This window comes from Chlamydotis macqueenii, chromosome 1 (genome assembly GCF_036417535.1).
Source record: "Chlamydotis macqueenii isolate bChlMac1 chromosome 1, bChlMac1.mat, whole genome shotgun sequence".
Lineage (NCBI taxonomy): Eukaryota > Metazoa > Chordata > Aves > Otidiformes > Otididae > Chlamydotis > Chlamydotis macqueenii.
Window position 1 is genome coordinate 125766813 of NC_141556.1, and position 144179 is coordinate 125910991.

General features: G+C 39.0%; 1 long non-coding RNA gene and 1 other non-coding gene across 3 annotated transcripts; both read right to left on the minus strand.

Moving 5' to 3' along the window:
- Positions 1 to 380: 380 nt before the first annotated feature.
- Positions 381 to 452, minus strand: TRNAA-UGC (transfer RNA alanine (anticodon UGC)). Its single transcript has one exon. It is a non-coding gene; the product is annotated as a tRNA-Ala (tRNA).
- A 38330-nt stretch (positions 453 to 38782) lies between these two features.
- LOC147602272 (uncharacterized) lies at positions 38783 to 99341 on the minus strand. Of its 2 annotated transcripts, none has more exons than XR_015257612.1 (6): positions 99097 to 99341; positions 96390 to 96443; positions 54339 to 54739; positions 53842 to 53919; positions 46595 to 46647; positions 38783 to 38920 (listed from the first exon to the last, which is right to left on the minus strand). It is a non-coding gene; the product is annotated as an uncharacterized LOC147602272 (long non-coding RNA). The 2 variants fall into 2 exon arrangements; XR_015257611.1 differs by lacking the exon at positions 38783 to 38920 and adding an exon at positions 41003 to 41135.
- Between the last annotated feature and the right edge of the window lie 44838 nt (positions 99342 to 144179).

A 144179-nucleotide genomic window follows, 5' to 3' on the forward strand; every position in this document is an offset into this window, starting at 1 on the left:
CCACCTCTCCAGCCTGTCAAGGTCACTCTGGATGGCATCCCTCCCTTTCAGTGTGTCAACGGCACCACAAAACTTGGTGTCATCGGCGAACTTGCTGAGGGTGCACTCTATCCCACTGTCCATGTCGCCGACAAAGATGTTGAACAGGGCCGGGCCCAACACGGACCCTTGAGGGACACCAGTCATGACCGGTCTCCACATGGACATTGAGCCGTTGACCACCACTCTCTGAGTGCTGCCATCCAGCCAACTCCTTATCCACTGAGTGGTCTGTCCATCAAACCCATGTCTCTCTAGTTTAGAGAGAAGGATGTCGTGCGGGACAGTGACAAAAGCTTCGCACAAGTCCAGGTAGATGATACCCATTGCTCAAAAGGAGGTGGAGATGCTGGGGGTTGAACCCAGGGCCTCTTACATGCAAAGCAAGCGCTCTCCCGCTGAGCTACATCCCCTCTGTTTTTATAGTTTTTCTGTTGGGATATCTGAGACCATCAAGGCACAAGCAGACTTCTCTTTTTTTCTTTGTAGTCTGGACTGAGAGGTAAGGGATGTTATGTTTGTTATGTCTTCATATCGATTCTGCTACTGAAAGAAGAGGCATCCTATTTTAGCTGGAACTTACCTGCTTATGTAGTTCTCTAAAAACTGCCTGCTCATCTTTTATTAACAGAAGGTACAGAACTAATGTATGCCAATTCTGATAGTCAGGAATAATAATATACATATATGATTGCAATATACATCAGTGGATACAGTTACATAATGGTAAACTTAGAAAATATGTATATATGTATAGTCTACCTAAAGCTAGCTAGTGCTACCTATTTTGAACCTAATCTGCAGCAGGCCTCGGCCAGTTTAATGACTTTTTCCCTTGCTTCTTTCAACTCTATTCAGAAAATTAATAAATGTCAAAAATGCATTTACAAATGTAAGAGAAGCCTCTGATATTTTCTTTGGCTTCACTGTGAAAAATCCATCACTTGTTTCCTGGCAAAAAAAAAAAAGGAGTAAGCCATAGGAATCTACTTCTGAAGCTCTTGTTAAAGCTTGTTCAAAGAATATCCAAGGACAGACCTGAGAGGAGAGGCATATACAGGTTCTTCAGCCCTCACCATCCTTCATATTTTTGAGCATGCAAGGATTTACTCATAGCTTTGAACTCTTAGAGAAATATGATAATATGGGTAGCATAATACATTGTCATAATTCAAATCAGTATAAAAATTATCTCCCTTTGCTATCCCATTTTTTATTAGGAACAGTAGGAAGTACTGGGAATTTCTACTCACACACTTGCTCGCAGCAAAAATATCTTGCCTTTCTTCCTATGGCATCGTTTCCTCTTCAATACCACTGGGTCCTCCACAATCCTCAAGGTACTGTTTTACACAGAAAAAAAAAGTAGAACTAGTAATAGACTTGTGCTTTGTGTTATATTATGCTAATGTGGACATACTGAGTATGATAAAAGAAAAACAGACAGTTCTAACCTTGAAAACAAAAGAGGCATAAGACAGCTTAGCAGTCCTCAAACCTAAATATTCACGTTGATAAAGCAACATCCAGTGCTTTCACAGCAAAAGCTAATGCATTGAAATTGTGTTCTGGTCCCTGTCAGGGCCAAACTACAACAAATTGAAATTATGTGACCTATGCTTTTTCTTACTGCAGTTATCACTGTTATTAATACCCATTACTTCCCAGAAAAAAAAAAAAGCCATATTCACTTTTACCATTTATTGTTTAATATGCAGATTTTTAAGAATGATTCAAATTTTTGTAACAGTCCTTTCAAGAATGAATGTGTAGAAACATAATGTTACATTTCATGTCACACATAGAGTTTTTCCTTGAAGAACCTTAAGAAAGCTCAATAGAAGATCCTGACGCTTGCTAAAAAAAAAAAATAAAATAAACTTGCACATTTAATCAGGGGAATTGCACATTTTTAACTGGAAAAGACTCTTCACATAAAACTAGCAGAACTAAAATATATTTTTTTTTTTAGACCACGTAAACCATAAAAGAAGAGTGAATCCAGAAAAATGCTGTCCAAGTGGAAAACAGTATGTCATAGTTATACACCTCTTCAATCTCTTCCTTAAGGCCAAATAACTCCAGAATAGATTATAAGCTTTTTTGTCCTTTTCATGCATTAAAACAATATAAATAACAAAAATAACCTAACACTGTCTGCAGAAAGCAGTAAAAACCAAACTGTTTTGCAGGTTTTGTTGAGGATACAGTGTTCATGCAAGATTTCCTAAATTACGTACTGCGTTCTAAGAAAAGCAAGTAAGCTTTACAAAAATAGCCTTAATCATTCTCCTATTAGCTTTTCTCTGGCTACACAGAACAGATTAAAAATATTCTTTTATGCTTACTAGTTCAAAAGTAAATGGTAGGAACAAAACTCATGAGGCAATAAAAATTATGACAGTAATGTTAACTACTTCTGAAATATTGTGTATGAGATCAAATTGACATAGATTTTAAGAGTTAAGATGACAGATTAATAGATTAACAACAATTTTAAAAAACCCTTGTGTTTCCCTATTCCTCAAAATTTTTACCCTGATTTAAAATTAATAGAACTTTTCTATTGACTTCATTCCCACCAAAACATCATATTTTGTTTTAAATGTTAGGCTGCAACTAAGCAAAATACCTTTTACAGAGAATGTAATCATATTTCATAAGGACCTGAGAAAGAGGTATTCAGTATGAATTCCAACTGAAGAGCTGTATTTTTAGTGTAGTTGCAGGGCTAATGTCGTAGTTCAGCCCTGATCGGGACCAGACTACGCAGTCTCTCTCTCACTCCCCCCACCCTCCCAGAGAAATAGGGGGAGATAATATAAGAAAAAACGGCTCAAGGTTTGAGATAAGGATGGAGAGAAATCCTTGAAGTTACCGTCACGGGCAAAACAGACTCGACTTGGGGAAAACTATTCATTTATTACTACAAACAGCAGGATAATGAGACAGAGAACAAGATAACCTCCCTCCACCCCTCCCTCTTCCCAAGCTTAACATTATCTCTACTACCTTCCCCTCCTGAGCAGCACAGGGGGGAAGAGGGAATGGGGGTTGCAGTCAGTTCATCATACGTTGTTTCACGCCGCTGCTTCATGGTTGGGGGAAGAACTCCTCACATTCCTCCCCTGCTCCTTTGTGGGGTCCCACTCCTACACCACAGTCCTTCCTGAAACTGCTTCGGCATGGGTCATCTCTTCCATGGAGTGCAGTCCCTCCAGAACAGCTGCCCCAGTGGGCCCTCCAAGGGCCACAGCCACCTTCAGGCATCCACCTCCCCCTGTACGGGGTCCTTCACAGGCTACAGGTGGATCTCTGCTCCTCTGTGGACCTCCATGGGCTGCAGGGGAACAACCTGCTCCACCATGGTTGTCACCACAGGCTGCAGGGGAATCTTGGCCAGGAGAAGCATTACTTCTCCCCCTCCCTCTGAACTGACCTTGGTGTCTGCAGCCATTCCTCACAACAGGCTGGCAGACGCCTCTCAGGATCTTTTTACATCTTATTCACTTCTCATCTCCTCTTCACTTCTTGCAGCTGGGCCGAACCGAGTCAGGCCCAGTCAGCCACCTGGCAGGAGGCCAGAGGATGAGGCCTGCAAGGCCCATGAGGTCTGCGCCTCCCCCTCTGCGCCTCTGCCCCTGCTCGGCTTCTTCACATCTTCTCTCTTTTTTTTCTGTTTTCCCCTTCTTAAATACGTTATTGCAGAGGCATTATCACGGAACATTCTGCTACCAATCGGCTCGGCCTTGGCCAGCAGCACATCTGCCTTAGGCCTGGCCAAGTCCACTGAACAAAGGGGAGTGACTTCTAGCAGTTTCCTACAGAAGCTGCGACCTTAGGCCCCCCCTCACTAAACAAAACCACGACAGCTAACAATGAAATTTCTTTAAGGGGTGAATCTCAGTAGAAAACTTTAGCAATTGATCTTAGCAACTTTAGTAAAATTATTGGGTTTTATAGCATCTGAAACTTCAGAATTACTTGAATTCTTGGCTTGGTGTAGTCAAACTGGAAAAAAAAAAGGCTACATCACTCCATCTCAGTTTATTCAAGCTTTGAAAATTATGGAATAGAAACATTTGGATTATTGTACTGGTTTCACATGGGCATTTTTCCTTAAATTATTTTGGAAACTGTGGATAGTCTAAGTGTGGGAGTACTTCTGCCTCCATGTCATTTGTTTACACACCTTTCAGATATCAGTAGGTCTTAAACATAGCTTAATTTTCCTTCCCCTTGTTTGGGGAACAATGTGGCATATTAGGCTTCCAAAAGGAGCAAGTTCAAACTTTTCTTTCAAAACCCATGAGTGAAAGTTGACCCTTTCTGTAAATAAAACTGAATTGTACTTTTTATGTTTTTAAAAGATAATTTCTGTACTATAACTTGTCTTCTTTCATTTTCGGATGAATCAAAAGATTTTTAAGTCTTCCTAGATTCTCATTTTCCCCTTGGAGTATAAAAAACTTCCAATTCTATGACCAATTCATAGAAGTAGTTTCTAAATTGCATGGCAATTTCAAATACTAAACAAGTTCCTAGAAAATTAAAATATTTTAATGTTGCTTCTGCAACTTACCTCCTCAAGTTTAATACTTATATTGTGCTTCTGCTGATTTCTTAATATTTATTAGCAACTATAATTTTTTTTTTGGTAATTTGTCTATGCTTTATCACACCATTTCCTGATAATGGGATCTAATGGAGCCACTTTCCATCCTGCAATTGCAACACTTGGGTTTTCTGCAAAACCACTTCTAAGTATAGCCAAAGTAAGTATGGCCAAACTATACTTTCCAGGTTATATAAAGCATTTTTCAATAAGTAAAAACTTTATGCAAGCAGTAAGACAAAATTTGCTACACTTACTGAAAGGAATTTGGGTTATTCAGCATGCTGGAAATTTACTTGCTATTCTGAGGTAAAAATAAGTTATTAAATGCAATTAACATTTCAAGAGTGGCCATGTGATACAAGAATATGGGATATGTGCAAAATTACTTGAGATATTTATTTGCAGATACTCAAGGTACGTTATTTCAGAATATACATATTGTACAACTGATAGGGCTAACTTCTATTTGTTTCCTAGTGAAGCAATGCCTTGCTCTCAGAGGATGGTAATGGCTGGCTAGTGATATCGGTTTGGAAGGCGCCTTGTTATTTCCAATCCTATTTTTGTTTTATGTAAGCTTAAGTAGTGTTTCATCAGCAGTGAAGAGCTTCTCAGAATATTGCAAACTCCTTCATTTTCCTCCCAAAAAGAATAAATACTGTTCTGCTGTCAGCATTTTAACTTAATCCAAAATGGTGATGAGAGTATATGACAATTGCAACTGCAGATAAAAACTAGGAAAAAAATGCTAAACTTCATCTAATGCTAAACTTTAACGCTGAACTCAGTGTTAAACTTTAAAACTCATAAAACCTTTTTGCAAAACTTGCAAGTATTTTGGGTCCAAATTCTGCTTCATTTTTATAGCCATTAGCAATTCATTCAAAACATGAGTTTTCTAAAGGAAGGGAATATTATTCAAAAACAAAGAGTATGTATGGTCTTTAGTTTCTGCAAGTGTGAGGAAATCTAAACTTCAAATTGCCCAAATCTCTTCCAAGAAATACTGAGCTGTACCATCACTTCCACTGTTCGCATTTGAACATAAGAAGGACATGGACCTGTTACAGCGAGTCCAGAGGAGGGCCACCAAGATGATCGGAGGGCCACTAAGATCATCAGAGGGCTGGAGCACCTCTCCTATGAGGACAGGCTGAGAGAGCTGGGGCTGTTCAGCCTGGAGAAGAGAAGCCTCCAGGGAGACTTTATAGCAGCCTTCCAGTACCTAAAGGGGGCTTATACGAAAGATGGAGAGAAACTTTTTAGCAAGCAAGGCCTGTTGTGATAGGATGAGGGGTAATGGTTTTAAAAAAGAAGGAAGTGGATTCAGACTTGATATAAGGAAAAATTTTTTACACTGAGGGTGGTGGAACACTGGAACAGGTTGCCCAGAGAGACACTAGATGGCCCCTCCCTGGAAACATTCATGGCCAGGTTGGATGGGGCTCTAAGCAACCAGATCTAGTTGGAAGTGTCCCTGCTCACTGCAGGGGGGCTGAACTAGATGACCTTGAAAGATTCCTTCCAACCCAAACTATTCTATGATGCTTTTCTGTGATTTTCCAGGCATGGTGAAAACAATGCATTCTGGTCTTTGTGGATGTAAAAGTACGGTGTATTAAGACATTTTCTGAGATGTTGTTTTGCCTATGACTGGCTGAGACAGCTGGCTGACTCTATGAGAGGAACAGGAAAAAGGAATACCTTCCACTCCTGCAAGAGAAGGACATGTGGAATTAACATGAGACTTTTCTTCCTCTCTCTGCCTACATCTGCAGATGCTGATCTCAGCCTGGAAGAGTGTAGAGTAAGCATGCTGTTGCAGAGGGGCCATGGCTAAATCAAGCATCTGCTCATTAACTCTGAGTACCTCTGGTGGGGTATTTTATCCCTCTATCCTTTTTGCACTTGCAATCTCACACGGCCTAATGCTTTAGTGCTGGGGCATTGCTTTAGTGCCAGTCAGTCTGGTTAGCAGACAAAATAGAGACCGACTGCCCTGCAGTGCTCTTTGGATTGGCTGTCATTCTACTGATGAGGTGTCTCAGGGCAACACAGGAAAGAAACACTCACTTTCTCTTCCTCAATGGGGATACCTGTCCCATGACATGGGATTTAGGTGTAATGAGGCAGTGGGCCTGAAGTAATCATCTTCACAGTTTGCATCGCGGTGCTCATGTGACTAAACTGAATAAAAACATTCCTCTCCCCCTTGGCATCTCATCCCCAAAATACTGGAGGCAGTGCAAAAGAAAAGGTACTAGACAGTCACATTTGGTACTATTAAATTTCAGGTAATTAGAAACCCAAATTATTAGTAAGTCTTTGAATCTTATGAGAATTATGAAGCTTGCATATTTGGGAATGTGAAAGGATAAACTGGTTGTTTTTTTTTTTTTTTTTGCCTTAAGAGACAACTGAATAATAAGTTACTGAATCTGTAGAGGATTGTTTAGCCTTCTTTTTTCCTAAGTGACCTTCTGAAAATTACATGTCTTGATATTGCTTCCACTTTCTGCTGTTCTAATAAGGACAATATGCCTGGACCTGTAATTGGGAGAAAGAGTATCCTGAAATAAGCAGCGTAATGTGTTTCCCAAACAATAACTTAAGCAGATCTATATGATTCATGGGCAGTATTCTCAAATGTGTTTCTTTCTCTACTGATAAATGCTTCTGTACTGCAAACACTTAAATACACACTCAGCAGTATGCATTAAAGCAGCCCAATTGACCTCAGAATACAATTTTAAATACGTATGTAAGTATTTGCAGAGATTAGGTCTTTGTAGAGATGAGCTCTAGTTGTTTTTAAGGTAAATAACTCTTTTTATAAAGTTCAGCCAACAAAATGTGCGTGCCAGTTTTTCACCTTTAAAAAATGTCAGTGCTGAGCTGGTGACTCAGCCTTGCAGTTTCACTCAGGCAGTACTTAGAAATCAGATCTTTCCCAATAGCTACTCCTGCTTCTTGCCTGAGAAAACCCACAGACATGATCTTAAAAGGATGTCTCTCCTTTTTGTCCTACTGTGCCAGATGTTCTCAGGTGAGACAATCCCACAACTCTTAAAACCGTTTTCTTCTTAAATGTTTGTAGAAGCAGTTTCATTTGGTTGATTATGGTGGAAATAAAAATTGCAAGTTGACTTTTTGTTAAGAGAGAAAGGAGGACAACTGCTGCAGCTCCAGCACAAGCCTTGTATGGAGGAGGGTATTACCATATTTAACATGCTAGTACATTGCCCTCTCCTCCCTCTCACGAGAGAAAAAGGGATGGCCAAAAAAAAAAATTTGGCTTGATGCACCTTTTCGTTTAACACTACTCATTCTCAGTTTATCTATTATCTATCTGCCTGTCTATCTATCTATGGCATTACAGAATAAGTTTTGATTATTTTTATCTGGGATGTTGGAGAAAACAAGAATTTGGCACCAATTAATTATATGGTACAGTTTCTTTTTGAAATATAATTTTGTGAGACTTGTCACACTAACTGGAGACACTCCGTATCTGCACTGTGGAAAAAAATTTCACAGTATTAATTTTAAAGGCAATGTGGGGGCCGTTAGGACCTCATACTTCATTTATCACTTGATTAGGAAAAAATCAGCTGACTCAGGAAAAAAGGCAGGGTGCTTTGTTACCTTCTTGGAGCTATACTTATGTAGAAGTTTATGATATCATTTTGACAAGATAAAAAGCCTTTAAAGTGTAGGAAGTGTAATTCATACTCACTTGAAAGCTTTTGCACTGTTAGTTCAACGAAAACCAGCTTTACTGCAAATAAGATTCTTACCTCAATTTTTTAGTTTTTTACTAGAGGTTGGAAAGAAAATAATTTTAGTCTGAAAGCTGCTTTCCTGACAACAGTGCTGGTACGTGTACCTGTTGCTCTGATGGTAAACTGTCCTGTGAATTAATCTTTTGAACGATGTGCCAGCATCCAGAACAGTGGCTTTTAACTGGTCGTAGTGTCAGACTGCAGTCCTGTGTGAAACTGGCTCTCTTCTCCACAGAGCTGAGTTATGGCTCGGCAAACATCAACTGATCCTGTAAAAGTACTAGCGCTGCAGTTGGCGTAGTTGTAGCTGTTTATTATTGATACCAGATGCATGCCACAAATAATTCTCATTAGAACTGGGACAATTTGCTTTCACTGTTCCTGGGAAAAAAACACTGGTTTGAAAGCTTGACAGTGTAGAAGGTCAAATTTAACCACATGCCCCATTAAGTATTTCCCCTTTGTTCCCTTTGTAAGGAAAGTTCAATGGCTTAATTTATCATTAATGGGATCATTATCTATTGTAGCCTATCAAAATTTCTATTTGCTTTTTGAACTGCCTAAGAAAATCAAGACTGGCTTTCTGAGGTTCCTTCCAGGCTCTAAGGTGTTTTGTGAAATGTCCCTTGAAATACATATTGATGATAATTTTCCAGTCCAGTACAAGAGAAAAGATGGCTGCTAGCACACTCTAGGAAAGCTGAAATCACCCTGCTTGGTCTTTTTGAGGTTATTTTTTTTTTTCCAACCAATATCTTCTGTGTTGCTTAGTAGGCAATGTTCTGGTGGCACAGTAAAACCTGTGAAAAAGTGAATCTGTGTAAAACACTGAGCAAGTTTTTTGATATTGTGATTGTTTTGGTTGACAATGGACTGCAGATATCTGCTTTACACCTTTAAGTGCTTTTTATAAAGAGGAATGCTACCTGTTTTTTGTTTTTTTTTTTTTTTACACTTGTTTAAAAAGCAAACTGACACACTCATTTGAGACTCTTGCAGTAGCTTTAATCTGATGTATTTCGGTTTAGCTTGTACCAATGTAAACAGCAGCTAATATACATGATTATCATGTGGTATATTTAGGTTTCCTGAGTTAATTTGAAGGCAAACTGCTAAATCTGCACTGCCACATGAATCACACTCTATTCCAAGGTTAAGAAATCATTCCACTTGGAGAGATTTAACTAGCAAAAGAAAACTCATTTACTTTTTCCGAATATGCAGCTTGCTTCAGTGAATATGCATCCCTAGCTGGGGAATTTATGAACAAGCATGCCAGGAAAATTGTGCCTGTGGGCCAGGAAGTGAGCACTGGGCTCCTGCTGCCTGAAGGAGTTCTGCAAAGTGGCTGGTGATGAAGGAGGGAGTGTTCTTGAGGGGAAGAATAAGATTGGGATGTGGTTTGCTCTTTCACCCTTAATGCAATGTCAATCCACACACTAACAGAGTTGTTTACCTTAAAGGAGAGAATCTTAACAACAATTTGGACTACTCTGGTAAGCCTGTGACCAAGCAAAACTCCAGATAGTAGAGCAAGAAGCAGCACTAGCAGTACTGAGAGAGGATTGAATGGTTCTTCTGGATGAGGCTCTGAGCAATCTGATTTAGTCGGGGATGTCCCTGCTCCTTGCAGGGGGGTTGGACTAGATGACCTTTGAAGGTCCCTTCCAACTCTAGCCATTCTATGATTCTGGATGATAGGCAACTCACACTTTTCACTGCTTCAAAATCTGTGAGAAAACTGATTTAAAGAAAGATGCTTGATGGACAAATACTTGTTAATGTAAATAGAGCGAAAAGCACCAGTTAGCTGGGGATGAGAAAGTGAGACTAAGGAACAGATTTTTTTTTTAAATTTTTTTTTTAGTCCTTGTGCATTGGAACTCCCTGAGATCTTAGGAGTGGAGTGGCTTTTATTCTTCTTGTTCTGCTCCATGACATAGCTACAATTGAGGAGGAGGCGTAGACAGCATTTTTAAAAAGCATGTCTCTGGTGAGGTTTTCTTTTTTTTTTTTGCCTTCAAATAAATTGCAGTGTATTTCATTGCCTTAGCAGCAGACCTACATGTGCCACTTTTCTGTGGAAGTTTGCAGCACTCTAAGTATACTTTCTGCTTTGACAAAATTTTTAAGATTAAGAAAGTACAAAATAAGTAGAAAATAGATTTTGAGATTCACATTAAACTTCAGAACTGCATTATCCAAATAGCTCTCTTCTTCAGTGATTAAACATTCTGTATTTAAGTAGCCTTTAAAATTCCCTTTAGCCTTGGTAACATGTATGGACTTAAGGCAAGCCACTACTGTTCTTGGCACCAACCTAAATGTGAAGTGAAGTTTGTCAATCAGGGAGGAGGGACAGACCTAAAGGTGCAGTAGCTACTCTGGTGGCCTTTGCTTCCCTCCACCACAAGCCATCCGATCCATTACCTGCTTCCTCTGAGTCACGCTGCTTAGGCACACCCCGTGTGTCCCTGTGTTCAGGGGCCTCATGTGCTGGGCTATGCCAGCCACAGCCGCAAGCACCTTGTTGCACCCAGGTTAGTCAGGCAGCTGCAGTGAGGAAGTTCAGCCAAGTCCACAATCAGGCTTGGTAAATGAAATGGGAGAGACTGGGAGAGACTCAGGAGAGACAAAAGATTTCTCACCCTTTACTTCATCTTTGACCCTTGAGCAAATGTGGTTGCTCTGCCTGAGACTGAATTATCCTTCCTTGAAGGCAATGCTACCTTCATTTGGGCAGTAGCTTCAGGTTAGTGAGGTGACCATGGCTCACCCTCAGGTGAGCAGAGATTTTTGACAAGGGATTCAGGCAGCTGATAGATGGATCATGTTCAAGATGACCAACCATGCTTGTAAAACACCAGGGTAAAGGGGTCTACACACAGTGCCCTGATTAACTCCCTCCCTCTTCCTTCTTGCATCTTTCTTCACAAGATGTGAGTTAACTGCAAGCCATAGAACAGACCTCTCAAATCTTGGGAACAGAAACACACAGTAGATTAAGTATCTCTGATAAAATATACTCCAAAGTTACCTTCGTGCTGTTCAGCTATTTTCCTTGTGATGTCTACATTTCCTTTCTATTGCAAAGTCTGAATGAGAAAGTCCTCTCTCTAGAAATATAGTTGGGCACAACAATTGACCAGGAGCAACTGAAACATGAAGGACCTCTGAAAAACAAGGGGAAAAAAAGAGAAAAGAAACAAACTCAATGACTCAAAAATGTTAATCAAACTTATTGCCTTTATTAGGTTTGTTTCAAAGCATGAGTTCAGTAAGCTGAAATAAAAAATGAATGGAAACCATATTTTGCAAAATGAGTTCAGAAATATTGTTTGGAAACAGATGACACAGTAGCTATTTCTGGTTGTTCAGTAGTCTAAGAGAAATGGCATTCTCTGAAATGTACCTGTGACCAGCTCACAGATTAGACTAATGGAGAGTTCAATAAAGCAAAGAGAAGCTGGTCGTTTCTGCTGTGTGAGAGGCAACATGGTGGGGCTGGGAGGGATCTGGCCGTACAAAAAAGCAGTCTGCAGAGTTTTTCAGATATGTGCACTACACAGCAGAGTGGGTGGGTTTGCTATATGTGTCCAGCAGTAGCCCATGCTGTGAGGTGTTTTGGTGCTAGATTGCACTTTATCTGCTATACTTGACCACTGCTGTCTCCTGAGCAAGGTAAAATGCTGACATGTGATTAGCCTCAGATTTCTTTTGAGAAAGACCATGCAAAGTGGCAATTAAGATGCAAGATGATTCTAGAGGACTTTTATTCATAGAGGTATAGTATATCTGCCTGAACAAATATCCAAATAATACGGCAGAGTAGCAGAGAGCATGTGCTCCCTAAATGAAACTCATTGGGCCTTTGTCCCTGTTTCCCATTCTTCTAGCAACTTTGTTCATTCTTGACCTTCTAACAATGCAAACATAAATATCAACAGCCTCATCTGATGTCTTGATGGAGTTGGTAATTGAGGGTGGGTTGGTGCATTTTCCCTGAGCAGTGCAGTTCAGTCCCCTGGACACTAAAACCAGGCTGTGAGTTTTACAATGTGCCTTTATAGGAGACACATCTGAGCTGATTGCCTGCCATGGGAGGACTGGTTGTGATTTCCAGGCCAAACATCTTTTTTTCATTCTTGTAGTAGTGACAGGAAAAATGTGCTGGGCCTGTATCTATGTACTGCCTTCAACTTATTAAATTTAAATTTTTATTTCTACCCTGTACCTGTGTAAACCAGAACCGCAAACCCCACCATCTCCCACGAGATAGTTTCATACTGTTGGCAAGAAATTTTGTTAGCAGCAAACCTACAAATCTAGGCATGTTCTTTGCAAACACTTACAAATACTTGGTTTTATCCCATATTCCATTAACTCTTCTTTAGACATATGATATAGTAATTTATTAAATTAAAGGACTGCTTTGCAGCCTGTAGGATATAGCTTGCTGTTGTGGGATGGCAAGGGTGGCACAGAGCTGAACATCTTGATTCTGGGTAAGGTATGAAGGCTGTGGACAGCTTAGACACCTGCTTAGGTACCTTGAGCCAGCCAGCCAGCTGGACACCGGCACAATGTAGGTGCATCCATATTGCAGCTGGGGTTGGACTCAAATACGTGTGTCCTGTTCCTCTGCACTCAGGTTTTATCACCTAGGGGGCCAACTGACATGTGCCAAAATGGAGCCAGAACACACACACTAACATGTAGGTGGCATGACTGATCAGGAAGGAATACCTGGACCTAAAGCTGAGAGCTCTCTGCTATAACAGTGCAACTAGAGCAGCACCTGCAGAAGTCTCCGCAGTCTCTGCAGTCCTCTGTGAGGACATCGGCGTCTCTGAGCAACTCAGAGCAGAAACTCATACAAACAGAACAGGGCAGGTGCTTTGAAACTATGCAGTGTGAATATCTCCATTTATTTTAATCGCCAATAGCGTTGTACACTTTTCCAGCACCTCCAGTTCTAAACAGCATTACAGGTGTTGAGTTAATTTCTGTTTTCCTCACTGCAGAAGCTTATAAATATCTTTTCCTCAGAAGTGCAAGCCTCATTTCACTATCTCCTCTTCACCAAGAAGAAACTCTGGGAGCCTGCAGGGCAGCAAATGAGCCTTATCTTTCAAGTCTATTGACATCTAGGTTTGCATGAACACTGCTCAATGGGTTCTGGGGTTTCCAGCTACTCTGCAGCCTGGATAACATTACCTGTGGCAGTGGTACTTTTCTTAGTATCTGCCCCTAAATCTTTGCACGTGGAAGTAATCTAGTAAGTGCTAAGGTTCTAGATATCCACAAAGTTCAGATCTGTGGGCAGGACCCACTGCTGTGTATCCCTTCTCCAAAATGTCTCCAAAGTATGTGTGCAGGTCTGGAGATTCAGCACATATTCGTGTCTGGTATGCACCTGGAAAGTTGTTTGAAAACTACTTTTATGGCTGTAATTTCTATGTGGTGCCAGATAATGCCTAGCCTGAGACTGACACAAGGAAGCTGTATTCTGCCACTAGTCCAGGACACATAAGTACATAACATGGAATATAGATGTAGTTTCAAGCAATTTTTTTTTTCTCTAGGAAAGCTGTTCTGTGAGAGTCCCATTATTTTTCACCGCTAACCAAACATTGCAACTCCTGCATCTCAGGTTACCCCCTCTTTTGCTGTACCAGTGCTGCTTTATATAAGGCTGCATTTTAAAATGAATTGTTGAAATTGTACATATTTGTTTTTAAGTCAGGACATAAAAGAGCACTACAAAAGAAGGCAGTCCAGATGATATGGGATATGTGACTGGGTGTAAAGGGATCTGAAGAAAATTAACATAGGGGCTAACCTTAAGAGTTTTAATTTGCATTTCTTGTGGGAGTATTGTGCTTTAAAAATAAGTTATAAACTTGGAGGAACACTGTAAAAAATCAGCTATATCTGGAGGGCCTGGGATGAGCTGTTACTTAATCTAATGCTTCCTAACTTCTCATGAAGACAACAAAGAAGGAAAGCTTATACGGCAAAGGCATCTGTGGATTGCTGTACTTGCCTTGAAAATCCAGTATCATCACCCAGTGGCATAAGCAGCAAGTGGGTAAAAGGAACAGATAGAGGAAAGGAGCAGTCAGCAGAAATAACTGGTGGAAAAGGCTTAGCAAGAGCAACCAGTGATGATAGCTGAGATGAGGACAGCTAGCAAGGAAGGGAGCTATCAGAAAGAGTAAGTAGAGAAGATAGCTTCAGCTTAAGTGTGGTCAAGTCCAGTTTAAGTCCAGTGAGGGCTCCCTGTCCACAAGTCCAAGCTGGTACTAGTAGATAGGCAGTACAGCCTCAGGATGAAATGTGTTTGGGCTGACGCACAGCAAATATGCTTTCCTGTAACAAGAAAATGAGACTAATTCTTATCTGTTCAGTTTGGGGGAGGACACTAGTTTTCCTGTTGGAGATTGTTCTTTCTTTAAGGAGTGAGCCTCCTCTTCTGTCTGGTTAAGCCTATGTTACTCATTTGCTGGAAGGAATGCAGTATAGCTCATTGCCCACCAGCCAGGCATTTTCTAAAGACAGGACATTATCTTCCCTTTTCCTGGACAGATGCTTTAGCATTTCAGGGAAGACACACTGAAGCTAGACTCAATTCAACCAAGGCCTGGCAGAGGCTGTAGTTATTATTTAAGATGGAGTAACGTGCTCATTAATGAGGCAGACAGCAAAGCAAAGCTGTTTCATTTCAGTGTTTGTGTGTCTGCACAATATTAATCATAGAATCATAGAATCATAGAATCACATGGTTGGATGGGACCTATAAGATCATCTAGTCCAACCGTCTTCCCACTACCATTGCTGCCACAGCTACTAAACCATATCCTGTAGCTTCTCATCAAGCCGCCTCTTGAACACTGCCAGGGACGGAGACTCCACCACCTCCCTGGGCAGGCCGTTCCAGTGCCTTACCACTCTTTGAGAGAAAAAGTTTTTCCTCAAATCCAATCTAAACCTCCTCTGGTACAACTTGTGGCCATTTCCTCGGGTCCTGCTTGTTGCCTGGAAGAAGAGGCCAAACCCCTGTTCATCACAACCTGCCTTCAGGAAGCTATAGAGTGCAATGAGGTCTCCCCTGAGCCTCCTCTTCTCCAGACTAAACAATCCCAACTCTCTCAGCCGCTCCTCATAAGACTTGTGCTCCAGACCCCTCCAAACTATACCATAAGCCTTCATCATGCCAGTTGGGCTTTCTACTCTGATTAGAGATATTTGTATTCTTCAAAACCAGTTATGATCTTTACTGACTTTTCTTTGTACATGGATTTCTTATTTCTTTCCTATCTAAAGGATTGCTACATAGACCCTTGAGGCATTTACTCATTGTGGTAAAACTGACTACCTACATTAGTAATGGGATTTTGATTCTGATGATAAATGAAGAAAAAGGATCGCATTCAGCACTGGAAATAAACTGACCTGACTGGGGTTAACCGTGATTTGAAGCTATTGTCTTTTTTTTCTTTTGTGCTTTTATACTGATTACAGTTTACGTGCTTGCGCTTTTATAGTTTGTACCTTGTAACAAAACATTTTTATAAGTCTCTATTCTCTTATTAATTTTCTATAAATAATTTTATTTGGACTTTCTCAATCACGAAGATAAATAAATGAGGAAGGCAATCCTCATAGGTGTATCCCCTAAATACCTGTGCATCTGTCATCGCACTTCATCCCTTTCTTTTTTTCTTCCTCTGTGTTGATAGAACAAGATTGCAGATGGTAAATGACCCACACTTAAAAAAATCTATTTTAAACCAGTTACAGATACATGCTATTGACACAAAGCTGACTCTTTTTCACAGTGTGTTGATGTAGTATTCAGTTTGATCACAAAAGGTAACTTAATTTCATTCAGGTCATTTCTAACACTTTTTAGAAGATAACTAGCTAACATGGATACTTTTAAATTTTTCTATGCTGTAAATTTCTCTTGTATTGTGAATAAAAGCATTTTATATTTATTTGCTGTCATAGTACATCCTGATTTCAAAGGGACTCAGGAACTACAGAATCTGTATGTTGTAGAAAGCTGTGGTTTTTTATACCACATTATTCTAGAATTTCAATTACAGCAAAGGTGCCCTGTATCAGTAACACATTTGTGTTTCATTCCTCTTCATATTGAAAATGAACTTGTTGTCTTGTCATTTACTGTGAACTGGAGTAAAATTGAGAGCTTGCCTCAACGAGATTTCCTTACAAAATACCAGGCATAAATGTGAAAGCAAAATGGAACTGCTTACACTTTCTCTGCAGTTTAACCTTGAGTAGATACAAGGTGATTTTTTATTTTGTTCAGTTATAAAATATTTATGCTGAAATACTCATGTAGAAGCAGCACTTCATTCAAAGAATGGCTGGCGGTAAGGGGTAAAAGTTGCACATTAAAAATAAATTAGAACACAACACTCATTATACAAACATCGGCAAAAGTAGGAGTGCTTAGGACATAATTTTCTAAAAATGCACATCTGCAACAAGCTCCAGTGGTGCGTATAGTAAGTGAAGTTTGTTATTTTTGTACAGCTGCTTATCTGTTATATGCCATTTCTTGCTCTAAGGGGAAGCAAGCTGCTAGTTCATTCGAGTCAGCAGCAGCAAATTCAGTCCTCTGTGAATTTTTTCTTTGTTTATGTTTGTTTTTTTCAATTAGAAGCTATCTCTTCTACTGTGACTCACACCACTGTTATTTATTTACCTTAGAGTGTTACCAAGGAGCGGTAGGCTAGGACCATAGCCCCGTTGTGCTGGCGACCTTACCTACAAAAGGACTTCTGATTCAAACATGCAATCAAAAGCTCTGATCTTGGAAAAGCTTAAAGCTGTATAACAAGACCACACTGGTTAATGTCAGGGAAGGAAATGTCTTTGATGGTTCAGGGCTTGCTGGGTAGATGAAGTAAGCCAAAGGGAATAGGAGAAAGTAATAACAAGTGAAAAATAAATACTAACAAGACTTAATCACACTCCAGCATCATCAGAAACCCAGAATGTCCCCAGGCCTAGCTGGAGACAGAGGACTTCTTTATGATGGTAGATTTTTGTTACTGTATACCTACTGAAAAGTGATCAGACTGAATTTTATCCAGGCCATTTTTTTTTTAAATCGATTTAAAAACACCCTTCATCTTACTGCAAAAGGGTGGTTTTTTTCTAAAATTGTTTTGTGAACAAGGTAAATAAAATACACAAGTGTACAAAGAAGAAAAGAAAGAGGAAAGTAACAGAGAAGTAACTTCAATTTGTAGTTCCCAAACATAGCAATGGCAATTATCTGCATCCATTAGAAATAAGCATCCATATCTGTTGAACAAGGAGATGGGGATACTTCAACTTGGTACTACAATAAATAGCTGCAGGATGTAAGATTTTAGCAAGTCATGTTCAAAGCGGTATATCCATCCATTACAATTGCTACAGAGGAGATTGAGGATGGTTATAAATTCTGTAATTATGTATATATTATAAGTAAATAGTCATTGATAATTACCTGTGTAGACTCAAGCACATTGGACAAGGTGTTCTCTACTCCTGAATGATAAGCCTGGACATTGTCTCTCATTTATAATTAATTTTCATTTGTAAAAACCTTCCAATAGGAGGATAGTGCGGAGAACTTTTGGAATTGCTGCATATGAGATTTAAGGCTACAGGCACTATACACAACAGCAACAATAGTATCAGTGGGAGAGGAGGTCATTGTGCTTCTCCTTCCCAGGCTCCCAATTAAGTTGTCGCAGTCCAATATTTTGCAGCTTTCCCCTGGAGGGGGACAGAGAAGCATAATCCACTGGATTCTACCCAGTGATGAACTCTGCAGGAAAGCACGTTGTCTTTTACAACTCAGTTGCATGTACTGGAAGTTCTAGGCTATGCATTCATAATTCCTCCTGCTCTTATTTTCTTGGACTCTTCATTCTGCATTTTTCAGACATCATTGATTTTGTGTCACAGGATGTACTATATCAATTCAAGGAAAAAGAAAGAAGACATTCAATAATTTTATTCTAATATTGACAGACATTATCCATCTGAAATTAAGTATAAGGTCATTCACCCTTTGTTGAGATTGAGTCAAGAATTCTTTCTCTTGCAAAATGCAAAATATTTCAGGCATGGGACTTAGGTTATCCCTAGACTAATAATGATTTTTTTTTTCATATCTTTTATATTAAAATGGTCAGAACATTTTTTTTTTTCCAGTAAGCTTATTGCTTAAGGGGAATTGGAAACACAACATCCTGTGATCATCTGCATTATTGTTAAAACAATGGTTATTTACTCACAAGGCAAATGGAGGAAAAGGTCATATGAGGTATTGTCAACTTGTCATTTCTAAGTCTACATTCTGATTTGATTTGAGTTCCTCCCATTATCTTCTCTGGAGAAAATTAACATCACAGTCACCTTTGAAGGTCTAACAGAGTGGTTAAATTAGGTTTTGGAAGAGGTCTTAGCTGACCAGAGAGTTTTTTTTTTGTTCAAAATGGTCAGTCTTTACTCTGCTAAGCTTAATAATGTTTGGCTTACTGGAAATATAGACATTTTTGCTTCTGTTTGAACAGAGTGCTTCTCACATGCACATGCAATTGACTTGCAGTTCTTACCTAATCGTCTTTTGAGTTCACATAAAATAGCTACTACCATTCACCCACCAAATAGCTCCAAAAATATTCCTATCAAATCTTCTTCTCACAATCCCCTTCCTATAAAAATGCCAACCAAAACCAATGACATATTGGTAGTATATAGTGTGGTGCTCTCTCACAGTGATCTGGAAGGTCTGCTGTAGCAGAGATAGTTAGACATTTTTAAGTTGCTAATTGTTGTGAATAACTCAGACTACTTGCTCAGTTAGTTCGTAGAATTAGCAGTTAGAATATAGTTAGTTTATAAGTGACTGCGTTGGTATGGAGATTAGGGATGACACAAGTCCAAGCTGAGGCAGCAAAAAACTAAGGACCACAGATAAACAGTGTTTGGATGAGGTTTGGAGGGGAAGGAGGGATTCACAGAGAGGCCTCTAAAGACAGGACAAACAGCAGGCAGTAGGCAGACCTTCAGCTGCCTGTACATACCATCTAGTCTAGATTCATTGAGGAAATCTGTAATTACTCTTTACCTCAGTGGGAGGCCACGTCCCTTGTGGGATGGCTCTAGGGCAGGTGTAACTAAAAGCAGCCTTCAGCCACTACAGCACCTGAGACCATGGCTCATGCTGTGGCTTACAGTGCAGACCATGGGTATCACCCAGGCACTAGCACTTAAAGATACAGCATAGGTTTCTTGCAGTTCTGTTGATACATGTGAGGACTAGACACCCTGGATGTCTGAGGCTCAAGTACAGATCTTCAGGCTGTCGAAGCAATGATTAAGATACTTAGAGTAGTTAAAGGAATCAATGTTAATGTCAGGAAGCCATGAGGAAAAGTTCTTGGTCAGTGAAAACCAAAGATTATGAGTGAAGGCTGTGGTTTGGTGGTTAATAGAGATGGTGATAGCTGGTTCTTGTGGCTAGAACAATCAATGGCAGCTGAAACAGGTAGAAGGATAGTTCAAATTTGGCTGAAGGTCACAGCTGAAAGTGATGGAGATGACTGGATCTACCAGAGGCACTGAACTGGATGGGAAGTGGTATTATCTTGTAGTCCTAGTTATGCAAGTGACAGGCTGATTGTGTTTCAATGCACTTTGTGAAAGTAGAATTTGTTCTGTTGCAAGTAATGTGTTTTTGTTGGGTGAGAAGTGGGTGCTGTAAGAGTTGATGAATTCATTCACATTAGTGTACATTTCCTCTGTCTTTTGTAGATTGATACTTTTCTATCCATGGCAGAAACAGATTAAGTCTTCATTTTTTTTTCTAGGGTTTTCTTTTGCATGACACCCAGAACAGTTACTGAATTTTGTGCTTTTACAGTGCTTTGTGCTTAAAGTTGGAGGCAGCAGAGGCAATCAATTTTCTTTTTCTTCTGCTAGGCATGATTCAAATTCCCAGTCTCCCTCTTCCTCACTTGCAGTCCAGCACCAGATCAATTTCCCATGAATACTATCGCTCGAAAACAAAAGCGATGGATTTTGGCTACAACTTATCATTTGTGCAGCAGCATACATCCCAGAAGTCCTCACAAACAGCTTGGAGGCAGCACTTTTTGTGTGTTTGAGGAGAGAAAAGAGAATCATCTTTTCAACAGCAGCATCTCTGTCACTTCCCTGGAAAAAGTGCAGGAAATATTGACCTGGCATGAGACCTGTAAGGCCACAGAGGAAGCTCTCTGCCTGTTTCACTGATGATGCCAGTCTAATGTAAAGATCTGACAGCCATGAGGAGACTTGCAAGCAATATGGGCACAAAGAGAAACAGTATCTTCCTTGGTGAACTGATTAAATGTGTATTTATGACATTGCATAGTGTGATAACTTCAGGAAGCCAAAACTGGTGCCTTGGCTTCAGGTCAATGCAAGGAAGTGAAGGGGAATCTCTTGGTTGATGATACAGTGATTCATGGCCAGTAAAATTCATGGCAGGTGCCTCTCTGTGAAGAGAGGCAGCCCTATCAGCACTCCAATTAGCTGTGTTTGTAATTGATAGCATGGGTGGAAATCACTGTGATCCACGAGCAATAATATTCATGACAAGAGCGACTCTTTCATTTCAGGGAAAAAGACCAGGAACTGCTCTAAATTGCACATGATTGTGATTAATGGTTTGGGAAGATAAATGGTGAGGGGGTGCCTGAGACCAGGGCTGTGCTGAGAAATCTATTTAAGCCACTTTCAGAGCAACAAGAAAGAGAGGAGGGAACAGCTTTCTGAGCACTCTTGCTTGTCAAATACCTCCCACAGACTCTAATGGGGCATTAAGATCTGTGCAGGTAGTGAAAAATTGCAGCTATGAGTGTTGCTGGACAAAATTTTTTATATCAACTCTCCAACGTTTTGGTTGCTGTCAGTACATCCAGTATTTTGTGGTATATCCAAACTTTTATTTGTGATCAAGGAATCCCAGATGAAAAAGACAAAATTAGTGGAGGGAGGGAAGAAATAATGGGTGGTAGGAAGGTGATAGAAAACATAGGATAAGAAGTAGTGCTGAGTAAGTTTCTACACCTTATTTCCTAGTAGAATTGGAAACAGTAGGTTTCCAGCTAGGTGGATGGGGTGACAACCAGCGCTGTGCTGTGCGGAGCAAGACAGGGTCAAGGCTTCAGTAGAGCTCTACCCAAAGCAAAGAGCCATGATTTCAGAGTCAAAAAAGAAATGTCAGGGAACTCGAATAGATTTATTTGGAAAAAGGGAAAAATGCATAAGACAAATAACCAGCAGAGACAAGAGCACTGCCTCATCAGCCTAAGAATCTGTGAGCTCCTTCCACTCTTATTCAAAAGATACAATCTTCAGCTGGTTCTAAACATTGTAGTAAATATCCTTTTACTCCTCCTTCTTTGTCTTGTGCTCATAGCACAGTGTGAATCTAGTGAATAAACCCATCTCTGAAGATCCATCTTCTGTAACAAATATGCAACTTTTCATCCTATTTATGAAACATTTCAGACTGTAAGTTTCAGATTTTTACAAAAATTCTTAAGCTGGAGCATCTTATTTAGTAAAATAGTCTGCTGTATAGAAATACCGACTTGGTTGATAATATCTGTCATCAGTACCTAGTACCCAGGATCTCAGGTCATGGACTAAAATTCTATTAGGCTATGTGTTGTCCAGTCAGTGAGAATAATAAAAAAAAAATCCTAATGTAATGACAAGTAGGATATATGAACAGTGAATGCAAGTGAGGCTATAGTAATTCTTAATTACTTCCATTGCTCATGGAAAGAAATATTTTTTAAAGTTGTATTTAAAATAAAGCTACTTTCCTACATTATTCTCTTATTTTTCCTTGAAGATGGAGAAAGCACCTCTGGGGCTGCAAAATCTGTTCCTCCTCAGCAGCTGTGTTTTCCTTTGAAGAACCAACTATAAAAAATGTAGCCTCTATGTCCTGCTGAGAGATGTCTTATGGAGATTCTCCATATGCTTGGTAAAGTCACTGATTGAACCTGAAGGTCTGAGTATGGATCGAGTTGATTCTATAGTCTGGAGCAAGGGCCTATTCTTATTTGAAAGCCATTTGTGTTCCACTGGCTTTTAACATGAATACTGCCAGTAAAATCATTTGATGCAATTTTGTTCTCAAAAGACATTCCTCTCTGAAGTGCCCAGGCTGACCCCTATCGCCCCCAGGCTTCTGAGAAGCCAGTCGTGCTTTACGTGGGGCTGCTGAGCTATGAGCAAATGCTGCTGCTGATCGAGGTGTCAGGAGAAAAGATGATTTGAAAGAAATAAGGGAATCGCCCTTACAAAATGTCAGCAGTTTTAATGAGTTTAAGGTGCTCCACCTACTGAGCTCAAGAGTCTTCAATCCTAAAATGGGATTCTTCTTATTTTAGGAGAAAATGAAACTGTTATATGCTACTTTTGATGAATAAAATTCCATTTGTTGTCTAGTGCCATCTTCCTCTCCTATCTCTTCTAAGGGAGAACAGCAATATAGCAAAAAGAAGGACAGTTATATTGAAATAGCATTGTGTACATAGATGTCACTCTTGGTATATCTAATATGTTTTTTTTTTGTAAACAGGTATGAGTTTTCTTTACTCATATTTTAGATTGGGCAGTGACAAGCCAGTTCTAGACCAGGTAGTGTGGCAACATGTTTAAACTAGTAAGCCCATAAAGAGCATGTCTATTTGCAACCATATTCTCCATCTTATATTTATACTTTCTTCTTTCTAAGGTTAAATCTATGGTACTGAAATGGAGTCTTTGGAAAAAGTCTCTGCTGATATTTCTGAAGGCATATAAATGTTGGAAATCTTGTGAGAATATGTGCTCTACTGACTTTTCAGAGAGGCAAGAAAAATTGTTCCTGCAGCTGAGTAAAAATTCTAGGTATTGTTTGATGAGGAGTTAAGACAAACACAAATGCTATTTGTCAAATTCAGAAAGGTTTTCATCAGGGCAAACAGTAAATGCCCTCGTGTAGTGACCTTAATTACTGGAAGTGTAAGCAAAAGATGGATTTCAAAAAGAAAAAGAGAGAGTTTGGGGAGTCCTGCAGTCCTGCCTACCGTGGCTGACAGCAAAACTAATCACTCTTCCCTCCAACCCTCTTCATTCTGTGTGCTATAGGTAGCCCCGCCTTCCTTATCTCACCATAGCTTTGACTTTCCTCCTTCAACTGATTGTTACCCAGCCTCCAAAATTAAAGACTCCTACAGTGATATATTGGTGTTGAAATGGTGATTCCTTTCCCTCAACTCATTTTCATTTAGTCACTCCTCTTTTTCTCTCCTCCTTTTTCCCCTCTAATTTCTTCCTCAGTCACTGTTGTCAAATTCATATAGCCCACAAGGTCTGGTTAGTCTCCTCATTCTCTAGGTCAATGTAAGAACCACAAACCCCAAGCCATCTGCTGATGTTTATCAAATGCGGTTTTATTTCATCATATCTTCTAAAGAGAGAAAAATCTCTTTGCATAAATCAAGCAAGGCTTAGCATATTTAGGCTTATTATTTCCTCTTGTGCCCAGCAAAACTAAGTGTACCTCAGATCATGCAGTGAATAACATATATTATTGTGGAGGTGAAGACAAATATTATCTGAGGAAATTCCCATGCACGCATGCAGTAATTTCTTTTAGTTTCTCTATTTTCTGTTATCTATTTATTTCAGTCAGTTTGAATTAATTGTTTGGTCATGTATATTGTTTGTTTCATGCTTATGGGTACCAGTCACTGTGAATCAAGGATCTTTTGCCCCACAGGTACATTCATATGGCTTCCTGTAATGCTATTATTGACATACTAAGACAAGAGCCTGGTCAAAGTTTTGTGTTGTCTCCCGTAAGTACAAAAAGGCTGATACTTCTCTAAGGCTTTAGAAATAAGTATTTTTACTTTCTTACAGTCTCATACTCTGTTAGAGAGAGACTTATTTCCTTTCAGAAGATTTTCCTATATGGTAACAGGAGACAGGCAAACTGTTTTGGATAAACTCGGAATCTGTCCTAACAAAAAGATGATCCTCTGCACTTAGGGTAAGTTTTGAATAATTTGGGAATAACAGTTACATTTCATGTGATTCTTCAAAGGCAGTAGATTGATAGTTGTTAAAAATCAGCTCTTCTGTCTCCAATTACAAGTATAGCACAGTAAGTTGTTTCAGATCTATGATAGATATTAAACTTACAAGGATGATGGTGGAGAATTTTTCAAACACAGTAATAAACAATGCCTCCCCTAAAGTGCTTACAGTCGAAATAAAGACCACGTCCTAAAGATTATCAAGACTAGCGAGCCAGGTGCCAATTAATCCCCAATTAAATTGATTTTTTCTTATCTTGTGAACAGGATCTGGACTGAAACTAGCTCATTATTTATAGGCCACTATGCACCATTAATTGGATGGCAACATTTTTCTGTCGTTATGTATTTGACCAGATCAAGTTAATGATGACCTAGTGGGGAAAAGCTCTTTATACTGTTACCCAGTGCTTCATTTGCTAAGCTTGCGAAAGAACATCGTTGCTATTGTCAATGCAATTGCTTTAAGAAGTGCTAACATAACTTTAAAATATATCTGATAATTATGTAAGGATGGCAATCATAGGTAGGGGAGAAAAGAGAGATAACCTAAGGTCCATACGATGGTTTCTAGAAAGTCTATACAAATTCCCATTAAGCAAGTCATTTATTTTCCCCCATAAGTTCCCTTTTGCTCATAACAAGAGCTCTCTGATTCCATGTTTTCTGATTCCTGTGGGCATTCTTACTTGTAAGAAAAGCTACCTGTTGTAGCTATCTGTAGGATCTGAAAAAAACAAAATTTACACTCTGGCAAAATAACAGTGTATTTACACTCTAGGAAAGCAATATTTTTTTAAAAAGGGACCACAATGAAACTGATTTTCCATATGTCTGTTTTCTTAGAGACAATCTCTTCATGTTAACCTTTCATTTTCTTTTTCATTCTTTTCAGGGCCATGAATACTCATGAGAAGCTATTCTATTCAAAGTGAAATTTCACCTACCGCACTAACTTCAGGTATTGTATCAAATTTCAGATTTAACTGCTCCAATTTTCCCAACTCTGAGTAGCCAATTAAAAGGATTCATTGTCTTCCTTCTCATCCCGGGTAATTCATGGCAAGGATAGATTTCTGATATGAACAGGTAGAGCAAACTGCAGAATGTGTCCCCCAAACTGGAAAGCAGCAATAGAGCTGAGTAGTTTTGCGGATCCTCTGACCAGAGCTTAAGCAGCCTGAGACAGAAGAATGCCGCACATTACTAGTGAGAAGAAAAAATGGCAGGTTATCATCTGTTTGAGAGATCAGACAAGATCAGAACTGCCCTTTGGCCATAAAATTGACTGTGAAATGTCAGCTAAACAAAAATCATTGTTTAAACTGCATGTCATGGACTACTGCTTCTCTGCAAAAGGCATGGAGCAGATGCATTATGGCATATTTGAAAACAGTACAGTTCCTTGGAGAGTTGGAATTTAACAATGCTGAATAAAAGTGTTGCCTATTTCTACATTAGGGTAAACTAAATGCTATAGACAGTTTTAGAAAACTAGCAGTGATTGTACTGGCTTCCATAAATGCTTTTTTAAAGAACTTGTGTATTGTTGATACATGTTCATTCAGTAGGTATAAAGACACAGTGTTGTACTTTCATTCCACTTTTTGTAATTTCGTCTCTTTACTGGAGGTTTTAATCATCCTACAGCAAAGAGACATACCTGTTCTTTTCATACCTACCTTAACCTTTTTTTTTCTGAACCTATTGACAATTGTGGTGCTTGAATAACTAGCATCAACAATACACTTAGAAGCCTTATGAAAATCTCAGATTCCATTTTGCTCTATACAATTCCCTCTAAAGAAGAAAAAGAACTAGAAAAAGAGAAAGCATTAAACATTTACTTTCCAGCAGGGAATCTTACTTTCAAAATCAGAGAGGTAGAAGAAGGCATGGTTGTAAACAATAAGTTATGAAGGCTTAGTGAAAACAATGCAGTGTTGCTCAATGTCATCGAACAAGGGAAAGAAAGTTATCCTTTCAGTAGGAGTGAAATCACTCTAAAGAGAGAGAATTGATAAATCCCATCTTTATAAGTAGTGCTTCATGGAAACAACTAAAATAGCAATGAAAAAATGGAAAAATCTTTCCATTTCTGTTCTAGAAATTAAAAGAAAATATGACTCAAGGCAAATAAATGGAGATTTTGTTTAGTGAAACTGAGAAACAGTAGACAGAAGGAAATTTATTATATGGTTTATCCCAGTATGACTTATAATTACATGATTAGATGGCTTCACTATTACAATAGATATGGATTGGGCCCCTTAAGAAAGAATTTTTCTTTTAAGAAATTTGGGATGTATATGGAAGATGTTGAAAATGCAATGTTTTCAGATCCAGCTAAAAGAATAGATATTAAATATTCTTTTTTTTTTCTGTGCAGAATATAAGTAATTTTAGAAATAAAGTACTAAACAGCAAAAAAAAAACAAAAACAAAAACCCAAACCTGTGGAGAAAACCCTCCATTTTGGCCTCATCTTCACAATCCCCTAAGCTAAAAGAATGCAGAAACCTAATTAATGCAGATAAAACAGTTCAGATAATACTATTCAGGAAGGAAAAAATTTCAGCTGGCACATAAGAGATTGATACCAGTTTCTGCTGATGTAAGGAGAGAGCTGAGCAAGATAGAGGTGGGAAATAGCATTTAACAATTTCAGTGAAATACTTGTGAACATTGTGCTAGATGGAACTGTGTTTTAATTACTCTCACAGGCAGCTGGATACTATAGCAATGAGCATAAAACTGGAAAAAAGGGATCTCTAAAAAGTGCAGTGACAATGCAGTTCAAACCCCTGTTTCTAAGGCTGTGCACTTTTGTGTTTGTAGTAACACGAATACTTAAAAATATTCCACAACTCCATAGCGTGTCCAGCACATTTGGCCTACTCAAGTGAATTGGTTGTCTGTAGGCACTATTTCAAACACAGTAAATTTCAGGACTGAGATAATATTTTGGAGTTGGCAATATGTTTAGTAAATCAGGTTTATTTTTCTCTTTGTGGATGTTCTGCAGAACAATATTAAGTTTTCTCAAACAGATTTGCGATTCAAATAGTTCTGAGTGGCACTTTGTTCCCAAGCAATTCACTGTAAATATTAATAATTTGAAAGGCATCATTTAATTGCACTCAAATTACATGCTGTGGTCTTGGTTCCTTGGTTGAATGAACTTAATTCTTAGCATCGTGTTTCTGATGTGAATGCTTGCATAGGAAGCTAATGTATTCCTTACAAGTACTCTTGAATATTCATTTACTATCTGTTACTTTGAAAAACAGTCCTGAAAGTAAAATGTAGGTTTCCAGAACGTGAATCAGAGATGAACTCAAGAACAGTATATTCAGAGCACACAACTCAGAGCTTTGAGGATACAGCTACTATTTTGGAATTCCTCAGAAATTATAGAGACTAGGTCCTATAGAAAAAAACTCCTCAAATTTAATCAAAAATTTGAACAATTACACTTGTTAGTTTTGAGGGGAAAGGGTTATATGTTTTTTGTTTTCATTTTTGTTCTTATGTTTCGTGAGGTTTGAAAGTAAGGGGAAAAAACATTTTCCATGAAAAAAAATGTTTACAAACAGCTTTCTCATAAAATTTGTTTTTAAAGGGAAAAATTACCTTTTTTTAAAAAATATATTTTCCTTACTAGAAGGGCTCATAATACAATATCCCTACAAGCAAATGGAGCTGGAGGAAGAAATAGAGCCTGAGGAGGTGGCAGCCATGAGAGAAGGTCATCAGTGGCTCCCTTGTCCTTGAGCTAGGATGCAGGGAAAGCTTGTCTCAGTGACTGCCACTGCCACTCTGTATAGCTGAGGAAGAGTACAGCAACTTCTCACAGCCTGGTAACTCAGTGCAGACTTGGCTCTGGGACCAATTAAGATTTTAAAATTTCAGTGAATTCTTCTAAAAAAAATCTTTCACAATAGCTGTTCAACTTCATTTCCATTTCAAATTACAATGATTTTCATGACACAGTGAAAAACATTTGGAACTGCTCTAACACTATTACATTATTTGTATTTTCCCCTCTCCTCCCTTTTTTTTTTTTTTCAGGAATGAAAAAAAAACACCAACAAATAAAAATCCTTTTTCGAGATGATATGTCAAGTTTCAGTGTAAGGCTCATTTCTACAGCCAGGGTACATCTACACTTAGAGATAGCAATTTATGAATGGAAACACTGACACATCTTTAGCTTTAGCTGTTAATATGTACGGCTAAAATAGTTTGCACTGATTTCCTTTATGTTCTCTTCATAGACCAGTCCCACTGGATTGCTGTTGCCTTCACACTACACTACTGCAGTTACTTCATTAAATTGCTCATGCTGTTCTTCAGGCTGGCTGCCTTAATTACCTAAAATTAGATTATTCTTCTCCCCCTCTAACATAATCAGAGGCTACAGTTTGTGGAACAGGGGACTGGTCCTCGTAAGCACACATCAATCAGTGATTTCTATCTACAGCCTGTCCACAGGTTGACCCTTGCTGCTTCCCTACCCTCAGGCTCCAACTCTCCTAAATAATAGATTGTCACTTTTATTTCTTTTTAAACTCAGTGACAGATATGAAGAGGAGCTACAGCCTGTCTTACTGACATAATTAGAAAGGGAGAACTACCCAGATGGGTACATACAGATGCACGTGTATGACACTTAGAGAGACAGCCTTATCTCCTGCCTCAGCTCTTCTTTGCACAATATGGTTTGCTGCAGAGAAGTGGGATCCCTGGTGACCCCGTCTGCCTAGATGCAGGCTGCATTTGAAGGCAAAGCAGCAGAAGCTAGTCACACTCACCTCTACTGCCAGCAGTGAGTGCTTGGGCAATGTAGATCCCAGAGCCTGTATGAGGCAACATCTGCTAACTACTTAACAAGTTTGCATACTGGCGTGCTCTGGATGAGCGAATGGTCCTGAGAGTCACATGCACCACAGTTTCTATTTAGCCCTATCTGTGAACACTTATAAGAAAGCAATAACTGAAAGGAATCCATGTCATCCTAGTTCAATACATTGGCTCCTCTGGGACAGGCAGGGTAAGAAGCCTGCATCTACCATCCACTATGCAGCACCTCACAAATTCCTGATTCTGCTGCTGCTCTGACCACCAGCATGGGTCTGTCCTGGCTTTTGGTGCATATTTCACTTGTGACAAGTTCCCTCCTCCTGTGGACCCAGGCAAAGGAGAATGAGCGCTTCTTCCAAAAGGGGTGTTTGGGCTGGCAGCCACCTTTAAAAGTAGTGGAGGAAGTGGATAGATTTAGCTCTGATCTTAGCTGAAAATATTATTCTTTCCACCTCCTAACACCACTGCCTATCAGGCGCCAGGCAGATTGGCTCACAGTTGCCTTCAGAAAACAGTCCTGACAAAACGATGCTGTTAAACATGGGCATCCACAGCCACTTTTCTGTTCTCCCTGGGCTGAGCTGTCAGTGAAGCACTTATGCAGCAGATCAGCCTGACCAGCCGTCACCACCGCAAGGACCCATTGCTCTCTCTAAATCTGTTGTTCTCCCTTTCTTTCATTTCTGAGAAGTACTGAATCTCTCTTGTAGAGGCAATATAATTTACTCTGGTCTTGTTTTCCCTGCCATAAATTCCCATGTTTCTTTTAGTTCTTATGAGTTCATATCTGAGAAATGAATGCTTCTAGAAAAGGAAAACTGGGAAAATGTGTGAGTTGTAAGCTTGGCCACAGGAGGTTACAGTGACCCATGTCTCCGTAAGTGCAGAGACTTCTGTGAGAAGGAGGCTTTGCCTCACCTCCAGTGCAGTCCTCAGCAGAGAGGATTGCTTAAGAGGTCAAGTCGGTGTGAAAGATAAGCCGGCAGAGAGAAGTAGTGGCCATCAAGATGGACTTTGGGTCAGTGAGAGGGTCATAACTGATGCGGGAGTATTCTCTTTCTGGGTAGTTTCATTAAAGTTGGTTTAGACACCATTTTTTTTTCTTTTGAGTTGCCAGCCCCAACAGGCAAACAATTATTTCGTGGGACGGACCTGTTTAGAGACAAATTTATTGCTCTGAAGATGCTGTTAATTTGGTGGACTTCTGTACAGGTCTCCAGCTGGAAAACATCTCAGATGTTGCCTGTCTCTCAGGGAGCCTTTGTCTCAGGGCCCAGCCAGTGGAGGCCTGGTTCTTCCTGAACTAGTTTCAGAAGACCTTAAAATGAGGCAGAGACCTCCCAGGAAAGTGGCTTAGATGGTTGAACTGTCAGAGCAAAGCCCTGAGGCCCTCAGGAAGGGAGGGTTTTTGTTTGACAAAGGAAAAGAAAGATGTTTAGTACTGGACCAAAAGAAAGGTTGCTGACATCTGGTGGGCATGGAGTAAATGAAAGTTGTTAACGTGTACTGGTTACTGACTTGGTACCTGGGGAATGGCTTTCCTCCCAAGTTCAATCCCTTTTCCTTGTGACCACATTGATCTGAAAGTTCTGAAAGTTCTTCTGGCTGTATCCTTGAATGCTGGTCGGTTCTGTGGAGTCTAGGCTCTCAGGCACATCCCAGGGAGATTACAGTGTCATTACACCAAGGCCCTAGGAAGGGAGGGGGCCTGTCCTCTTCTGCACAGACGTGTAGCATACCTGCCTCCTGGGCCAGGTGCCTACCTACGGTAATGTACATAATCTGATTAAATCTGTTAATTCAGACTTCCCCGAGCCAGCCCATATTCCTTTCTTCCTACCCATTGTCCTTAAAAATACATCTAAATAAGGAAAAGAGGCACACATTCTCTATAAGTTGGTGTAAGAGCATGTGTATTTTACTCAGAAGTGGGTGCCTGCAAAGCCCTCCCAGGCAAGAACCACTGGTGGGATGAACGTCAAGGCCAAGTGTGTCTCATTCATCAAGCTAAGATATTCTCAAGGAGAATTAAATATTTGCAGTGTGGACCAATACAATGATTTCCAGTCTAGTGTATTATCATAAGAGTACTTTCAAAAAAATGTTGATGTAGTTAGTTGAAGGTGACTTGTAGTAGGAGAAAGAGCAAGCTTAAAAGGCAGTGAGTTCTGCAAAAAGATGGTGAGCTAATGAAATACCTCCTGACTTTTTGATTTCTTTTGTGTTGAGAGAAATAGGACATTATTTGCATTCTTTCAAAATATATAGTATTAAATGGAAGAAATATCTGTCGTCACTTTCTTCTCTTTACAGAAAAAAACTATGGAAGTCCTAAGACCTCGCTAACCACTCAGGTCAAAGGGGAAACACTATGGAAGACAGTAATAATAATCTTTAATGAGGAGTCAGTCGTCAATGCAGTTAATAACCAGCTTTTTGAAGGGTTAGCATCATTGGATTTTTCTCCTAACAAGCCTGTCATTGACTGTTGGCACAAATTAATCTCTTTAATCCTGTTCAATAGAAGTGATCTATGGCCTTCTGGAGCATGTTAGAAAGTTAAGGCCAAGATTGATGGATTTAGCTTTTGCATTTACCTCTTTTAATCAGCACCACAATCACCAGGGCAAAAAAACAAATTGTACAGGTGTGCGTATCTAAAGTAGTGAGTGCATGGAAGGCCACAATGGGCTTGGAAGGTTCAATAGTATCCATTTTTATTCTTTGTGTGCCAGCAGAGCTCTTGATCAGCCTTAGTTCTAATTAAGTTGGACAACAATATGTTTACTCCTGGTGTGCTATGCTGTTGTTTGCCTTGGCATGAAACAGCATCTCTCAGTGAGAACATGAGCTCCCAGATAGCTATATTGTTCAAAAATATTAAATTCTGTAGTCATGCAGTAATAGCTTAAATTATGAACTCTTCTGTATTACAAACATATTGTGAAACTGTAATGCTTCAGTTAAGTCTTTATTGCAAAGGTTAAAAGATATACATCATATTACACCAGCCGGGCTTTTGGCATTAAGGATTTATGTCTATTGTGATTAGCATCAGAAAGGAATGCCTGTATTGCAAGATCAGTAATTCAGCTGAACTTGGGTGAACCAAGTGTCTGGTTTAGGCTTTCCATTAATTGGACATGATAAGCTTTAAAGTTTTCAAAGCACAGAATTGATTATGAAAACAATCTTAGTTCATAGATCTTGACCATCAGAATTAACATTTTGAATACGACAGCTACTTTTGCTTAACATTCTTTACTCTGCTAAAATCCAAATGAAAGTACTATTGGAAAATGGTTAGCATGCTAAATTACATCTGATCTTTCAGTGTGTAAGTCACTGGAGTAATTTGAAACAAACAGCCCTTACAGTGCACTAGAAATCAAATGTTTCTTCTAATAGCAACAGCTAGGGACAACTATTATAGGATTTGACCTGTTTAAGGTAGACAGTACTCTCAAATGGTAGATGGAAAACTAGATTTTGAAATGCAAAAAGAATAGGAAGTATATAGGTCACATACAATACTCACATCTTAATCAAAAGGCAGTGGACACATAGCAAATCAGAATAAGTCATTGAGGACTTGGGAAGTGAACTGAACATTGTCAAATTAGATTAAATGCTCCTAAATCATGGCAAGAATAAAATTTCTTGTGGGAATTGACCAGAGTGATGCTAAATGAGGCCAGGATTAACCACATGTGCTTGTATCATGCAAGTATAGATGGGTAACTTCAGAATTTTCATAGTTTCTGTTTGCTTTGGACAAACAGCTGAAAGCCTAGATGACTGTGTGAAGACCATCCAAGTAATTCGAGTTGGAGGAATGAACTGGAAGTCTTTCAGAAACATATTTTTCACATGAGATTTGTAGCACTACTAGCTCCAGTCTTAGGAAAAAGTGCTTTTGAGAACATTGTTTCATAGTTTTCTTAGTCCTATTTGGAAAGTATATGTATGGAAAGCAATATGCATATTTATCAAAATTCCAGTTTGGCTTCTAAAGATCTTAAATATTTAGGGAATATGATACCATTTGTTTCATTCTTACTTCTAGTAAGGGTGGGTTTGAGTTTCTGATAAGAGTCTTGTTTTGGCTAATGACTGGCTGCAATAGCATCTTTAGGTCAACCATTTCAACTAACTCAGTGTTAGTTGTAAACTCTGTGCTACTATTCTTGGTTTCCTCATTTTTCCACTTCAGTCTCTGTAGGAATTGTGTGGAGGAGATGACTGACTTCCAGGTAGCTCGATGGTACTGCTGGGCCACAATAAAAAAAAAATCACTTCTCAGCTTAGAATAATGTGACTGCTGTAAAGGCCATTCTTATTTCACTTGCACAACTTTTGCTCCTCCAGCACTTTTACTCACGACTTACTAGTTCTATTGCAGAAAGAGGCAGTGCTGCTGAGTAACCAGTTCAGTTAATAGGAAGCAAGCACCTGGAGTTGTGCAGCTGCCTGGCCTGAGGGCTCAGCATCTCACCACAACTGCTCTGCAACTGTCTGGATACCCTTTATCTGTCTGTATAAATTGTAATTCCTAAGACCAGAGCATTACAGTCTTTAGTTGAATAGGTATGTCTGCTTCGCTGAAAAGTAAAAAAAGAAACAATATTACTAAAATGAGCATAAAGTCAGTCCTGAGTAACAGCAGGAGCTCTTGAATGAAAGTGCCACACAGCTCCCAACCAGACCACCAGTAGTTAAGACGATTCAAACATCCAGGAAGAAAACGGATCTACTGAGCAACAAAACAGAAATAAATTGACAACGATGAAACCTTAGTCACTGCTTATAGGGAATCTATGGGACTGAAAATTGATGATTAGAGAGCTGAGAAAGTTTGTTGGCTAGCTAGAAGACAAAAGAAAATGGGCACTACTCTGATAGAAAAAGTGTTACTTTGTTAACTGTGCAATTCCATAGAAAGATGAATTACTCCTGCAGTACAATCAGATGCTAGTTTTGTACAAAATTACCTTCTGAGATCTACACAATATACATCTACTCATACTAAATGCAAAGAACTTTGCAATAATAGTTGTCCTTTGAACGTAGGAGGATCATAGTATCAGAACAGAGTTTTCTCGGAGAACTGCTAAATGAATCAGACTTCTACATATAAAAACTATGCAGTCTAACCCTTTCTGAAATGTCCTGAAAGGCTAAACCCACGTTTTTTTTTTTCATTTTATATTTCTTAAAATTTTTGTATCTCTTTCCTTTTTTTTTTTTTTTGTTCCCCACTCTCTCTCTCTCTCTCTCTCTCTGTCTGTCTCTCTCTTTCTCTTTTCTCCCCTTCTTTAAGGGTTCACGGGCAATTCCTCTTTTGATTTTCCTTTAGTAGAATTTCAGGATAAAGATTCTATTCTGTAAGTTTTGGCAATTTGTAATTTATTTCTGAATTTCCATAAACAGACCACATTTTTTCATAGTTCACACTTATCACTTTCTGTAAGTTCTTTAGTTTTTATTATGCCTATAGAAATTACTAGCTATATTTTTAACTTCTGTTGCTTTTTTTCCATCATTATGATGTCTCTATCATCAGTATGCAAATTAATTGTACGGAGTTTCCTGTATTTTGTCTTCCTACAATACATTCTGTAACAAAATGTTGATTCTCTATAACTCAATGAAAATTATCTATCCTCTGAAAACATGGATTATACACTTTGTCCTCCAACACAAATCCAGCAGTATTTAATTTCTTCTGGCCTAAACAGAGAGTTGCAGAGATATGGCATAATGCTGAACATTTTTTTCCCCTGAGGGAAGCTCAATGTAGTCAGTAATATTAAGCTATTGCAAAATTTATGCTTTGTGTAATATTCTTGTCCAGCATCAATATACTTTCTCCATTTAATTTGGGCTCCTTAAATCCTGAACTAACGCCATGTCCAGAACCTATGCTCTATCCATTTCTTACACAGTCTAAACTAAAAACCTATACAGATAAATAGACAGAATAGGTTTCTGCCAACCTGAGGAAGAAGCAATGTTCAGCAAAAGCCAAACAAGCAAACATGAGTAAGGGCTGTTTCCTGCTAATATGGGCTAAAATGCAGTGACGATACAATTGAAATACATCAGGGAGATAGATAGGAAATTAATAGAGCAGAGTGTCAAAAGTACTTTTGCTGACATAAGGTGCTTCTTGCCAATTACTCCTATGGACTGGAAAGGGAGGGATTGATTTAGATTTTGCTTCCATAGGAAAACTATTTTACTGTAAATCTGGCTTTTAGTTGCTTTGGAAGTGAATCTTGAAGTTGAGAAAATCATGAAGAAACGTACAGGGGAGGAAAAGAAGCACTTAGACAGGATGAGGAGGAAAAGTGAGAAGTGTGTAGTGCACTGTTCTTTGACTCATGCTATGACTTAGTTCTAGCATTTTAATTATATAATTGCAGGAATATTTACCAGATTTCTTCAAAGGGAGCAAAACTCTAGCTTACAAAGAGCCATCTTTTTCAAGACTCAGAAAACTTGATTTTTTTTTTTTTTTTTTTTATACTGGATGCTGCAAACAACTTGTGTGACATATACTATGATTTAATGATGCTCTAAAATTTCAACACAACCAGTAAAATCCTTAGTTTGCCACCATAATCAAGAATAAATAGCAAGGCAAATGAGTGAAAAAGTACTAATTATGTTAGGCAGTACGGTTTTCTATTATTTCAGAAAGCCTGATAAAAGTATTTATAATTATGCCTCTCATCTAGGAGTCAATTTTGAAAAAAGATAAACTATGACAACTCTTTCCATCAGAACAAATTATTAAGGTCTCGCTTTTTTAAACTATCATCTCTAAGTACATATGAAACTGTACTACCTGATTTTGTGGTAGTATTGCTGCAGATTGTTTTTAGAATTTGGTTTTTTTTTTAAGTCTAATATCTATGTTAATGGAGCCAATGCTCTAGAAATAAAGCACAAATATATCCCACATTCCCAACTTATCAAATACGTCCGGTTTTAATATTGATATGAAGTTTGTTTTCCTAAGAATTTCTTGGTTTTTTAGGCATGTGGCTCTCTTCCTTCATAATTTAGTCAGTCTGGTTTCTTGTTGGAGTTAAAGCGTGGAATAGATATGCCCCCCTCAACATCACCATGGAAGTGGAGTTGAGAGGGGGGAAAGCTGCAGGTCCAGAGATATTGCTGGACTGGACAACAGAGACCAGTGGTGGACAGAGACATGGAAGATTGCACAGAGCAGAGTAAAATGTGTTTGCAAGATACAGTATGATTTTTTACTATTTATTACAGTGCCTAATAATCTTAATATTGTTTGTTATTGCATTAATATAGAATGAAAAAAACTTGAATGCTATCTATTTATCTCTCACCATTAGTCAAAGACTAATTATTACTTCTCCTATATTTATTTTGTAACAGGGTAAATCTGTTGTTTTCAGTTTATCTACTTCATGATGATGCAGGGAGAGATCAGAGAACCATACTTCTCTGATCTCAAAGCTTTCAAATATGTGCCTTGAAATAAAAATATTACCAGGAATCAAATTAAAAATGGATTTAAAATATGGGCTTTTACACTACAACCTATTACCGTTTTCATAGAAAACACAAGTGCGTTTTGCAAGTGCATTGCAAATGCTGTGCACAAATATATTAAAAAAGGCAAATGTGAGATGAAGAAAATAATAGCAACTATTGCTATGTCAGTAAGTTTTGCATAAGTAAGTGGTAATTTGTTGCAATTTGAATGGAAAGTACTCTTTTTGACTAAAGAAAGATGCCTCAGGTTCAAAAGATCTATAGCATGAATGAAAAACATGAGATTAAATTTCCATTTCCTTGATAAGGCAGAAGGTTAAAAAAAAAGAAGTGGATTTTGCTGATTCTTACAAGCAAAAGGACATTCAAAACTTGTTATGAAGAACAAGGAGGATGGCCTGAAGAACAAAGAAGGAATTCCAGAAACAGTCTAGACTGAAGAGAGAATATGAACAGATTTTTATGTTCTTTTCTCTCTTAGTAAAAGCAAACTCCATGGGCTATGTAATGTGGATGCTATTTGTGGGTCAGGCTGATTAATATGTCTGTTCAGACATATTACAGTAAAAAATCATTAAGATAAACAGTGTTCATGAATACACAGGGAGTATTACATATTCATAAAGATTAACTAATGCAGAAATTAAAATTATTTAGGCTTTATAGAGGAAAACAGGTTATAGATCAAGCTCCTGAAAATAAATTTTAGGGGCGAAGTAGAGGAAAGGGTACAAAGCTACTATAATAGTGGCATATTAGCTTTGAAAAGGAACTGAGAAGCAGGCTGTCTGCCAATAAAAAATATCAGTAGGAACAACTGATAGGGACCAAAGAGTTATTAAAAACCCTCAAGAATTTTGTTCTAACTTATATTTATCTCAATAAAGTGATTGAAAAACACTACTACAAAATTACTTGACAGACTTAACATTCCCCAAATATGTAATGAGTGAGGCTAAGACCCTAGAGGAATTGCTCATATGCAGTGAAATAGAGAAGGCTGTTCAGAGCTCAAGAGCTGGTCCAAGACCATAGGGCTTTAAGACTCTAAGAGTCTTATCTCTAAGAGGAGATAATTCTTGTTCTGAAAAGAATACTCACAGGTATGGATAAACAGGCAATATTGTTCCCTACTGGAAAAATGGGCTGTTGTAACTCTTTTAGTGCCTGAACCATGACTTATTCTGTCCATGAAGAGACTGTGGCTGGAGCAAGAGAAGCTCATTGAATGATGCTAAGAAGCTTCATGCATTTAGACAGTGTAACTCAGTAAATTTGATGTTTATTGAGTATGATCTAGAACTATTTAGAGGTTTTCGTCATATGATGTTGAAGACAAGCTGACAGGCAGGCATGCAGAAGACAGTTTAAAACTGTCACTGAAATGTATCTGCTTTATCTGGCGAACAGAACAGGTAAAGTCGCTTCCTTCTCTTTTTACATTAATTTTGCTGAACAGACTATTTTATTTGATCAACTATGTAATTCTGATGTTGTATAAAAGGCAGAAGATGCATGAATTGTGATTTCCATGCATTTTTACACCATCATAGCCCTACAGAATTAACCAAAGGAGTTTAGCTAAGTTATTATGTTTCTGTGCTGTTAATAAAATAGCAATGCAGATATTATAATGAATGGAAAAATGACTCTGACTAAATTTGAAGCAGAGAGAACTTCTATGGACAAGAGAAGGGAAAATAGCAAGTAAAAAAATTAATTGAATACTCGATAGTAAGGTTTTGAATTGTGGAATTCCTTTACTGGTTTTAAAGGATAAAGCATTGCTAGTTTTTACGATCATGCAGACAAGATATAGCTGAGAGACAGGAGGTCATATGCATGAATAATCCTTTCATCCTCTCATTCAGGTCGCTTGTCAGTGTCATTCAGTACGGCTGCAGCTGAAATGAAGAGAGTTTCATTATAAATCTTATATTTACTTTCCTTTTGAACTAGGTACAAAACCACAAAAAAATTATTTTTCTCATAACTATAAAGACAAATAAGCTTGATGGTATATTGTCAAACATTAGATTGTTGATATTTGAAAATGGAAATTTTGAAGAATGTAATTATTTGGGATCATAACAAAAAAAGCATATTCTCAGTGTAACACTCCAAAATTTACCAAGATAGTGAATAATATTATTAAAACATGTACCTTATTGTGTTTACTTGAGCTTTTCTCAAATCTGCTCTGAGAAACCATTTCTCATGTGTATAATGAAGTTCCTCCCCATGCAGTACCGTATGTGTGTGCCATGCTGCCACAGGATTTATTGCACTAGGCCATGCACAACACTTGGTTCAAACTGGCTTCCCTCTGGACAGCTGGGAGTAACCAAGGGGGTCTGCAAAGGCCTGTGCTGACAAGAGCCAGAGCCTCCAATTATAAATGCATAAATCCGACTATGAACTTCGCAGAGATGTTTTCATATTCTGTGATCTTTATTTTAAATGAGACAGTAGGTGAAAAATACTCATGATTTGCAATACAGAAAAAGCAACATGGGCCAAAGATGATTTTGTAAAGCATAGGCATGACCAAATGAGTATTACTTCATAATCTCTTATTCTGCTCAAGTCCTGAAAATCGAAAAATTCAGAGAAAATCTTTCTTATATAGCATGGTCCTTAATTTGGGGAAAAAATGGACTGTTTCTTGAAAAACTTTGCCATATATTACTATTCCCAATATCAAATCACATTTTAAAGTTTATGACCAGGAGAATTCAGGGACTGGAAACTTTTTTTAAAGGATTTTTTTGCCTGAATTGTTGAAAACTTCTTATGTTTCTTATATACTTTGGCAGCATATTTTGCAGAAGATTGGATATGCTGACACACAAAGTCACAGGACATTTTGGAGCCCAGGTCCCAAAGGACTCAGATCTCAAAGGATTCAATGAGACTTTAGCTCCTGAAAGCCTTTTAGAATCTCAGTCCTACACCAGACCTAACACAATACATTTGCTGTGCTTATTTTCTTTTCACTTTTAATCCTTGAATTGTAGAACTGAGTGCTTGCAATATTGGCAATTAAATTGGAAATGCTTCTACATTTTTGGCAATAATAGAAAAGCATAACAAGTGCACGCTGGAGATTTACATGGTTTAAACTGGCCTAAAATTAAGACTTTAAAACCTTGGTTAGCCTCATGTATTCTGTAAATATCTTAAGTGCACTTAGGACCTTAACTTCCAACATTTGAGTTTGACAGTTTTCATCACCTCTATCAAAAATTCCCCATATTTCATACGCCATAGGTGATGCATGAGAAACTCCAGCTCATGGCAGCTGAGCATCTCTGCCTATTCCTTTCTTTGATCTTTGTTTCTAATTTGTTGCTACATTTCTTTGTTTCCCAGAGCTTTGGGCTTTTTAACAGATTTACCTGGGATTATTAATTCTCTTCTGCTCATTTTCAGAACAAAGAATCAGCTATTTGAGAGTCACATAGTGCTTGTTAAGCACTTGTTTCCTACAGACATTTAGCTAATTATCTTGCAAATTATCCTGTCTTTAATGTATTTCACCTTTGTTTCAGTTTCAGGAAAGATGTTGGATTTCAACTAAGATACTGTTAAATCCACAGGCAGCTTCTAGTATTGTTTTCTCATTGTCAGATTCAGAAATAAGCCTGGATATATCCTCTCTGCTATTTGTGGTCATGCCTTCAGTCCCTAGGATTGTATCTCAGATGTTTGGATAACACTGGATTACAGTCTTCAGTCCCTCCGGACACAGGCAGCTAACAGGCATTTGTTCAATTTTTCAGTTAAAGCACTTGAATTCAGAAACTCTCAATACTTGTGTTATTAACATCAGTTACTGGGGGCCAAAACAATGTAATTTCTACAAGGATTGCATGGCTCCTTCTGGGAGCCTGAAGCCAGTTCCTGTGGTACAGGATGAATTAGTTGAGCCAAGGTATGTATTTCAGCAAGGTCTCAAAATTTTATTGAAGATGTAGCTTTCATTAGTTCACAGCCAAGGACAGACTTAAGGGGTCTTGATGGATTGTAGACACTCTGCCTTGTGGAGGTCTGGTGCCTGAGTGCATTGCAATACTTCAGTTCTTCATACCTCATGGCTTCAGTACAATAAAATAGGATCTGGTAAATGGCATGCATTTGTACAAAAAAAAAAGCTGAAAAGAAGATATGAATGTTAGTATTTCCTACTTATTCTAACTATACAATCATAAGGCTCTTTTAAATATTTTTTTTTTGTTAAATTTCTCACTTTTTAAAGATTCCTTTTAAAATTCAAGACTCTGTCTAATCCTCTAACCACTCAAATTTTCAGAAGTAGCAAAGATCCAGACCCAATAGTATTTCCCTGACAAATTAACTTTTTAGAATCATAGAATAGTTTGGGTTAGAAGGGACCTTTAAAGGCCATCTACCCTAAAAGAGCAATATATTGTTATTCTCATCTAAAATGGGCTTAAGAGTAGGAGTAGATTGTCCCAACTCTGTTATCAGTGAACCTGATGCACTCTGGCGCACTGACACAGTTAACTAGTTGAGGTCACGGCACCACCACTCCATCTTTCCTGACCCTCACTGGGTATTCTCCCTTGCTGTGGCTGAGCAAAATGCTGCTCTCTCTTGTGGCTGCATCAACACAGGCCGGCCAGACCTTGAATTTTCACCTCCATTTCTTACCTCAGTTGGCACTGCCTGGAGTAAAATAGGTAGCATTAAAAACAAAACAAAGCAACAACAACAACAAAATAATTTCTTAATGTAATAGCTGAATCATTTTTCTATTCTTAAAAAAAATTTAAAAGTAGCTTTTTGACAAGAAGCAGGCCTTGACAGTTTTGGCACAACAGATTAAAGTTTAATGAGTGTAAACCTCTGGAAATACAAGCTTTGAATGAATATCATTATCACTGCATATTTGTTAATTTGCAACCACATATAAGCCTGTACCAGTCACAAGGGAGAAGCAATACCTAACCCTTTATGCCTCTCAGTGCTTTGCCTGTATTAGCTAGTATTAAAACATCACCCATAAAGACTTCAAAAGCATTCTTCAAGTAAAGTTCAGGTGTCGGGCTGTCTGCACCTTTCCACAGAAGGTGTAGAAAGTCCTCCCCAAATTCTTGGGAGAATCTATTCATCAAGTGCCCACAGAGACCAAAGGTGAAGACTCAGTATTGTTATCTAGTAAGACATGTACATCTAGTCTTCCTCTCTACTGTACTCCACACACACATCAGTGAAATCACATTTTCTACTGAAAAATTATCTTTTTTTCCCTGTTCAAATTTAATCTTGTGTGGGACCACTGGTCATTAGTACCTTCTGTCTATTTTACCTGTGGTATTTCCTATTCTGTTCTGAAAGTAAAATAGAAGTACGTGTTCCTAACTCCTCTTTTACCTTCAGAATCTCCAACAAAATGTTCTAATTGTGTAATAAACAAAGGCAGGAGTCTTTGATTCGAAAATTTTTCCAGCTAGTTTTCAGAAAATCAATAGATGATACTAATGAGATTTGACAGACAGTCTCTAACATTGATATATTAACATATCTTTCTAATTTGATTCAAGAGCATAGTTTAACAAAGGGACTGGGATCTAAGTAAAGTCCTTTAGATTCCTGTGCTGGGTTTGTGTGTTTCTGTATCACTGTTACCTCTGCAATGTAAGAAAAACAGGAGTTTCCTCTTGTATTCAATTTTTTTTACCTGTAAATTGTGGGTTGTCTTATGTATCTAATTCCTTGCATACTATAAGAATTATGACCCTTACTGAGAAATTGAAATTTCTCTTTCCAGTGAGAATGATATATGTAGTCTTCTTTTAGAAATAGCAACTTTTGTTTAATTAGAGAACTTGGTCCTGACTCTACAAAGTACAAGCATTGTTCAGGATCTCCAAGACCACATTCATGCTAACCTGATTTACAAACACTTAAAATTCCAAGCCATAAAACATTAAAAATTACTGATATTTCCCTCTCACAAATTGTTTACTCTCATTATTTCCCCACAATTACCTCCCATTTGCTCACAGTGACTTACAGAAGATCTTTTTCTTTCTGTATATGTAACTACACATAAAAGGGGAATTCTGATTATTACCATTATATGCTAAAAAAATCCAGTTAGATGCATTTATAGGCTGACTTTCTTGTGTTCTTAAGGTAGTCATTCATGATCAAAAACCAAATGGAAACTTTAAATAGCTATTATGTGTGAAAAGTAATGGAAAATCAGATCTATATTTGCTTGCATTTTCAGGAACAAATAGTCTTAGAGTGCACGATCGTAAAGATGTAGGAACAGATTAGTTTTGTTATAAATAATTACTATAAATGCTTTAAATAACACTGGAAGCTACCCAGCAACACCTACAGCTCAAGGGTGCATGACCTAGTTCTAGGAATTGCCTTTATACACACATTTAAGTTGTTGTGATCTTACCATATGCGTGAAGCTGAGCATGTAGATGTGCTTTGTTTAATTTATTCATACATGAGGATGTTGTGTGTATACATATACACACATATATGCACACACGCATGTATATGTGCCTATCTATATCTATCTATAAATAAAAAAATACAGACTTTCAGGGAGGTAAGTCAGAGTACAAGCTGTGAGCAAATCACGTCACTGATATTGAAAAATTATTTCATTTTCTTGACAGGGCTTAATACATCACTGGGAGGGCAGCTTTAGCTCCTCAGCTCTACTAGAACCTGAAAACCTTTGGGAAGAGGGTTTACCTGTACTGAGGCATTGCTTTTCCAAGGGTTGTACTTCTGAGCCATATGTCATAATCTGTGATTACTCAGTTTTTTAGGGAGGACCCCAGAGCTCAAGGGCACTGCAAAGGCCAGGAGTAACCATTTTCTCTCTGTTTAATCTTTACCGAGCCAAACTTTCAAAGTGAAGGAAATGCACGTAAGCCCCATTACCCTTAGTCTCCCCTTTGTCTCCATTTGCCTCTGCACATATTGACCCAGTGCAATGACAGATTAATGGTGACATTAAATGAGGTATTAAATTTAATCTTCTTTACTTGATGTAGCAAAAGTTCCCTTTCCAAATCGCCTTTCTTTAATTTTTGCTTCATGATTGCCATTTTTTATTCGCTGATTTTATTCATGCTAGACTAGGCCAGTGACCTAAAACTGCCAATTGAGAAGTGAAATGCTAATCACATTTCTTCAATTGAAAGCAACAGTGTAAAAGCTTCCCATGCATTATTTACATTAATTATTTTCTGTCTCAGAGATTCTCCTGCTTCCTCCTAAATTAGTTCAAACAAAATCAACAAAATGGCTTGTTTTGACTCTAAATGTTTATTACAGTCCTTCCTGTTGATAAAATCCAACTATAATTGCTTATTCCTGGTTGTCTTACAAAAAGGCCTTTCTGGCTTTAGGATGCTGCTTCACTACTCAATGGACTTATTAGTCATTTAAGAGCTGTCTTCCAGTATGTTTTGTAGTCTTTCTTTCCTTATAATGTATTAATGGGGTGCAGTGTTTAGTCTTTAGGTAGGAAGATTATTAACAGTTTCACTATGGCTTATACAGTGGTATTGCTAAATGATGACTTCTAACACCAAGAATGAGTCATCAGCAAAGACTCATTAATAATATGTGTAGTGCCGTAGGCTATATGACTTGTTTCTTGATTAGTTACTTTATACAAGACTTTCCTATCTAGTTTTTAGTTAAATCAGCAACTTTTTCTAAAGTGTCAGAAATCATTTTAGTGCAGGACTTCACTTTTTTTTCCCTAGAACAGAAAACAGCAAAAAGAATAAGGCATTGATTGAAGTTTCTTTGAGAAAACATTTTAAAATAAAAACCACTGCTTTATTTAAATGATTTTTAAAAATAAATTCTATCAGTTTCAATAAAAATGTTCCCAGAGTAATTTCTCAGCTCTCGGACAATTATCTTTAGGATGGCATGATTCTGATTCTGTTGGATATTTTGCATCCCCAGTTCCTAATGATGGAAATGTTAACTGAAACTACTAAATTCATAATAGCACATGCCAAAACCCCAGAGGCTTCAGTCTACGATATACAGACTGTGCTTATTGTATAAGCTCTCTAACAGTGACTTTGCTTTCAAATGTGTTTCAATCCCAATACCATTTTGCAAATTTTCAGTGCTTCACTATAGCATGAAACTTTATCTGCAAGAACTCAATATGTCTGAGTCTGTAGATACAGCTATTAGAATATTTTTATTTAAGATGTTACAGGATGAATGCTGCTTCCTTCTGACTGTGATACTGGCTTTTAGTCACCTCATCTCATTTTATGTAAAAGCATAGTGCCAAAGCATTCTTTATGGAAGCACGCAATTTATTTTAAATGAACTGCATTTTAATACATCTACATTTATTTTATCAAATACCAGTGAAAGGTTGCAGCTTACATGCACCTAGCTGCTAAAATAAAATAAATCAAATAATTAAATATAGGAAAGATGTTTCAAGGAGGATATTAAAACAGATTTTGGGAGCATCAATCATTCAATGCTGTAAACATGAAAGGGCTTATTTTTTGGTCGTGTAAATCCAGAAACTACTACTATGCACTCGCTCTGTTTATTCTCTCGGGGGTCATTCACGTATACAGGAGCACCCATATAGCACCACTGAACCCAGAGAGCAAATTCTGGGGCACATTTCAATTAGAAAGAAGCAACATATCAGGGGTAGGTTAGGAGGCACTTGTGCCCCTGGCTCAAGAAGCCATAGCTAGCTGTCTGGCCACATCGTCGCTCTGCCCAGTGCCTGTCCTGCAAGGGGAGAGTAGGAGGCCACCCATGCTGCCTGTCAGGGTGTTAGGAAAAAAGAGTGCATCCTAGTCTCTCCTTAGGAAACAATACTGATTAGAAGGGGATTGCAGTGTGCTAGAAGCTGGTCTCTGCTCCTCCCCTCCAAAGACAAATTCAGCTGCAAAGGAGAGGTGGGTTATGATGGAGTAGTGGAGCGATGCTATGCAAAAAAGTGTTGTATGTCTCTGTTAGGGGCACTTTTAAGATCAGATGAGATCTAAAAGGTTTGGGTGAAGAAGGAAACCTTTTAAAGTACTTCAATGAACAAAATCATGTAGCCTGCAGCACTAAAATATTTACTGCCATCCACACCTCTCTTTGTGGAAGGAAGCTTTCCTGTCTCCTTCTCATTCCTCACTACAATAGGATCTGAATCAGCAGTCTTGACAGCTTTATCCTCATGGTCCTTGGGTAAAATCTCTTTTTTTTTTTTTTTCTGTAGTAAATTGATATATGGGAGGCCAGACTAATGTTTTTAATATGAAAATTCATATGTCGACCGTGTTAATGGTTACAGCATTCTCCCTTTGGCTGAACACAGTACTGTACTAAATTTGATGGCTGCTCCTTTACAGCACCAATGTTACCTTCTGTTTTCCAAACTTGACTGTATGTGGAAGTCAGCAAGAGATTATAATATTCTATTTAATTAAATATTCTATTTCAGGCAGCTTGACTATGTGAGGTTTTTAACAGGTCACTTTGCAAGCAGTCCTCTCCTCAGCCACATGATAGTCAGCTTACATACTCACTTTTCAGGCAATTTTCCCATACATGAGGTCCATTCACGAACTAGATAAACTGTCTGAAAACAATAAACCAGAATCAATTAAGAACATATACAAAGTGCAAGATGTTTAAATAAAAAGAAGAGTTAGAATCAATAAGGTGTACCGCAAACTGAGTAGTAATCAACAGTGTCATGTTGCTTCCAAAAAACCAAATATTAGGCTAACTAAAGACTGTGTAAAGCTCAGAGTTTTTCCATTTTAATAAGGCTGCAGCTGAATTATTTTGTTCGGGTTGCTTATGACCTTTTAAAGAACCTTGAGCAGACAACAGGAGTGCATCAGAGGTCTAGAAAAAAAGGAGTACGAAGAAAGATAGAAAGACCTGGAGGTGTTTGATTTAGAGGATGATGCACAAGAAAAGTTGTAATAACATTCGTCAATTATATAAATATCTGGTTGCTACAAGTTAAAATGCAATAGACTTTTTCTAAAGGTCGAGATGGGAAGTAACAAACTTAATAGGCAGCAAAGAAGATCTGCATCAGATGGCAGAGAAAAAACATGCTTACTGTAAGGGTGAGGATAATTGTAATTCATTGCCTGAGAAAGTGATAGACATTGAGATTAGACAATTATCCATCAGAAATATCTAACATTTAGTTGGCTAAAAATCTTCTGAAGGTCCTTCTGAGTTTGCTTAGAGTTTCTGATTTGGAAATGTTTGGTTCAGGGAGACAGTTTAGAAAAACATACACTACAGAAAAAAGCAGTGTGCTCTTCCACCTCAAATTTTGCTCGCCATGATAACCGAAAAAAAAAAAAAAGGGAAACATAGATTTTCCATCTGAATGGCAGCACAATAAGGACTTCTCTACTGAGAGCAGTGACCGACTTTCTTAGTCCAGCTGGTCTTAAGAATTCAGTCAAAGCAGATGCAAAACATGAAGACAATCCTAATGTTGTGATGGAGGAAAAGACAGATCTTAAGGATTAAACCCTATGATTAATTAAGACCAGATTCATGCATGAAAATTTTATTCTGAGAGAAAAATGCTGATAGATGAGAACAGATCCATCCAGCTACATCATACAGAAGAAGGTTTACCAGACAGAACACTGCTTATTCACCCAGCATATTCCCTTTAGTTTCAGAAGCACGTGCATGTGCCAACACTCTGCCCACCATGTGCTGAACTGGTGACTTTAACAAGCCTGACTGTCCTGGAGATGCCTGACACACACAGAAACTTCTGGTCTAGGACTTGTAGTGGCTTCCTTGTAAGGGGATGCGGGTAGAGAACACAGCACCTTTTTTTGAGCCATAAGTTTCTCCCAGGGGAAAAATACTGTGGTGCAACTGAGAGGGGCTGCTTGCTTAGAAAGTGAATTGCTGAAATCCTTCAGAGAAGGTTCACTTACCCTTCTGACAGACTATGTGCTGCTGAAAAAGACATTGTCTGACAATCAATAGCCGATGCTTCTGCTCTAGGCCTTCACAGCCTTTTATCAACTCAGGACCACACAGAGCAAGCACCTTTCCTGTCAGGTGACTGACTCAGCTGAGGTGGGGAAGTCATGCTGCAGCATCTATGAGGACCTTTAGAGGCTGTGGAAAGCAGCTACCCAAGCTCTCCTGGAAAATTCTATGGGACGGAGCCAGCTCCCAGGCCTTAGTGAATACAGCCCAGGGCAGGGGAAGGGTCCTGTTTATGAAGCCCTCAGACAACTGATGGGGGTAGTAGGTTGGTTCTTCCTTCAAAGAGAAGAGCCTCTCCAAAGGGGCCGAAGGGCTTGCTTGCTTCTGGCATCAGGAAAGGTTCTTTCCTTATCTAGACTGCCTTATTTTCCTTTAATGTTATTCAAAATAAAACCCCATTTAAAAGAGAAACTGCCGATGCTGGAACAGTTTATTTACTTACTCAGGGGAATGAAGAGCCTATAAAATGTAATTCAAAGTATGCTAGGGTCCCTTTTGCTGATAGAAAAAGTAAGATGCTTATAACAACGGTTGCTTTTTCCCTATAGGTATGAGTGAACAAAATGAGAAGTTTAACGATATCATCTTGTTACTCTGTTGCCTATAGACTGTGAGCCTTGGATTCATAATTGCATTAAGAACTATAGCTTATGCTAATCATTAACAAGGAAAATTTCACACTAGAGATTCATTGTACTAAAGATCAGTTAAACTACAGTATGAGTATGCACATGACAGATATTATGATTCATTTCTGGAAGGCTTTAAAATACTGTAGTATTATCTTGCATATTTCTCTTAGTGTAAAACTAAAGCCTGGAAAAAGATTACTTAGTGTTTGTAGTACTTGACTTCTTTTACTGCAAAAATCTATCTTTTTCCTGTCACTCCGAGCTCCAATTACTCTGCCAGTTTTCCAGCGACCAACAGTAAAAATGTTATGGAGGTAGACTTATTAATACTTTTTTTTTTGCTCAGCGGGGCAGTATCCCTCCTTGGCTATTTGAGCAAAATAACAAGAATCAATGTGAAAAGTGGATACAGTGTCACTGAAGGTGCCTTGAAAAGAACAAAAAATCTAAAACAGGAAAGCACAATATTCTATTGTGGCCTGCTAAGCTGAACTGCTTTATTTAGCATTTCTACTCTAGAAAGCTGACAGAAGAAATACAAAGAAGAATAGAGGATAACAGCATTGAAGGAACTACATAAACACCCCTCTCTTTTGGACATGAAATAGATTGAATAGCTGATAAGATGTAATTAGGAACCCATCTTGCAGTTACGCATTCATATGAGAGAGGACTGCAGATCAAGGGTCTGCCAAATAATTAGTTTTTCTTAAATATGCATCTAATTAAATTGCAAGATACAGCAAGTCTGATTCTCTCCCTAATGTGCTACTTAAAGGGTCAAGGAATAAGGGCTTCAGATAGATTCTCCTTCTGGGAAATAAATGCATTCCTCTTTTCCTGAGCATTACACAACAAATTTACTAATTAGTCAGGACAGATAACTGCTCTTGTTCATTTTGATAGAGTCTGTTACTGCTGGCGTTTTGTGTGTGGGTGTAGTGTTGCTGGTTTTATTTTGTTTTTATTTTTAACACTTTATTATCCCAAATAGTTGCCCCTTACCTTGGGCAGTTGCTACTCTGGACACGAGTATTGCAGCAAGGGATCTGAAAACATAATCCATGGGGAATAATGATTGTGTGGGAACCCGGCTTTCTGACAAATAACTCTAAATAATATATCCAAAAAAATGTTCAATGGATACTTCTGTGGAGTGAGAAGAATAGGTTTTGCCAGAGAGAGAACCAGGAGAGAGCCCCAGCTTTGCCCCCTGGAATAGTCTGAAGGCCAAAGGCAGCCTGAGGTGAAGGCAGGGACAGAGCACTGGGTCTCAAGATGTGAACATGGATTAAGAAAATCTTACAACAAAATAGACCTGAATTTCCTTATCCCAGAAGTGGGTCAGCTTCAAACTGCCTTGAGGAGAATGTATAGCCTTATCTCTTTTAGTATTTTAGCACTCTGTAACAGTGTGTAGCAGGTTCAGACAAGCATATGAAGCCAAATTAACATTTGCTTCCTGACCCCTATATTGATTTGTGCTCATCAAATGAGAAATTCGGTTCAGTTAATCATGTGGATGTAGTTTCTTTTGCTGTGCTTTTGTTTCACTAATCAAAATACATGTAAATTAGAGAAAAATAAAATTATCTTTACCTGCCCTTTATTACAAGAGGAAATAAGGTGTCTAAAAGTTTCAGCAAATAGCAAGACTTTGGAGCCTGCTGATTCATTATCTTGGTACTGAAGTTGTCTCCATCTGGGTTTGTGGATAAAAACTTAATTGCATCTGATGGTATATTCTGCAGGCTGATCAGCTCTTACTGATGCCTCATGTCATCCCACTCATGGCTACTGCAGTTGTTTACTATCGTACTTTCATCTCAAGTCTAGTCAGCTGCATGCTGCATTTCTCACTTCTCAAGAAATCTAGATGTGTATAACATATATTTATTCATTTTTAAAACAGCTTGGTTTTTTCCCACTTCTCCGTGCTGAACTAACTCCTAAAGAACAAACAGACGAACTGCATGACGACTCGGATTACTTTGCTCTTTTCTCCCTAGTAATTATTTATGAGCACACAGCTGCTATGCTAGGCAAAGTTCATAGCAAAAACCGTGAAAGTTGAAAGTAGGCAAATGTGGGGGAAAAAAAAGCAAAATGTTATGAGATACTACCAACGCAAGTAAATTGTTCTGAGTTCCCCTTTCATTCTGTAGTCAAATTGCATGTGCTTTTAAACTAATTTAATTTTTCACAGACATTTCATTACAATTTTCCTTTGAATATATGTTCATTGAAATCTATGCAGAAATCTAGCAGAACATTTGGACTTCCTGCCGTTTATTCTTTGAGTAAAAAATTAATTTTCTCAACAGTTGCAAGTTCATTCATCAGTCTTAATTTAAATTACTAAAAATGTTAGAAGAAATTCAGTATCTGGATTACTAATTTTTCTGACCTAACCGAATAATTCTGACACTTCACACTTTTTCTATAGAGATAGTTAGCTTTAATCTTTTGCAAAGGTTATTTGGATAAAAGTAGGATCCAATTAACCTACATTATTAACAATTGCATCTTGCTCTTCATATGGGTTATGAACAGACTCATTAACAAAACTGATAAAACAGACATAGGATCACTGTGACTGAATATGCTCCATGCAACTCAAGATATTGCTATTTTTTTTATACCAGTTTATAAATCTGTTATGATAATAACTTGGTGGCTTGATGAAAAGTATCATAGATACAGATATTAAGGGCTCTTGGTGGATTACCTGCTCAGCTCTCACCACTCTGTGAAGGCTCCGCAAGTGCATCGCCTCATGAAAGATTCCCAGTTTTAATCTCTCGGTTCTGAGTTAAATGCAAAGGGCATCAGGGATACTTGAGAAAGAACACAAGATAGATACCCAAAGGGATAAGGATTCTGGCATTACATCTTCTTTGAGGCATCCACCATGCGTGATGCTGATCCTGTTAGCACAGCACTCTAAATGTGTGAGTTCGTACAGAATGGTGCCAAAACCACTGCACTGCAACTCTTCAACTTTACCCAAGCAACTCAAAGGATTTCCAAGATGTACTTTTTACTAGAGTTCTTCAACTGCTGTTGAGGCTGTACTGTTCCACTGAATTTACCCGTGACACATGCAAGTTTATTCTATACATGTGAGACTACTGCCAAATAGTTTCTAGTTGCCTGGAACTGTTGTGCAGTTGAACTCGTTGAACTCTGGCAATCCATTCCTGAGCATAGTACTTGCCACACTAAATTTATTATTTCTTGTTTTTAAAAAGAGGCTATTCTCAGACTTATGACGTAAAATGAAATTACTGACTTTTTGAGTATTTATAGGACAAGATTATTTTAATTATCTTCAAATCAAATATTACGGTTGTGATAAATTTCAGTCAAAGTACAAAGTATATCCAAGTTACACAACAGTTATTCTGACTTATGGCAATGTTTTTTTTTGGGAAGGAGGATGAGAGGGAGAGGGAGGAAAAATGTCCAGATTTATCAACATTGTACAATGAAATAACAGCTATCTGATTATTTTGCCGATGTTTGCACTGACACTAATGAAAATGCACTAGTGCAAGCTCCTAATGAAAATACATTCTGCTTTTGCAAACTTTTACAATCCTCAAAATAAAAATAAAAATTAAAAATTAAAAAAAATCTGTCTTCTATACAGAAATGTTTTCACAGTTCTAAAATATGTATCCTTTGTGCTTCAGTGGAAGACTCTAGAAAAGACACTGCTGGATGTGCTTTCTGGGACACTTACTAGGACCAACCCTACTGAATCCTGAACTAAACTTTAACTGGAGCTAACCATGTAGTAGAGTTACAAAAGAAATGAATTGGAGTAATCAAGTACTATGTAAACAGTAGAACAGAGTGCACTGAGAATATTTGTGTCTGCATATTGTGTGGTGCTATTTGGTATATTAAATAGGTAGGATAACTTTGCTGCTCTAGAAAACCTATTGCAAAATTTCTGGAAGTAGACTGAGAATTAATACAATCAAATTAGCAGAATCTGAGCAAACTATGAGATTAATTCCTATCTGTCAGTTTTTTCAGGTATAGGTGCAATCTGAGTTTCATACCAAATTTGTCTGCACAGATCACACTCTACAGCTGTCTCTGAATGCTTCACAAAACAAAGTCAGAAGGTAGATTCCTGTCTTTCATATCCCACTTCCATCTTTCCCCCTTTCATGTACAACAGTATGAGCAACGAGACTTTTTTTCTAATATGAGATAGATTAATGTATTAATGCAGACTTTCCTATGAGTGGAATCAAAATTCCTTGAGATAGCTTTACCAAAATTATCCCATCTTCACATTAAAAGACAGACTGGTTCATTGAGGTCATTGTCAAAGTGAATTAATAAAGTAATGAAGCAGGAGGCTGATATATGCCTGACCCTTCAATAATATATTTTAGAGTTAAACAAGTCTTTTATTTTTCCACCTCCTCCAATATTCTTGGTTAATTCACTTTTTAAATGCAATATATCTGACTTTACAATTCCACGAAAAACACAGAAGCAGATTTGTGCTTGGGCAAACAACCAAAGCAGTGTTATTCATCTTGTTTTTCATAAGAGTTAAAGGTGACCTATGAAACCACAACAGTTTTACAAAGCAAAACAAAACAAAAATGCATCATGCACATATGGATAAGGTCTCTCTTCTTCTCTCCTCACATAACTCGTAAGGATCCCTTGGCAGCATATTTGGGTGCTGTCTCATGACTGCTGCTGTCAACAACAGCTGCTGGGCTCTGGGTCACATTCTTTTATTTAATTGTTTAAGTTGGAAACCTTGTAAGCCTATGAGTAAAATTATGACCTTATAAAACAGTGGCATCTTGTTTATTCAACAGCAAAGTGCTTTATCATTCTATCTAAAAGGGAAAATTGTAGTACATAAAAATTGGTCCATAGGTTTTCTTCGAGGGTTTTTTTTGACAAGAGTCGGGTTGTGTTTGTTTTTAAAGTTAGTGATCTTTATTACATGAAAACTGAAAAACACAGTAAGAAAAACATAGACAAAGAACAGCTTGCACAGAATTTTGTACCTTTAAAATAATTATTTCTTTGAAAGGATAAGTATCCTTGCACAATCTCATATAGAACACATAGATTTTAACAAGATTAAACATATTTGGAAAGTAATGTACACAGCTTACTTTATGGCCAGTTAATATTTGTTCCTCTTGCAAGATGGAGAAAATAAATTTTTACACAATTCTCTTCTGTTGTCAGTGCTAGAAAAAAGAGGAAAATAAACTTGGATCTCAACAGACAATTATGTTACCAGTGTTTACAAACACAATTTTAACCTGTTTTGAAGTCTATCCAATTTAAATTCCTATTTTCATCCTGAAAAGGCAATTTCATGACAGGAATCTCTCATATGGCAGGGAAAAAAGTAGTACAGAGAGTTAGTATTAGCCTTTGCTTTCTAAATACTGTGCTCAGCATTTAAGCCTTATCAAATGAAAATAAGCTGGAGGATCTCATTCCACCTCTGTGGATATTGAAGAATCATTATATAGTTCAGTAGCTTGACAAAACCAGCAGTCTCTGCTTAAAAGAAGCCCAGAGAATGAAACAAAATAGATCCTCTTGCTTCAGACAGAAACGTGTTGTAAGACCATGTAAAGAAATGTTCACTGGGGCTCACCTGCCATGCACTTGCACGTGGCTGGGGATCTCTGCAGTGGTGAGGAGGGTACCAGAGGCAGCTCAGCCCAGATGGAGCTTTCTGAAGGTCAGCTTTATTCTGCTCTTCTTCCCTTCCAAAGCTATATTTAGTTTCTTATAGCGTCTATGATTCTTACTGTTGTGGCTCATATTGCAACATTAAGATGAACTATCAGTTTATAGCCCCCTGAGTATAAAGGGGGGAGATGTGAAAGTTCAGTCCTGCTTGCCTTATTCAGCTGTCTGCAGAAGAAGGCTGAGAAGGGATTTCTAATTTGCTTCTGAGTTGAGAGAAGGCATGTTTAAGCCTAAAGCTGTTTTCAATTGGTTTGCAGAATAAAAGCATACTGATGATTTGCAAGTACATATGCTGCAACTTTACTTCGCAAGAGGTTTGTTATTTCACAGGTGCATTTTGCACATGAAGTTTGCATAGGGAAAAAAAAAAGACAAAGAAAAGGGCAAGTAATTAACTCTGTTCACTGCTCCTTCAAAAGGTCTATTCTGAGGTATCTTGGGAAGTTCATTATGAGCCTGTCTCTTGCATCCTTGTTACAGTAGCACTTTATTTTTCATGTAAGCAGACTGAGTGTGTCGTTTGTGACAGTAGAGCCACCCACAACCTTTTCTGTGCCCCCTGTTTTTTCCCCCAGCTTGTCTACCTCAGGTAGAGTCTACTTTAATTTCCATCACTACAGGCACAACTAGCACCAAGTTTCTTCCCAAAGCCCGAGACTCTAAATTGAATAAAGTTTGTTTATAATTTCTAACAGAGCACTCTTTTCAGGGAAGCAAATGATTTTAGAGCAAAGAGTGTTGGGGTGCATCACAGCTTATCCAAAATATTGCTTCAGACTGTCTGCAAACTCTGTAAGAAAACAGCAAGTTATCTCATTATGTTGTCAAGCTGTTCTTGACGTGCCTGAAGAAGAGAAAACTACAGACTGATTAAAGCATAGACCACTGTGTTTTCATTTCTTTCTTCATTTATGTTAAAAGCACTTTTACAGCATGTAAACTTGCATGATACCCTGTGACATCTTCTCTTCAGGCTGTCTAACTCTTTTGACGTGGTACCAGCTGTTGGCTAGGAGTCTGTGAAGACCTGCAGTCAGCTAGTAATAAACACTGGCAAGGCTGTCTCCCAGAGAGACTTGGCGGGAATTTAGACCTTCTGAATATGGCTACTGGTGCTGATACCATAATCCGGCTTTTGCAGGCATGTACTATTGTTCAGGCTCTCCTTTTATTATTTCATGTAGTTCTAGAATATCTCAGTAATCTCTTTCATCTTTTCTCTTTAAACCTCTTAAAAAGCAAAACTCTTTCCCTGTCAGCCCTCAGCCTTCCATTAGGAAAGAAATCCTCTTAAGTACATGTCTGAGGTCAAGATTTGTTTTGTGTGAATTTTGAACATTAAATGCCAAGCTCAAAGATGTCACCTGTGGACCAATTTTCATGTTTCCTGAGGCATAGAAGTGGTCCCCTGCTATGTATGTAATAGCAAAACCTTTGGAATGTAGAAAAGAAAAGTGTAGGGGAAAAATTGTGATTGTTGATTCCTTTTCTGAATGAACACAATATATTAATTCTAATATCCTTTCTGTGATATATACACCAACTATTTTTCACATTAAAAATTATTGTAAAGTTATCTTTATCTATGGTGGGTTTTTTTCCCCCTCTCTCTCTTCCCTGAAACTGTGACTTTCAACTGATAATTAAATTTTACCATTAGGTAGGTCATAAGTAGCTGTCATCAATATTTATTGGGGTAGTAATTTATGTGTAACCATTCAGTTAAAGCATATAGTAGTACTTACAGAGTTGGCCTTGCAGCTTTTCTTTTTATTGTAATGACACTACGGGTTAAAATTCAGATTACACTGCTTTACTGTTAGGCACATGGCAACTTTTGAATGGTCAGTAGAGTGCTGTGGACTTAATTTGGGGGTTACTGGGTTAGTAGTGATTTTAAGTTTTGTACCTGCAATGACCTCATTTAAGGCAAATAAAAATACTTTTTTTTTTTTCCATAACCCAGAATAAAACTATACAAAGACTTTGTTTAAACCAAGACTTCCAAAATCTGAAATCCAATTCTTATTTATTATATGGATCTATTTTATTTTCAGTGAAATACTCAATAGGGTATTAGCAACATTTTCTGGAAAGCTGAGCTGGAGGTGGTCTTGTATTCTTTGACTTCAGCTACTTCTTTCAGTTGCCAAAGCATACCAATGAGAGAATTTTCTTTTTTTTTTTTTTCTAGATATCTCTTAAAAAGGAAAGTTAAACTGCAGCTGGCAAATACAGGAGGAGAAATGCTGCATTGCATCAGAATTATGAACATGGCAAAACTCACCTAGTATGGATGCTTGAAGTACTGTGGTTTAGGTCACGTGTTTTCTTTCTTTTGTTTTGCTTTATTGGGTTTTTAAAGTGTTAACAGAACTCTCTGGAGAACAGGAAGAAACAGAAATTCCCAGCATCTTTCCCATTTGTTTTCTTTTCTTTCAAGACACTAATATGTGTCAGGGTAAAAATACCCAAGGAAGTCTTTCTTTGCACTTAGTGTACAGCCTTGCCCAAAGTAGGTTTAGCATGCATGAGGATCTTTCAGCATGATCATAGCACCAATCCTTTTACTGATATTAAGGACCATTGGATAAATTGGTTAATCTTTAACTACCTCTGGTTTTAACCTACCTCCTGATACTTTTATTCCATTTTCTAAACAAAACCAGAGTTGGACATTTACAGTTTGTCTCTGGTCCTCCTCTTTCTTTTCCTTTCTTCCCAGTTTGCAACCATTGACAAACTTGTCATATGTTTGACCTGATGGCACAGATTTCCAAGATGCTACATTTTTACAGATATTATGAGGGCATAGTTAAAAATGAGAGAGAGCACAAGAGAGATATCATTAGCATCTTTTTCAAGGAAGTGACTGCAGTGGGAGCTCACCTCCGTAAGACAGGGAAGTACCCAGGCTCAGAGGATTTTTATTTTTATTCAGTGAATCACATAAGTCAATGTTCTCTAACAATGATGAAATAGATGTGGAATTAGATTACTATGTAGAGTATGTGCCTACAACTCACCCAAGTTATTAAACTCTTCTGCTCATACCTTCTATAACTCTCTGCCTTGTCTTAAGTACTTCTGAACTTTGGAAACTTGTCATATCAAATTCTACTAAGATGTGCTGGAACTGTAATGTTACTGAAATTGACATATAATAAAATATTTTTTTTACAACTCAAAGCTTAGAGGTTGACATTTCTGTAGGCAGCACCTTTTGAAGTTGATTAAAATGACAGGAGTGGATCAGCCAAATATTAACCTGTTGGAAGGTGGGTTGCTGGACACCTGATACTTCATGTTTTTCAGTAGGCTGCAGCCTGTTTTTACTCCATCAAAGATCTTCAGGAGATTGCTAAATTTTGAATAAAAAAAATAGTGCTGTTAAATTTACCCAAGGTTTTTCAGTTGTTTAAAATGGCAATCTTTTAGGGAGCCCTATAAGCTCTGAAGCAAGAATCTGAGGGAGAAGTGGCAGTTACTGGTTTTCATTCTGAGGTATTGATCCACAATCATATATGATCCATCTTCTCCAACACTATCAGAAGTCAGTTTTCATTATAAAATATATGAACTGATTTCTTACGGTACACAAGCTTATAAACACATGAATTGCAATAGTGTCTTGTTTGTATTTCACTTGTGTTTATTGGTACTCTTACTTAGTGATTAATTTATTTGTTGTGATGTACTATACCATTGTCTACTGTCATACAGTGTATACCCAGTTATTAAGAAATAAAATGGTGAATACTGAGCAGATAATTTCAAAAATTCTTTAGCATTTTTTTTTTTTAAACCATGATTTGCTTTTAAAGTTTCTGCAAAAGCTTCATTCAGGTCACTTTTTAACTGGTCAGGCTCATCCATTCTAATTGAAATTGTACCACAGATTTTGGAACCACTTTAAAGGAGCTATTTCGACTATCATAGCTTTCAATGTAGGTGAAACAAGCATTTTAATCAGCTGGGCACTTGCAATAACAGTTCCATACTATTACTTGAACCATCAAAGAAACTCAGCCACTCCAGACTTCAGGTAATGCTTGCAAGTTCTTCAACTTAGACTGTTCTTCAAAATAGCTCATGTTTAATTCCCCATGAAATAAAATCTTACTATTATGGTTGGCTGTGATGAGATTACAAGGGGAAATAGGAGGTGAAAGGAATGAAATTCAATTTATTTCCCCTGGTGTTGCAATATATCACACCTTCTATCTGTTTTGCATGATCTAGAGGAAAATAATTTCTTGTTAGTCAAGCAATTTAGGAGAACTCTGAAAAAGTCTTCACATAAAATAATTAGGGAAAAACAATTTAAGTGTATAAACATCAAATAGGTCAGAACAGCTAATTCCCTTCACTGTGTCTCACAACAGACCCGGAAAAATTACAGTGCCTATTTGGAAAGAGGGGTTGGAGAAAATGCTATGTCACAAAGCGTATCATGTACTGTCATTCGTAGTTATTGCAGAAAACTGATATTATACTGAAGATGCTGAGCTTTACAAAATATGTATGTAGCTCAGCATCATATTTCATGTTCTCAAGGACGTGTTGGTAACAAAAATGAAGAGTATAGGCAAGAAGGAAAAAGTTTGGTCTTAAACTCCAGAGAAACCCAACACAAACATAGCTTGACACAGCTCAGTAAGTAGCAATAGCCTGCATTTTTATATTCATTCAGCATATTCTTGTAATAAGAAGGACAGAAATTGCAGATTAAGCTGTAAACCAGTTGATTTTGTAAATGACAGAGGCATTTACATTTGTAATTTAGTTTTTAAACACAAAGATATTTAAACAGTTCAGGGTGAGGAAAAGAGTTGTAAAACTAAGGACATAATCCAGAAAAAAAAGTCAGGCTGTGTAACCTGAGCCTTTCCTTTTCTGATGGCTTCTTATAGGTGAGAGTATACAAAATCTACTGTTAAATTGAGGTGAAAGTGCTTTTCTATGTATCTTTACTTGTAAACTTTTTTTCTAATCCTTAGCTAAATGTTTGATCTTACTTTTTGTTGCACACACATTATTCTTCCTTTACTGTTAAGCCTTGGTGGGTTGTTGAAAAAGCGGGGCTGTAATGTAGGGAGGCTTCTCTCATCTATAATCTAAGATGGATGGATTAGACAAAGCATTGTGTGCATTTTGGCAGGGTTTTCTATCCAAAATATGCTAATGAGTAGCAGGGGCTTGAGAGTGTTTTCCAGTAAGGACCATTTTTGTGAAGGCTGGTGTCACCTACTGCTGAAATTCCCGCTACCTGTCTCAGACCAGCGCCACCACAAGAAGACAACAAAAAGGTATCACAACTTCCCATTATCTTTTGCCCTTCATATATTTTATTGCCTATTTATACTGTTACCATGTGTAATGTAAAACCTTTTGTGGTTGAGAGTTTAAAGTATTACTTTTATTAGCCTTTTAAACAAATAACGCTCTTGTTTTTTACAGAAATGTATACATTTCAAGGCCTTGATATTGTGCCTGAGCTGACTTTGCTTACATATGTCTATGCTTAATTCTGTGCTAAAGTTTAGCATTAGCATAAATTTAGGAACCAGTTGAACCTCTTGCATCGACTTCATCTTACAATTCAAGCAAATCTGTTTATTAGTACTTACTTAAGAGGAACACACTTCTGTATGTGAGCAGGTGAAACAAGAACTTGGAGTGAAGATCTAAGAGAATTTAAGTTTTGGAGGAAACTTGGACTAAAAATTGTTACTTAAGAATAAGTGAAAACTCTTTGAAGAAAGATGAATTTTGAATACAAAGTCAGGTGGTAAGAACTTTGAATGACTTGGCTAATACATTTAATAGCAATATGTTGTCCTAATGTAGCATTATTGAACTTTCTAGTTCAGCCTCTATTACATGGAGGATATTTATTTAGATACAAGAGATTATCTCACTTCGGGAGGAAAAAAATGTTTAAGAATATCTTGTTCATTTTAAAGACAAATTGATATGTTTTATTGCTCATATATAAATTTGTTCCATGCAGCAAGCTAGGCCAGGGTAAGAAAAAGAATTTTAGAAATATGGAATATATCGTGTGGAAATAAAGAACTAAGATTGGATTCTGACCCATTATCTTTATAACATCTTTACGGCACAACACGAGCTGCATTTTAATAGTTAACTTTGTTCTGAAACTACTTAGCTGATGTGGTCATAGCTATTGGACTGTAGAAACTGAAATTAGCAGTGGACAAATAGGCTACTGCTATAGAAGGAGATAATAATCCACTACAGCACCTCTTGGGAAATATAAAAATAAAATAAACATAGCTTGACACAGCTCAGTAAGTAACAAGTATTTTACAGTCCTGTAGTTCTTATAGGTCATGATTAAATTCTGAGTGCTACTGGAAATAATTTGAGGGGAGAAGTGTAATTTGTGTATTATAATCCCAATTTGACTTAAAAAAAAAAAAGTTTGACTGCTGAGACTGGGGCTACTCATTGTAAGTGTACTCTCAAAGAGACCATGTAGCAGAAGTAGTAGTTGAACCCTGGCCATAGGCCAGGCATTCAACTCATCAGTCGATGACTGTTGACCTTATGCTGCTGTTTTTCTATCTGTGGGAAAGTCAACTTGGGTGTGTCTCCCCTGTTTAGCCCCCAGCTTTTATAAAAGTATGAGAAATGAAGAGAGATTAGTCTTCACTAACTTTAGGCAACCACACTGTTTTGTGTGCATCTGAAAACATGTCATCTTTAGCTCCTTTTTTAATCAGCAACCTCCCCAATTTTAGGATTACTTATATCATGTCTTAAAAGGTCCTCTTTCTCTCCTTTGTGATTCTAGACTGCTTTTTTTTTTGTGGTTAAAATCAGACGCAGATGCAGATCCTCAATCTCTCTCAAGAGCTGTGTCAGTCTGTCAAGATCAGACTCCAAACTCTGTTTTGGAGAGGACAGTGGAAAGCTGCCAGGCTTCATATGTTGCCCTAAGAGGCTCTTAACATGTCTGTGTTTGTTTTGGTTTGGTTTCTTTGGTTTTGGGGCTTTTTTTTTTGGAACTGATGGCTACAAGTTGCCATTTCTGTGCCAATGGCTGGGGGCATGGGACTTGAGACACTTCTGGTTCATAGGCATGCTCCTTAAGTCTTGAAGCTTCACAGGCCACTAGAGAAAGGAGTTGGAGGTAAGCTGAGGTCCAGTTCCTGTGACTGGACTGGCTCATCCCTCTGAGATATGTCATCAGGTAAAGAAAATGAAATATGAATGTAGCCATGAAGTAGTTAAAGCTGTTTGCCTGCTCAAGTAGCAGATAGCACATCTCCACACAGAATCTGCTCACCTTTGTTGTCAGTAAAACAACACCATCTCCAGTCTACACACTAATGCTAACCACAATAACCAGAACCAAAGAGGGGGCTCTATAGCTGCTCCTCTGTGACATACAGCTGAGAGAAAAGACAGACATGAGAGGGAAAAGGTGATTTAAAGCACATGAAGAATCCCTCATGGGCCACATGGAAACCTGCTGTCATTTCTGTTCAGCCTTCAAAGTGGGTTTTTCTCCCCTGGTGTTAGAACAGGATTGTCCCATGCTTGTGTGGGGGCTTACTGCATCCAGGCTGACTGATGCCACTTAAGAAGTTGGGACATATTTGTGTGAGTCAGGTGGATGTCTATATCAAGGTACAGGTTTTCTGTAGCTCTGTCTGTGTTACAGAGAAGGGAGAGACACATAAGTCCACTTTTCTCACTTCTACTCTTTGCCAGACTCTCAAATGAGAAGAAAGAATGAATTGCAATATCTCAACATCTTCAACATGTAATGCAATAAATAATGAAAATATACTATAAGAGGTAATCCATTATAAAAGCATAATTAAAGGAGACTTTTTATAACTGTAATTTTTGTGAAGTTCCTAGCACATTCCTGCACGAGTGACCCTTGGAAAGTTTGATGCATAGAAGTATTCTGTCAAAATTGCTCTTTATAGAAAAATGGAATAAAGCCTAGTTGGTAATTTGAGAATTCATGTTTGCAGAATCTAGCAAATCAAGAACTGCATTCATTGCTTTGTAGCAGAACAAACCATAGCCACAGCTATTTTAGTGCCTCTTACAACAAACAGCATAAGGGGATGTAGACTGCTCATCACAATTCTTCTCTTGCGGTATTTCATAATGCTCAAGTTTATAAGCATTTCTTCTGAAAGTGCTCTAACACAGATGCCATCCTTATGAGAGACCTGTCCTGCCATTGGAGGATTATAGTACTTGAAGTTCCCAAGAGGGGTCTAAAACATACTGCCAGACGATGATCTAGAAAGGTTCTGTAATGTTCAGACTGTCTAGATGTTTCGGTGCTGCTTTGTGGTTGCACTTTTATAATCTGCCCAAACATAGGGATACTGTCTGAAATAAGTAAAAATAAAAGGAGGCTAGTGTTCCAAAGTAGACTTTTTTTTTTTTTTTCTTGTGAAGACCTTTTCAGCTACTTCTACAGTAGTTGAAAGTTTCTTATTGCAGCACCTGCAGGGATTTAATCAGTGACTTAGTTTTAAAGTATTCATCTTAGTTTGTAGGCACACAAGGCATCCTAGTGATTATTAAAACAAGTCCATGAGAGTTTGTCATGCTTATATTCTTTGTTCTTTGACTAAGCAAAGGTCTCCTAAGTAAACAGGTTAAGTCACAGACCTTAAAACTGTGGGAATGCTTGTGCTTAAAGACCATGTCCTAATGTAAAAGCGTAAAATGTTGGAATGGGGCTCTGCTTCTCAACTGCATAATATATAATGGTTTGAGTGCTCAGTAACAGATGGAAATGTATCTTGTAGTACCAAAGAAAGATCTTCCCTCACTTAAATGTGAGCAGGCATGATGCACAAGTGCAAATAGCCCTTTTTCAAAATGTGTTACAGAATTCTTAGAAAGCCCAAAATATTCTGCAGAGAGTTTTATTACCATACAGCTGGTTCCACAGATTCTACTTAAAAAGTAGGTTTGGGCTCATTTAGAAACTCAGCATTCTTTTATAGTAATATATCCACAGTAGAAATATATTTCTCTATTGGTAGGGCTCTATAGTAAGCTATGTACAAAATTGATGTGCCAATTAATATACCAAAAGACTTTGCTATATTAGTACCCATACATGAGAAAAAAAAATTACAACCCTTTCTAAAACCCATAATCAGACCCACTGGGTATGTGAAGCTCTAAAGTTCCTGAAAACCAAGAAAGGATTTTAAAAACACCTGCAGGTGGTAAATGCAATCAGATTCTCTGTGTGGATTCATCACATAATTCCCCCAAGGAAACAGATGAAATCATTACACTGAACGGCTGTATCCTTGGAAAGTGCTGTCCATAATTGAGCTATTCCAAACACTCTGCCACTAAAGGCGTCCTTCAGATGTCATATTCTGCTCTGCCGAGCAGCACACATGATCCAGTGTCACAAGTCACAACAGTGTTTTGATGTGGCTGAATAAGCCATTTAATCTATTTTTCAGGGAATAGTGTGCAAGCATTTATTTATTTATATTTATAGCTCAAAACCTTCAGAAATCCAATATTCCCTTTTACAAGGAACTTTTCAGCTTTCTATTGCCAAAGAAAAAAAAAAAAGAAGTCATAAGAGGGCTGGAACCCTATAACCCTTTGAGAGTGAAGGGGTGAAATGTTATATGCAGTGATGACAGTTCCTGACTCAAGCCCAGTGACTATTTCCTATAAACAAGCAAAAATATTGGCTTGATTTTCAGTAAGAGGATATTTTGATAAGGCAGGATGGCTAGCTAAAAGGAGGATGTGGAAGAAGAAGTGACCAGCCTGAGGAAGAAGTAACATTCAGAGGTTCACATGCTGCATTTAGTAGAGATGTATCAGGAAACCTCCACCACAGAAACCTGAAGGAGCTGGCACACAAAGCTGGCAGGACGGCTTTCAACAAATCTGAGTCAGAGTGGTACTGTACTTCTGGAAAATAGCAAATGTCTTTCTTTAAGAAAGAGGAAATAAGTTGGGCCAAATACCAGACCGTTATTCTGGTATCAATAGTCTGCAGCACTCCGGGGGGGAAAAAAAAAGAGCTCCTTGGAAACAGGTTAGTTAGAATATTGGATTGATCAGAACTCGATTTTGTCCAGCTAATTTCATATTACCTACGATCCAACAACGACTGTTTCAAACAGTCTTTGCACTGTATGAAAGACTTCAGTAATGTGGGAAATTTTAACCAACTTGGATATATGGGCATAGCAGAGAAATTAAGTGAATAATGAACTTGTACTATGCGAGAAAGTAGGAAGTTTAGGCTAAAGGCAAGCTATTTAACTAATGGGAAGTTATTAAAAGGTGTCCATGCTGAGGCAAGATTGGTACAAGACACCGCCTATACAGCAAACATTCATAAGTTCAATTTGAATACCAGAAATAAGTTTCAAGCCACAGTGAGCTTCCGTATGAAGTTTCTAAGATGAATTTGAGCAGCCCAGAAAAATCTAACTTTCTTCATGAAGAAGCCAAGAAAGTTTGTGGAAGGGACTACATTTTAAGTGACTATATTAACCACTGCCTAAAGCAACGGTTCTATGACCACAGAAGTAATTTCCACAACACTCAAGAACTGGGAGGAGTGCCTTGCTGTGGTTGATGACTGCCAGTGTTTTTGAGGGTTCACTTGGTAAAGAGATGCTGCTCAACAACACTGTTGGCTAACCACAATTAATCTACCAAGCATATTCCTTGGCTGAAAAGACCCACCCGCCATGTGAACAACACGGTGTACTGACAGCTCTGATGCCGTGTGGCTATGGATGCCCAGGCTGCCCTTGTGTCTCGGGCAGTCCAATTTCCATGAACTAGAATGATGGTATTTTCCCAAAGTGAATGTGTTTTCGTTGTTGGAGCTGAATTAGTGGAAGGTATAAGTAAACCTAAAACAATTTTGGAAGTTGAAGTTTTTCTAGTTTCTTTTATTTTCTTGTAAAGGAAATACTGGCTATCTTCTCCAGTCTACCAGTGAGCCTCTTGGCTCTCCAACAGCAGTCATTACTATTGACTCTCAATTTTTTCTCTCAGGAAATATTTCTGTCCTGACAGGTTATCCTCAGTCTCCTGATTGATATGAATATGTAATTTGTGGGGTTTTGCTTTTCCAGCCCCAAAGATTATTGACTTCATGTAGTATATAGGTCTGTCACAGGAAGTTTCTTTATGGTAGTGTCGTGGTTTTGTTAGTGAGGGGGGGCCTAAGGTGGTAGCTTCTGTAGGAAACTGCTAGAAGACGCTCCCCTTTTGTTCAGTGGACTCGGCCGGGCCTAGGGCGGACCTGCTTCTGGCCAAGGCCGAGCCAATTGGTAGCAGAATGTTCCATGATAACGCCTCTGCGATAACGTATTTAAGAAGGGGAAAACAGGAAAAAAAAAGAAGAAGGAGATGAGAAGTGAATAAGAACTCCTCACATTCCTTCCCTGCTCCGTTGTGGGGTCCCACCCACGGGCCACAGTCCTTCGTGAAACTGCTCCGGCGTGGGTCATCTCTTCCACAGGTGCAGTCCCTCTAGAACAGCTGTCCCAGCGGGCCCTCCATGGGCCACAGCTGCCTTCAGGCATCCACCTCCCCCGGTACGGGGTCCTTCACAGGCTCCAAGTGGATCTCTGCTCCTCCGTGGACCTCCATGGGCTGCAGGGGGACAACCTGCTCCACCATGGTCGTCACCACAGGCTGCAGGGGAATCTTGGCCAGGAGCCGCATTACTCCTCCCCCTTACTCTGAACTGACCTTGGCGTCTGCAGCCGTTCCTCACAACAGGCTGGTAGGTGTCTCTCAGGATCTTTTTTTACATCTTATTCACTTCTCATCTCCTTTCCACTTCTTGCAGCCAGGCTGGACCAAGTCGGGCCCAGTCGGCTGCCTGGCAAGAGGCCAGAGGGTGAGGCCTGCAAGGCCCATGAGGCCTGCGCCTCCCCCTCTGCGCCTCTGCCCCCGCTCAGCTTCTTCACATCTTCTCTTCTCTCTTTTTTTTTCTGTTTTCCCCTTCTTAAATACGTTATCGCAGAGGCGTTATCACGGAACATTCTGCTACCAATCGGCTCGGCCTTGGCCAGAAGCAGGTCCGCCCTAGGCCCGGCCGAGTCCACTGAACAAAGGGGAGCAACTTCTAGCAGTTTCCTACAGAAGCTACCACCTTAGGCCCCCCCTCACTAACAAAACCACGACAGGTAGGACAGATTAGAAGCAACAACAGTGCTGGTGAGGGGAGAGCACATTTTAAGGATGCAGAATGGGAAAACAGAAGTCTACTGAGCAGTCACAAGGTGAAATCAACTCCATAGAGAGAGCTGGGAAAAAGCTTGTATCCAGCAATCTTCCACTTGAGTCCAGTTTTTAGTTAGACAAGTTTTCAAGAATTAATTTTAATTATTATTAGGTTTAGTGAAACAAAATTTCTTTTGCTTTTCTTTTTTTTTTTTTTCCTAAAATGGCGGCAACTTAAGGCAGAGGCTTGAGAAAAGAAGAAGATTCAGAAATTATAACAGAGATAGAAGTTAAATTTTAGTGACATAAAAGAGAATGAGTGTGTGGCATCCTATGTAGTAGTGTTAAACCTGCTGTATTAGAAAATGGCTATATGAGGATAAATAAGTGGAGACTGAGGTTGAAGAATGACCGTATGGAAAAAAAATAATCATTGAGGTGGTGGGAGTGAAGAACCACAGATCCCTAATCCTCATCAGAAAATGACTACAATAAGCTCCTCCATATTAGGTCATAGCAAAAGTAAGAGAAATGGAAGTGTCACAGGTAAAATGTGCATCAGAGCAGAATTGTTTCTGCTGCCTTTCTATTTGCTCCTACGAAAGTTAGAAGCCATCACAGGCCATGCAGCTCCCTCATGTGTTTATTCTTCCCTCACAAGCTTCAACCTGCACAGCATATTGAACAGCATATTTGCAGAATTTGCAGCTCTGAGTTATTCCTTGTACAGTATTACAAGGTCAAACTGAAATTGCAACTTATTTATTTTCAATAACCAGTGAACATGAGTGGTGTTCAACAGCAGGGGCAAAGAAGACTTCTCTTAATGCTGGAGGTGAATACTTAGAAGATCATTAAGAACGAGGATGTTTCAATGGTGCAAACATGAGGCCTGTGCCTGGCAGGCTCACATTTTTTGCTTTTTTATTATGAACTTTCTCTATAACCTTTACCAGAAAATTCACTTTGTATGTTTGTTCAGCAACTGTAAAATGGGAGTAAGCGTATCTCTCTTCTTCTACAGATAAAACAAACGCTATACGGGTCTCGGGTATTATGGTTTTATGAACTATACAAATACTCAAAATGAAACATATATTTTAAAAGAGAAAAAAAGGGCAAGGAACAGAATTACGACATCACTTAATTTTGAGCTATTTGTTGTTTTTCTACCTGTTGAGACCTCATGTTAACTTCCTAAACATTAGTAGGTATGAGGTATTGCTTTGGTCTGTTTATACATCTAGTATCTACTTTCAGTGTTATTATCCCATTATTTTCCGTGTGGCTAAGCCAAGCAGTCATAAATGAGCCCTGTTTTGAAGGACTAAAGGTGAGTGGCTCTCTCCCTGCGCCGTTTTTAGGTGCTCTGCTCACTCCCTCTGCTCCGTGAGACGCCCCCCGCCCAGCGTTGCTCGGTCCACAGGGAAGCGCCGCGGGTTTGGAGAATGTTACTTGTGTGTTGAGAGCCCCATCCAGTGGCAAAGTGCCGCTTTTGCACCGGAGACCTGTGTTTCATGGCAAAAAAAAAAGCGTGAGATCAGATCATTTTTGCTGAGAAAATTCAAGGCTGAGAAGCAGCTGCAGGGCTCGCCGGGCTGCTCGGGGTTACGGCTGCCCTTCCCCATCGGAGCCCACCGAAGGCAGCGAGTCATCAATCAGGAAAGGCTGGGACCTACTTTTGTTTAGTAAAAATAATAAAATAAAATTTAAGAACAGAACTACATATCCAGCTTGACCTACATTGTGGCCTGATTTGTATACAAATTAGAAAACATATATGAATATTTCTAATAGATAACCCTGATGGAAATAGCTGTCACTTTATGAAAGCTCTCATTTGCTATACAGGAATACTTACTTCAGTATTTAATAGTTCAGTTTCCATCCAAGTCTGCTTCAGGCCTTACCCTCAACAATGTGTATTATAAATGTTTAAGCAACCCGACATATAGTTGAATTACAAATTTTAAAATTATTACCAAGCACATTCTGCTCTTAACAATTAAGTCAATGGTGAATCCGCCCAGGAATGGTTGTGCAGCATCTTCATAAGGAATCTGTCGTAGTTCAGCCCCGATCGGGACCAGACTACACAGTCTCTCTCACTCCCCCCAGCCTCTGAGAGAATAGGAGGAGATGATATAAGAAAAACGGCTCGAGGTTTGAGATAAGTCGGGGAGAAATCCTTAAAGTTACCATTACAGGCAAAACAGACTCCACTTGGGGAAAACTATTCATTTATTTCTAAAATTAGCAGGAGAATGAGACAGAGAACAAGATAACCTCCCCCCACCCCTCCCTCTTCCTGGGCTTAACATTATCTATACTACCTCCCCTCCCGAGCGGCACGGTGGGGGGGAAAGGGAATGGGGGTCGCAGTCAGTTCATCACGCGTTGTTTTATGCCGCTGTGTCATCGTTGGGGGAAGAACTCCTCGCATTCCTCCCCTGCTCCATCGTGGGTTCCCTCCCACGGGCCACAGTTCTTCGGAAAACTGCTCCGGCGTGGGTCATCTCTTCCACGGGGTGCAGTCCCTCTAGAACAGCTGTCCCAGCGGGCCCTCCACGGGCCACAGCCTCCTTCAGGCCTCCACCTGCTCTGGCGTGGGGTCCTCCACGGGCTGCAGGTGGATCTCTGCCCCTCTGTGGACCTCCATGGGCTGCAGGGGGACAACCCACTCCACCATGGTCTTCACCACGGGCTGCAGAGGAATCTTGGCCAGGAGCCGCGTTACTCCTCCCCCTCCTTCTTCACTGACCTTGGCGTCTGCAGCCGTTCCTTACAACAGGCTGGCAGACACCTCTCAGGATCCTTTTGACATCTTGTTCACTTCTCATCTCCTCTCCACTTCTTGCAGCCAGGCTGGGCCGAGTTGGGCCCAGCTGGCTGCCCGGCGGGAGGCCAGAGGGTGAGGCCTGCAAGGCCCATGAGGCTCGCGCCTCCCCCTCTCTGCCCCCCGCTCAGCTGCTTCACATCTTCTCAGGTTTTTTTTTTTCTGTTTTCCCCTACTTAAATACGTTATCGCAGAGGCGTTATCACGGGACATTCTGCTACCAATTGGCTTGGCCTTGGCCAGCAGCAGGTCCACCCTAGGCCCGGCTGAGTCCACTGAACAAAGGGGAGCGACTTCTAGCAGTTTCCTACAGAAGCTACCACCTTAGACTACCACCTCACCAAACAAAACCAGAACAGAATCCTACAGTGTTTGTTGGATTAAATGTTAATACCTTCCAGTAAATGACCTCTGGTGAATTATATCAATATTACTATTGCTGCATTGTCAGTCATTTTCCATTGCCTACCACTGCCTTGCTCTCCCAGTTCACAGGGGTCTTTGGCCGCTTATGCTGCAGTACTCATGAAAAGGGTTACTAATTTCATCTTGGTGAGAAATGAACGTTTGAACCTCAAACATAGGTTTGAATGTATCAGCCTAACTCTTTATAATAATTAAATTCTCAAATAGTACAGCATCTAGTGAGCATTGCAAGCTGATTAGGAATGAGAAATGTCTTTCTCTGATTCCAGTAAGCAGGCTTTCGGCTGCCCTCTTCCAGATTCTCTTCATCTCCAAATTTGTTTGCCTGCAGAAATAACTTCTAAACAGAGTTAGTGAACACCTTTGGTTATTTGTCTTGCGCGTGTTACATAAAACTAATTTTCACTGTACATGTTGCCTAATGCACAGTGAAATTTAACCTAAAGAGTTCATGAATCTGTACCTTTTAACAGCTAGTTGGAAGAAGAATATTCATTGAAGGTAATTTATTTGCATACTGCCAGACCAAATACTGAGGCTGATATGTAACAGTAATACAGTTATGTCGAGAGTGTAGCTCAGCATGTTCTTCCCAGCAGCAAAATGTTGTTGTACAATCACAGAAGAGAGAAACAGTGGTGCACAGGTAGAAATGAGCAGCTGGATCAGAGGGATATGAGAAAGGAAGGTACACTCGAGCTGGTTTTGCTTCTGGAGCGTCCGCTGAATTAAAAGCTGATTCACTGTCACGTGGGTGCAGGCAAAGGGATGAACCTAACAAGCAGCAAAGAACATTCCCAAAGTATCTCTGGCACTGTGTTTGACCATTGTGTTGTGAGAACTCTGAGCCTGGAAGTCTGAGATGTGAGCTGATCCTCTGCTTGAAGATGATTTTAGCATTGATAATCCTCCAGATGAATTAACACTCAACAGAAACATTATTAAAATAAGCATGAGAGTAAATTTCCCTCAAGTTATAATTCCATTAGTGAAAAGCAAAATTCAAGGCCACGACTTGTAAGACAATTGTACAGTCAGTATGAATATGCTTCTCATTCAACTTTCCTTAAAATCTGATGTTTAAATAGAATTGAGAAACTGCGGTGAAGTCAAATGAGATCAAGAGGGAGCTCTACATTGTTTTTTACTCACCCATTCAGGTGTCTTATTGCTATGTAAGTATTCTGGTATGGTTTCACTGTGCCAAGCATCCTAACACAAACTTTAACTCTAAAGGTCTCAAGGATGAAGCTCTGCTTAGTGGTAAGGAGTGGTTCAGACAGTGGCTATATGAGACATGGGAGAAAAGTTTCTTACTAGCAAGTGTTAGCCATCAGGACAAGGAGGGAAGAAGTGGAGGGCTTTTTGGAAGGATGACAATACTGTTCTGTTCCTATAAAAGAGAAGAAGCAGAAAGCTTGCTTACATCACAGAAGATATACATCAAACACTTGTTTAGCCTCTCTTACATCCTTTCCTAAAAACAGTGCTGCACAATTTGACAGCCAGAAAATCTGGGCTTTCACAAGGTTGTACCAAAGTCTTAGTATGGAGCTCCAGGGTCATTTGGGGAGAGTAATTACCCCTTAAACTTTGTTTTTACAGTGCTAGCATTCATGCTATGCAAGTTTAGGTATCTAACAAGGCAGATAAAGTGATCTGTCTTGTTTCCTTTATTCCCGCTGTAGTGAGTGGAGAGCAAGCGATGGCAAGTACTTGCATCAGGGTCTGGCTCTGAGCCACCTTTTGGAAGGTACCCTTCACTGTTGCTGGCGACTGGGGCACCCAAGTACAGCCAGCACCTAAAGTGAGGTTCTATGAACTGCCTTGTGAAAAGAGTGCAATTATGTCTTCTCATGGTGACTCTACTTTCCTTACATGGATATTACAGGCGTTTTAAAAAAGTACATCCCCCGTTTCAAAATAGGAATGGCATACGGGTTATACTAAAGGGAGCACTACCAAATCCTTTGACTTCCCTTGCACAGACTGCAGTATTAATAAGAGGGAAAATTCAGCAGCTGCTTCACAGGAAAAAGAGTTGAACAATAGCTCAGCCCTGCATGCTTTGCTTTTTAAGCCAATATGTCCAGGGTCTGACAGAGCTCTTTCAGAGCACCAATTGAAAACGCTGAAAGAACTGTATTTCACTAGAAAATGTCAGTTCAACAAAATCTAAAGGGTACATGAACAGAAGGTTATTTTTAGACTATTGTCACAAAACTTAATTATCAAACCTACCTAGGGAACTCAGATTTCTTAATGCTGTTTTTCTAACAGGTGCCTTGAATTGTCCAAAAACTCACTTGTTTTAGTGATTCTGTTCTTGGAAAACTAAAACTTCTTATTTATTTAATTAATTTTATTTTGAAGATGAAAGGATATTTCATCAGAGCTCCCTTTCAAGCAAAAACTTTTATGTTTTAATAGACTCTGCTACCTAACATTGCCTCTAATATACCATTCAAATCTACTAGAGATTTTTGTATGGGGATTTTAACTATGTAAGAATCTCTTTTCCTTGCATGGCCAGGGATTTAGAATATAGACAATTTCAAAGTGCAGCAAATGTGTTTAGAATATCTTGAAATAAAACAGATTCACTTCATATTAAGGTTATTTGTAGCTATTGCAATAAATAGCATGTGGATTCTAGTGGCAATATGGTTTGTTTCTGCACTGAACTGATTTTTTCCAAAGTGAGAACAAGTATGCTTAATATTCAAGAGGAGTCTGCACCTTAAGCCTGCTTCGTTGTTCCTTGCTGGGAAGGCTCTGGAGGATCAGGACTGCTGCTGGTTTGGGTGCTGTGCCTGTGCTGCCCTTAAAGAGCAGCCATCTTCCATTTATGTGCTGCCTATGGTAAAGGCTGATACAGGTGGTGTTCTCACAGAGGAGAGAGAGGGTAGATTTTGGCCAATGTGATAGTCTCTTTTGCATTCCTTCTCAAAGTTTTAACTCCTAGAAGTATTTTTGAGAGAGCCTTAGGTATCTGTCTGGTAGCATTATTGTCTTACCATGGAAACACATGGGCCATATAGTGCCTTCTCCGAGTGAAACTCACACCCAGGATGCTTTCATGAGAGGTAGGAGGCTCCAGTTCAGCACATGCTCTGCCTTTTCAGACCACTTCAGGTCCTTGAGTGTGTGCTTGCATCTTTCACAGTTACATGACCCAAGCCTTTGAAAAGTATAACTGTTATCTGAAAATTAGCCCCAAAATGCTGCATAAGTCAAAAAGAGTTGGTCCAAGAAAGTAGTAGACATATATGACTTGTTGGGAATGGGTAACTTAAATACATTTTTCAGCAACAAGGCGGGGAGAAATCCTGCAACATAAATTCAAAGGGAGCACTGCATTTGTGACAGTGTGAGCTTTTAATGTAGATAGTGTGCAGTTAGGCCATAGTAAAACAAGGAGCCCAAATCAATAAGAGAAAGCGTTAATGTTATGGGATGAGAAAGTTCTATAATTAAATGAACTGCTGATAACTACCTGGTGTCTAGTCTCTTACATTCAGGAAGAGACATGCTTTGACTCTGTCACTGTTTCTACTGGCATCATCAGTGATTATGTACTGGGACAGATTAGACCAGGAGCTGTGACGGCATAGAGGCACGTTCCAACACACACCCAGTTCAGGCAGAACTAAAACCCAGCATCACACCACAAGGTGCCCTAGTGTACAAATATAAACAAAGCCTGGAGAAACCTCAACTGAGGCTCTGATTTGGGTTTCCAAATTCCTTCACAGAGGTGTTCATACAGATAAAACTGCATCCAGCTCTAAAGTCTGAGTGTTTTTCGCATTCCACAACATGCATCAAGAGAAGTCTTGCATCTTTAGTATTCCTCGTGGTACTTTTCAGGGCCTTAGCTACAGCAGAAGAGGTACTCGGGACTGTTGGATACTTCTAAATGCTGGTGAAGCTTTCCCTTATTTTTCTCAAGCTGCACAAAACGCATGGCCAGTTGCACTTTGACAGGATCAAAATGGCCCTTGTCAGCATCTGAAGGCTAGATTTTATGAAGCTTTGTGCCATGCACCTTCTAGCTTTTTTTATATTAAGTATGCTTTATACTTTTGAAAAAGCAGAAAATCACAGAAAAAAACCCCAACCTATTTTTAATGGCTGTACTTCATAGACTTGCATGAATTTTGGTGTATTTGTACCTTTAAAAATTTTTTTTAATATCATGATAGAAAAAAAATCAGCTTTTTGTGAACTGCAGCTGGAAATAATTTGGAACTTATTTTTTTTTTCTTTTTACAGCAAAAAGATATTTTGATTGTGTTCCCTCAACTTCCCGATTAAAAAGGTTTATACACAAAAAATCGAATTAGTAAAGAAAAATCTCCAATTTTATAAACAATATTGTTATGACCAGCTGGCATTATTTGGCAACAACAGCAACAATCACAAAAAAAAAAAAAAAACCCAAAACTTTTCCGTTAGTATTTGATAATGAATTATTTGTCCTTCAGCTGCCAAAGTTTGTTGTATGTGTTAGTTCAGCTGTTGTCAACTGTTCTACACTGGCATGTAGACATATTCTCTAGAGCAAATAAAGCTAATCTGATCGTTGGTTTGAGAAGATATGAAGCTGTCTTTCACCACAGTGTGGCTGTTTCATAAAGGTCAAAAAAAAAAAAAAGTATGAGAATTCAACAGCTTTTATCTCAGCTCTGTGAAGGCATTTCATCATCCAAACATTGTAGGTTGCATCTGTTCTGACTTTTCCAACTTCTGTTTCCAGACAGTCAGTGGCTGTGATTTGAAGACTGCATAGCTCTTTTTTGAGCTGCCATCTGCTAATAAGACCACAAGGCTCCTCTTAGGTGTATCTGTATATATACTACAGGTATAAAGAGTAGTTCCATTCACAGTCCTAGTCTTGCAGCAGTTAGAACTAACAGTGATTTTCACTGGTAAAATCAAAAGGCATGTTTTGCTCTTGTTTCTTTGTTATACTTCTTCCTGTCCTTTGTGCCACAAGAATCTCTCAAATTCTTTGGTGTTTCACCCACAGAGTTTTCCATGTTTTGGCAATTGTTATTTATACTCTTTTTTTTTTTTTTTTTGTAAGTTCTCGTGAAATGACGTTGTGGTCTCCTTTTCACTTTGTGTGCTGTTCTTGGCATGATGACGAACAGAAAAGACTGGAGAGATGTGCTGGCTGTGATCCTTGGGGCAGATTGTTTCCAGCACACTCCCCAGCATCTCACTGCATGCTGGAGGGCCTTCTTAGTTACCACCTACAACTGGAAGGCCTCTCTCCTCCTTGTCCTCCTCCTGACCCTTGTAAAATGATCTCTCTTCCTGCCCTGTGCAGCTTCTAAAGGAATCGGTTATATGACTCTCGAATATTCTGGAGAATGTGCTGGGGAACCAGAATACTTTCAGGTATCCCAGTGCCTTGTTTATCAATGTCTTGGATAGCAGGTATCTTGTTACAAGTCAGGATCATTGAAATTTCTCTTATCTCTAGCCAGGCTAAGGTGAAATGCAAGCAGTATAATTTATTTGCAACATCCAAACCAGAGAACACTTACAAATGTTTATAAAAGGTGATGTTGCATGATCTACTTTTATTGAGAATTAAAACAATTGGAAATTTTCCTCTCCTTTTTAGGCAACTTATTTGTTAGTCACGTAAGGGACTGTATCTTTCAGCACCTATTGTACAATGCCTTTCCATCATGGAGCTTTTATAGATAGGTTTAATTTTTTGTCTTGAAATGCATTCCTTTTTCTCATGGTGGAGATACCGTTGTCATACTTCTTAATTTAAAAAAAAAAAGAAGTAATTTTTCTTCTGTAATATCAGTATTTCCCTGTTAGACCACCTCCTGTGCTTCCTCTATGTTTGACTCCCTGTTAGAGTGAGAGAGAAAAACTATCTGTCCCCCTCCCTCTTTTGTGAGCATTTTTCAGTGTGAAGAGTCTCGGGGTTCGAGTATCGAGGGTGAAAGTTCACAAAATTCAAAATGAACATAAAAATGGGAGAGCTCATTACTGGTTTTTGGCTGAGGTGGGATATGTTGATAATGAGCCTCCTCAAGGACATTCAGACTGAGAGAAGCTGGTTAGCTCTTTTCCTTCAAGACCACTGGAAACACCTCTTCAAACATTTATGTAGCTAGATTTTCAGCTACTGATTGAACACACAGTTATACTGAGACCCTAATAATTATGACAGTCCATAAAACTTCACACTAAAATAAAACAGTATGTTTTGGGGATTCAGTGGATCAAATAACTGAGTAACAGTTTGTGCAGTTGACTGAGATAAAAATAAGTTGATTACAATGAAAATAGCCCATCATTGTCCTCTTTTATTTTAAAAGACTAGGCATAGCAATTAAACAGTGTAAGCCTCTGCTTCGAAAACAGAGGTGTCAATAGTCTTCATGCCTTGGGATGCATGATAGATACCCACTACATGCCAAATCCTCATGTACAACACACTGAATACATAGATGAAAGAAGGAAACAGGAAAACTGAGGAATGGAATGGGAGGTTGCATTTCCCTGTGTGCGTGTTAGAACGGCTGCACTACGGAAGAGATCATGCTGTGCTGCGTAAAACGGGGCTGCAAAGGACATGACTGGTATTGTTATCAAGACAGAATATATACATTTATACTCTACTGGGTGTTTTGTTGTTGCGAATGTGGACAGCTCTACAATTATCTTACTAGTTTCTGTTCTGTAATTTAGCTTTTTTACTTGCAAAAGAGAGCTTGTCCTCTCTGTGCTGCAGCTGTCACGAAAGCACTCGCAGTTGTCAGGCAATCTATGTTTCTGCCTGTCCTAAAGGCAATAGTTTGCCCAGGAAATGAATTCACCCTTAGTCATTGAACAGCATTTGTCAGTATGGTCTAGTGAACACAAGAAAAATAACACAGAGGCTTATTCAGATTGTTTGTGGCCTCTTTTTTTTTTTCTCCCCAGCAATAACTCTAATACTTTTTTGTTGCCTTTATTTCCTACTGGTTGACTCCAGAGTTTTCCGACAGATAATTATTTCTTTCCTCTCCTCAGCCCTCTTTTCAATAAAATACTTCTTATGAGGAGCAATAGACTGACAAACTGTTGTTAAAGTCACCCATTAGAAAGGAATATTCATGTCTTTAGGTTCTGTATGTAGATGCAACTGAATGGTTATTAAGGGGAGCTAGTCCCCGGACCACAAGCTCTTAAAAATCAAGGGACCATGAAGAAGAGGCAAGCATTAAGTTTTTTTTATCAGAGGGGAATGGGAAGTTATCTGACAGGAAACACAGAGGTGTGCAGACTAAGTCTGGGAGAGGAAAGCTTCAGGTATGGGAACTATAAGAAGATTGGGTAGAGTGATACTGATAAGGAGAGCAAGGAAATAAAATGAGATGGCCACTATTCAGATGTTAGTTACTTGATATGAGAAATGGATAACGGTTAAAATGACTTATTTCTGTCAGACACATTCTGATTCATGATCTTGAAGGTAACTTGAGCAGTGTCGGCACTCCCCAGAGAGAGCTCAGAGCTCGTGCGTAACGTGCCTGCGGCTTCCAGCGTGCACGTGCAGGTTCTCTGCACTACTGTGAAGGAGGAAACTCACACCATCGTGAAGGCTAGGACAAGGACTGTGCATCACTTGTGTCCCACTGTAACCTTGTGTGATTTTCTGCTTGCGTTTTTGAGGACTTCATTGCTACTTTAGAGCATTTTGTGTCCCATGTGTGTAATTTCTCTGAAAGTACTATAAGAAAAAGAATCATCATCAGTAAAAGAATGATATTCTTGTCAAAGAGGAAAACATGGGTTTTTTTCCCCCACAGTAATCAAATATGCTACGTTAAATCACACGGAGGGGAAGAGGAAAAGAAAAAAAAAGACTTTAAAACTGAGTGTAAATATTATAGTCTTAAAAGTAAATCTAAACTTCAAGTAATGAACACTTTAATACATTCTTTTTCATGCTATTATTTCATGCCTGTTTTGGGAAACTAGCCCAAAAGAAAACAAGTTTCGAGCTTGCAGTTTATGTGCTGTGTTCCCAGTGATTATTTTTCAGGGCATGAAGCTCTCATTTTTATTATGTACTCTCAAGCTTCAGCATACATATCATATCAAGTGTTGCATCTGTTGATCCAGCAGCTCTGAGATATGCTCTGTGAATGTCATTGTGTTGTCCAGCTGAAATTAAATGGCAGGTTTAAAATTAAGCCTTGATGTGGTACCACTAGAAACTATGATAAAGGCATGGGAAAAAAAGAATGTTGTCACATTCTTGTCATTAAACGTACATATGATCTTGTTTAAATCTTTCAGTTACATGTAATTTGTTACCTAATATCAATAAAGATTTATCATTAACTATATTGATTTAAGGCAGAAGTTTTACTCATGCAAACAGATATCTTGGGTCTCAAGTATTCTACAGCATATTTTACTATCTCTGAGGTGCAAATATAAGTTTCACCAGGGAAGAAAGTATTTTAAAGCCATAAGAAAGATTAATTTTGCAATAATACTTTTGTATGGTCATAGATGAGCAGAACAACAATAAATGAAAGCCAAATGAAGCAAAGAGCTGAACTAGAGCTTAACATCCCTAATTCATCCCTCGTAAAACAGACATTGAAGGATGTCTATGCTGTGGTTACATGTCTAGTACCATCTAAAGAGTTATTTAGAGTAGACTCTTCTCAGCATGAATATAAAATGATATATTAAAAGAATAAAATCTTTTGATAAAAAATATACTAAACTTCTCAAATAATGTTTTGTACTTCTTCAGCTGACAAAAATATTAATAGAATACAATGAATCCATTCTTCCGTTACTGCTTCTATATTTTCCCAATGCTGTTGAAACATTGTGTTTCAGCTTGATCTTAAAAGCAATAACAATTAAAGTATTTTGGTCAAAATGACCTTTCCTTTTAATTTGGATTACAGAGTGTCAGTTAAAACTCAGTGTACACTTTGCTTTCTTGGAAATGAAATGGTTCAATCAACTTAAAGCTATTTTATTTTTTCTTTTTAAAAGCTGTGGGTGGGTTCTTGAGATAACTTCAGAATTGGGAGGCTTTCTTGGTACTAGAGCAAGAACAAATGTGGAAAACTTAAAATCCTTTGCATACGTGAACTATTACCTCCTAACTCTACTTTTCATAAAAAAAAAAAAGAAGCCAAATCACCTAAAAGTTACAAATAGCCTAAGTGTTGGAGTGAAGATTGCTCAGCTCTGCAGGCTGCAAAAGCATATGAGTTCATATGCTGAAGACACCAGGGAAGAATGCAAGGTGCAGCAGTGGCGGTCAGCTGCCTTTGAAATGCCTAGGAAGGCTTTAAATGAAGACAATATTTTTGATCATTTCATATCTTCTCAGTAGAAATATACACATTTTTTGAAGGGCAATGGGGGATATTTATCAGCAAAATACATTTTTTTTTACGGAATGACTGTCAGGCTGATTCAACAAAACCTTCCCTCCTCACCCCTCACTCCCTTGCTGTCACAGGGAAAATAATGTCATTTTCACTTAGTGTCTCACAGACAACATTCATATGAAATAACTTTTGGTTGTGAGGAGCAGATTATCACGTTTCAGGGATTGGCTGCCTACTGTATGTTGAGAGCACCACCCAGTGGTAATGTAAAACTTAAACAGAATCTTTATTAATGCAAAAGGATGGACCTTTTCTACAAAAAATTTGCAGATTTAATAAAACTATATTAAACTATTAGTAAGTTACTCAACAAAGACTTAGTTGACAATCAGTCTGATTTGCAAGCCAAAAAAAAAAAAACTATCAAGAAAGGAGTACAGAAACAGGCTTGCCTTCAAAAATAGTTTACAAGAAGACTTACATGTTGCCTTGCTTGAAGAGTTCTGTATGTATGTGTACACGTAACCTGGGCTGCCTGATAAACCTTAGTGTTCTGATAATCACCTCACTGAGTGTACTTTACTGTATTTTGAAAAATGTATGTTATCATTTTTAAGAAAAAGAGGACCTGGTCTGTTCTCAGAAAAGAGTGTAACTTATTTAAAAAAAAAAAAAAGAAAAAAAAAAAGAGTGTATTCCAACCAGGAAGGTGATGTAGGTAGAGTGTGAAGAGAAGAATATATTAAAGAGCTAAAGAATAGATGGTCCAACATGTACTGACTAAGAAATAAGTACATCAGCTGCAGCTAACAGTCATATTTGTTTGGTCTGGTTTTGCATTCACTAGTCTCCCATCAAATAAACCTGTCTTTAGGAAAGGAACAGAAATGAAATAAAGAGATTTCAAATGACATTTCATAAATAAATAATCAAAGGCAATTAAAGGAAATGCATTTTCATATATTGGCAATTACTTAGGACGGGAAGCTTAAATCAATGTGTGGGTGCTGTATGTAAGAACCAAGTCTGAAATATAAGATGTTTATATATGTTTATTCAGTATTAAAAATAACTTCATCTAGGGAGAAATTGTACGTTGCTTTGAAATAGCTCAGTGAGTATTTGATGGCCAAATGTTAAAAGACACACTGGGTAGACTTCTCTCAGCATCTTAATGTTAGATACGCTTAATGTTCATTCAGGTCTTGGACTTCCAAATTGAAATCTGAGCAGAAGCAGAATGATGGAAGGCAACCACCCCCTGAATTAATTGTGGGACTCTCCTCTGCCTTAACATGGCTTCCTGCAGGCAGTTTTCATCCACTGATTCTTCTTAAATGGAGAAAATACCCTTCAGTGCAGCCCTGTCCTACCCATGACCACAGTCTGAGAGGCCATGGTGGCGCTCAAGCATCCTCCAAGTTCAGCTGTCACTAAGGAGCTCTGAATTTCCACAGAGGTGATTTCCACAGAGATGCTTATGAAGCACCTTCCTTTTCTCCCTGGCCCAGACCTGAAGCTCAGAGGCTTCCAAATTAGTTATTTCTCAGGCTCCCTGCTCTCTATCCATTCACTAAAGCTCAAAAAGAGTTCGAGACATGAAAATCCTAGAAACCTTGGTAGCTGGAACTATTGTCTCAGTATTGCTGAAAAATTTATTTTATGTTTGTTAAACAGAGAGTTTTGTACTTTCACTTTTGTTTTGTCCCAAAACAAACAAACAAAAAGCATTGTAGAAGGAATTCAATGCTGAATGCATACTTTTCTCCTCACAATTAATTAGGAGGATGGAAACAGCACGTTTGTGATGTACCATCACTCTACGTGGTACCTTGTGACCATCTGTCTTCTCAGCTAGTGTGCATGTTGTGAATATATCTAGCTCTACCTCTTCTGATGCAAATCATTAACCAAAATCCAGTTCTTGTGCAGTTTCCATTAGGTAGATAAATTAATGAGGAGCCTCTTTGATACAGTCCTCCTGTCTGTTACAGGGAACACAGATATGATCAGTTGTTGCTACTTCACTGTAGAAGTTAGAAAGAAAGGGAGAACAAACAAAACCATTTTTTTCCCCAGTACCAGCTACTCTCTATTTTAATAAAACAATATTTTTATGGTCTTCTTTCTCAGGTTGAGTGTGCTTTTCTGGCCATCATCATGTCTTTCTCACTGCTATTTTTGGTTCTGTCCCTGGCTGGCTGATGCTAGCTGCAATGAAGTCAAAAGCCTGCCCAGGTGGTTTTTAGCAGGCTCCTGGGAAATCTCTTAAATTGCAGAGACAAAAAATAGCTTCAAAAAGTCTTTCTATTAATCTAGCCATCATCAAAATGACCATGAAGAGGGTTTTTAGCTGTTCCTTTATTTAGTCAGAAGTAACCGAAAACAGTAACCAATAAACTCAGCCAACCAGTAAGGTTTGTGTTTCTGTCCACTAGCCTGTCAATTGCAAGATATTATCATGGTAGTTGGTAAAAAGACCTATATTCCTACCCTGATAAAAAGCATGTAGTATCAATCCTATGCTTTGAGTGTAGCTTTGTAGACAGGGCTTTCTCCTGATAAAAGGCTAATTTAGCTTGCCATGAAATCTTTGCATACATCATGATTTGAGGTGTCATTAAAGATTAAACCTCCTAACTTTAGTCAGGTAGTAAATTAACTTTCATTTTTTTCCTCCAAAGATGAAAGAGTGAATTCCTTTTTAAAATTAAGGCTAGATAAAGAGGTAAATCACTGCTAACAGTTTCTGACTTGAATGTGGGGGTTTTTTTCCATTAATACGTCTTTCTTCAGAAACCAAAGATCTAAATTTTAGTATGTAATGTTAGAGATGAACACAAAAACTGAAGAAACAAGAGCAAGTCCAAAACCTGCTTTGCTGTCAATGAAGCAAAGCAAATTAATCTCAAATCCTCTGAATTCTGTTATCAAACCACAACTTGATTGCCTCCACTGTTTGTTTGTACTGAGTTATCAGGTCTGTCTGCATGACAAATGATTGCCGTGCCAGACCTTTGATCAACCCTTCTTCATCCAACGCATGCAAAGAAAATCAGAGGAAAACGGTAAAGTTTCTGTACAAACTGCTACCTATAAACAACAGTTTGCCACTTCATTGAGCGGTATTTGTCCCTCTCAGTCAAGTCATTCCAGAAGAAAACAGGAGAAAGTTGTCAGGTAGTGCAGCAACATGAAACTGAAAATTAATTACTTTCCATCAGAGGCTATCCTCAACAAAATTGTAACAAGACAGGGCCAAGTCCCTGCATCTCAGAACTGTGCTGCCTGTTCAGATACTCTAATTGACTCATTAAGTCTGACCACACAGGGCTTGTCATCAATTCCAGGGAGACGTTAGTGAGCACACCTGAGTGATGCTCCTCTCCCAAAACATGATGAAGGGCAATGCACTCACCACCAGTGCCCACTACTTAGCACTGCATCAGGCTGCAGTCAGAATGGCAAAGTGTTCATGTGCTGAAGAAACATTCATAGTTCCAAAGATACATTCTGTGTCCTCTCCAGGAAAAGACAGAATGCTGTCTTAAAAAGCTACTTAGACAAAAGTGTTGCATAGGATACATATTTGACTATACCAAGATACAGATAAATGGAGTGCTTACTAGGAGATTTTCTTAGGTAGACATAGTTTAAAATATAACTAATTGGTGATAAAACACTGATTCCCTATAGGCTGCTGAAGTAAGATGGAAAGCTCTTGTGTCTGTAAAGTGATACCAAGGACTGGCTACCATTCCAAACACTAAAAAGACCATGTAAATATTTAGAAAAATATTTAGAAAATATTTAGTAGCTGATGGTGAATTTTGATCAGGACTAGATTCATACTTTTATTTGTAAGACACAAGGAGTAGGAATTTGAGCGGAGTTGCACCATAGCACAAGGAGTTTAAGGAGGCATCCTGCCATGGCAGACTTCTGCTTCCCCATATGGAGAAGCTGGGTAATGGTGTAGCATGGTGTATTTCCTTCGTAGCTTCTAAAAGAATCTTGCATGCAAAATTTAAAAACCACTACCATCTCAACTCATCTAATTTACTTCATTTTCCTCTGTCTACAATATAGCTGCTTACATCCCATACAGTGTATGTAGGGTACCTATCTCTGCTCTGTCAGGCTTGGCGTTAATGCAGTATCTTTCATTTTTTCCAAACAAATGAGATAACTTAAATGCAAATGAGAGAGTCAACTACCCAGCTGGGTCTATGAGCATCATTAAAGCATCATATGACTTTGATAGTTGTCTACTGATGTGTATTGTACATATGCTGATACAAGGTTTTGGTCTGATAAACTTGCAAAGATCAATAGATTTTTTTTTTACTGTTCCTTTGAGGTTCCCACGCTACTAAAAGCATATGACTTTGACATTATTCTGCTGGCACTTCAGAATAAGTTCTAGATTTTTAGTAGTATAGATTTTATCACAGGGCTTTCAGGCAGATAGCAACAGCTGGGCATTAACATTGGTCTTCAAAGGACTAGAGAAAGATTCTTTCTAATGTTGCTTGTTTATCTTAATAAGGATGCTGTTGTACTACTTGGTGACTTTACAGAGACTGATAAGGAACATGGCATGGTACAGGAAAATCATAGGACTCTTTTAAGAAAATGCTCATCAAAAAACCCCAGAAAAGCAGTATCCTGGAAGAGAAAAGCAAGATTTTTGCAGCAGGAGAAAGAAGCATACTAATGTCCCTTTAAAGGGAATGGCCTATTTATTTTTTATGAGGAAAGGGGAAAATATATATACATGTCCTGATATGTATGTATTTTATCAAACAAAGAAATATTATTTTTTTTTTCTAAATTGCTGAGCACTTGGAGATGAAAAAGTTCAGAGCTTCTCGGAGTCTACTCTTGCAGCCCATCATGCTGACAAACTGTGTGATATCTTATGACATCCCTCATTCAGTATCCTGAGCTAGCAATAGAATATCAAACACATGGGATGAGATCTTAGATCTCTTAAAATGACAATGTGCCCAGTTCACAAGGGATATAATTCTGCAACAGCCATGCATATGCAACTTTACACTTTAGTAAGAACTGTAGAAATTTTTGCCTGGAGGTACCCTGGCTCGGTTCCTAACATCTGGCAGTATGGTTGCTGTCACATCTGCACTTATCTAAGTTTCATGACCTCTTTAAATATGGAAATGCTTTGTCAGATATCCTTTTACTTTGGAAAAAGTTTCTAGGGAGAATCAGATGCAAACAACTACAGAGCCAGCCTGCTGAGAAGGGCCAAACACAGAAAAAAACCTGAAAGCATGCATTACTTCAAAAGTACGTTGTCATCACACTATCCCAGTAAGCCTAATATGTTGACAGGTAGAAAATCCCTCTCAGTTAACAGACAACTGAACAATTTATTTTTCAAGAACTGACAAAATACTAAACTCCATGATATTCTGCAAGAAAAAAACCACAGCACTTAACCTGAGGATAACGTGAAAAAAATGGCTGTAAGTGAACAGAGTCTGACAGAATATAGGAGAATAAATACCAAGACAAAACCAAAATTTCTGGATCACAACTCCTTTAAGATGCAAAGGTAAATATGATGGACAGCGGGATTGAGTGCACCCTCAGGAAGTTTGCTGAAGACACCAACCTGTGTGGTGCAATTGACACACTGGAGCGAAGGGATGCCATCCAGAGGGACCTTGACAGGCTGGAGAGGTGGGTCCGTGAGATCCTCATGAAGTTCAGCAAGGCCAAGTGCAAAGTTCTGTACATGGGATGAGGCTATCACAAGCACAAATACAGACTGTACAGAGAATGGATTGAGAGCAGCCCTGAGGAGAATGACTTGGGAGTGTTGGTTGATTAGAAGCTCAACACGAACCAGCAATGCACACTTGCAGTCCAGAAAGCCAGCTGCATCCTGGGCTGCATCAAGAGCAGTGTTGGCTGGCAGGTAGAGGGAGGTGATTCTGTCCTTCTACTCTGCTTTTGTGAGATGTGAGGATGTGGATTTGTTGGGGGAAGTCCAGAGGAGGACCGCAAAGATGACCAGAGCGCTGGAGCACCTCTCCTATGAGGACAGGTTGAGAGAGTTGGGGCTGTTCAGCCTGGAGAAGAGGAGGCTCCGGGGAGACCTGATAGCAGTCTCCTAGTACCTAAAGGGGGCCTACAGGAAAGATGGGTAGCAACTTTTTAGCAGGGCATGTTGTCATAGGATGAGGGGTAATGGTTTTAAAATAGAAGGAGGTAGATTCAGACTTGATATTAGGAAGAAAATTTTTACAATTGGTAAAACAGAGGTTGCCCAGAGGTAGTAGATGCCCCACCCCTGGAAATATTCTAGGCCAGGTTGGACTGGGCTCTGAGCGACTTGATCTAGTTGGAAATGTCCCTGCTTCTTACAGGGTGGGGTGGACTAGATGACCTTTAAAGGCCCCTTCCAACCCAAAGTATTCTATGATTCTATGATGCTGAAGCAGCACATCAAACCCTCGGGGCATCAAACTCAATCTAGAATATTGTTTATTTTGCATCCTGACTGGAAATCAGTTTTTGTCGAATCTTCTGAAAGATATTTTGTGGCAGTAATTAGCTTAAAAATGAAAGTTTGGTTTTTTTTTTTATCTGAATGTATTGATTTCTGAGATTGAATGCTGAAACCTGCAACATCACACTGTAGAGGATCTGGCCAGAAGAACAAAAAAGCCTTTGGCTTCTGGCGTGACAGACTATGTTTATAGAAGTGGTTATTAGCTAATGACTTATATTGCAAAATAGTATTTTATTTTACAGTTTTCCATATCTGTCTTAGCTACAAGACCAGTTCCATTTCCAGCCTTTGTGAAAGCATTTAGGAGCACTTTCTCTATTAGCAATGTCAATATGAAAAGTCTTGCATTCCTGCCTCACACACTGCTGCTCTTTTTTGGGCCATATTGGAAAATAAGTCAGAGAAAAGATCCAGGATTAAAATAGCAATAAAAAAAAAAAAAAACAGCTGCTGATGTTTCAAATGCACTTTGCATGAAAGAAAGTCCAGTAGAAAAACAGCTCAAGAGTTTGGCACTTTCGACGATAAGGATGAATATGAAAATGAGGTCCTCACTATGAGCTACTTCTGCCTCTTAGCAAGATTTGTGAGGTTGAGAAGGGTTCCTAAGAGCATTAGGGATATGTGAAAGAAGAAAGACAGGGGATTAGCCAGAGAGAATGCAAGGCTGAGGTTTGTCAAGAAATGAAGCACATGACTCTTGAGAAGACTATGGAACTAGGTATAATTCCGACAGAGAAGGGCAGAAGCAGGAGTTTAGGAAGTGAGTCACTGTTTTCCTCCTTCTCAGCCCAGCTGATAAAGTAAAAAAAAATGAGCAGCTTTAAAATTAAAGTAAGCTGCCAAAGACCTGAACTGGGAAGAACTTGTAGGCTTTATATAAATCTTCTTAAGACCTTAGGAGAGAGCAGAATGTAAAAGGTTGGAATTATTATATGTGAGATTTTTTTCCCCCTCTTGAATCACGAGCTGCCTCAGGCCCAAAAGTCTTAACTATTAAAGGAGAGTATCGAGCAGGTGGAAAGGTATGCAAATGATCATAATATCCAATACCCTTTAAAAAACAAGTATTTGAATTGTTCAATATGCTTGAAGTAATGAGTATGTCTTAAGTTTTAGTGAGTTAGCATGTTTGTTAGTTCATAAGTTAGACATTTGTCTACTATACCTAATTTCTGCCTTTTGTAATAGTACTACATCAATTCTATGCGTAATCAAAGGCAGAAAGGTATGAGAAAGAACAGTTCTTTTTTTTTTGCTATGGAAACATCAAATTCAGTGTGGAAGTCAGAATAATTTCTAGTGCAATTACCTTGAAATAATTTTCTCCTTGACGTTAGAAAGGTAAGCTGTGCTCTGACAGACCCACTTACTGTAAAGGAATAAACACTCCATTATCGATACAAAGCAGAGCACTGCCCATCTACCCTAACACCTCCTGGGAGTATGCCCAGAAAACACCACCCTCATTCACAGCACTGCTGGCTCAAAGCATATTAAATGGATACAGAATTTTGCCCACATTCCATAATTAATTTTACAATGACTATCACCCATGTATTTCCCCAAATTTAGCACAAGCAAAACCATGCATATCTCTGTGTATGTATGAAAAAGAGGGAGAGAACAATCTACCTTCCACTATTAACAGAAACTCCAACTTAAAGAACAGTTGCTTGTATCCCCAATGGCTTGTTCTGTTTGAAATTTGATTCCTGGTGATATAGCTTTGGAAAAGCACTGGAGAACACTGATGTTCTGTCATTCTTAAACACCAAAGAGCTGAAGCTTGGGAGCTTGCCTCACTCTGCAAAAGCATGTTCTGAACCTTACTGAGGTGAAAGTACTACTTGTTTTTTTCAGGGGACTCATCAGCGTCAGCAGAAGAGAAGGAGTAGAAAAAGGGCTCTCCCTCTCTGGGGCTCTTCTGACCACTCCCTCCAGCTCAGACTTCAACTGATGTAGATTAATCTCTAGACAAAAATGTAATGAAGGAGCCTGACAAATCTGTCAGATTCTTAGAAATAACATTCCCTTATGCTGAATTAATGGTCACATTTATATAAACCTAGCTGTTGTACAGGCAGCCTCAAGCACATAAAGATTTAAGAGACCTCCAGAGCTCCTGTAACAGAGGGAAGACATGTAAGACCTCCCCATTTTAACTTCAGTACCATGAAGGAAAGGGCCAACTTGGTGCTTAAAGCAAACATTTTGGAGGCTTATCAAAACTCCACTTTGCATAACTCTTCTCCTTATGGTAGTGTGTCTTATATTCTATATTGTCATTAAGAAAACTGTGCTTCCCCTGGAAAAGAAACAGTGGAAAATGAGATAACAAGCTCTGAAAAAAATTTGTTGGAGGGAGTGCTGTGTTCAACCAAGGATCACATTTCTGTGACTGTAAAAGAGCTCTTTCTTATGCTGCTAAATTCTTCAGTGCTATTTCAGTAATACAGTGAAGAAAGTGATGCAGAAACCTGAGACTGACAGCTATTTGGATGCTTCTGGCTGAGCATATTTTCCTTTAATAAACCCCTTCATGCTCATATGTTGCTGACCTGTGATTCATTTCTCTGACTTCCACTGGCTAGTCTTTTTCTACTTATAGACCTGTTTTACAAATTCAGTAAGTTATTATTGTTGGAAACTTAGACAGTCTTTGCTATGATACTCTTGGTGCAGTAATACAAACATAATTCAATGGAATTTTTCTAAAATAATGTTTAAGGAATAATCATTGCATTGTGTAATAATTCATAGTGCAAGCAATATGCTAACAGAGACAATACTAAAAGAGTGAAGTAAGATGTAGGTTGTTCTGTTGTAAATAAATTAGAAAGGATCTGCTAGAAAACTGTACCTGTACCATATTTGTTTTAGTTCCTCTTTCCTTTCTCATGTGTTTATTTCAACTACCACCAATCAACTGTACTCATAACTTGATACAACCCATACTGTTCATCTATTTGCAAGAAATGTAGGCAATAGAACATTTTTTTCCAACAAAATAAAAAGGAAGAATGAGAATGGAGCTGCTGCTTTGCAGCAAGATAGTAGAAAGGTAAGGAAAGGGCAGCAGAAATGAAATTACTCTCTGAGATTTCGAGTCAAATTTCTCCCTAAATTCCGGAAAACCCACTATAGACATACCAGTGCACATGTCAGAAATGGCCTAATACTCTCTAGGGCTGTTTTCCTAAAGCTAATTCCATATGAGCATTAGGGTAATGATGGGAATATACTGGTAACAACTGAAAGCTGATGGTGAGTTCAGACAAATGAGGAAGGATATATATGAAGGAAAACTCAACCTTTTAAAAGTTCTCTTGAAGCACTACTCCTGTATGGCATTATTTTTACCTTTGGCTCTCTGGAGCTTCAAGAAGCAAGCACCATCTGCTAAGAGCGTAAATAGAGCAGAGAAATAAAACTGTATCTGGAAAACAAAGTCCTTTTCTGTAGTTGTACATGTCTTCAGACAGATTGTTTGATGCTTTCATCTTCCCCTTAACATAATTTCCATATTAGTTCCATGCAACAACTGACTGCTCATTAGAGCTCACAATCATTCTCGCACTACCTCTTACTTATCACTTAAATATAAAAAAAAATGAACTTGTCTTTTTTACTTTTTTTTCCCAAAGAGTTACAAATCATCAGAGCAGTAGATAGCCTATACTTGCCATTTTTTGGATGTGTGCTTTCCCTCTCTTCTGGAGAAAGGCCCTTTCTCAGGCAAAGTAGGAGTATATAGCATATTGCTTATGTTTATTGACCTTGATGATGCTGTGTATGCATATAAAGTTTAATAAATAACAATTAAAAATTCTATTTCTTATACCTAAGGCAAATAATGGGCATGTAGTCAGAGAATTAAGTGTTGTCTTTATGTTTAGAATCGAAAAGCAGCAGCCAGTTGTCTGGTGCTGACTGACCTGTAGTAATTTAACTGGTACATAGTGATACTTTTGCCTCAAAGAGTTATTCTTAAATGCCACATTAAATTGCTGTGGCAAACTATAGATAGCCTAGAAATGCCCCAAAGCCTGCTGTGTACACCACGCCACACAAACACTGCTATTTACTCAAAGCTACATCAAACTTAAAAGGCTGATCTGATCCACTCTTTTCCTTCCTGTGCCCCTTTTAATACTCTCTGCTGCTTTCTTATTCTAGTGATTGTTTTCTTTATTCCTTGCCCTAGCCTGCCTGTTATTCTCCAACATTGTTTTCTTACCAGTAAAACCTGAAGTTACAGTGAGCAGTTGTGCTTTGGTAGTATGTATTGTTTTTTCCTTAGGAGATCTTTTGAGACTTTTTTAAACTTCTGATTCCTTCCTCTTCTCTCCCCTGTCACTCACCCTTTTTATCTACCCATCACTGACTTCAGTTTGAGAACAAAATCTGTAAGATAGCATGGTCTCCCATACTTTCCTGAAACAGCAAGCAGCAGCATAACATTTGGAAAACAATGTTACAACCCCATTTTTCTCAGATTCTTTTTCTTTTATCTTCACTATTTACAGAAGTCTGAGACATGCTCTAGGCTAATGTTGCCATGGTGTTGTCTCATATTGGGTCTGGCATCCTCCCAAGGAGGTGTGTGGGTAGCTCTTTTCCTGAAGTTTAAAGATGCACCATTGACATTTTTCTCCCTCATGGCCATTTCAAATGAGCAGAGAAGAACAACCAAACCATCAAACAGATTTCTTTGAGCAGGGGTCAATCCAACATCTGCCTTGTGTACACTGTACCTGGAAAAACACTGATATGTTCAGCATTTCTGGTGCTGCCATTATAATTTCATGTATTTACAAACAAAGAGCTCATAGATGAGAATCCAGGGACTAGCTGCCCATACGGATTTGAGTTTTCTTTTTGATGCAGGTGCTTAATCTTCCCAAAGATGAATCTGAATTTTTTCTTTAGTTGATCCTTCTCACTTCTGTTTCCCAAGATGCATTTACACAAAAATATTGTTCACCCTCCCTACCCTGAAATTGTAGTGTTTCTGGGTATTTTTAGACATAATCATTTATCAAAAGCTCAAAAGCTATTGTAAACCTTTTAATTTCATTACAAAACCCAAGATTTCAATCCTATTTCCTGAAAACAAGGAGTGCTTCACTTAATGTTTTTGATAAAACTATATTTTAACAGAAAAAGCTTTAGGTTGTGGTGCTTGTTAAAATATGTCAAAACAAAAATCTAGCAAAGACAAGATAATAACCAAACATTTGCTGCATAATATTGTCAATTCCCTTATGGCTTGTGCATTAAAATATCTGCCTATTTTTGTTATTCAATCTAATTATGCAATAGCTTCCTAGGAAATGCTTTTCACTGAGTAAATTGCTATGGAAAGCTATTGTTTGCTATCACCAGCATTTCTGTCCTTAGTGCTGTTTTATATTCTTGTCTACAAACAGAATTTATAACTGAAATAATGTAAGAATATCTTTCCATTAAAAAACATGTACTAATCCAAGAACTCATGGTTTAATTTCAATTGCACCCCAAAAGATGGCAGTCTTCTGGTATAATATTTGGCTTCTGCTGTTTTAACTTTTGACTTTTCTGTTTAAATGTTGGCTTCTTTCCTGACTATAGTGATCTCAGACTTAGCAAAAAAGAGAGAATGGTTTTAATGGGATTTGAGTGTTTGAACTTCTTTTGTTAAAAAAGGTCTGCCAGCAAAAAGGAAAAAATGCATTTTTAATGTTAATGAAAGCAAAGATTTAAAAATTTTGAGGGCTGTAAATATCACTTTGAAAGCTTCTGGTAGGAAAGATGATATAGACACACACCTCCTCCCTGAATTTTTGTTGATAAAGAGATAAGTGAGAGTGAAACACTACAAATTTTGCAGGCTTTTGCTGATTTTTACTGGTGTCAGAACTTATGTTAATTTTACATTAGCTCCTTTACAGCTTTTCTGCAATTCAGTATTTTCACTGAATGCTGTTGCTGGAAGCAACTGGCAGCAGACATGCTCTTACCTATCTTTTTTTTTCTCTGCCATAGTCCTTCTCCTGAATGCCTTTTTTAAAGCATTTTGGCAAGTTAACTAATTGAGAAGTATTCTGTAAGACAAGTATTGGGCTGGCTATGGGCACTCAGGATTTAATTAAGGAGTTCCCAAAACACCCACCTCTGAAGGCAGGAGTTACTTCCACAGAAGAGGGATTCACTAACTTTGATTTTCCTGTTGTCCCTGCTGGGTTAAGCATCTGCGTTCAATAGCAACTGCATTTCCCCAGAGAGAGAGGAGAATGCAACCTCTGTGCAGCTGCTCTGAGAGGCTTTTCTGACCATTTTAAGTTCTTACATAAGGATAAAACAGAAATTGTGGCAGTTGTCTCTACGTAGTGCAGAGAATTTGAGCGGGTTTTTTCATGTTCAGATTCAGGGAGGAACTTCGTCTGTATTGGAGCCTGCAGCAACAGAAAAAACAAGACAGAAACTTTGCAGACAGATTATTGAAAGAAAACAAGAGAAAACACACAGAGAAAAGAAGTGTTTGCTCAATAGCTTATGGTGAAATGAAACATAAAACCTGTTCACATGTACAAATAGCCTTGAAATGGGATGGCTGTTGATGGACCTCTCTTCTTGCTTGGGGGCTTTCAGCATAAAAGGTTGAACAGCTTTATACATTTAATTTTTCAAATGGCAAGTTTACAGAAATAAAACCAAACCAAAAGAATAATATAAGCATGGAAAGGATTCCAAGACATTATTGAGTTACTTACTGTTAGTCTCCCAAAATTTTTTAATCTCTCTACAGCTTGCATTTCCTGACCGCAAAACGCTGTGATGCTAGAGCTGAAAATGTCTTCACTAAGTTTTAACAGACTTTGTTGTTTTTAAAGCAAAAATGCAGGAGTGTACTGAATGTAGGTGGCAAGGTGCTGGCAACAGGAGGGGAGGCTGCAGGGGTGGCTTCTAGGAAGAGACCAGAGGCTGCTTTGTGCCAGACACAGTCAGTTCCAGTCAGCTCCAAAATGGAAACACCTTTTACTTCTCATGGCATTATAACTATAGTGATGAAAGTTTGCTAATGGGTCTACGGCTTTAGAGGAGGTCACAACAAGAAGGCATTTTCAAAAGGTTGTTGTACAATTTTTAAGTGGTCATAAAGCGACAGTGCATAGAATGTTGTGTAGCTGCAGCTCTCTACTGGTTCTTGCAACCTTTCATCAAATAAAACAAATAAAATGTTTGCCCTTAATTCTAATAATTTAATTTTCTTCCTTTGTGGTTTTTCATCTGATCAGCTGAAAAGTGGCATTGAAAAAGTATGCATCTCATCATTCTGTTCAAATCACTGCTTTCTTTTTAGCTCCCTGGATGATCTTTTGCAAAATTAATGCTGCATATTAGCATCTATGTAAACAAACTTCTGTCTACCTAGAAAAGACTAAAGAACTCCATTGGTCTTCAGAAATTATTACAAAGGGAAAATCAAAGAATCAGATGTTCAACTCAAAGTATTGGTACTTATCTTACTTCCAGTTGCCTAAGTCTACCCAAGACATTTCTAGCCCAATTTTGCAATCAAAGAACTCCTAATTCTAGTTCCAGGAACTATTATCTGCAGTAATTATTGTGAAGTTAAACACAACTTTTCAGAACTCAAAGCTTTGGTCTGGTTGCAATTTTTTTGTTCAAAGCTCACAGTTACATTTTCACTTCTATATATCCAGTTTTAATTGTCTATTCAGTTCAGCAGACAAAATATCCACACTTAAAAATCAGAGCTATTTCAAATTCTACCAAAAGAAAAATTACAAACAAGCTTAAGAGTCCAACTCTACATTTTTTTTATTCCCACAAGTAGCTTTGGCTGGTTCTAGTGGCACTTCGCATAGAATTAAGAATCTTGTGACTTGGATATTATGGACCACAATGAGGTCAACTCATCTAAAATGCAGGTGAGGAATCTGAAATATTTTCCAAACTGCACTTTACAAAGGAGTATTTCCTAAGGTGCATTTTTAGCTGTGTTAGCTTTGTTATTTCTTGGAGTTAAAAATGTGATAGCCCAAAAGTACAAGTCCTTGTCACTTGCTATTATCAAGCAATTTTAAGTATTTTTAATTAGAAATATGATACTATTCAGTACATCAGGAATAATTAATCTTCAACTATAAAAACAAATCTATTATATAGTCCATAGTGAAAAAACCTTTTGAAATTGTGTGGAATACAATGAGCACTGCACACTGCAGAACAAGGTGGCCTCAATTGTAGTGCTTAATCACTCAGTCTTTCCAAAAGAACAGTAAGTGAACTATTTTGTTGTCATACATTTTTTTCTTTTTTTTTTTTCTTTGATAAACATGTATCTGTGTCAGTGGTTGTCTTAAAGATGGCGTGGAATTACATCTTTTGTGGTGGGCTGCAATTTTTGTGGTGCTCCTTAGTTTGTGGGGGAGTTATTTCTGTGGTCTTTATCTCCAGAATAAGATACCTGTCAGACAAAATCTCACTCCTGTGTCTGTGTATAGTCACACCCCTTACCTTACTTTATACCTCATCTGAGGCAACTGCTTTCTACTCCACACATGCAGGTTTCTTTCCAATGGAAAGATAGATAGAGTGGTAAGTGGGGCTTTCCACACACCCTGACGTTATCAGGACAGGGAAACTCCCACGCGCTTTGTGCTCATCACTCTGGATATAGCCTTGAGTATCTAAGCATTGCAGATAAGTGCTGAGACCTTGAATTTGATTTGATATTCTATGGGAAGGAATTGTAAAGAGCAAAGGATGATCTTAATGTGCTCCTGGTAGCGGTGCTGCCAAGGAGACGTGCGATTGCATTCTCTATTAGCTGGTGTTTCCCAAGTGTTCCGCTGCTTGGGAGAAAAAAAATCAAAGCCTCAAAGAAATAACATCCTTTTAGGGAACAGGCACACAGTAGCAATATAGCCAGAAGAGCTGGTCAAGGGGAAATTTCTCACATTTTTCCACTAAGCACATTTTTTTTTTTCTGCTGAAGCTTTGTCTTTTAAATTTAACCTTGTACTATTTGACTTTAAAAAAATGCAGTGACTAAACATCCTATGTTTTCTGTTTACCATTTCAAATTTTTTCTAGTTGAATCTTTGGAAACATCATGAGACTGAAATATCTGATGAAATTAATAGGTAAGATTCTTGGTTGTTGTTTTCACCTACAGGAGAAGTCATTGCTACCTGTGTAACTGTTTTGCAGCGTGTGCTCCTTGGAGAGCTGCAAATGGAAATACACGCACTGCCAGCAGGATCACAAGGAATAAGGAATGAATCTCAGAGGAGCTGAATGAGGGCCCTTCACAGAGTCAAGATATATTAGGTAATTTCTCATTTTCACTATTCTTTTTACAAATGCTTGAAATAAAACCAAACAAATCCATAGAAGTAACTACAAGACAGATCTACCAAAGTAATTTCACTACCCAGTTTTTCCTCCTGTGTTTTATTTCTCCTGACAACAAGGTAAAAAAACCCCAAACCCATTATGTCATAAGAATGCACTCAGCCCTCCTACCAGCAAGGTGGTTAAACAGAGGAAGAGAGTGCAGCAGAGAGCAGAGAAAAATGTAGATTATTTGATATATAAAACTCTAGCATATTTAACATGCATATGCAGAACAAATGCTTTTTCTGCATTTGAAAGAACACATTATTTATAAGTTACAGAAATATAAGCATATGAAAGAAATTTGAGTTACTGTGCTCATAATCTCCAACCAAATGAAAAATATGTTCTAGATAGAAAACAAGTTTTGATTAACAGTCTAGTCTGGAAAAACTAAAACAAATTTAAAAAACCCCAGAAAATATTAAAAAATCCCTATTAACTTGTGTTACAGTTCTTACAGGCCAGCAATATCTGCATTTAGATTTACAATGGTTGCCTTTTGCTTAGAGAAAAACTAACCCTCAGTCCTTAGCTAATATAATGTTTCTAGTCAGCCTGTCAAAGTTCACTACATTGACCAGCAGGCTATTTGATATTGAACCTGCAGCCTATCAAGCTCAAAAATCAACAGTTTAATCTGTGAGGTGACACATGGTGACGGAAAGGAAGAGGATCAGAGGCAACCCTCAGAAGAAAAGCAGCCGACACAGAGAGCCCAGGCAGCACTGACATGTTGGCAAACATATCACATTTGCTGTGAAAGGGAACTCAAGAACTCAGCTGCAAAATTCTTCATTCATTCCTCAAACATCATAAAAATATAATTCAGCTTAATAGTGTGGGGATTTTTTTTTGCAGTTTTCATCAGTCTACAGATGAAATAAACAGATTTTAAAGTACCATTCTTTGTTTAACATTTTCTGATTTTGCTTTCTATTACAGAAAATCAAAATAGTCTTGTTTCTATCACTCACACTCACCTGAAACATTATGTACATGCATTAATCCTGACATCACAGTCACGTCTCAGTTTCTTGTTTAGTACAAAGCTATTAATACATTCACATTCCTCAAAAGAATATTTGTAGCTCACCTTCATTTCCCCCTTGCACTTACCTACACATTTTCTTCAGGTTCCTTCTAGTCTTGTTAGCTTCTTGCTGAGATAACCTAAAACAGATAGGTAGAGATAAAACATACTCTGTTATTAAATAATTATTTGTAATAAAATAATTCACAATAGTGGTACGGAGATTAACTTCTGTCAGTCAGAAGATCATGAAGTGATTGACAAATGAGAGGATACATGATAAAAAGAAAAAAAAAAAAAGGCCAGAACTCTGAGGTAAGGTAATGAAAACTTCCACACTGCTGGATTTGTATCATGGTTGTGCTCTTTCATGTTCACTGATTTCTCTCACACTTCTGTGCCATCCTGTCAGCCAGTACCTCCTTTGCTCAAAGGTCTTCTTTTTCTCCCCAGCTGTGCATCTGTAAAAAGTCCTTCACGCAGTAGCATTTTTATTTATCTCAGCACTGTCTTCATAGCACTAAAAAGTTCATAATATGAAAAGAGAAGATTCTAGTAATTATGTTTTTAAAAAATCTTAAATATGGACAATGTTCAAGCTTCACAATAACTAAAGTATTTTTCCAAGTTAGCTCTGATGTTATGTGAATACTTAGCAATTTTTGCCACAGATGCTGGGGGAATATCTACAATTAGAACAACTCCCACATATTACAAAACCAAAATAAGTAGAAAGATGTCAGTTTTGCATTGCTTTGATTGTGTGGTGTGGTTGATATCTTCAAGGAATGACGGAGAAGATGTGATCCCATCATGACCTGAGCATAATAATAGTGTCATTACTAAGTAGGAGTTGCCCGAGTGAAAGCTAAGTACAGATGTCATTCACCATTTGTAGGAATGTGTACACAGAGAGAGACAGGCAAGGAAATTCCCATGTAATTTAAAAACCATAACATTCCATAAATAAAGGCATAAGGCATTGTTTTGAGAACTCACCCATGTTGCATGAGTGTGAAGAAAAAGTGCAGTAAAACAAGAAGTATCTTAGTAGCAAAAGACAATGTGATTGAGGTTAATAACAAAGATTTTAGTTAAAATTATTACAACCTACCACATTTCCACTTTAACATTATCATTTCATATATGACACTGAGGGCAAAGAAATGTGATGCCCTTAAATGGTTTATTTGTTTCACTTTCACATTTGCCTGTGGTAACTCATCAGACATTACAAGATACGTTCTCTACCATCTTCTGCACAGTCTTAGGGGAACATTTCTTTTGAAAAACACGGTGGAGAGACAGGCTGAACTTGTTTGGGTTTTTTTTTCACTATGGAAGCTATGGAAATTGTGATCTCATTCCAGGAAATAATCTGCAATATTTTAGAAAACACATTTAATTACAATACTTAACAAAAAAACCAAATACACACGTTTTAGTTCAGCAAAGCTAGCACAAAAGGGATTCTTTTGTTAGAAGATGACATGGCATTTTTCCCCTCTTGTTTCTCTGTAAACATTGTACTAAACTGTTAAGGATGTAAGGTAGCTGAGATGATGGTAAGTGGATCTGATTGTATTATGATGGGGGGAAAAAACCCACACAAATTCTAATCATCCTTGACTTGAAAGATTTCAAGATTTCTCTTTTTGTTTGTTTGCCTTTTTTTTTTAAAGACTTTTATCTTCCTTATCCCCGTTCTGTGATCATAACCTTTTTAGCTTGGGCTAAGGAGCAGCTGTGTTGCCCTGTTAGCACTGTGTCAGAGCTCCACCGTACGTGCAGGTATCTCGTTACCTTGCTGGTTTTGCTGCAAGTCAAAACCAAAAGCAGGCACTTTGTTCACGAGCCTTGTGACATCTGCTGTTCCTACTTCAAAGCCCCATGGTCAAGAGGGAGCTCTGTGGGACGGGGTCAGGTACATTTCTCTGGTCTGGGTGGTGGCAGCATGTCAGGCTGGTGGCAGGGAGCAGTGCTGCCCTGCGATGTACTCGAGCCTCAGCAATTTCAGCCTCTGACTTGTGGTATAGGGTTACTCATTTTCCAATGCTGTAACTCCTTCCCCGAGTTGTCGACAGGTATAGCAGAGCCATAAGGCTCTTCAAAAACTGAGCACTGCTCCCTGATTACTACACTCGAGACTCCCAACCTTATTAGCGCCTGCAGGATGTGAGCCAAAATCTCTCGAGCAGAGGTAGCTGCTCAGAGGCACTGACTGTAGGTGCGACCACCGGATCCTTACGGGTTTTTTATCTGAGCTGTTTGCTCATCTCCATCTAACAGACAAATACATTTACTAATAAAGCTGCATGAATAGAGGAATGAGGAACGACACTGACATTAAAATGAACAACCTTATATAAAGGTAACTTTTCCCAGGCCTCAAGTAGAATTGCATTAGTGAGAATTTATAGCAGTATAGGATTCTGGCTTATTACAGCGAACATTAGTATGAGTGCCTGCACACTGTACATTTGTAAAATGCACATCATCTTTAAGGGTGCACCATTATACTCTAAGTGCTAGTATTATTTTAAAAGAAACCATATTGCTTTTAACATTTTCATTATGTATAGAAGTCATAACGAAACACAAAGCTATGTTTACTATGTTGTCTCTCCTGTGTTTTCACAGAGCAGAACTTTAAATATTTACAACAGTAAGTGTTTATGTTCAGGAATTTTGCTTTGACGATGCAAATTCCTTAAATAAGGTTGAAAGACTTTAATTCAGAGCCTAGAAGTAAAATGCAGTTGTCTTACAGCCTTACCTTTTATTGTACCTTACCTGAATTGACCAAATGATATCTGTTTTCAGCTTCCTGTGCTTGTTTTTCTGATCCTCGTCTAAAAAAAAATGACTAACCCAACAAAGCACCTCACCACCGTGGCAGTGAAATGATTGGTGCCTGTTCATGGGAAACACCTGAAAGCTGTAACTGTCCAAAAGTGTACCAAGTATCAGATTTGTAATTCCACTCTGCTGACAGCTTAACTGTTGCTTCTGAAAAGGAGTTTGCAACACAAAGAGAAGGAAAAGGCCTCATGACAATCTGCACAATCCTACATTATCTACTATCTACCCTTATAGTTAGGGCTGAGAATGAGAGATGCATACTGCTGCTGTGAGAAATGTAAATAAGATTAGAGTCGCCAGTCCCTGCTGAGAGGTAAATTCCTTTTCCAGAAGCTGAACACACCTTTTCTTTGAAACAGGATCTTTGTTTGTGGGAATTGCTAGCCTGCATCCATCTGCCACACTTAAACCCTGGACCTTGTAAATAATCTCTGCTCATTGAACACAGCCATGACAAAAAATGTAAAGTTTTCTTGTTCTACATGTCGAGGAACTAATCTTCCCTTGGCAGCGATCTTGTGGTCTGTCAGCCTGAGCTCCTTTTCATTTCTATACTTACTTTGTTCAGCGCAGATTAGGGTGAAGAGGGGACGCACAAGGGGGAATTCAACAGAGTAGACAAACTGTACCTAACAGCCGGGGTGATCATATTGCAAGTGCAGATAAAAAGATGTTTTCCGCTACAGCTCTCCCGATGCACTATTGCTGTTCCTGAGTTGCTGACGGGAGTCATGAGTTAACAGGTGAACCAGGTGTTTGACATACCAGTACAATCTGGGTGGGATGAATGTTCAAGTTCATGGAACTACCGCGATGGCCAAATTTCCTATTTGAGGATGGGATTGCAGATATAAAATTTACTACAACTACCCATGGCTGTACTCCAATATGCTCTGCAGGTTGAAGGCTGCTCAGACGTCAGCTAGATCAGAAAATTACTGGCCAAAGGACAAAATATAGTAGTTCTCCGGTAAACACAGGTTTTTCTTTTGGGGGTTTTAACACAAGGTGTACCTTTCTTTCTTTTCCCTGAAGAACAGCATGTTTTCAAGCAATATAAGAGATCACCACTCTCCTAAAATACAGTATCATGCTGAATCTGAAATGTGTAATGAACGGGCTTAGTTTGCTGACATTTAAAGAAAGATAGAGATAGTGTGCATCTCTTCAGGCTTTTTGGGAAAAGAGGGTTTGTAATGGCCTCCCAAGATGCTTGTTTGAGGAAAGTTTGTATTTAAAAGTCAGGCATGCCAAACATTTTACACAGTTGAGACTGGCTTACAAATACCTCAATTATCAATCAATGCAACGGGAATCTATACCCTGCAGCCTGCAAATAATTGGCCTTTACCACAGAAGCAGATATTGAAGGAAAGGAGAGAAAATAACTAATGATTGTTGTAAGTAACTTCTACTACTAACACTTTTTTTCCTCAGTGAGCCCTTGGGGAAACTAATAAACTGTGAAACTTTGCAGCTAATTCCACCTTACTGGTGTCAAATACCTCAACCAGAGCTTGCCACCTCTCCTGCCAAAACAAGCCACGTGGTCTGGCTATAAATCCACAGAAAGCCCTCTTCTTTCCATGTGCCTAAACCTATGCCCAGAGTCTCTGTTGTGCATGGCTGCCTGCACTCACACCATCACATAGCTGAATGTGCTCCTCTAAGGTGGCCAGATGCAGATCTCTCTTTCCTCGTGCTTCAGTTCATAGCATAATCCTTGGCTTTCATGTGCCTATCACCACCGCCATGTTAGCCCTGTCAAACAAGCTGCCTCCTCTTTGACAACGGGTCTGAGTACCTGGAGCCTCATCACAGTGCCACATTCAAGGTAGCTTAAAAAAAAAGCCAGCAGACTTCTAGGCTGTGAGCAACCATAATAACTGGCATAGCCTGAAGCCTACTTCCCACCTTCTTGCTGGGACAGCTGTCCTAGGGAGGATATGTCACTTCAGCCACTCCTTCTCCAGCCTACCTAGAGCCATGGCTTCATTGTAGTTCAGTTTGGGACGAGTCTCTTGCTGAGATTTTTAAAGAGGCAGAGCAGCGTGTTGCAGAGAAAGCTCGTTTTCTGCCTACAGCTATGAAAGTGTTGCCATTAACTTCTGTCTGTGCTTTGAATATTTATAAAATGTTAGCTTTAAGATGTAATAACAGCTTCTGAGAAGTATTGGAATTGCTCACACTGGTCAAAATCACTTCTTACCATAGATGTGCTGATTCTCCAATTTTCCACACTCGGTGAGCATTCCTGGCTAGGTCATCAATGCTGCTCATGCGAAGCGAATGTGGTTTTTTTTCTTCTCAGAGTGACTGACACATTACCACAAGAAGTATTTTCCTCTTTTGAGAATTTCTATGTATTCATAAGTTAAATACTTGTCCAATAGGCATACAGCCCTGCAAGCTTGTGCATCCCCATCAGGCCGCTGACACGGCTGGGTTAATGAATGGGTTAATCTTTTTTGCCGCTGTGAGTCACACAGTGTCCCCGCATCCTCAGGGAAGTCATACTCGCGTGACAGCGGCGAGGGGCTGCCAAACAAGCATCATTCCCTTTTTGCACCGAACATGAAATCCGGGCAGGGCCCCCGTCCTGCCCCACATCAACCCTCTCCACGCCACCCCCGACCCGAAACCCTCTCGCCTCGCACCCCCTATCTGCCTTCCTCGGGTCTGCGTCTGGGAACACACCCGAAAACCCCATCCGACAAGGATAGCCCCCCCCCCCCCTTATCCCGAGGTGTCTTTTTGGCCCAAGGAGGGGACCTGCCTGTGCCCCTCTTCTGTGCGTGTTTCTCCCGCCAGGTGGAGCAAGAAACAAAGAATAGCGCTTCCCCCATTTCCCCTTATCTCTCTTTTTTTTTTTTTTTTTTTTTTTTTTTTTAATTATTTGTGTGTCTGTGTGTTTAGGCCTTAATTTTGCCTTCCCTCAAACCGAAGTTTTAACACAATATTTCCTTCTCATTTGGATTACTGTGAGAGCAGGCGATGCTTTCTGCAGTTTGCAGTCTGTCACCAATAAAGGTTCGCGGGGAGGGAGGAGGTAGGGAAGGGAATGAGCTGCATAAATTCTCCTTCTGCGTGCATGCCAATTGTAGGAAGAAAATAATGTTTAAAAATTTAAAAAGGCAGATCACTCTTTTTGCATTAGTGGGAAAAAAAACTTTGGAAAATCTATTCCCATACACAGTGGCATAAAATTCACATTAACATCTCATTAAGTCTAGATGCACTTAGGGACTGATCCAAAGGCCATCAAACTCAATGGGAGACTTTCTGTTGCCTTCAAATGGGATTTGGATCATGCTGTTAGTGATTGGCAAAAGCTCATATTAACAAAACAAAAAAAATCCTGACATTACCTAAAAGGCTATAAAAGCATTTCCATTTCTTGTTCTGGGAAATCCCTTTTACAGCAGATCAAATGTAATCACAGCAGCCACCTCTGTGGTGAAAGCTTCCTGTTAGGCTAACAATAAGTTAGCTGAGGTATAAATGCAAACACCACAGTTATTTTATGAAAATTGGAATGGAAATCTCATTTTTTGATCCTAGTGAATTATCCATAATAGCAGTGGTAAACCTGAAGTGATCACAAGTTAATTTAAATGCTATATAAATACTACTTTAAAAGAGAGAGAGATAAAAGCAACCAAAATCTAGCTCAGGAAAAGCATATGCCTGCTACGATAATATTTCACACAAGTCTGGTGTCCTGACGTGAATGGAAATAGCTAAAATGAACTAAATTTACTAAAGCAAACTCTATATGGTCAAAAGGAAACCAGTTTGTTGTGTGCGGTGCCCTTTAGAGATCTCAGTACGTGATATCATCACTAATGGCTCTGTTTTCATGTGTGGAGATGAAAAGCAGTACATTTTTAAAAATTTAACTGCCTTGGGTAGCTTCAAATTCCTTTATCTTCATTTACTTTTTTAAAATGGTCCTTCTAGCAGAGATAGTCTGGAGCAGAGGCTCCAGCTCTGAGTAGGTTTCTTGTTCAGTTGACCTTAGCTGGGACTATGTTATTTGGCTGATGGGCCTATAATTTCCTGTCTATGTTTGAAAAACAAATGAAGTGAAATGACAAGCCTCTTATTATTTTTGTCCCAAACAAACAGGTATGTCAAGTTGGATGGGTAGAATGTTATTGAAGATTTAAAAGACTTTTCTAGTTCTCCTTCTGCTGTAAGGTTTTGAATCTCCCTTTTCTCCTTGTTGTCTCAAACATTTCTTTCCTTTTTTTCCCTGTGTTCAGCATATCCTTGCTGGTGCTAGCCTGAATAGTGTGGTGAGAGACCCCGTTTTCAGGTATCTCTCTATCTCTGGTGTACCTCTCTCTGGTCTTCTTACTCCTCATGTCTGTTAGGAGTGGAACTAAAAACTTCAATCTGAACAGTCTCCTCATTTGTGAGTGCTAGAAAACCCTGGATCTAAGATGGGGCAGTGATGCTCTTGTAGGAGTTCCAGCTCTTCAGTATTGGCAATAATGAAATTTCACCAAAGGAGGAAGGAAGGTGTAGATATAATTAATCTATTATTAAGTGCAACAGTAATGGCAGACCCTAACTTTAACATGATGTTAAAGTTAACTGGCTAATAAGAATTCCCGTAATGAGCCATGTAGCTGATTCTCTTCCTGGAAGCACTGGTTTCATTTTTCCTTTTATTCTCCTGTATCCTTGTAACCTTCATTTCCCTTTTCCTCTTTTTTTTTGTCTTTGAAATGTACACAGCCTTGCTACCTTGCCCCTCTCCTTCTTTGGTGCCTTACCTTCATAAAGAATGAAAGGGTCTTGTAACAACAAAGAAATATATGTTGAAATGCACATTAAAATACTATTCAATGCCTATTAGAATACTGTTCACTGATTTGCAGCATCAGTTCATCCCAACTGAGGTCAGAAATCTAGCCCTTGGTGAGTACTTTGGAGAAACTGCCAGGAACTGCTAATCTCATACAATATGCCCACACATTCAAGTAGAAAAGTGATGCAGAGGAAGAAGATCAAACTCGCATCTGAGATCGGGATCATATTTTCACCTGTCTTTCTGTTTCTGACTGCACATCATCTCAGCTTTCTTACAGTTAATCTCATCCCACTCCTTCTTGAGCCAAGGGAAGTCTGCCTTCAATTAGAGCAAGATAAAAGTGTTTCCCAAATGTAGCTTTCTTCTGCTCCTCCCTGTCAATAGTCATTAAACACAATGAAGAAATGATTATAAAAAATATTTTGTTGTTTACGGATAAACCATCAATTTTGGTATTACAGCTCTGGAAATGTCTCATCTCTGAAAAACCGTGTGGGGAGTATCTTAAATCTAAGATACCTCTTTGAACCACAGCCTCCTCACTGCTTGCTCACTGCAGATGCTGAAGCAGAGTGACCTCCCGGCTTCTATACCATCACCAAATCACTGCTGAGATCACCTGGGTTCTCAGCCCTGACAGGCACTTGCTGGAAGGAAGCAGAGCCAAGGTGCTGCCTTCACAGAGGATAAGCAGAGATGCTGCCACTTTTACTCGTCATCACCCAAGGAGACCCAAAGTTTAAGTGGGGACTTCTGTGGAGAACACTTGTGGATTTAGGTGCTGAGTGCTCATTTGGAAGCTTAAGTCCTTTTGTGGATCAGGACATTGGTTAGAAGCCAGCTAAACTTTGCACTGTCTTTTGAAACTAGTTATTGCATGGCTTTATTTTCCATTAATCTGTGAGAAGCCTACCTTTACTCTGAAAACTGCAGGGTCAATTGTTTAGATAAACCAGGCTTTCATCTAGATTTTTAGTTCCCCTGACAGGGCACTGCATTAAAAAGAAGAAAAAAAAAGAATGAAAATGCAACAACATCTAAATTTATCTTGTTAACAGAATAGAATAATACTGTTGTTGGTTAGATAAATCAGAGAACTGATCATTTCACTGCATCATTAGTATTTTAAACATCAAGTTGAGTGAATTGCAACTAAAATAGATAAGCATTTTAAATGCTGTTATTGGTCTCTACTATGGCCATCCGAGCACATGCTAGGCATTCACAACAATAGTAATATTAAATGAGAAACTAATTGCTTAGCCAAGATGACACTTCCATTCTCTCAGGTTGTGGTATTTTTCTCTCAGAGCACAATGAGCATGGAAATGCAGCACTGATAATGCTTGCTGTTATCTTTATTTAATATGAAGCAATACGGGTGAGTCAGCCAAGACTTGTAATTTTGTTCATTTTCTGGTTGTGCTGACAAACATACGGGATATTCACATAACATATAGTGTCTAAATTTCACCCCTTGTGAAGTTAATCTATGTCTTCCATAGTTAAGTAGTAAGTATTGCTTATTTATATCAATGTTTTGCACTTGTATAGAGCCTTTGGATGTCAGATTATTGATACTTAAGTAGATCTTCAAATATTTCTCAGGGAGACATAAATACCATTATTATCCACATCAGCGCAGAAAAGAGAGGTGATCTTTCTAAGTCCATTCATTGAGACAGTTTAGCTTGAGAGTCCTGATAACACAGTTAAAAACATCCAGTAGCAGCCTGGTCAACCTTTAGCATTTTTTTTAAAAAAACCAATTTTTAAAAATTGTGACAATGACTTAACAATAATTTTTTTTCCACTTGGCTCATAGTTTCTGAGCATGAAGAATACCTGTGCTTATTTGAGCTGAAGAGCTAGAAATTTCCTCTGTTTTGATTTCAGATGATAGTCTAGCAGTCTGACAAACTGAGCCTAAGATTTGTAAAGCCATCAGGAAGTATTGTTAAAAGTCAGAGTTAGTCACCAGGCTTGTAGAGGCTTTGAGACATTTTTCCCATAACAGAAACAGTGAATGAAATTATGTAGTGATCAATAAATTAAACCTAATCAGTGACCTGCAGATTTAAAGCATGAAAAATTTTTAGTCTCAAATGGAGAAGATACAAGGATGTAGAATGAGTGGGTGAAAAGTGCAGTCAGCTGTCAGTAAGAAATCCTTAGTGCCTTGCTAAAAATCCCGTTGCTTTAGCAGTGGGGCAAATAACTGAATCACATATGATTCAACAGCACTTAAACCCGCTCAAATCATAATTAATAGCTTTGTTCAATCTTGATTAAAATATATTAATATAATTTTCTAAATTAACATTTAATATTAATTTATAATTAGATGTATGAAACATGAAATTCTGTCAGTTAATCAATATATATTTTATTAATCAGAAAAATAATGCAAATTACTTGTAGGAGCTTACATGCAGGCCAAAATGCTGGTCTCATCGGTCAGACTGGTTATCTATGGATATAGTTGTTTTGAGACAGTTGACTGGAGAAGTGGTTTTCCTGCATTTTCAAGTGTGCCTGTGAATGTGAATGAATGTGTTGGACATGCGACTTTATTCTGTGTTTTTTGTAGAGGGAGACTTAAAACCCCTGCCATTTCTTCTTCCTGGCAGATTTTAATGTTTTTTAAGAATATGACGTGTTTTCAAACACAAAGATTAAAAGCGAGGCATGGAGGAACATTTAATGTTTCAAGTTAGCATGTTATATGATGAGATTATTCATTTTGACTTGGATGAGGACCAGGAGCACTTAATTCCATGACCATCCTTCAAGTCATGTGAAGCTCCTTTAGATACAGGCAAAATATCTCCAGCAGCAGAGTGATTATGACCCTTCTCAGCACTGTGCTTGCAAGAGAGTTCGGAGAGGCCCACCACATTGCTCTCAGTGCTGCACAGGAAGGCACTAGGGTGCCAAGTGGCTGGTATCTTTGGGAGGAGGGGTAGACAGGGGTGGATCCCCCAGATTCAGTGGTTGCATCTCCCATTCCTCCCACTATCAATCAGAAGGAGCATCACCTTTCCTCTGTTTTGCTTCCTCTTTTCTGGAATGGGACCAGGAGCCTTTGTTCCTACCTTTGCATCTGTCCTGGCAAAACAGAGTGCAGCCCAAGCTGCCACAAAGCCTCGACGCTGGTCTGATGTACTCGGTGCATATATGACTCCACTTTCCCCAGTGACATGAAGGTATAGCTTCTCGCACTTTCTTCTGAGGTGAAATGCTGGTCATTCTCCAACAGCCTTTGTCAATAACTAAGTCAGACACCCTTGTAGAGAGGATATATAATTTTAAAAATTCAGCTAGTTACATGGCCTATCTGTGTTCACATCTAGGAACACATTAAATGAGCCGGCTACAAGTATGACGGTCAAGAGCAGGTTGGGACAGGTGGGAAAAGGGCTTACTATATCTTTACAGTTTCTTCATCTGGAAACTAAATATGATAAATTTGACATAGGAAATAATGGTAATAATTATTTGATTCAACAGATCTAGGTATTACCAAGGAAATATCCTAGTACAAATGTAGCTGGGCGGTTCATTGCCAGGGTAAGTATGTATAGATGTACTTTTAGGTTCTACCCTTCTCTGTGCCAAATCATGTCCTTGTTCTGACACATATGTGATTTCCTTTAAATGCAAATATTCTGATTAGTATTCATTTTCAATATTGCCATGCTGTCACCATTTGGTCCCATTGTGGCAGGAGGGCATGTTAGTCACAGCTGTTCTGTGGATAGGAAGTCTGAAGTCCAGGAAGAGTTGTTAACAGTGTTAACACTTTTTGTATTTATTTCCTTTTGGATTTTTTTTCTCATTTTATTGTTTGGTTTTGTGGTATGGTAGAGGAGGAAGGCAGACAGCATTCCTGTTAAGAATAAATGATCTTCATTACTTATTCAAATATCTTAGAAAATAAGTTCTTTTATTATATGGACATATGAGAGACTAAGTGAGCATCATTTTCATTAGAAAGAAACTGATGCTATTTATGACAAGTTCCTGAACTAAACTATTCTCATTGCAGACAGGAATGTTTTCTTAATCCACATCTTTAATGAGAGCATGAGCTCGGTGGTTCTGCTCTAAGAAAGTGATTAAGATGTTAATGTGCCTGGGCTAGAATATTAGGGAATATTAATCCATGAATTTGTGGTCTTAATTGAATTGAGTGCTTCCAAAGAGATGAGTGAAAAAACAGACCACACCAAAATCAAGATCCCTAAGAAATACTATAAAATAATGTAAAATTAGTTTCTGCAAAATTTATACCTTCTTCTGCTGATAACAAGATTTCATATCCTTTGTGGTTTCCTTTTTGCTCTTTTTCTGTCTGAAAGAATCTCAACTTTGAAGCTCTTGCAGCAGAGAACATAACCAGTTTGGGCTAATCTTTGTTGCAATATTCTCAAGGAGCATCACTCATCGTTAATACAAACTAAGTGATCTGCAATGATGTCAATACTGCAAATTAAAGTGCACTTTGTGTATTCTAGATTTTATGAATTTGTGTTTAATATCTGATTCTGGTCTCAGTAGATTAACAGTAGGAAAAATTCTACAAAAATAATCCTGTGAAAGTTAATCAAGGCTGTAAAGAGGATGGTAATATTTTCCTAACTGAGAACATAGCACAGTACACAACACATATTTAAAGAAAAAATGTTGTTCTCCTTGGAAGAAATATTCTATACATTGTCTAGCACTGTGTTTACAGCAATGACTTTGAAAATTTTTCAAGACTTCAGCTTAAGGGGGTGTGTGAGGAGACTTAGACTACGAATTCACATGAACTCACATTCAAAGTTAGGAGTAAATCTGGTAGAGGTGATTGTCATTTTCCTGTAAGGACATAAATGTTGTGTATAGCTCCACCTGAAAGGAAAAGGTGCTTGCATGTGGAGTTAACAGTTCATTCTCTGGACCAAATTCAGCCTGATATAATGGGGTTCAGTTCCATTAGCTTCTGAAGAGTTGCATTCACTCTGTCAGACCTGGATTTGGATTTGAAGTTTTGACAGTCACTAAGCAATTGTGAAAACTGCTCTTTCATCATTTCTTATGATCATGCTTCCATAAATGAAAACACTGACAATGTGTGAATAGGTCCTCAAAGTTGAATATCACTAGCAAGATATTTCTGTGATTGGTTACAAGCTTATTCATCTTTATAATCACTTATTAATGTGGAAATTAATTTTCAAGACCAAAATATTCTAGAGTTCAGAACCATATAAATTTCAGGAAATATGAATTTTAAATGCACTTTTTCTAACATGTTACATGATCTTTTGAGCTGACATCACACAGACTAACCTGAATTTCTTCAAAGAAATATTAGAAGCTGTAAGCCAACACACTTTGAAAACCTTAATCTAATTTTTTTCCACCATATCTGGTATTCAGTGTGCTGTTCCATCCATTTTGTAGATGTATTTTATTTTTCTGACACAACTGAAAGAAAGGGCAAGTCTTCATTTTTTTAAAGATGCATTATTCTAATGAGATGATGTGACGCTAACAACAGTTAGTACACACAACTTCACATATTCACCTGCAGAACAAGAAACAGAGGTTAGTTCAGAACTTGAAACCTACTTTTATTTAAATTTGAAAACTCTTCTTTAATAAAAAAAAAAAATCCTTATGAGAATGAGTGGTATGGGAGAGAATAGTAATAACAATTATCAGATTGCAGTAACTTCTCTTTGAAGACTATTCTCTTAATATTATTAGTAGCTTCTACTCAAAAAAGCAGACATTTCAGTTGTCCCTTACATGTGAATAATAGTAATAATAGTCATAACTATTACTAATAATGATGACTAATACTTTCAGTAGTGGTAAAAGGACACTAGTGGTCTAATGGTTTTAAGAAACTGCCTCAGGAATACCGGAACAACACAAAAAATCACTATAAATTGGGGGGCTTCATTTAGGGCTGAAGGCAAATGCTCAGATAAGATAAAGCACACTACTATTTGCCCAGAAACACATCATGAAGGAAATTAGAAATTTTGCTTTTCATTACCATTTAGTTAGCTACTCAGCAAGATATATTAAATGTGATAGGCAGGAAATAAGAAATTAAGTATCTCATAGAAGCATCTTTCTCTCATTGCACTGAAAAAAAATGTCACATTAAAAATATATTTTGCAAAACCTGCAATATTTGTGAAGTAGGTGAGGTCTACATGCTCATTTTTTCCCTTTTGTGTGTTTCAGAGATAGAACTCTAAATGTAGCATTAATAAAGGAGGAAAAAAAAAATCTACATTTTCATGTACACAGTCAAAGGGACCATAAACTGATTAACTTTAATTGCATTAGGTTTTGAGTTGCCCACACAGTTTTTGAAGATCGTATCTCATTGAGATGTACAGTACAGGAAGTTCATCCCCTTTCCACTGCTGTTTTTGGCAGCCTTCAGCTAAACTGGGCTTTTGATGGGAAAATCACATCACATCACTTTAATATTAATCAGAGCTCTATTTAAAAATATGAAAAATTCTTAAGACTGACACTTATCTCCATACTTCTCTATTTTAATAAGTAGCCTGGTCTTAATCTTTCCAGCCTTCACAAGGGACAGGAGATGCTCAACATAACTAAGAATCCATTAACTTAATTAAAGACTTTAATATGATGCTAAATACCTATCATTAAGGCCTCAAATTTGAAAATGTTGCCTTTTTTTTTTTTCCAATTCAGACTGTACATTTTTGGGAAAATAGTGAACTGTTTGCAAAGATGCTGCACAAACACAATTGTCAAATCTTTGTTGCAAACTCAAATAAAATGCAGAGTGGTTGGGGAAATTTTTGTACTTCATGCAAGAAATATTTTCCCAGGGGTAGAGGGATAGTTTGTGACTGTATTTACACCCAGGATTTGCATCCTGTCAATCTGGTTCATAAAGAGTAACACTGAACAGATCACCTAACTCTATAGGCCAAGGTCAAGATAAAATAACCTCTACAGTAGTGACTTAAAAGAGGGGACACAGTGCACCCTCAGCAAGTTTGCAGGTGACACAAAACTGGGAGGAGTGGTTGATACACCACACTGGGTGTCCTGCCATTCAGAGGAACCTTGGCAGGCTGGAGAAATTGTCCAACAGGATCCCCATGAAGACCAACAAAGGGAAGTGCCAAGTTTGGCACCTAGAAAGGAATAACCCTATGCACCAGTACAGGTGGAGGGCTGACCAGATGGGAAGCAGCTCTTCAGAAAAGGCCCTGACAGGCCTGGTGGACTCCTAGGGTTGGACATAAGCCAGCAACGTGATCTTGCGGCAGAGAAGGCTAACAGTACCTTGAGCTGCGTTAGGCAGAGCAGCACCAGCAGGTCGAGAGAGGTGACCCTTCCTCACCACTCAGTCATATTGAGACACATCTGGAGTGCCAAGTCCAGTGCTCAGCTGTCCAGTACAAGAGAGTCATGGACATATTGGAGCGAGTCCAACAAAGTGCTACAAAGACAATTAAGGGACTGGAGCACCTCTCATACGAGGAGAGCCTGAGAGAGCTGGGACTGCTCAGCTTGGAGAAGAGAAGGCTTGGGTGATCTTATCAATGTGTAAATTGATGGGACGAGTAAATACAACAGAGCCAAACTCTTTGCAGTGTATCTCAATGACAGCACAAAGGGCAATGGGTACAAATTGAAATACAAGAAATTCTATCTGGACATAAAAACCCCACCTTTTTCCTAAGAGGATGGTCAAACACTGGATGCCCTGAGAGGCTGTGAAAATGGCTTTCACCGACCCTGTTATGAGTAAGACCTAGCTTTGAATAGTGGTGTTAATTTCCTGGGATACTTATTAATGTTGCCTGGGATACTTATGACTGAACTCTTAAGAAAAATTAATATATTTACCTACTTAGACTCACACAAAAACAGATAATATGTGAATGTATAAAAGAATGCATCATGCAGAGGTGAACCACAGCAGTTTTTAAAGGAAACTGAAAATATTCAGATAGGTATAAGCAAATTTAGACAGATGAAAGGGATCAATGGTGCAGTTATTGACAGCTAAATATGTGCACAATTCAGCAGGAGATACTTTAATCTCCCTTTACAGCTTTGGATTATGAGAAATACTGGGTGAGAAGGCAATTTACTCCTGAAGGAAAGATACAGAAATAGAAGTTCCTTTGTGGATCTCTTTCACAGGATTAACATTTAGATCCGTATCCAACAAACACATCATTTTTGAGCTTTTCAAAGTGATTTCAAAAGTCAAACAGGAAAGAATCACACTTTGCCTGTAATAGTAAAATTTGCCTTGTCCAAACTCTTTTCAGCAGTAGGATTCTTTCAAATAGCTGAAACTTTTATCAATATTAGTCCAAGGAAAATTAGGTTTTGTTCTTCACATATGCGATACGGTGTCTGTGCAGAGAGGCTGGATAAATTCTTTCAAAAGCTGTGTTCTTTGGCATTCTCATGAGGAATCTTATGAAAGGCTGATGTGTATTGTCTTTATCACAGCATGCTTTGACAATAAAATGACTATCTGTCTCAGTTCATTCGCTGTTTCCACAGAAAACTGATTTACAGATCTTCCTGCTAGCTCATCTCTTATTTAATCTACCTGCTTACAATTATTCTTGTAATTAACTTAAAATTATTATTACTAGTTTATTCATATTTAGATTTGGGCATTCTGACAGTTACTGTAATGACATCGGGCATATTCTCTGTCCCAGCGTGGTCTGTTTGCTCAGTTTTACCATGGTTTTGCACTCCAGACTTACTGTTCTCTACAGTTGAATATCCCACCATGATATTTGGGGAACCTTATTGCTATAGGATGCTGTGAAATGTGGCTGTTCTACTTCTGAACATTACCATTTCTCCAATTCACCCAGTCTGAGGTCATGTGCCCACTCTGTTCATCCCCTGGGAGTACTGGTAATCAGAGGTGCTTAAATAACCTCACAAACACCTGCACTACAGGAAAAATCTCAGAAACTGGGAGTATGATTTCTTTACAGCTGATTTTAAAAATGCCTTTGCCTAATCAATTTTTAATGTTTGAAAATATGAAGCTAATGTGGGGAATTATTTCTTCATTTTCAGTAGCTGTGTCACCTTAGGAAATGTTCAAATAGGGAATCCCTCTGTTTTATTTCCTTGCATGTCAGAAAACGCTGACAGGCAATGCGGTATTGTTTGGGTAAGGGATTGGTATTGCAGTTTTTTACATGGACCACTGAAGATTCCTAGCTGGCAGTGTGCCTAAAAACTGAAAGGGAGCAGATGAAGTTACAGGATTTCAGGCATATGCTATAGTAAGAGTGACAGATACAGATCCTGTAAGAGGTCAAGAGATTTTATTTCACATAAGATGCAAGGGTGACCCTGGAGGGAGGTTCCAGCCCAAAGCCCTTTATGCCACTATGGGCAGCAAGAGGCAAAGGAAGAGCAGGTCCACAAATCTTATGCTGTAGCTGCAAAATCAAAGACAATATCAGTGGTATTTCGTAGCCGCTTATTCCAACATCAAAATGGCTCCTGCATAGTTCCTGCAGATGAACAGAAAGCACTAAGTTACATTGCTGCTTTTATCTCCTGTTTTCCATACTGGCATAAAAGACTGTGATCTGGAACTCCTCTCATATATCACTGGGTCCCACTGCCTCTTCTTGCTTAAAAAAGCAGTATTGAGAATTCAATGAAAATTAAACCAGAATATATTATATTAGTGATGTATTCCCACACATATATACATGCATATTAAACTATTTGTAAATAAGGATAATCGTTGGTTCTTTAACACTATGTTAGTGATTTGACATAGTTATTTTTAACTTATCATAAAAGAATACAGCAATAACTAGGATGAAGAGCAAATAATTGCAGAGCTATTTCAACTTTTTTTACAGGGAGGGAGATTGAAGAGATTGAAGATGTGTAGTTTACAGAATAGATGAATCAGAAGAGACAGATGTCTTTAAAATAATTAATGATACATTAAAAAAGCAAAAAATAGCTCTGTGCCTCTTTCATCCCATTGGCTTTCTTTCCCTTTCACTGGGCTGTAGGCATGTGTCTTGCTCAGGATATGGACACTGCTAACTTCGAGTAATCAATCATATCATCCCCTTTATCCCCCCACTCTGATTTTTGAGGCTTTTGCATCATTGCTCTGTTTAAATCTTAAACAGTTTTGGATGGAAATTCCTTTGGAAAGTGCTAAACTGCATAAGAGGACAAGAAATAAATTGTTCCCATAATGTATGCAGTTTCAAAGTTTAAAGCATCCATTTTTCTTAAATGGTCTAGGCTCTTTAGTTTGGATTGTTTCAGATAGATAGCAGAAGCTGAACAGATATTCTTATGCTCACCAGGACTTCTGAACACAGATTGCTGCAGAAGGACTGCTGAAACTAAAGCTGTGTGCAGCATTTCATTATTATAAAAACAAAGTCAAGTTTCATGACAGCATTTTCTGTCTGCAAGGAATTTATAGTGCTTTAATATAGTTTATTAATCATAAAAACTGAAACTTCAAAATATTTGAGGAGAGAAGAAGTAAATTATGAAAAATCACATTAAATCCAAAACCAGAAAATGAATGCCGACTATAAAAAAGTTAGATTGTCTTGAAGATCCACACTATTTAAGGTTTTTTCCAAGTATGTTAATTTTACTTCTCAACCTTTTAGTAAAGACACCAACAACCTCCATCACATTGTAAATACCATTGGAGCTGCAAGAAGATAAAAGTTTATGGTCTCCTATTAGTGAAAACAATCTCCAATATGTTGTGAAGACTTTTCTATAAAGGTGATCCACAAAGCCATTCATTAAATCTTTTTGAAATCAAGATTTTCTCACTAGTCTCCCTTAAAAAAAAAAAAAAAAGAAAATACTTCAAGTAGCATATTGTAAGTTATTTTGCACTTACAGTGCTTTCTTGCACAATTATATGACGCAAATGTACAATGTAAGACGTATAGTCATTTCTCAGTGATTTTCAGTGGAGCTGTATGCACTAACAAATGCAGTTGAACATGATTTTGGATAGTGGAACTGAGACTACATGCAGATTAGGTTTTATGTTGGATTGTAATTGCCTTAAGCTAATTGTACAGGGAGTAATAGCTCAACAGGGAGTAATAGCTCAACATATTTGCATAACCTTCATGAAAAAAAAAACCACAAAACAACTTTATCTTTCTCTGGTGTTTCCCAGTAATATTTGCCTGATTTGCTCTTATATCAGATTTTTGCCTGCCAGTCATTCACTGAGAACCATGTGCCTTTAGTGCAATTCTGGAGTTTAGTCAGCACCTGAATGACGTGCATGTTATTGCTCCGTAACACAAAAATGTATATTAATGCCAGAAGTGTTTGATCTTTCATTGGTGAAAGTGTTCCTTGTCTCTGCTGTAAGCTGAGATCATTTTCAGGCGCTGTTTTCAGCCATGAAGTAATTTCGGTGATCAGTTTTCTGTCAGGATGTCTCCTGTTATTCATACTAGAAGTAGTTGCTGCTTTAATCCTCTTTCACAGTGAATTCTTAATATTCCTAAACAGATGAACATTATTTGAGAGTGAAAGTTGCTTGCTGACCAATAGCAGCTTTTGAGCAATTCCTTTATAAGGAAGCAGTGCTTGTTTGGGAAGGAGGTGCAGTTGCGCTCTAGGCGTCATGGGCTGAGAGCACTTAGAGACTAAGGTGTGAAAATGGGGGAAAGTGGGTGCTGGCCTGGATGCTTACATCATTTGTAAAGGAACACATTCTAGACATGACTGGAAAAAGAAAAGAAGTGGAAAATACATCTTCTAAAGAAAAAAATACTTGGGAAGAAATGCTCAGGTGAACAATTTTTCTCTCTCTTGCTTTTCCTGTATGAGTGAAAATTTCTGTCTGAAGAAGAATGAAACAAATAGATAATTTAAGAAACGATGAACTAGAAAAGATCAATAATCTCCGAGTATGATTTTACAGAGAGACCAAATTATTTATAATTTGTATAGAATATAACTATACAATTTCTTCCAAATTCCTATTCACTTCACCGGAATTTTTAGTGCATATGTTATACATCTATTTATTTTTTTTATCAATACCTGAGCTGTATTTATTCTCAACACCTTCAGATAAAAAATACTTATTTTGTCATGTTATGCTTCTTTTTTTCTAGGATATGTCTGATACTTACATGACAACGCTAGACTTTTTTTCCCTGTCTGGATTAAATGCCCCCAAAGTTATCAGGCTTCTAATGCATCTTCAGTGGGTCCATTTCCTGCAAATTTTTATCCTGTAGTGTAGCTTGTCATTATTTTTAGTCTTGCTTTTTTTCTTCATATAGAATCATAGAATATATTAACTTGTGATAAGTGCCTCTTTTTTTACAAGAGAAATATGACTATATGTTAAAAATTAAACTGTTTTCCTAGCATTTTCCCTTGTCATATTTCCTATTGATTTGGGGCTTTTTTCCTTCCTGAAAGAGAGTGAGTATAGTTTAGCTACACAACTATATATAATAACCTGTTCTGAACAACACCACAGCAAAAAGTACCATGTTCCCTTTGGGAATTAACATAATAAAATCATAGAGTAGAATATGTGACTTGAATTATAGTGCTGAATTTAAGAGTTAAAAGTATCCCTTCTTACTTACTTGGATCCAAGGCACCAGAAGACATGTAATACAAACTCTGGGATGCATGTCTATAATATTGATAATCTGAACTAATGAAACTCAAAATATCAAAGGATATATAGATTAGGATAACCTTATTCTAGTTCTTTAACTTAGTCCAAGCTCTGCTTCAGTTATTTCACAGAACTACTTATGGAGTGAGGTGCCAGTAGAGATACTGGTATAGCAATCATCCCTATTCAGGTTATTTGTCTTTCAGAGAGGGAGAAATGCATCCAGTTCAGCTGTAAGAAAAGTCAAACTGAACACAACTAAATTTTTTTGGTGCTGCACTGAGATTGTGCTTGTTACCGAAATCCAGAATAAAACTCCTTAACAGCAATGAGAAGTTAAGAAGCAGGCACTCCTTTATTGCAGCGCTGGGTGCACGGGGGATCACTCCACCTAGCGTGCGCACCTGTTCGATCAGCAGCGCAGGTTAAATACACACCTGTTATACATATTCACTAGATTTCTAAGAAATATTATACATAAACATCAACTTCCCAAGAAATCATTATAATATTTCCCACCCACTTGCGCATGCTCAGTCTTTTGAGTCGAGGGTCTTTTGGTGGTCTTGGTGGTCGTCAGAATGCCCCCTCCTCGAATTCGCTGGTCAAACTCCTCCTTGAAATCTCCATATATGGTCTTGAGCTCAAGGTTGCGCTGTCCTTGAAACTTTCTGGCTCCAAAGTGATGACTCAGGGCCTATTTTCACAGGTGGTGTTTGAGGTGTTTGGGACCTACCATTGTTCTAACACCCTTCTTAATTACCCCCAGACATGCTAGACTAACTTCTAACAAATGGGATATTATAATATCTATAAGATTCCCATTCCCTCTAAGGACAAATATATTTCATATAAAATTTAACCTATGTGACTACAGTTCTACAGTTAGCAAGAATCACCTCATATTGATATTTAATTTTCAACATTTATATCATGTAACATGCTGACCCTTCTGGGTCAAATCACTTGCAACATGTTTTGCTATCCTTGGAGAACCCAGCATCACAGAAATCAATACAAAATCACAGAATCATAGAATCATTTAAGTTGGAAAAGACCCTTAGTATTGTCAAGTCCAACCATAAACCTAACATTCTCAAGTCCACCACTAAACCATGACCCTAAGTGCCACATCTAGACGTCTTTTAAATACCTCCAGGGATGGTGACTGCATCACTTCCCTGGGCAGCCTGTTCCAATGCTTGACAATGCTTTCAGTGAAGAATTTTTCCTAATATCCAATCTAAAGCTCTCCTGGTGCAACTTGAGGTCATTTCCTCTTGTCTTATCTCTTGCTACCTGGGAAAAGAGACTGACACCTCACTACAACCTCCCTTCAGGTAGCTGTAGAGAGCAATGAGGTCTCCCCTCAACCTCCTCTTCTCTGGACTGAAGAATCCCAGTTCCCTATGTCGCTCCTCATAAGATTTGTGCTCCAGACCCTTCACCAGCTTCATTGCCCTTCTCTGGGCACGCTCCAGCACCTCAGAGTCTTTCTTGTACCGAGAGGCTGTACGAAGCATTTATCACTCTCCCTTTTTCTCCCTTGCCATCTCATGCCAGTCACAACATAAATCTGGTTACTTGTGATCTGATATTAGCAACTTCACATCAGAAGTAAATCGTGGCATCACAACTCCCCAGTGCTGTAGCAAAAGTGTACAGTCACTGGTGGGTAAATGGATGTCCTAGGCTTGACTGCATTTTGCCACGAAATCTCTTCTCTTCTCCTGAGGAGAAGGGAAATAAAGGATCCGGTGAAACCACTGCACTATCCAGGACAACCTGTCTCGGTAGATTTACCAAAAAAATAGGAGAAGTGCCTTTAACTCTGAAAATTCCTCTCAACTTCTATGCCTGGATAGCCACTGACAGCAACAGAAAAGACCATTGAATCAATATCAGATGGATTGTGCCATCCTTCTAAAACTGTTTGGTTTGTTCTGTGTATTTACAGGCTGTCACAGAAACCTTTGTGGACCTTACATTTATATTGTTACTGTTGGTGACCCGCAACTCTGCAGGTCCCTGTTTTGAGATGTAATGACTTGTCATATATGGCTAGAAGTCACAAAGCTGTCATCTGAGGAAGGGGCTTATGACCATCCCTCACATTTAGTGCCTGCCTAGTGCTTGCACAGAGGACCCAGAACTCTCTAGAACCAGAACCATTAAGTCCTCAAGGAGTGTAATTGGAGGTGAAGACTGGACTATAAAAGACACTTGCCTCAGGGAGCCACAGGTGCACCCTGCCACTGGAGGAAAGTCACCCGCCCGCCATTGTTGTAGCTGGATCCAAGGGTGGTGATACCTCTTTCTCTCCTCACCCCCCCCCCCCCCACCTTTTCCATTTTCTCCTTTTTCTTCTTATGAATGTTCCAGTAATGTTCCAGTAATGTTCCAGTAATGTTCCATTAATGTTCCAGTAATGTTCCTGGCTATCAACCAGGGCTTTCCAAAATGCTTTCCAAATTTTCAAAGTTAATTCCTCATTAATGTTAAATAAAGTGTTAAATCAATCATTTGGTGTCTTTTCACCTTAACATAATCTGAGGGAATCGCGAACCTGCTATGGCCTATGGCCGTGGGTCGTAACAGAATGTTTAACAATTGATGAAAGAAACTGATTTCACAGACAAAGAACTACCCCAAGTAAGTGGTCAGTCATTTGTAGCTTTTAAAGAGATTAGTATTCATTGTAGATGGGACAGATGGAGATTTATAAGACAGGTTTTTTCCCTCCCTTTTGTAGACCAAGCTTGTATTATCATGGCATCCCTACTGAGGCCAGTGCAGCACCCAGTGATGAGTTCTGCAACTCTCAGTAAATGCCAGCCTATAACTTTGCAAAAGCAGTCCTCTGGTTCTCTAGTAAATGTACAAGACCTCATTAGATAAATGTTTATGCCAACTAGTATTTCTTTGAAGTAGATTTCTGGCCTGAAACACTGTGCCAAACAATTTACTAAAAAATTCTACTCTTTGTTAAAGGACATTTTTCACTTAAAATCTGACAATAAAGAAAAAAAAAGCCTTAAGTGCTCACAGACACCATCTCTTACCTCAGTCTTTTTTAGATGTTTTACCAGTCGTATTCCTTCACCATGTTCCTTTTTCCTGTTTTTTTTTTTTCTGTCATCTGCCTTTTGCCTCTGTTGTTTCTCAAAAGCATGTTGATCTCAGAAAGCAGTCAGTTACTTATTTTCCTTCTTCTTTATCATCATTCTCAGTTTCTTGGTGGATATATTTAATATGGTTACCAGGTACCCAGTTTTGTGTCGCACTTATATTAGCTATTCTAGAAGGTCCTGAGGAATATAAATACTGTATGTCTTGTAAACTATGTAGAGAAGACCACTCACTCTGCTTAGAAAAAAAAGTTTTATTTATATTTAGGGTTTCTTTTTGTGACACCTGCTAAGATTAATCCTGACTGCATCAGCACTCAAAACTTTTGTGTGCTTTAACATATGTCCAAAAGTAAAGAAGTGACTGCACCTACCACTGAGTGTTACACTTTGTACAGCAGCAAAAGTTGTGCAGAAATCACATTAGGCACAGCCAGCACATTGTCCAGCACACCAGGAATACACAGAGAACACTGAAAAGAAGCGTGGATCTTTAATAAATACAAGTTGTCAAAGCATCAGGTTTATATTTGGTTTGAATTATGGCTTCATTGTGGAACAGACCCCTCAATGCCATCTTTGGGCATTGTGGTTTGAAATGAGGAGCATCACTTCTAAATCACTGAATGCTCATTTTCTTGAATTCTGATCCATGTTAACTCTTCTTAGTTTATGAGATCACAACCCAGTGTGACCTGGCTGCAGGCCAGGGAGAAGAATAGAGTTCCAGGTCTTTCTGACTGCAAATTGAATTACTCCTTTTGACATTAAAGTCAAATCAAAGTATCAGGACAGCTCTGCCAAAGTAGTCTTAGTACAACGTGTTGACATATGTCTGAAATCTGTGTTTCAAACACTAATTATTTTTGTTCTTGCTATGCAAATACAGTACATTAATATGAACAAACAATTATGAATGCGTGCAGTATCAGAAGGATCTTGGGATTAAGGACTTCTGAATTCTTGTTCTTTTACTGACTTCTATCTTCTTGAAAGTGTGTCCTTGACAATTCACGGGGTCTTTTTGAGACTTCTGAATACCAATTACAGGCTACTTAGAAATGTATGTGTGCAGAGGCTATCCAGCCGCTTGGATATCACATTGATCTGTCTCTTAATATTCACTATCCAATCTCCAGCTGCAGCTTATACAGAAATCTTCCAGCTTTCTGCCTATAGACATTATTTAATTATTTACTACTCATTGTTGTGCCTTAGTTCTTTACTTGTACTAAAGAATCCAATTTGTTTTGAGGGTTGATTACTAATATTGGATCTTTGTTTTGAAGATATAAGGCACTAAACTAATTTGAAATGAAGCAAGCATAAACCAAGTCTATGTCACTCTGGAAGGCAGGCCTCTGAATCTGGTCTGTCGTTTACATGATTGCCTAGCAAATAGCATACCTTATGGCGTTTCTGGAGGGCTTGTTGTTAGTGACTCTGAAATATATATTTGTGGTCTAGGGATAAAGAAGGGAATCAAACCTGATCCCAAGAGTAATCAGAAGGTCACCTGTAACCAACAGTATAAACGTACTCTTCTAATCAGCCAACTGCTCTCCACCTCACAGTAGTGTGTCAGTCACAGTAGAACATGAAGTACCACGGGAACAAAATATTAAATATGTGAGAGAAAAATAGCCTGAGAATTTGGGAGTAAATGTCTCAGTGCAGTTAACTATTTTCTTTCACAGAATGTTCAAAATGTATCTTTTAATTTTGAGGGTGGGAAGAATACATGAGGGTTTGTCATACTTTTAGTTCCTTCTATGATAGAAAAAAGTAACTAATATTATGGTAAGATTGTGTCAGAAGCTATGGTTCTAGCACAGAGAATGATGTGTCTCAAATGCAGTGCTAATAGCAAGCAGACGTACTTCATTCAAGTATTATTTTCTTAGCATTTAAGTAATGTTTTCCATTATCACGTGCCTTGGGTTCATTAGGTTACAGTCTGAAACAGGATTTTGATCTTCAGGGCTTTACATAAATCCTAGATATATTCTTTAGCAGATACTGACTCCACCCAATCTTAGCTTCAGGCAGAAAATACATTTATCCTTCTAGGGTATTTGCCTTCCTGTAACAGTTTTCTTTTACTACTAAAGGCAGTAGATTTGAGCTTAATCCCATCTAGCCTTCTAGGAAACAAGAATTTGCCAGCGCTCACTCCCTGGGTGAAAGCTTTGCTGATGGTGAAGTACCCTTTTCTGCTCTTCAGGAAACTATCGCTCTCTCTCTCTCATCTTTACTTCATGGCATGATACAGCAAATTCTCTTCCTAAACAAGCATGGGAAGAACAGAAATTGTGTGAAAAGATACTGGCTCAAGAAGTAAGCTGAATGTGAACAAACAACAATACTTCCATAAGTTGAAACCCAGGAAACTGGACTTGCACAACTGTCTTGTGGTGTTGGCACGTCTGGTGGGCTCCATCCTGGCTTCTGACTACAGCACCTGGCTACTGAAATTTATCCAACATTTGGCTCTAAGTTGTGCCAGATTTTCTTAGCTAACATTAAGGTGTCCACACTCACACTATGCAGGCTGCAGTGCTGCACATCTGCCTGTGCAGCATTGCTCACAGGCATACGAGCAGGCGGACAAAGGACCTTCTGTGTCCCACCGTTGTGCCAGTAACCCCTAGGGCAGCAACCACTGGAATCAAGTGGAAGACAGCTGGGCAGTATAAAACCAAAGCTCTGTATTTAGGTGTCGGTGACAATGGTTGCTGGTTGCTGTCTCCATAGGACTCCAGTACTTCATATCTGTTTACCGAAAGAGCCACCTCTTGAGAGCCAGAAATGTGTCTGAAAATGTCCGATAACCATGAGGCTAAGTAAGAATAATGGGGCAAAAAATTATAGAAATGCTAGAATCATAGAATCATAGAATAGTTTGGGTTGTAAGAGACCTTCAAAGGTCATCTGGTCCAACTCTCTGTCACAGAGCAGAGACATCCCCAACAAGATCAGGTTGCTCAGAGCCCCATCCAACATGGCCTTGAATGTTTCCAGGGAAACAGGGGCATCTGCCACTTCTCTGGGCAACCTATTCCAGTGTTTCACCAATCTCATTGTAAAAAATATTTTCCTTATATTCAGTCTGAATCTACCTCCTTCTATTTTAAAACCATTACCCCTCATCCTGTCAAAGACAGTTTGATTTTCTCCACATCTTTCCTGTAGGCCTCCTTTAAGTACTGGAAGGCTGCTATAAGGTCTCCCTGGAGCCTTCTCTTCTCCAGGCTGAACAGCCCCAACTCTCTCAGCCTGTCCTCATAGGAGAGGTGCTCCAGCCCTCTGAGCATCTTCTAGACTCACTCCAACAAGTTTGTGTTCTTCTTATGTTGGGGGCTCTCAAGCTGGACACAGTACTCTAGGTGGAGTCTCATGAGAGTGGAGTAAAGAGGGACAATTACCTGCTGGCCATGCTTCTTTTGATGCAGCCCAGGATGTGGCTGGTCTTCTGGGCTGCAAGCAAACATTTCTGTCTCATGTTGAGCTTCTCGTCCACCAGCACTCCCAAGTCCTTCTCCTCATGGCTGCTCTCAATCCATTCTCCACCCAGACTGTATTTGTGCCTGGGATTGCCCTGACGCATGTGCAAGACCTTGCACTTGGCCTTGTTGGACTTCATGAGATTCTCACGGACCCACATCTCCATCCTGCCAAGGTCCCTCTGGATGGCATCCCTTCCCTCCAGCATGTCGACTGCACCACACAGCTTGGTGTCATCGATGAACTTGCTGAGGGTGCACTCTTTCCCACTGTCCATGTCACCAACAAAAATGTTAAACAGCGCTGGTCGCAACACTTACCCCTGAGGAACACTACTCATCACTGGTCTCCCCTTGGACATAGAGCTGTTGACCATGACCCTGAGTGCAGCCATCCAGACAATTCCTTATCCACTGAGTGGTTCATCCATCAAATCCATGTCTCTCCAGCATAGAGACAAGGATGTTGTGTGGGACAGTGTCAAATGCTTTGCACAAGTCTAGGCAGATGACATCAGTTGCTCATCTCTTATCCACCAACCTTGTAACACTGTTGTAGAAGGCCACCTAATTGGTCAGGCACAATTTGCCTTTAGTGAAGTCGTGTTGGCTGTCACCAATCACCTCCCTATTTTTCATGTGCCTCAGCACATGGTGGTTTCCAGGCAGATCCGTTCCATGACTTTGCCAGGCACAGAGGTGAGACTGACTGGCCTGTAGTTCCCCAGGTCTTCCTTTTTTTCCCTTTTTAAAAATGAAAAGTCATGCTTCCTCTTTTCCAGTCTTCGGGAACCTCACCAGACTGCCACAACTTCTTGGCAACTTCATCCACCAGTTCCCTCAGGACCCGCAGATGCATCTCATCAGGTCCCATGGACTTATGCACCTACAGGTTCCTTAGATGGTCCAAAATATGCTTTTTTTTTGCTATAGTGGGCAGTTCTTCGTCCTCCTAATTCCCGCTTTTGCCCTCCATGACTTAGGCACTGTAGCTAGAGCCCTCGCCGGTGAAGACTGAGGCAAAAGTCAGTCAGTACCTCAGCCTTCTCCATGTCCTAGGTAATCAGGACTCCTGTTTCCTTCCAGAGAGCATGCACATTCTCCATGGTCTTCCTTTTATCCTTGATGTACCTAAAGAAGCTTTTCTTGTTGTCTTTGATGTCTCTGGCCAGATATAATTCTGTCAGGGTTTTAGCCTTCCTTACTTGATCCCTGGTGTTGTGGTTTTGTTAGTGAGGGGGGGCCTAAGGCGGTAGCTTCTGTAGGAAACTGCTAGAAGTCGCTCCCCTTTGTTCAGTGGACTCGGCCAGGCCTAGGGAGGACATGCTGCTGGCCAAGGCCAAGCCAATAGGTAGCAGAACGTTCCGTGTTAAAGCCTCTGCGATAACGCATTTAAGAAGGGGAAAACAGAAAAATAAAAGAAGAAGAGAAGATGTGAAGAAGCTGAGCGGGGGCACAGGCGCAGAGGGGGAGGCGCAGGCCTCATGGGCCTTGCAGGCCTCACCCTCTGGCCTCTTGCCAGGCAGCCGACTGGGCCCAACTTGGCCCAGCCTGGCTGCAAGAAGTGGAGAGGAGATGAGAAATGAATAAGATGTAAACAGATCCTGAGAGACATCTACCAGCCTGTTGTAAGGAAAGGCTGCAGACATCAAGGTCAGTTCAGAAGGAGGGGAAGGAGTAATGCGGCTCCTGGCCAAGATTCCCCTGCAGCCTGTGGTGACGACCATGGTGGAGCAGGTTGTCCCCCTGCAATCCATGGAGGTCCACGGAGGAGCAGAGATCCACTTGGAGCCCGTGAAAGACCCCACACTGGGGGAGGTGGAGGCCTGAAGGAGGCTGTGGCCTGTGGAGGGCCCGCTGGGACAGCCGTTCTGGAGAGACTGCACCTGTGGAAGAGATGACCCATGCCGGAGCAGTTTCACGAAGGACTGTGGTGTAGGGGTGGGATCCCACGATGGAGCAGGGGAGGAATGTGAGGAGTTCTTCCCCCAACCATGAAGCAGCGGCGTGAAACAACGTGTGATGAACTGGCCGCAACCCCCATTCCCTCTTCCCCCCTGTGCCACTTGGGAGGGGAAGGTGGTAGAGATAATGTTAAGCTTGGGAAGAGGGAGGGGTGGAGGGTGGTTATCTTGTTCTCTGTCTCATTATCCTGCTGTTTGTAGTAATAAATGAATAGTTTTCCCCAAGTCGAGTCTGTTTTGCCCGTGACGGTAACTTTAAGGATTTTCTCCCTGTTCTTATCTCAAACCTCGAGCCATTTTTCCTTATATTATCTCTCCCTGTTCTCTCGGAGGGTGGGCGGAGTGAGAATCTGGTCCTGATCGGGGCTGAACTACGACACCTGGCCACCCATACAACCTCTCTGTATTCCTCCCAGGATACGTGTCCTTGATTACACCCTCTGTAGGCTTCGTTTTTTTTTCTTTTTCAGTTGTTCCAGGAGCTCCTTGTTCACCCTTGCAGGCCTCTTGGTGTTTTTGTTTGACCTCCTCTTTTTTAGCTATGCATCGCTCCTGAGCTGGGAGGAGGTGCTCGGTGAATATCAACCAACTTTCCTGAGTCCCTCTTCTGTCCAGGGCTTTATCCCATGGCACTTTACCCAGCAGATCCCTGAAGAGGCCAAACTCTGCTTTCCTGAAGTCCAGGGTAGAGAACTTGCTACATGCCCTCCTCGCTGCCCGAAGGATCTTGAACTTCATCATCTCATGGTCACTGGAGCCAAGGTTGCCCTTGAACTCTACATTCCCCATCAGCCCCTCCCTGTTTCTGAAAACAAGGTCCAGCATACCATCTCTCCTCTTTGGTTCCTCTATCAGTTGCAGAAGGAAGTTATCATCCACACATTCTAGGAATGTCCTGGACTGCCTGTGCCCTGCCGTGTTATCTCTCCAATAGATGTCAGGGTGGCTGAATTCCCGCATGAGGACCAGGGCTTGTGACTGTGAGACTGCTCCTATCTGTCCACAGAGGGCCTCATCTGCTTGGTCCTCCTGGTCAGGTGTCCTGCAGCAGACCCCCACTGTAATGTGTGTCCCTGCCCTCCCTGTAATCCTGACACATAAGCTGTCTGTCAGCTTCTCATCCATCCCCAGATGGAGCTCTGTGCACTCCAGCTGGTCATTGACATAGAGGGCAACACTCCCTCATTTCTCCTGTCTGTCCTTCCTAAACAGCCTATATTCCTCTGTTCCAACACTCCAGTCATAGGAGCTATCCCACCACATCTCCATGACGACAACAAGGTCGTAGCCCTTGCACGCATCTCTAACTCTTCTTGTTTGTTCCCCATCCTATGTGCGTTTGCATAGAGGCACTTAAGCTGGGCTCCTGATGAAGCTGACTTGCTGGCTGGAGCAACTGGAATTCCTTTGAGTTGCACTTTAGGCACTCTTGTACTTACCTGTGATCCTTCCCCAGGTTCTAGGCACCTGTTGCTGGCACTGGCAACATACTGGCAGTAATGGGACAGATTGTGTTTCCTCTCCCCTGCTAATGTTGGTTTAAAGCCCTCTTTACCAGTCTGGGAAGCCTTTGGCCAAAGATACTTTTTCCCCTCTCTGTCAGGTGTACCCCACCAGCACCTAGTAGAGCAGATTTCTCAAAGCGAGTCCCATGATCTAAGTAGCCAAACTACTGGCTGTGACACCATTCCTGTAGCCATTTTGTTGATTTGCCAGATTCAACCGGCTCTTTCAGGCTCCTTCCCTTTGACCAGGAGGATTGATGAAAAGACCTCCTGCACTCCAGAGGCTTAACCATTGCTCGTAGGGCTCTAATCCTTCTTGATACTCATCAGGCTGCTCCTGGCTATGTTATTGAGGGCTAGCTGTGCTAGCTATGCTGGTGAAAGTGTCACCTTAGTGATAGCATGGCAAAAAAAAACCAGCTTAAAAACCACTTTATCTTGAGTGCTCAGGTCTACATTGCCTACTCTAATACTGCTGTTCTGTGGATAAAATCATATTTGTCAGCTTTCTTTTGAATGTTGATGGTATTACAGGATTTAATGATTCCTGTGAGGATTTAGCAGCTTCATTTGGCAGAACTCAAGCAGTTAACAAAGCATTGTATAATTAAGTAAAATAAATCCTTATACTCACTTCTCTGTGAGGATACTCTAGTTTCCAGAATTCAGGCATGACATAACTGAGACACATACGGTGACATAAATAGTCATATAAGTTCAGTTTAAAAGCTCACAAGAAGCTTTAAAAAAAGATAAACATTAGCATTTTTATATGACTACAATAAATGAAGTAGATAATTAAGTTAAAGAGAGTAAATTAAATTACAGTGGTTTCTGTTGTGTAAGTTTTTATGTGGTATATACCAGGAACTATAGATTTAATTACACAAATCAATCTTTCACTAATGAATTCCCTACTCTTGCCCTCCAGCTGTAAAAGGCAAGCTTTAATATTTTTAGTATTTCATATTTCACTTTCAAAATACATTTTAAAATATATTTTCATTTAATTCTTTTAATTTTTCAGATTAAGCTTGATTTTTTTTTTACAAGTCTGCTTATACAAATCAGCAGAAGAGAGTCTCAGAACAGGATAAAGAGTTGAGAGTGATGGTTGAAACCTTGAAAGCAAAGCTTTTGTGATTGCGTGCAGTTGTCAAAGTTCAGACTAATAGGCTGCAGAACCTAAAAAGCAAATAATCTCTATTTAGGGACTTTCCAAAATTATTTAAGGTTATTACTTGCCCATGAAAAAAAAAAAGCCTAAGAAGATGTAAATTTGCATTAAGTTGAGCACAAGCTGTTCTGGAAAAAACCTGTGACAAACTCAAAGGAAAGAAAGAGGAAGAGAAGAAAATCCGAGTAAGACTGTAGCTCTGGGGTCTGTCTGACACAGGCTGCAGAGGAATGATAGAAGCTGCAAAGCAAACTGTCTGGGAGATATGTGAGCTCTGTTGTGACCCCAAAGGTCAGCTAAGTCTGTGTTTCATGTGAAGATTGAACCTGTAATGAGAAATATTTCTAACAAAATTTAGACAAGGAAGCCACAAAGAGAGTGAGGAGGTGGCAACACACGGACAGGGTCTTCACCTACGTAGTGCTTTTTGTACTCCTCTAAACCCTTCTGAGGAATTCGATGGCTTTGAGATGGATTTGTAACATGCAAAACACACTTTTAAACAGTTCTGGTGGACTCTTCAGCTTGTGTTGTGCCCTACAGCACAAGCATCTGAACTTTATTCTACCTGGACAAGCTGAAACAATGTCTTTTGAAGTATTTTGAACAGTTCTTCAGATTTTCATTTCAAAGGGTAAAAAAAACCTTCAAAACTAAATTTAAAAAGAAGTAGCTCAATTAGGCAAAACTTTCTATCCACTTCAAAAGATCTTTCTTCATTTTCTTTCAATGGTTGAAACAGAAACCGCTATTTGTACTGCTCTGTTTAGTGATGTGTGTCACTTCAGTCTCAGAATAACCTTAGTTAGAAAGAAAACAGTGACTGACAAGCAAGCTTTTAATTAAATGGGTTGATTCTATTGTACAAAATGGTATCTCCAAACTCATCTATTTTAGACAACTTTTACAATTTGAGCTTCCTTCCAGGATCTGTGAATGAAGATCTAATTTCTATTTCAAAGAACCAATTATTCCATTTGGTAAGAAAGTGTGCTAAAAGGCAGATAGCTATTTTCTCTCAAATTCAGGCAGTATGTCTAGCCAGTGGCATCTTTAGTGATAGCAAATCTGCAACAAGACAAAACACATCTTCCAATTCTGGGCCTCATATAATTTCAATTCACCTTCCAGTGCAGTCAGGCTAATGAAAAGTCAAGTATCAAGCTGGAAATAAATGTCTGATCTTATTTACTTCTGTGCCCATTGTAACTTCCGCCTGCACTAGGATAGTTAATAGATGTATGGAAAGAGTCTTCTCATGGAAAGGTGGGTTTAGAGGAACTTCATAGGGGAATAAAACCTTGAGAATATTCTTTTGCCGTTAGGCAGAACAATTTGTCCTTTACAGAGGCAGTAGTGTATTTAACCCCAGACTCTAATGTTTGTGTCTCTGAAGACAGAGCATCTGCCACCATAACAAACACAACCACCTTGTCTTGCTTCCTAGCTCTGTGAGCTTCTCTATGAGCAGCACTCATCCCATCCCCAACCATCTCATGGAAATGCTTCAGAGTAAGAAGCACAAAATGCAAGGTCAAACACATGGAGGATAGTAGCAAAACTTGTTCTTGTAGTCTGAGAACTCATTCTCTGGAAGTAACAAAGGAAAGACCTACATTGAATTACCAGATCACAGGATGGACACGAGGATTTGCTGTGCAATAAAAATGACAAAGGCAACTAAAGGGGAAATGTTTTTATTATAGGGAGGGAAGCATAGTAAGACCTGGAAAATTCTGGTTGCTTTTATTTAATTGGGATATAAATCTCAACAGGAATGGGTTCAGACAAAGGCTACAACTATGACTGAATTCACATCTCATGGGATGAGACCAAAATAATTCCACTTAATTTTACAAGGCAGAACAATTCAAAGAGGGGTTCTGAGAATCACCAGATGTAAGAAGACATAGTTAAATTGAAGAGCAGTGCTGCACAAAGAGCAATGGGTCCATAAACTGTCTATGAACTCAGGCTGGAAATAGGTAGGTGTTCTGTAATCAGAGGGTAAAGAACCTTTTACTTTCTCTATGCTAATAGTGAATAACTTCATTTTAGAATGAGTCAGAGTTCTTTTATAAAAACTTACATAATATGATTGTCTGCAGTGGCAAAGGAGATAGGAATTTATAAAGCAAGAGCTTCTGTTTACTTTTAAATTCCTTTACTGCTTAATGACTTCTCCATGTTATTTGTTCTCCAAAGTTAATGAAAGTATCTGAACTGCTAGGGTGGCTTGTTGCAGGTATAGAAGACGTAGCAGGCTATGTACTTTTCCCTGGCTTGGTCCTTTTGTCCTTTCTTCACCAGTGGAGCCTAACTTTACACAGAATGTCACATCTAGTCTGACTCCATCAAGAACAGATGAAGTTTTATGAAGGGAAAGGACAAGTGAATGCTATTGTGTTCTCTAAGAGGTGTCTCTTTCCTGCAGGAGTGCAAACTAGCAAAGGCTTACAGAGTTGTCTGTTCACATGTGCAGTCAGTTGCTTATAAGGAAACCCTCTGTGCTCCTCTGTGGGATGAATACCACCATGTCCTTCTCCAGAAACAAACACTCTGCTTGTTTGAAACAAACCCACATAAGAAAAGGGAGCCCTGAGAGAAGCAAGACGTTCTAGACCAGGGGGAGTTTTCTTTGTAATTGTTCAGTTCTAGGCATTTATATTTGTTAAAAGTGGTGCTGAGGAAAAAAAAAAAAAAAAAAAAAACAAATAAAAACCAACTCAATACCTTGTTGATCATTAAAGAATACAAAAACTAATGTGAAAACCATGTGGAGTTGGCTAGAAAAAAAATTCATATAAGCATACATAATCATTGCTCGTTCTTTCTATAGGTTAGTCTCTGAGAATGGTCTATCTGCACCTCCCATTGCACACAGTATTTGAGCTGTCACTGTACTGAATAGACATTCTCAGAAAGATGTCAAAGCACAGCATTGAAAAAACTACTTTGAAACTAAGAAGACAGAATGATTTCTGTAGATACAGAATAAAAAATTTCTCCTCAGTCAATACACACTTCAGAAACAGCCTAGTTTCTGAAGCAGTCAGTTTATAGTGAAAAGCATGTATTGTTACAGGTAAAGGAATTTCTGTTCTCTACTGCAGCTTTCCTTGATTGAGTATTAATTGAAACAAATATGTATGCATATGGTTGCATATCTGCTCACACATAAAATAAGCATTATAGCATTATAGAATAGAACTCATCCAGACTCAAATAAACTGTGAGCCATATGGGTGAAACTGTTTACATTCCACAGAAAATATTAGGAGCAAAACATACAAAAAATACATTTTCCCACCAGGAAAAAACATATCACACCACTGACAAAGCTCTGGCTGTATGCTATCACGAAAATATGCTAAAGGTGTTGTCCTGACTGATTCTCTGCATGGAGCTTAGCTGGAAGGCTATTTCCCAGGAAGGACAGAAAGATCAAACCCATAGTGTAGGATGTGACTGTTTTCTCCCTCTCCCGAGCCAGACAGAAAGATCAAAAACTCTTCATTTCCAAGAAATGAGGCTCAATACAAACTGTGCCTGTTCTCTTGTACATAGATGTTTCGCTGCTTCAGTCACCACCTGGAATGTGGCAGGACTGAACACCTGAAAGAAAGAGATTTTTCAAGTTGTACGAAAGAGCACATTGCTTTCACTCCCAGCAGTCTTTAATGTCATATATCTCTGGTTTGACTGGTCAGGATTATTTCATGTCCCAGTAGTTTTCAGGAAATACCAGGTCTGGCTTTACTGCAGCTCCCATTTGCACTGACAAACTCCTTACAGGACGTAACCTGAGCTCTGTGTAGTAAGGAGTAAAATAAACTACATCTGGACCAAGGTAGTGGGCATGCTGTCAGTTTATTTAAAACTAACCTTCTAGCCCTTGGCAGGAGTTCGTCAGGCTCTCACGGGTTATCTCAGGAATGGGCATCTATAAAGAAAAAGGGAAAGCAATTTAGAAATATGGCAGTGTCAGGATGCTGGCCAGGTCCTGAAGACACAACTGAAGTTGGAATACTGTGCCCTGAATTAACAAACTAACTGACAGTTGGGCTATTCAATCTGTTTAACAGCTTTTTTTATGGGTTGTCTGCCTCATTTGGTGTGTATGTGTACTGAGGGGCTGCTGTAGTGATGCAGGAAAATAAATAAAGTCTCTGGGACTGTGGAGAAAAACATTCTCTGTTGTTTCTTAAAGGAAGCTGAAATACATGTAACATTCTGATCACTTAATTTAAACTCAATTCAAAAGAAATAAAATTTTCACCCTTTAAAGTAGTCTTTAGTACAATACAACTACATGGCAATAAACCAGGAAATTGTGACTTTGTTGTTCTGCTGTTTTATAGTCTGGCAGAGAAAGTGCTGATGAGCACATGAATGCACAAAAGAGACTGGAGAGTCTTGGCTGAGTCTCCATTAATAAGGCTTTATTGAAATACAGATATGCCACAAAAGTACAAAGCCAGCTAAAATATCTCACAGCTTAATCAGGTCAACTAAGACAAAGCCATCCCACTGGATGTTATCAACACTGCTAACTCACATTGCTAAAGAATTAGAGTTTCAGCTTGCTTGCACAGACTAGTTAGCTGCTTTCCTTTCTTAGTGTGAGTGTGTCAGCCATAGAACTGAAATTAATTGAATTCCCATGATTCCTAAATACGGCTTCTTTCGTTTTGTTCTTTTCGTACACAAACTTATTCTTCAACGTAAGTAAGGCAGATTGGGGTGGAGAGGCGACACAGACGACACAAGTTGTGGCTAGCAAATGTTTTTTTATTAAAGAATTTCCATTAAAAAAGAAAATTTCATTATTTTTTCCAGTTTCTTTTATTTGAATATGAGATGCCTATGTCTGTTATTGCTGTCTTACACTTTGAAAAAAAAAAAGCTATTAGTTTGTAAAGAGTTTTCATTTCCTGTAATTGGCACTTAAGCATTCAGCTTCCTTTAAAAGACTATACTTTACTCTCCTGAAACTGAATTTTTTTTTTTCTTGGAATTATAGCCAGAATAAAAAATAAAGATTCCTTAAAGAAAAATCTCTTTCTCCTCTTCTTTTGTCCAGCTTGGTGTTGTGGGACAGAACTGCTGTAAATTGCATTTTCTTTTTGAATTTTTTTTTAACATTTTTAAATATAAATATATGTGCACATATCCGTAGTCCTCAAAAGAAATATGATTACTGTAAATTCCATGATCTGTCCTATTTTCTTTGCAAATCTAATCCAAAAAGCCTCAATTCGTTTATCATCTCCAATATATGTGGAATAAACTTCTGTGACTACCACATTCTATTAAGAAGTCCCTTGTTACCATATTTATTTATTAATGTATTTTGTTGTTATTTCATTTCAGTAGAATGAGAAACCACTAGCTTAAAGGACTTAAATAGTTATCTCTTATGGAGTTTCCTTGTGTGGGAAATAGTTTCTTGCAAGGGACAGAGGTTGTTCTTTGTCAAGGCATAACTGGAGGTCAGACACAGCATAAAGTGAATTTCTGTTTGACACTGAGGGTTTTCTGAACATCACATGGGACAGTATGCAAATCCAACTACAAAGGCAGCCTGAGTGGAAGAACAGAGTAGCAGGAAGCCTCATCAGGACTCATATTGTCCCTGGGAACTAAGAAACAGAAGATGAGTGTGCTTCACTCTATGGACATGTCTGTATGACAAAGCGCCTGTGGCTCATAGTAGCTCAACCTGGGAGGTTGTGACCTTCCCTTTTCCTGACTATACATTTGCTTGTGTGTTTTTTTTTTATCACAATACTTGGGTAATTCCTCCGCTCTGTGGTTCTACAGTGTGCCTGCTGGAACCCCTATGAGATAACACAATCTGCTGAAAATACACTGGGACATTCTTTTGCCACAGAAAACAGTCCTCCTGGGAACTGGCCTTGGGTGTGTTACAGGGTAGCTTGCCTTCCTTTCCCAGCCTAGAAAGCCGACCATTGCGTAAGACCTTGGGGATGGAAATTGTTGCAGGTAGCCATCATGCATAGACTTATTGACCCTGAAGACCTACAAGTAAATGCATTTATGATAGGATGGATGATTTGTAGACCCACTGGAGGAGCTCTTTTGATAGCAACAAAAATGTAGTAGAAGAGCATATGGCTCACCCAAGTAGCTTAGGGACACGTAGAGAGTTGGAGTATGGTTTTACAAAAGCAACTCAAGCAATTATTCACAGCGTTAGTGGCGAGGTCTTTCCTGCTCCCTCTAATGCTATTTTCTGCACTGAGACTCTGCAGCACATCGTCCTGACTGACTTCAGGACCTGGCAATGCCTGCTGAGGTTGTTAACATTGTACCTTATTTGATGTCTGATACGTCTAATGTTTTTGTGAGTGCAGCTTTGTTAATAATAAGAGTTGTCAGAAAATGACTTAACTGGAGAATTATACTGTTACAGATCTGTCTTGTTAGTTCAGTGAATATAAATAATACGGCCGATTGCTTACAACAGTGAAAAAACTAGCTTAATTCATACAAAAAGTGCTCTTTTCTCATATGTTATGATAATACTGAAGAAATTGTGGTATTAGAAACAGACAAGAAAGAGTTGATCTTACAGAGCTTCTCTCAGACAATTTGTTCCACTTTTCTATCACACCACAGTATTTGAAATTCTTACGAATTTTAGAGAATATCTTCATTTTAGTCTTTGTATATGCATATACAGGTATATTTACCTACTCTGAGAACCTTCTGGCTGATTCTGAAGAGTCTTATTTCTTCCTTTAAGAAAAGAAGCATGGCCACAAAATTGCTCCAGAAACATATTAATGGTTTAAGAAATTATAAAATTTATTGTAATAATAACCCAGCAGTTAATGTGAAAGTTCCTAACCTGTTTCACTGCAAAAACAGACAACTAACTCTAAGCATCTTGGTTTCACAAAAGATCTTGTTGCTATATTCCAAATCACATGAGTTTTTCTTCTCTTGGGAAAACTCTGTAGGGTTTGGCCACGGCCCTAGAAAAGTCCTTAGATATTTTCAGAACTTTTTTCTCTCTGATAGCTACAGACAACTTTGTAGTTACGTACATACTCTAGTTTTCTAATCTTAATAACTAAGCTTAAGACTACCTAAAAAAAACCAAAAACCACCAAACAAAAAACCACCCACCAGGCTGTTATGGCCTTTTTAAAGAATCCAAACTATGTATACCTTGGTTGACTTCAGTATTTTAAGGAAATGGATTTCACATGATAATATAGCAAAGGCCAGACTGAAAACCAATTAAAGTCAGTTGGCATCTGCCTCCTGGAGTGCTTTGGAGCAAAGCCAGACTGTTTAGACACGTAACTGTTTTCTAACTTAAGTGGTTGAAAGTAGCCTTCAAACTTCAATAAACTTCCATAAGCTTATAAGAGGTATAAATAATTAAGATGGAAATATGCTTTCCTAACCAAGCTTCACTCTGTGTATTTCAGTGTTGGTCACATTATTTCCTTCAAAATGAAAGCTAGGTTGAAGGCAAGAAGACAGCTATATTTGCAACGAAAATGTTGAATACATGCTTTCAGAATCTGTCATGCCTTCTCACACGGGAAAATGGACCTAACCCCGGGGTAAAAGTTTATCTCCTGCCAGGAACATTAAATTTTGCCTCAAATGTTATTAAATTGATTCCTGTAAAAACTTGGGTAAACCTGAAATACAGTCTCAAAACCAAAAAGAACAAAGACAAACAAACAAAAAAAAAGTCGCTCTATGAAGTACTGATGTCTCTGGAAGGCATAACCAAGACTTGTACTTGGAACTCCTGAAACAGTCAGAGAGAGATAAGACTCTTTGTAAGAATCTCCGTTGTTAGAGGATTCAGTGTAAGTGTTCGGAAACAATACAAGAAGTAAGCTAAGAAGGGATGATCCTTGTAGTGTTGGTCTTCTGCACTGCAAACCAGGACTCAAAAATTGCTTTCCAATGGTGTTTCAGGTAGTGTGCAGTACCCTGACGTACTGTGAAAAGAAAACCTAGTAGCAAGTGGAGAAAGCTGATACTCCAGGATCAAAAGATTTCCCTGACAGGCAAATTTGAGACAGTGCCCTCTGGAATTGGTGCTACGCTTAGTTAATTAACTAAACTTGTCTTACTATCCTTGCTGTAACTATGCTGTTATAAATCCTGTCACAGTGCACCTGCTGGGTTGCAGCTCTGGTGAGCTGGTCTGAGAAGGGCAATTGAGCAATTTGTATTGCTTTGGTGATTGTGGACTCTTATGTAGCCGTACTAATTTATGCCATTGCCCTTGGAGAAAAGTGGAATAAGGAGAAAAACAAATGGTTTTGTTCCTTTGTCCTTTGGGCTTTCAGAAGCTTAATGCACACCATGGGTAAGAATTATTTTGTGGTGACAAAGACATAGGAGGGAACTATCTCCAAGGGACTGTGAATAGATGGGGGCGTATTATAACACAGTGAAATATGTTAACGACATATTAAGTATTCAGATATAATTTATTTACATTTCATTCTTTCAGCTGTTTAGAGGGGCTTTCCAGGGATGAGTGTTACATGGAACTATTTTGGTTTCCTTAAATTAGGGTATGTTTAAAAAGACTGATCAGGAATGCTGTTTTTAACGTGACTTTTTGGCTGTGTATGCATAGTTTTAACAGGCTCAAAAGATGAATTTAGGCTTTGTTCTTATATAGATCTCAAGTCATCAGAAAGCAAGTTATGTAGTAAGATGTTTTTGTTCCTGCAGAAAGGAAAAATAATAATATATTAATTGATTGTGTCCAGCTCTGGTCACTTCAGCTCAGTAAAGAAGTGGAAGAGTTTCAGAAAGGAGCAACCAAATACTTAAGGCAGAAAAAAAATGCGCATCACAGCACTTATTGTGATTGTTTCAATTGTATAGAGATCAACCATTGTGATGATAAAGTAGAATGCTTACGGGTAAGGATGAGGGGGAAGGCTAACAAGGCAGGTGTCATGGTGAGAGTCTATTATTGACCACCCAACCAGGATGAAGAGGTAGATAAAGCATTCTACAAGCGGCTGGCAGAAGTCTCATTATAGCTAGCCCTTGTTCTCATGGGGGATTTCAACTTACAGAATATCTGCTGGAAATACAACACAGCAGAGAGGAAACAGTCTAGGAGGTTCCTGAAGTGTGTGGAAGATAACTTCCTGACACAGCTAGCAAGTGAGCCTATGAGGGAATATGCCTTACCTGACCTGCTGTTTACAAGCAGAGAAGAACTGGTGGGATATGTGGTAGTCACAGGCCATCTTGGGCTTAGCTACCATGAAATGATAGTGTTCTTGGTGAAGTAAGAAGAGGGGTCAGCAAAACCACTACCATGGACTTACGGAGGGCAGACTTTGGCTTGTTCAGGACACTGGTTAAGAGAGTTCCTAGGGAGCCAGTCCTGAAGTGCAAAGGGGTCCAGGAAGGCTGGATGTTCTTCAAAAAGAAGTCTTAAAGGCCAAACTGTCCCCATGTGCCATAAGATGAACTGGCGGGGAAGATGACTGGCCTGGCTGAACAAGGAGCTTTTGCTGGGAATTGGGAAAAAAAAGGAGAGTTTACCACTTTTGGAAGATGGGGCAGGCAACTCAAGAAGAGTACAGGGATCTCTCATGCAGAGAGAAAAATAGAAGGGAAAAAGCTGAGCTAGAACTCAATCTGGTCACTGTTGTAAGAGATAATAAAAATGTTTTTACAAATACATTAACAACAACAAAAAAAGAGAATTTCCATCCTTCATTGGATACGGGGCGGGGGAACATTTCCACCAAGGATGAGGAAAAGGTTGAGGTACTTAATGCCTTCTTTGCCTCAGTGTTTAATAGTCAGACCAGTTATCCTCAGGGTATTTTAAAGGTCCCTTCCAACCCAAACTATTCCATGATTCCATGATTCTCTTCAGCCTCCTGAGCTGGAAAACAGGGATGGAGAGCAGAATAAACCCCCTACAATCCAGAAGGAAGCAGTTAATGACCTGCTACACCACCTGGACATGGAGTCAGAAGGGATTCACCCATGAGAGCTAAGGGAGCTGGCGGAGGAGCTTGCCAAGACTTTCTCCATCATCTATCAGCAGTCCTGGTTAACAGGGGAGGTCACAGGTGACTGGAGGCTTGGCAACGTGATGCACATCTACAAGAAGGGCCAGAAGGGGGATCTGGGGAACTACAGGCCTGTCAGCCTGACCTCAGTGCCAGGGAAGATTATGGAGTGGTTCATCCTGAGTGTGCTCACCAGGCATGTGCAGGACAACCACGGACGGGATCAGGCTCAGCCAGCATGGGTTCATGAAAGGCAAGTCCTGATTGACCAACCTGATTTCTATGATCAAGTGACCCACCTAGTGGATGACGGGAAGGCTGTGGATGTTATTATCTACCTGGACTGTCTCCAACAGCATTCTCATAAAGAAGCTGGCAGCTGATGGCTTAGACAGGTGTACTCTTTGCTAGGTAAAAAACTGGCTGTAAGGACAAGCCCAGAGAGTCATGGTGAATGGAGCTAAATCCAGTTGGTGGCCAGTCACAAGCAGTGTTCCCCAGGGCTCAGTACTGGAGCCAATCTTGTTTAATATCTTTATCAATGATCTGGATGTGGGGATCAAGTGTTCCCTCAGTAAGTTTGCAGATGACACTAACCTGGGCAGGCATGTTGATCTACTCAAGAGTAGGAAGGCTCTGCATAGGGATCTGGACAGGCTGGACTGATGAGCTGAGACCAATTGTATGAGGTTTAACAAGGCAAATTTCTGGGTCCTTGCACTTCGGTCACAACAACCCCATGAAAGTCTTGGGGGAGAGTGGCTGGAAAGCTGCCTGGCAGAAAAGGACATGGGGGTGCTGGTAGACAGCAGAGAGCCAGCTGAACATGAGCCAGCAGTGTGCCTAGGTGGCCAAGCATCCTGGCTTGGATCAGGAACAGTGTTGCCAGCAGGAGTAGGGAAGTGATTGTCCCCCTGCACTTGGCACTGGTGAGGCTGCACCTTGAATACTGTGTTCAGTTTTGGGCCCCTCAGTACAAGAAGGACATTTAGTAGCTGGAGTGCATCCAAAGAAGTGCAATGAAACTGGTGAGGGCTCTGGAGCACAAGTCTTATGAGAAGCGGCTGAGGGAACTGGGATTGTTTAGTCCAGAGAAGAGGAGGCTGAGGGGAGACCTTATCTCTCTCTACAACTATCTGAAAGGAGGTTGTAGTGAGGTGGGTGTTGGTTTCTTCTCCCAAGTAACTAGTCATAGGAGGAGAAGGAGATGATTGTCCCTCTTTACTCCACTCTTGTGAGACCCCACCTGGAGTATTATGTCCAGGTCTAGAGCCCCCAACATAAGAAGGACATGGTCCAGTTGGAGAGGGTCCAGAGGAAGGCCATGAAGATGATAAGAAGGCTGGAGTACCTCTCCTATGAGGACAGGCTGAGAGAGTTGGGGCTGTTCAGCCTGGAGAAGAGAAGTCTCTAGGGAGACCTTATAGTGGCCTTCCAGTACCTAAAGAGGGCTTATGGAAAGATGGGGAGAAACTATTCAGCGGGGTCTGCTGTGAAAGGACAAGGGGTAATGGCTTTAAAATAGAAGGAGGTAGATTCAGACTTGATATAAGGAAGAAATTTTTTACAGTGAGCATGATGGTACACTGGGACAGGTTGCCCAGAGAGGTAGTAGATGCCCCATCCCTGGAAACATTCAAGGCCCAGTTGGACAGGGGTCTGAGCAACCTGGTCTAGTTGGAGATGTCTAGACTAGATGACCCTTAAAGGTCTCTTCCAACCCAAACTATTATATGAGTCTATGATTCTGTTATTCTACTAGTATTTATAGCAGTTTACTATGAAAGGGACAAAACCAGTTGCATTTTTTTGGGAACAAACTAGCTTATATCTGAAAAGAGTTAAGGATAAAGCTTCCTTGGAAACAAAATTATCTTCTGTCAGATTCAGCCTCATGATTACAAAAGTATTCCCAAAATGAGGCAAAAGATATTTTGCTGTTTACATTTATAACATATTATTTTTAACAGATGAATCATAGATCAATGCAGAGTTGCTGATTTAGGCACTTAATGGCTTCCATTATCACTGAGTGCATTGAAATTATTATTATTTATCCATAAAAGAGGCAAGGAACTACTCCATTGTACAAATGGGAAACTACAGTATTGAATAAATATTTAAGTGACTTGTCCAAGGCCTCTGGTAGACTGAGGACTCAATGTCGAACTCTTTTAGTTCACCAACTTGTTTCTTTATCCAGGGGACTACCTGAAGCTGGTATGAGAGAGGTTGTTAGAAGCATCCAGTTTTTGCTGTCAGAAATTCAGGAGACATCACAGCACTCAAAAATAGACCTTGTCCTCGACATTTATGAACCTCTAAAAAGTTTTCTTCAGCCTTCCCTGAGGCAACATCAGCACTCTGCAGGAAGCACATAAGATGAAGTGGTGGACATGCTCGAGACAGCCCCCTGCAAGTTCCAACATCTAGTGGCCTTCTGTGTAAGATCGATAAGCCTTCCATAGGGCTGTTGACTACAGTTTTTCTTATAAGCTCTGCCTGAGGAACCAAATACATAAAGCATCTCTTTCTGCATATATGAGCCACAAATCATAGACTCATTGAATTGTTAGGGTGTGTCAATAGTACCACACTTGGTGTTGTCAGTGAACTTGCTGAGGGTGCACTCTATCCCACTGTCCATGTCGCTGACAAAGGTGTTAAACAGGGTTGGTCCCAATATTGACCCCTGAGGAATGCCCCTTGTCACCAGTCTCCACTTGGACATCAAGCTGTTGACCACAACTCTTTGAGTGTGACCATCCAGACAACTCCTTATCCACCAAACCCATGTCTCTCCAGTTTAAAGACAAGGATGTCGTGTGAGACAGTGTAAAATGCTTTCCACAAGTCCAAATATGTCCCTGCATGCACAGGGATGGGGACAGTGATTTAATTCATGATTATAAATGGTAAATTTTGTGAAAGTACATGGAACACTTTGGAAACACTTGTTATAAACACAAATAACTTTAAAGAACACTGGTCTTTGATACAAGCAAAACAAAAAGCAAGCAAACAAAAAACTGTTACGAGGATACATGCATCTATAAAGTGCAGAAATAGGTTTCAAAATGTACTTATAAGTTGGTCGACAAACTAATAGAGTGAAGTCAGGTCTTTAAAATAGTCAAGCTAAGTTTTGAAGTAGTAAAGGAGGGTTGATAACTCTTTCAAAGAATTACCTAGCATTAATTTAAGTGGTCTTTCATGAATTACAATGATGTTTGTCTCTAAAGACAGTTTTGCTTTCTGTTTTCCCAGCATCAAAAACATGGCAATACTTTTATTTTTCTTTGTAATTATTTTAGAGATGTTTTCAGTAACCACTGGGAAAATAAGATGAAAGGGACCTTTAGAAAGACAATTTTTTGTAGGCTTTGTGTTGGTCTTCAAAAATATATCTGTTTGGAACAGGTATTCAAGGATTCTGTTTTTCAGTTAATTTAATTCAATATAATATTTTCAAAAGTTCTGTGTTCTGAAGTATTTCAGAGAGTTTTGCCTATTGATTCTAAATTTGTGTACAGTGTGCAAAAGTGTTCCAGCCATGTGGATACAAAACAATGTTGACAGAAGGTGAAAATGAAGTAGAGGTAAGTGTCGTGGTTTTGCTAGTGAGGGGGGGCCTAAGGTGGTAGCTTCTGTAGGAAACTGCTAGAAGTCACTCCCCTTTGCTCAGTGGACTCGGCCGGGCCTAGGGCGGACCACTGCTGGCCAAGGCCGAGCCGATTGGTAGCAGAATGTTCCGTGATAATGCTTCTACGATAACGTATTTAAGAAGGGGAAAACAGAAAAAAAAAAGAGAGAGAGAAGAGAAGATGTGAAGAAGCTGAGCGGGGGCAGAGGCGCAGAGGGGGAGGCGCAGGCCTCATGGGCCTTGCAGGCCTCACCCTCTGGCCTCTCGCCAGGCAGCCGACTGGTCCCGACTCAGTCCAGCCCGGCTGCAAGAAGTGGAGAGGAGATGAGAAATGAATAAGATGTAAAAAAAAGATCCTGAGAGACATCTACCAGCCTGTTGTGAGGAATGGCTGCAGACGCCAAGGTCAGTTCAGAAGGAGGGGGAGGAGTAATGCGGCTCCTGGCCAAGATTCCCCTGCAGCCTGTGGTGATGACCATGGTGGAGCAGGTTGTCCCCCTGCAGCCCATGGAGGTCCACGGAGGAGCAGAGATCCACTTGGAGCCCGTGAAGGACCCCGTACCCGGGGAGGTGGATGCCTGAAGGCAGCTGTGGCCCATGGAGGGCCCGCTGGGACAGCTGTTCTAGAGGGACTGAACTCCATGGAAGAGATGACTCACGCCGGAGCAGTTCCACGAAGTACTGTGGCCCGTGGAAGGGACCCCACAATGGAGCAGGGGAGGAATGTGAGGAGTTCTTCCCCCGACCATGAAGCAGCGGCGTGAAACAACATATGATGAACTGACCGCAACCCCCATTCCCTCTTCCCCCCTGTGCCGCTCGGGAGGGGAAGGTGGTAGAGATAATGTTAAGCTTAGGAAGAGGGAGGGGTGGGGGGAGGTTATCTTGTTCTCTGTCTCATTATCCTGCTGTTTGTAGTAACAAATGAATAGTTTTCCCCAAGTCGAGTCTGTTTTGCCCGTGACGGTAACTTTAAGGATTTTCTCCCTGTCCTTATCTCAAACCTCGAGCCGTTTTTCCTTATATTTTCTCTCCCTGTTCTCTCGGAAGGTGGGGGGAGTGAGAGAGAGACTGCGTAGTCTGGTCCGATCGGGGCTGAACTACGACAGTAAGAAAATTGAACAGGAAAAAAAAACAAAACGTAAGAATGGAGAAGGCAAATACAACTATATTACAAGTATATTTCAAGGAGTATACTGTGATCCTTATTGACAAGTGTACAGTTTGTCTTTGTTGCGACTTTGTCTTGGGATGATTTTACTATCTCTGCATACTTAGCTTTTATTTAAGAAAAAATCAGGGCATGCCAGCAGAGTAAGTACTCTCCAATTTGAAGTACTGTATTGCACACTACAGGGATGCAAAGTTGTTCTGGTTTCAGTGGTTAAACCATGACAAAAGATAGGACCCATTCACGCTACAGAGTGAATTTAGCTGTAGAGTAAATGCGTTCTGCAAATCTTATGTGCTGTTATTCACTAGAGATGTTGCATACCTGATGATTGGGGATGAAGTCTTCTTGCACTAAAAGGAGAAAGTAGCAAGATGGAGGAAAGTACTCAATCACAAGCAATGAACATATGATTATATCCCACTAAAGGTAAAGGGAATTACATGATTAAGTGCTTTTCTGTTTCAGAGAGCAATTTAAGCACATTTTAATACAGCTTCTAGAATAGTTTCAGTAGATAACTGCTTTCCTTATAAATAAAAAGTGTACACTCTTTTTCTATTAGAACAGAGGCAATCAGCTTTATTTTATCTATTTTAGTTACAGACTCGGTAAGCTGGCATATTGTCAATAAAGCTTTTGAGAAAAGTTTAAGAGTCTCTATATGATAAGAACATTGAATAGAACAAAGAATGGACAGAAAGGAATTTTAGACTTAAATACTTGAATGGTCAAAAAATTGTCTCTGTGACAAGTCAGACCCAAATGTTTTTTTCTCTAACACCTCCCTGTCCTTTGCTTTTCACACCTAGAAGCAGGGATGCATGAAGATTGTGAATAAATATGACTGAGAAAATATTTTAATACACTGAAAGAAAAAAAAAAACCTGGCCCTTCCATAATTACTGCAGTGTAAATTTACTAGATCAGGTAGTATTTTTTTTTTTATTATGAGTGATGGCTAAGTATCAGGCTTTTCAAGAATGTTCTGTTCTGCTCTCTCCATTACTTCCAGATATCTCCAAAATATTTTTGTAATCTGAAACAGCAGGAGATTTCTATCTTTTTCTTTTAAATCTGCTTTCTGTAAAATCCATGTTGATAGCTGCTCGTGAAAAAAACGAGATTTTACAGCCTCTGAGAATGCCAGGCATAGTAAAGAAGTCATCCAAATTACTTTGTGTGGTAGTGTTTATATTATCTTTTAAAAAGCATGAAAAATGATAATAGTATAGGCTTCATTTCTAATTTTGTTTCGTTAAGCACATTCTCTTATCTTGTGCATACTCCTGATAGGAATTTTGAAGACTAGTAAGGAGTTAACTTGAGCTCAGTTAGAGATGAACACC